The sequence below is a fragment of the Tenrec ecaudatus genome, chromosome 6, assembly GCF_050624435.1.
Source record: "Tenrec ecaudatus isolate mTenEca1 chromosome 6, mTenEca1.hap1, whole genome shotgun sequence".
Taxonomy (NCBI): Eukaryota; Metazoa; Chordata; class Mammalia; order Afrosoricida; family Tenrecidae; genus Tenrec; species Tenrec ecaudatus.
The window spans coordinates 124279363-124423541 of NC_134535.1; the positions used below are offsets into that span (position 1 = coordinate 124279363).

The window sequence follows — 144179 nt, forward strand, 5'->3', positions numbered from 1 at the left end:
CACAATAGCCATCATGTATGTATTCTATATTAGGTCCTCCTAAGAAGTTTGAATATGGTAAAATTTAACAGGAAGCTCATTTTAACAAGTCAGTGCTATTTAATGGAGGCAAGAGAATGGCAGCTGGCAACCTCCCCATGCCTTATGCAATTATAATTTATACATTCTAATGCTGTTTCTCTGAGAAGAGAATAAGGTTCTTCCTGAGCCAGCCTGTTTTCATAAAGTCCTGCAGAAGTTCATTTCTGGTTCCTTTGTTAGTAAATTTCAGTTAATAGATACATTATTTTTGTCTGAAAATGCTTGGGTGAATGCCTGTCCTCTTGGTTCTATCTATCTATCTATCTATCTATCTATCTATCTATCTATCTATCTATCTATCTATCTATCTACATATCTATGAGTGAACTGGAGCACAGAACAGGTCAATAACAATATGGGGCTTCAGCTATACAAACAGTATTACAAGCTGGGATCATGTACTCACTAAGAAGTGATTTACTAGACTTAAAGCCTTTTTAGATAGAACAGCTAAAATCACAGAACAAAATTATGCATAAGTATATCTTGAAAAGAAAATTCAACTTATCAGAGTGAGGATTTTCTCCCCAAAGGAGGATAAATGGATAGGTGAGCTGGGGAGGCAGAAGAAAGCTATTAAAGTGGGGCAGGTTTTCCTTCCACTTAAGCCAGGGGGTTGGTTAATGTTTGATCATCTTCTCTCCAGAAATTCCCTCCAACTCTTGTTCAAACCTGATTCTTCAATGATAAATTTAAAATAACTACACATGTTTACCTCTTTGTTTAGAAATCAGATTGCACCTCAATAACTGAAATGTTTTCTATTGTCTATGTCTCACCATTCCCTTTCTTACAACACAGAAACGGAACCACTATAGTCACCCAAATACTATGGTAAGTTCTTTTTGTTACCATAAATATAACCTAAAACCTAATTTTACCTTTGCAAAACTAGTTTTCCATACCTGGCAACTCCTAAATGATGTCTTTATACTGTGAGCTCACTGTGTATTCGGAACACCAACCCCTGAAAAAGCTTAAGCCAGAGTAGCACAATGGAAGAAACAAACAAACCCAAAACAAAAACAAAGCCAAAATCACACTCGGAAATACTTAACTGTATATAGACATATATGCAAAGAATGGAATTATCCAAATGACTAATAACATACCCAAAGAGAAATTTTTAATTTATCCCAACCATTTCAGAATTTTATCCCCCAAAGCTCTTCTTTAATCAAATTATTTACTAGATATATTTATGTAATTTAAAAAAATGAAAGTTGCTACAAACCTAGGGTTACCTTTAAAACATATAAGGTTTAAAAAAAAAGTAGTTAGCCTTGTGAAACAAAGAAAGGAGAGTCAAATTACCTGCATGCAGGCTGGGGATGTGCCTGAATCCAAACCGCTGCATTTACCATTCATTATACTGCTGCATTATTGGGGGAAGGGGAGTTTAGAAGGGCACTGACCCCAAAAGTTCTCAATACTTCTCACTCATCATCAGGAAGGGGGAAGAAGGAAAGGTTTTTCTCTGGGTAATATTTTGTTTGTTTGTTTTTGGTTTTTTGGCTCCTGAAAAGGCTGGCAAAGAACAGTAACAGTGCAAACAGTTAGAATATTTCTTCCAAAGCAATTTTTTTAAATGCAAAACATTAAGGAATTTAAAATGCCAAACTTCCATTAATATAGAAATAACTTTCACTAGAGTTAAGCAGCCACCCCAAAACAGCATGGCAAAATGGCACTGGTATAAAGGAAATAAAATACCACACAAAAATCCAAAAGCAAAACTGAAAATATTTCGAATTAAACCTGGAAGACTAGAAGATTCCAACAGCAGATTTCTGTCCACTACTGAAACATTCCAAAATCCAAGCTTCAAAGGCGCCTAAATGTATTTTAAATGAAACTTTTGTTTTGTTTTGCTTTTTTTAAGGAAGAAAAAAAGAAAAAAAGAGCAGTGAACCTGATACAAATCCTGTAATATATTATTTTTTTAAATCCTAGTACAACAAAAACAAATTTTAAATGAAATGAAACAAACAAACAAACAAATAAAAACAGTAGCAGCGGAGGTTACCTGTCTGAGCACCTACATTTTCTTAGGAGGGGATCGTGTCTCACCAGCCATATGGCCCATAAACCTTCTCAAAAGGAGTGAGCCAGGAGAAAAATATAACGTAAGATTTGATTCACAATGTCTCTAAGCCCCCCGGCCCCCAAACTGGGGATTCACTGAAATGTAGAGGATTTGTTTTTCCATTGCTTTCTCCTTCAGAAAAAAGATGATTTTAAAAGTCAATGACTTCTTTCAATGCCTCCGATACATTCTCAAAGTCTGATAAAGTGTTTGATGAAATCAAGTCTCTTGCTGAATATCTCTAATGTTCCGAGGTGTTTTCTTATTGAGAGCATACAAATAAAGAGCTCAAAGTTCAGTGGAGAAAAAGCCAGCAATTATAGGCAGCAAAAAGGAAAAAAACCATTAAAATTTTAAAATAGTTTATGAATACTTCATACTTATATATGTGAATGATTATTTACATATACTAAAGTCCAGTCTTCAAAATAGATTACATAAAACAATATAAAAAGGATGGCTTTTAAAATACAGTTAATAATTACAATTTTTATAATGTACAAATATTACAAGAATTCAAATTTTGATATAATCAAACATATTTGACAAACATTTTTACCTATCAAAATAGCAATGGAAATTATACAAAAGGTATTACACAATTATTAAAATAAACTTAACTTTCACTTAAATATCAGCTGTTGTTCATTTAGGTTCTTATAGAATTTTTGTTCCTATGTTCTTTACCTTAATTTTTGAGGGAGTACAAGCAGATAACCATGGTTTTGAAGTATAAGGTGACCATTCTTGCCCTTTTCATTCTAACATGTCAGTGTATATCCAAGAAGTTGCTTGGTAAAGTTATATTGTAACATGGTGTGAATGAACAAAAAATAGATAAATGATAAGTAAACTGCAGGGTAAATAATTTTCAGATATTTCTTATAGTTGATTAACTTGATGGAGATTTCAATAAAAGAAAAGCAACTACAGATTTTTCTAGTCCCTTTCCCTCTAATACAAACCTTGAGCTTTTGATCAAAAAGAGATTGTTCTATTTCCATTAATCTATGTATGTGTGACATATAACTAAAGGATACATATTGTAAGTGGCAATCTGATGGTCTCTACACAATCATACGATGATTTAACTAAGCAGGGAATTTGTCTTCTTTTATTTTTCTGCTATTGAATAACACAAATTTCCCAATGAATGGTCAACTCAGTGAAAGAAATTCCAAACACACTTCTGTTAATGGTACCAAGTACCAATACTTACATGTGGTGTGAGTCCCCCAGTAACTCTGCTCAACTCATATTCTTTTAGATGTGATTAGAATATTCTAAGGTAAATTAGAAATTCTTAGGTGTTTTTATGAGGTGAAATGAAACACTGCACAGATTAAGTACTATTCTATTTGTCGACAATCAACCTTTCACTCAATTTTAATATTATTTAATTCTATGGTAAAAACAAATTTTATTACATTCCTTTTAAAATGCGGAAAAAAACTGTACACGTAAGCATGATCAAATCAAACCTCTGTTAGAGCTGGTAATACTGATCTTTTATTATTGCCTCGAAGTCTCTCTAGTAGTGTCCAAGAAATTATGTTTAAGGTCCATCTGAAGGAAAATGGCATTGAAGAGGCAAGCAAGCTTGGGTAAAAGTTTGAGGATTGTAGGGTGATGGAACTTGCTGATGAAAAATTACGCTGCGTTTTTTTAGCATTCTCTAGTTTTAACACACCTTCCAAACCCATTCATTGGGGTAGTTATTACCCATGTTTTAAAGGCTCAGATCATATGCAGTTTGGGTGTTTTTATAAACTCAGAACTTAAAAGAAATATAGAATGGAAAATACTGAAGGATTGAGTGTAGGGCTCAACACTGCTAACTAAGCCCCCCAACAGAAAAAGTCCAGTTCACTCCACCCCAAATTCTAGGAGTAAAAAAGGAAATGCATAGCCAGAAGTGTTAAAAGAGAAGCAAGTAGCCTTGAATAAACCATACACGGAACAGTCTAGAAGCAAAGAATAAACCACATAAGACATATACACAGAAAGGCAAGGAAGTATCTATTCTGCTTACATCTTCAGGTAGTTCTCTCTACCCCATTGGAGTTTTAGTTATGAGCACAACTCAATTTTCAAAAATGAAACTTGTGTTTCCCATCATGCTCCATTTTGTACGATCTATCCTTTTTGACTGGATGATGTAAACAAAAAGCAAAATACATACACATGCATGCGTGCACACAGAAACACACACACATATACTCCCTCCTACAATGTGAAAAATTCATATATAATGCTGGCCTTAGAAATCACTTCAGTTTTATACTCAAGAACTTAGAAGCCCTTGATCGGTCCCCCAAATTTTTGTCTTTACCCTTGTCCAACCACCAAAAGAAAAAGTGAAAAAATAATGCATGTGTACTTCAAGTCAGTGTCTTGTTAACAAAAAAGGTAGCATTTTCTTCACTTGGCCATTGTTAAAGATGAAGGCATAGAGCAGGGAATGTTAGACTATCATGTATTTAAAATTGGGGGGGAAAAAGGCAACATTAACAGAGCATATATCCTTCAAAAAGACTAAAACACTAATAAATACAAGGCAATGCACATATTTTAAACTAATGTAATTTTATCTACATTGGAATAAATGTTATTCTGTATGCCAGACATTGCAATACTGTTCATTTCACTTTCATCATGCAAACATGCCAATTTTGTCATTAAAAAGTCTTTATTGGGTGTTATTTACTTTGCCCTTCCACCTAAATCCAAGGGCGGGGAGGGGGGAGGAGGCAACAACAACAAAAAGAAATAGAAAACCAATGAGTCCCTTAAGATTTTATAAACAATTATAGAGACATACAACTGCTAGTTAATATGGAAAAGGCAGAAGTTTAAGATTTGTATTTTTTTAATTCCTCTAATTTGGCAGTTTTCCCAAACCAACACAAATGTTTTAATACAAAGTCATATGATTCTGAAAATTTTACCAACTATACAAAAACAAAGGACCATGAAAAAAAAAGTGTATATTCCTCATGGTCCAAAGGCATACAAATATTTGAGTAATTTAAAAGGCTACGTATGAAAACTTGATGTTTTTCCATATCCCACTTCTTCTGCCACTTCAAGCTAGATCTGGAGGATTTATAATTTTTTTAAAAAGCAGTCACATGGTAACAGCAGAGGTGTTGTCTATCTATCTCCCTCTTCTCTCAACTCAATTTTCTCTCATCTTCCTGAGGATTTTCCATGAACAGCATTGCAAGTTTGGTTAAAAAATAATAATAATGGGGGAGGGGGATAGTACGTTTTACAAGGGTTTTGTTGGTTAATTATTTACCAGTGGAGTCACTCCACCAGGAGTTTGATCTCATTGGCTAGCAGCTGGTTCATGTTGAACAGGCCCCCTGGGAGCTTGGTGAGCAGCTCCCGCTCCGTGCTTTCAGGGTCGCTGTCAACAGAGCTGGAACTTGCGCTCATGTTGTCAACAGCAGTGCTGGCTTGGGGACCCAGCTCCGGCTCACTAGTCTCACTGGCAGTGGACACCACGGAGAGCAGGGACATACGCCGGGTGAGCCGGCCAGAGGGCAGAAGGGAGGCGGCATAGTCCGCAATGATACCAGCTACATCTAGATTACAAGCCTTATCAAAGGCGATGAAACCTACATTTGCATTGGCTTCGCAGACACAGAAGGAGCCGTCATCTTTCATCAACAGGTCAATGCCACATACATCCATTCCCAGGATATTAGACACCTGGATAGCTAGTTGCTTCCCTTGTTCACTTAATGAGCACATCATCCCCACACCACCTGAAAAAAAACAGAAAGTAAGTTACCAAAATGATAAAAATTTTGGTGTGAAACTAAAGGTACCCTCTAAAGCTAACTTGCTCTTCTGAATTAGTAGTAAATATAAAACTCTTTTAACATTAGGATTTTTAAATGTGTGTTTTCTTCATTACAAGTCTCCCTCTCACTATTTGTTCTAAGAACTGATGGCTTAGCCCCAAACATTTTTACTTCTTGTGATTTCCTATATGTAGTCTACATATCCACTTCACATCATTCTATACCTGTACTACACTTCCTATTTCATGGGGAAAGCTGGATGGATGTAGAAAAATGATGTAGCAAGTATCTGCTTTTCCACAATTGTGAAAAAGTATATACTTCCCAAATGACAGTAATGTTATTTTAACTTTAAAATTATTTTTATTTTAATAAATCATTTTATTGGGGGCTCTTACAATCCACAGGTCAATTTTATCAACTAATTTATATCATTTCTAAAACATTTTCTTTCTACTTAAGCCTTTGGTATCAGCTCTTCCCCCCCACCCCCTCCATTTCAACCTCATGAACCGTTGAGCATTTATAAATAATTCATATTTAACACCGTCCGCTGTTTCCCTTCACTCACATTTCTGTGGTCCATCCCCTTAGGGTATGGCAGGGCAGGGATGTTCTGAGTCAACCAATGCAATTGGTTCCACCTTCCCAGTACCCGTCAACCAATGTAATTGGTTCTACTTTCCCCCTACCCTCCTGGTACCGCCACTCCTATTTCTGTTCCTGAGGGGTTTATCTGTCCTGGATTCTGTGTGTCTAGAGCTCTTGTCTGTACCAGTGTACATGGTTTGGTCTAGCCAGATTTGTAAGGTAGAACTGGGGTCATGATTGGGGCGGTGGGGAGGATTAAGGAACTAGAGGAATGTGTGTTTCACTGATGCTACTATACTGTACCCTGGCTGATTCATCCCTTACATGTGACCCTTCTGTAAGGGGGATGTCCAATTGTCTACAGCTGGGCTTTGGGTCTCCTTCTGACCCTCCTCTTTCACCTCACCAAATGACAGGGATTCACTAGTTTCCTGAAACCTAGACTTACATTGCACACAAAAGATCTGACCAAGCTGTGTGGCAGCATGTGTTCAATGAACACAAATAGGCAAACATAGATTTAATAAAATAAAAACTCAAAAACTAGAGCAAACGGCTATGCACTTAATAACTGGAAGGTTGCTGACTCGAGACCACCAAAAGGTACATAGGAAGAAACGCCTGGAAATCTGTATAAGAAAAGGTCAAAGCCATCGAAAATCCACCTTAAAAAAACAAACCCCAAAGCTAAAAATATTAAGAATGGCATTAGCAGCCTTTCTATACAAAAGCCCTTTCAATTCAAAATTTGAAGAAATCTGTACAGAAAATTAAAATATATGAATTAACACCAAAAAGTGAATGACCATAAACATCTAAAAATATATGTACCTTCAAACAAAACTATGTGAAAATTACTGTCTGTTTTGACTAAAAGGGCTTACTAAACTCCAGGTTGACAAGTAAAAATAGACACCTAAAATTTTTCTGTTAAGATCTTACAGCAAAAAAAAAAGATCTTATAGCAGTTTTATAGCCAGTTTTTAGGCAAAAAGAGTAAATTACCAACAAAAGAAAAAGATCACAGCAGATTTACACATTCAACTTCAACAACGAAACCTAAAAGGCAACAAAATTAAAGTCAAGATTCTCTAAAAATCTAAGAATTCCTTCAGAAATGGTAATATTTTTACCTTCAGGGATAAAGGAAAAAAAAAGATATGTGAGGGAAGCTCTATCAATCACATAACCCCCACGATCCATCAGTAAAAAACAAATACAATAATTTAACAAATGACCAAGAATAAAGACCTAAAGGGATGATGAAGCTATGGAATAAAGCTATGGAATAAAGCAGTGGGTAATGACCCTTGAATACGTTACTGTTAAGGAGCTTTGAGGCAGTTCATGATTTCACATACCAAAGCAACAAAAAACACTGCCCGGTTTTACACCATTCTCACAGCTGTTGCTTATTGTGTCCATAAAAATAAGTTTTTTACATGTGGAAAAACAATGCTTTTAACTTGCTAAGTAAAAAGATCACTAGTTTACATGAATACATACTATACATATATATATATACTACAAATATACCTGCACTGATTTTTACCTAGTGAGCAGTTGCTTTGCATCCTTCCATCTGTTGAACAACGTAACATGGTGCCAACCACCCGGCCTCCCACAACAATCACTCTTACATCACGCCCATGGGACTCTTTAACATATTTCTGGAACAGGTATGGAGCTTCATGGCGAATAAGATGGCTTAGATCAGCCAAATGATGCTTATCTCGGGCCAAGAAAACAGCCTTGCCTGTGATTGAGAAAGAATAAAAACAGTAAGTCATGAAATTGTGGGCAGGTAATATGCACTACCTGTATTTTCTTGAATCCCAGAAAACCTGCCTCTTCAATATCAACTGCAATTATTTAAAAGTTTTATTTTGTTTAACTAATACATAGTTAGAACACAGAGTGGAAAAGACTACATGAAAACAAAGTTATTATCTCCTACTGCAAACTCATTTTAGTACAGTATATGTAAAGGTTAGGTTGTGTGCTCATCAAATCAGCTCTGACGCATAGTGACCCATGTATAACTATTCATCATTCTTATAACTGCTATTTTTTCTTCCATTGTTGCAACCACTGTGTCAGTACATCTTGGTAAGGAACTTTTTCTTTTTCACTTGCCCTCTACTTAACCAAGCTTGCAAGATGTCCTTATCCAAGGAAGGGTCTTTTCTGATAATACTCCAAAATACATGCAATGAAGTTTTAAAATCCTTGCTTCAAAAGATCATTTTGGCCCTTGAACGAACAAGCTTTTATTTCTTGTTGTTGTGTTTTGTTTTTTGTGATTGGCTTGTTGTTTTGTTGCATGGTTTTGCTGTCTTGTTTTTGTGCGTGTTATTATCTCCCCAGGTCTGTCTAAATAAGACTGGCTGGATGAACAATTTGGAGGAGAAAACAACAGGACCGACAGTTCTGGGGGACATAGGAGAGGGGAAGATTGGGGTTGGAATGGAAGTGCTGTTAACAAACCCAGGGACAAGGGAACAACAAGTGATCCAAATAGGTGGTGAGGAGGGTGTAGGAGGCCTGGCAGGGCGTGAGCAAGGGTAATGTAACTGAAAGGAATTACTGAAACCCTAATGAAGGCTGGACATGATAGTGGGACAAGAGGAAAGTAAAAGGAAATTCAGGAAAGAAGTAGGAGGCAAAGGGCATTTATAGAGGTCTAAATACAGACATGTATACATGTAAATATATTTATATACGAGGATGTGGAAATACATCTATGTGCATATATGTATAAGTTTAGTATTAAGGTAGCAGATGGACATTGGGCCTCTACTCAAGTACTCCCTCAATGCAATACATTGTTCTATTAAACTGGCATTCCATGATGCTCACCTTTCGGACACAATTGCTGAAGAAAAATGTGTACATAAGCAAATGTGATGAAGAAAGCTGATGGTACCCGGCTATCAAAAGACATAGTCTGGGGTCTTAAAGGCTTGAAGGTAAACAAGCAGCCATCTAGCTCAGAAACAACAAAGCCCACATGGAAGAAGCACACCAGCCTGTGTGATCTCGAGGTGTCGAAGGGATCAGATATCAGGCATCATCAGAAAAATCATATCATTGTGAATGAGGGCGAATACGGAATGTAGACCCAAAGCCCATCTGTAGGCAAGTGGACATCCCCTTAGAGAAGGGTCGTAGGGAGGAGACGAGACAGTCAGGGTGCAGTGTAGCAACGATGAAACATACTAACTTTCCTCTAGTTCTTAAATGTCTCCCCCCGCCCCCACCATCATGATCCCAATTCTACCTTACAAATCTGGCTAGAACAGAAGATGTACACTGGTATATCTAGGAACTGGAAACAGAATCCAGAGCAGATGATCCCTCCAGGACCCATGGTGAAAGTGGCGATACCAGGAGGGTGGAGGATGGGTGGGGTGGAAATGGGGAACCGATTACAAGTATCCTCATATAACCTCCTCCTGGGGAGATGGACAACAGAAAAGTAGGTGAAGGGAGACATCGGACAGTGTAAGATATGACAAAATAATAATTTATAAATTATCAAGGGTTCATGAGGGATGGGGGAGCGGGGAAGGAGGGGAAAATGAGAAGCTGATACCAGGGGCTTAAGTGGAGAGCAAATGTTTTAAGAATGATGCGGTCAATGAATATACAAATGTGCTTTACACAATTGATGTATGTATGGATTGTGATAAGAGTTTTATGAGCCCTAAAAAATGATTAAAAAATAAAAAGACCTCAACCGGGGGGTGGGAGGATCATTCTGGCTGCTTTCTTTGAGCCAGATTTGCTTGTCATTCTGGCAACTTGTGGTATTTTCAATATTCTTCACCAACACCATAATTAAAACATATAGATTATTTCTCAGTATTTCTTATACACTGCCCAGTTTTCACAGGTATATAGGTGAATGAAAATACTTTGGATTGACTCAGGTGCACATTAATTCTCAAAATAACATCTTTGCTCTTTAACACTTTAAGAGTCCTTTGCAGCAGATTCACCCAATGCAGCACATGGTTTTGATTTCTTGGCTATTTCCATTTTGGATGACATCAAAATGAAATCTGATGGCTTCAATTTTTTCTGTTTATAATGATGCTGCCTATTGTTCCAGCTGCCATGGTTCTTATCTTCTTTATATAGAGTTGTAATCCATACTGCAACTGTAATCTTTGATCTTTATTGGGAAGTGTTTCAAGTCTCTAATTTCCTTCTAGCAAGCAAGGCTGTGTCATATGCACACTGCAGACTGTTCATGAAATTTCCTCAGTCCTGATGGCTCTTCATAGCCCAGATTCTTGGATTATTTGCTCAGCATGAAGATAAAATAAGTATAGTGAAAGGATATAACCTTTTCTGGTTTTAAAACAATGCAATTTCCTCTTGTTAGAACAACTGTATATAGGCAGTTTTTGCATGAGCACAAGAAACTGTTCTAGAATCTTCATTCTTCACAATGTTACCCAGTTATTATAAGCCGAACAGTTAAATATTCTTACAGTCAGAAAAACAGAAATTAACATACTTCTGGTTTCTTTGGTTAGAGCCAAGATCCATTGTACATCAGCAATGATATTCCTTGTTCCATGTCTTCTACTGAATCTAGTTTGAATTTCTAACTGGCAGCTGCAATCATTTTTAAATTATCTTCAGTAAAGTCTTATGTGTGTGATATTAACATTCATGATACTGTTTGACATTATCAGCATTTTGCCTGGTCACTTCTCTTTGAAAAGGATACAAACATAGATCTGTTTCAGTCTTTTGGCCATGTAGCTATCTTTCAAATTTCTCTGCTACCCACTATTATAGTACTTGATTTTGATTTGAAACATTTCAATTGATATCTCATCAGTTCCTGGAAGCTTATTTTTCACTAATGCCTTCAATGCAGAGTGCGGCTGGATTCCTTTCAACACCATCAATTAATGATCACGTTACCTCTTCACATGGTAACAATTCACAAAAGCAAAAGGATACAAATAGTCTTTATTGCTATCAGTGGAAGAATGAATGAGTAAACTTTGGTATGTAAATAGATAGATAGATAGATAGATAGATAGATAGATAGATAGATAGATAGATAGATAGATAGATACAATGGAGTAATATGTACCAGTAAAAATTAACATCTCATACACGGATGAATTTGGGAAGACATCAGGCTGAGTGAAATTAATCAGAAAAGGAACAGACCATCAATGAATTCACATTCATGTTCAAGTTGAAGCCTTGAAAAATTAAAACAAGTTCAAAAGAACCAAAATACAACCTTGAATATAACTCACCTAAATTTGGAGACCATATCAAGTACAGAGTTGACATAATGAACACTAATAACTGAAGACCAGATGTATTATGGAATGACATCAAGACATCATACATGAAGAAAACAAAAGGTCATAAAAAAGACACAAAACAGATGACAGAGAAATTTGCTGCATTTGGAAAACAGCTAAAGCAAATGAAAGAAATGATGCAGCAAAAGAGCTGAACAGATTTCAAAGGACAGCTCAAACATATAAAATAAATTAATTGTTAAAATATCTGGAATAGAAATCCAATAAGCACCAGAAAATATTTCAAGCCTTGATTTGCAAAATGGAAGGATTCTAAGAGCAAAATATTCAATGATACAGGAAGCATCAAAAGAATATTCAGTATCCTGAATGAATTAGTCACAGATGAACTATTTCAAGATACAGCATACAATCAAGAATCTATGGCACTACTATTGAAGCCCTGCATAATGGTTATGTATTGGACTGCTAAACATAAACAAGCAATTGTAATGAAGTAAAAATTTCAAGCTGTCCTGGAGGCACCTCTGTAGCTAATGTAATACCCAGGGAGAGATGGTCTATGACATACAGATGCAACCTAGAAGGTCACATTTGTCTATGCCAAGAAATTTGGAAGGCACCTACCTGGCCTACCAACTGAAAAAGATCAACAGTGGTGCCCATTCCAACGAAAGGTAACTCAACAGAATGCTTAAGTTATCCAAGAGACACAAATGACCAAGAGACTAATATGACACAAAAGTAAAATTTTACTGAAGACAATTAAAATACACTTGCAATGGTACATTAATATGGAAATGCCAGAAATTCAAGTTGGACTCAGAAGGACATGAAACAAAAGGTATTATTGCTGGTGTTAGATGGGTCATGACTGAAAAACTAGAGAATACCAGAAAGATGTCTGCTTGTATTTCAATGACTATGGCAAAGGCATTTAACGGTGTGGCTTATAACAAACTATATATAATGTTGTGAAGATTGGGAATGTGAGAAAAATTCCTTAGGCTCATGCAGAAACTGAATATAGATTAAGAGGCAGTCGTTCCAACAGAACAAGGTAATACTGCACGGTTTAACATCAGGAACATACCACTGAGAGGATTCAATTCACAATAGAACAAAACCTTGTCTACTCCTGCAATATCCTTACACTTGCTGTATCTGAGACTATTGTTGCAGCTACTGGGTCAATTCATCTCATGGAGATTGTCTCTTTTTTCACTGACCCTCTACTTTACCCAGGGCAAGGTCCTTGTTTATGTGACATGACTCTATCCATTTACCAAATTATTCAATCTGTATGCTGAGCAAATAATCTAAGATGCTGGCTTCACAATCAATGATCACATAAACATAAATCAAGCAATCGTGTCTGCTGTATATAACGAGTGATTAAAAACAAGGACGTCCACTTTGAGCACTAAGGCCACCAGATCTAAGCCATGCTATTTCTAGCCTCATAGGCATGCAGAAGCTGGACAGTACCTAAGACTGAAGATGAGCTGATAACTTTGGATTTTGATATTGGAACGAATATGAAATACACCATGGACTGACAGAAGAAACAAATCTCTCTTGGAAAAACTATACGGCCTGGGTGCTCCTTAGAAGCAAGAATGGGGAGATACAAGAGTAACAGGGGAATGATAGATACAAGAGTATACAAGATACAAGAGTATCAGGGGATAGATACAAGAGTAACAGGGGAATGACATTATGCTTGGTAAAGGAAAGGGTCAATGAAAAAGGAGTACGAATCTCGATGAGACAATGTGAGACAGTGGCTGCAACAATAGGCTCAGACATAACAATTGTGAGGATAGTACAGGACGGGAAAATGTTTTTGTCTGTTGAACATCCGGTTGCTATGAGCTGGATCCAATTCAGGGGCATGTTAACAGCAGTCACACACAACTCTTCTGTTCCTCAGCTACACCCACCATGTTTTAAGTGCTCACTAGCCACCATACTGATCAGTGTAGAATAAAAATATTCCCATCATACCCAGGGAGAATATGAAATAGTAAGTCTTTCAATTAATGAATACAGTATAATCCTTTATCCTTTTCAATGTCTTTCAATAAAGCTTTGTAATTTTCTCCAAATAGGTCTTACTGATCTTTTTAATAGGTAAATTCCCAGCCTCCTTATTTAAGTGCTATTTTAAATAATATTAAAATATTTAAATCCTAATTGCTTTTCATGTATATGTATGCAACTTATTTCTATACACAAGTTTTATGTCTATGAAGCTTGCTAAATCGTTCTTATAAGCTCTAAAAACGTTTATAAATTATTTTACATAAAAAAAACCCAATACATAATTTACAATACACTAGAAAGGAAGCTACTGGAGTTAGTAATCAAAGATCCTTCTATTGTACAGAAGTAAAGGTGCCGACTAAATTGAAGCTCAGTGTAAGTACGCATGTTACAATTTCTAGAATGTCCACTAGAACAGAAATAACTTATTGCCAAATCGAACTGAAAATAAACTTCTATAAATTTGAAGTACCATGTAGCCAACAGATTTCATTTCCTCTTATAGTCTTTGCAATTTATTTCAAATGTTATAAATTACATTATTAGATAATCAGAAAACTAGTTAATACAAGCAAATAGAAAATCTAAATAGTTGCATTAACCTGATAAAGAAAAAAGTACTTTATAATATAATCACCCTATTCATCAATATTTCTCAAAGGTATTCTTAATTTTCAAGAATAATTCACAATCCTGTGTTATAACAACAACTCATACACACCTCTATGGCCCCGTGTATTCTTCACTACCATTGGGAACTCTAATACTTCTGCTTCATCAATCATTTTAGCAAAATTTTCATGGCCACCTAGCAAACAAACAAAACAAATTTAAGAACCACAACTGAACGTTAGCTATATATTTTATCTACATTAAAGGCAGTGGCAGCAGATGGTAAGACCCTATAGCTCTATTTGTTTTTTCTCTTGGAGATAAAAACATAACCTGAAAGTACGAATAATGCCTATTTAAAACAAACACAACTTTTACAATGAGTAACAGCTGCTTTACAAATATATACATTCTGATATCCAACTTAAAATAAATTAAGTACTTTTCAGGTACCATATCTTCCTGATTCTGTATCACTTTTCAGATTCTAAATTCTCATTTCTTTATTACCCAAGTGACAGTATACAGAATTCCCTGGTCAAATTAAGAAACTGAAGAGTCAGTCACTAAAGAAAGTTGACAATATGGTGAGCTTAGGTGAGTGCACATAGCATTCTCTTTATTATCAAAATACGCGTAGTGATTTTCTTACTCAGCTAATAGTCATTGTTTTTTCTAGACTTAACTACTCAGTGTAAAATCTAGTTCCTTTTCTTCTTCTCAGTAGCAAATGATATAGTAGCAAGATTAATGTAAAAGTGGATTCTAGTTATAACATAAATTTGCATTTTACAAATATTAAGATTCCGTTCCAAAATCTTAAACTTTAAAAATTTAACCTTTACTCCTTTCCATTTTCCAAAAATGAAAATTGTAGACTGATCATAACCTGTATCTCAAAACATTTTCAATTTATTCAAATGAGTCTCGTTTGAGGCAACTGACAAAAAACAGAAACTGTATCCATATGTGCTGTACAATCAAGGGGAATTCCCATCTTTAGAATCTTAAAAATAAGTATGATTTCCACTTGGGAAAATTGGTTGTTAATTGATATTTGACTCAATACTAAAAGCAAGCACAAAAAGCTTTTGCAACAATCTGGCATATTTTTGACATTTTATAAGAGTGTTGAACTATAGTAGACTGGCTTTTTTAACAAGTCTCTTTAACACAGATACCTAAAGAAGCATAAATATAAACCATACCTAGTACAGTGTCATTTTTTAAAAAGTATAAAAATGTCTAGAGTTAATACAGAACTGTTAAAAAGATAGATACCAAGAAATTTAACAAAATTGTATTTAAATACAACCACATCTCTGTGAATGTATGAGAGAGCAATAGAAATAAAAAGTATTTTAACAAAGATTAAACCACATGTATTTGTTTACATATTGTCTATAGGAATTTTCACACTATAACAGCATAGCAGAATTTTTCTATGGAGCTCTTAGGATCTGCAAAGTTACAATCTAGCTTTATACAAGTTTGTAAATCCTAGTCTACTCCTGATCATGGAAATAAATCTTGATGTGATTCAACATTTCCATACATAGCTTGCTACAATTAAGTTACCTCTATAAGAGGTTTTCTCACTTTCATAAATTTCCATTTTGTCACATAATGCTATTATTTACATAGCTTTCAAAGTTATCAATTCTCCAAAGTTTAAGCTACACATTCTGTCAGTGAACTCACCATAAGAAAAAGTATCTGGCAGAGGAACACCATGGCCAGCCAACTCTTGAAATGTCCAGAACTTATTAACACAGTTCAGGATGGCTTGAGGCCTGTTCATCAACCGACACCCCATCTTCTCCAGGTGGCGCAAAACAGTGATGTCACTATCACTTTGTACCCAAGGAGTTGGAACTCTCACTACGACCACCTGGGGGTAGGCAGTGATTAGTTCTCCATTAATCCGCAGCCCTGCAATATATTCGAATTGAAATAAGAATGGTTAGAAGGAAAAATACAATTGAGGACCAGAAACATACCAGAGCAGGGTAGGCAGGGTAAAAAAAAAACACCCATATCCACTAATTGTTAATGTTTGGTTTTAATGGAGACATTCCTTCTTAAAAAAGTCCCTCCCTAATTAAATAACTACTTGTCTGTCAATTTGTCATATATATATATATATGGTGGCTTATGTATTCCTGTGATGCTGAATGCTATGTCATAGCATTTCAAATAGCAGCATGGTCAAAGTAAACAGTTTTCAGCAGCTGAAATTGAAAAACAATAAATTTAGCAAGTCCATGAGAGCCAAAATATGACCTTGAAAATTTCAATGTCAAATTTGAAGCAATGAACACTAATGACAGAAGACCTGATGAGCTCTGGGATAACAAAAACATCATACATTCAGAAAGCAAAAAAGTCATTTAAAAAGGCAGGAGGGAAAGAGAAGATCAAGGTGGATGTCAGAGGAGACTATAGACTTGTTCTCGATAGATTCATTAGAAAGGGTAAATAGGAGAAATGATGAAGTCAAAGAACTGAACCAAAAATTTCAAAGGGCAGCTTGAGAAGACAAAATTAAAAAGAAATGGGCAAAGACCTACAGTTAGAAAACTAAAAAAGAATACAGTCAAGCATATCTTCAAATTGAAAGAACTCAAAGAACTAAAGCCTCTGAAGGTAAACCAGTGGCCATCTAGCTCAGAAGCAGCAAACCCCACATGGAAGAAATACGGAGGGGTCCTCAAACTGCGGCCCACAGAGGACATTTATTTATCCGGCCCACAGGGTATTTTTGTACCATTTGTTTGCCCACAGGGTATTTTTGCACCATTTGTTTTTCTACTTCAAAATAAGATATGTGCAGTGTGCATAGGAATTTGTTCATAGTTTTTTTTTAAACTATAGTCCGGCCCTCTAACAGGTGTGAGGGACAGTGAACTGACCCCATTTAAAAAGTTTGAGGACCCCTGGGTCAAAGGGATCAGGTATTAAGCATCAAAGAACAAAATATCATATCATTGTATGCTCACCTCCCCGATTGCTGAAGACAAATGTGGTGAAGAAAGCTGATGGTGCCCGGCTATCAAGATATAGTCTGGTGTCTTAAAGGCTTGAAGATAAACAAGCAACCATCTAGCCCAGAAGCAACAAAGCCCATATGGAAGAAGCGCACCAGCCTTTGTGATCACCAGGTGCCAAAGGGATGAGGTGTCAGGCATCAAAAAACAAAAAAATCTTATCATTGTGAATGAGGGGGAGTGAAGATATGGGACCCATAGCCCATAGGTAGGCAACTTTCAGAAGGGTCACAGGGAGGAGTCAAGCCAGTCAGGGCGGAATGTAGCAATGATGAAACATACAACTTCCCTCTAGTTCTTAAATGCTTCTCTGCCTCCCCCACCCGCCACTATCATGATCCTGGTTCTATCTTACAAATCCAGCTCTGGTATAGATAGAAAATGGAAACACAAGGAGTCCAGGATGGATGATCCCTTCAGGACCAGCGGTGAGTGGTGATACCGGGAGGGTAAAGGGAAGGTGGGGTAGAAAGGGGGAGCCAATTACAAAGATCTACATATAACCTCTTCCTGGGGGGTGGGGGGAGGTGTGGACAACAGAAAAGTGGGTGGAGGGAGATGTTGCAGTGTGTAAGATATGACAAAATAATAATAATTTATAAATTATCAGTGGTTCATGAGAGGGAGGGGAAAAAGTGAGGAGCTGATACCAAGGGCTCACGTAGAAAGCAAATGTTTTGATAATGAGGGCAACAAATGTACAAATGCGCTTGACACAATGGACGTACATATGGATTGTGATAAGAGTTGCATGTGTCTCAATAAAATGATTTAAAAAAATTTCAAGCCTCAAGTCACAATATTGAAAGATTCTATGGGCAAACTATTGAAGGATGCAGGAAGCATCAGAAGATGGTGGAAAGAAAACAGTCACGGTACCAATAAAGAACTGGTTGACATTCCACCATTTCAAGAGAGGGCATGTAAGCAAAAACCAAAGGTACTGTAGGAAAAAGTCCAAACTACTGAAAGCATTAGCCAAAAATGGGGCTACAGGAATTGGTGGAATACCAATTGAAATGTTTCAACAAGCTGATGAAGCACTGGAAGCACTTCCTTCTCTATGACAGGAAATCTGGAAGACAGTCTCTGGCTAACTGGAAGAGACCCATATTTGACCCAAAAGAATGCACAAATTATAAAATATTATTAATATCACATGAAAGTAAAATTTTTCTAAAGATCATCCAACAACTGCTGCAGTAGTACACTGACGGAGCCGCCAGAAGTTCAGGGCAGGACAAGGGATATCATTGCTGATAGTCAGACGGTTATTGGCTGAAAGCAGAGAATACCAGAAAGCTGTTTACTTGTGTTTTATTAACTATGCTAAGGCATTCAACTATGTGGATCACAACGAACTAGACAGCCTAGAAAAGAATGGGAATTTCAGAACACTTAATGGTGCTCATTCAGAACCTGTACATGCATTAAGAGGCAGCTGTGAGAAAGAACATGGCAATACTGCATGATTTAAAATCAAGAAAGGTGTGTTAGGATTACACCCTGTTACCATACTTACTCAATCTGTACAGTGAACAAGAGAGATTGGATAATATGCATAATTTGGTTTCAGGAATGGAGAAACGCTTACTAACCACCTGAAATAGGCAGATGACACAACCTTGCTGACTGAAAGTGAGGAAGACACGTCACACTTGCTAATGAGTGTCAAGGATTGCAGCCCTTGGTATGGATTACAACTCAACATAAAGAAAATAAAAATCCTCACAATTGGACAAATAGGTAGCACAATGATAAATGGAGAAAAGATTGCAGGTGTGAAGGATTTTATTTTGCTATGATCCACAATCAATGCTCATGGAAGCAGCAATCAAGATATCAAATGCCATATTGCACTGGGTAAATCTGCTGCACAAGACCTTTTTTAAAAGTGTTCAGATCAGTTATCAGGTATCAAAGAACAAAAAAATTATATTGTGTGGTCACCTTCCCGACACAACTGCTGAAGACAAAGCGGATGCATAAGCAAATGTGAAGAAAGCTGATGGTGCCCCGCTATCAAAAGGTATAGTATCTGGGCACTTAAGCCTTGAAGGTACACAAACAGCCATCTAGCTCATAAGCAACAAAGCCCACATGGAAGAAGCACACCAGCTTGTGCGATCACGAGGTGTTGAGGGGATCAGGTATCAGGCACCATCAGAACAAAAAATTGTATCATTGGAAATTACTCAGCACCCCTCAGCAATTAATGAGGGGAGGTGCGGAATGTAGACCAAAAGCCCATCTGTAGGCAACTGGACATCCCCTTATGGAAGGATTGCGGGGAGGAGACGAGTCAGTCAGGGTGCAGTGTAGCAATGATTAACCATACAACTTTCCTCTAGTTCCTAAATGCTACCTCCCTGCGCCCCCCCGCCCACCCCCACCATCACGATCCCAATTCTACCTTACAAATCTGGCCAGACCAGAGGATGTACACTGGTACAAACAGGAACTGGAAACACAGGTAATCCAGGGCAGATGATCCCTTCAGGACCATTGGTGAGAGTTGCGATAACGGGAGGGTGGAGGGAGGATGGGGTGGAAAGGGGAAACCGATTACAAGGATCTACATATAACCTCCTCCCTGGGGGCCAGACAACAAAAGTGGGTGAAGGGAGACGTTGGACAGGACAAGACATGACAAAATAATAATTTATTATTTATCAAGGGCTTATGAGGGAGGAGGGAGCGGGGAGGGAGGGGAAAAATGAGGAACTGATGCCAGGGGCTTAAGTGGAGTCAAATGTTTTAAGAATCATGAGGGCAACGAATGTACAAATGTGCTTTACCCGATCCATGTATATATGTATTGTGATAAGAGTTGTATGAGCCCCTAATAAAATGATTTTTTTTAAAGTGCTGAAAAGCAAGAATGTTACTTACTTAGAAGACTAAGGTTTGTCTGATCCAAACCATGGTGTTTTCAATTGCCTCACATGCATGAAAAGTTCTATGTTGAAAAAATATGCAGGAGAAAGTTAGATGCATTTGAACTAGTGTTTGTGAAATATTGAAAGTACCATGGTCTGTCAAAAGAACAAATCAGTGTTAGAAATAGTATAAGAATGCTCACTCATTAGAGGCAAATATGGCAACACTTTGTCTCAAGTACTATGAACATGTTATTGGGAGCCCAGTCCTTCCAGAATGACATCACAATGGATAAAGTAGAGGGTCAGAGAAAGGAGAGGAAGACACTTGATGAGATGTATTGATACAGTGGCTGTAACAACGGGCTTAAACATAAGAACAATTGTGAGGATGGCATAGGACTAGGTGATTATTGTTCTACTGTACAGAGTTGCTGTGAGTGGGAATTGACTCAATGGCCCCTAACAACAGTAGTTAAATAACTTATGGTATATGTCAATACAACGGAATACTAAATAACAAAAAAATACCATAAGTCTCCTTCAGATAGGAGTAGAAAGAAAGCTAAAAAAAATTTTTAATAAAAGAAATCTGAAAATGAATCTTGCTGGTGTGTAGATACTCACAGGAAGTATCTGAAAGAAAAGGCTATATAACAATCTTTCTCGGAGCCTGGCTAGGCAGCATTGCAGAGAGGTAGATTTCTAACCAAATTCCAATAGGAATTTAGTGATGCCCAAATTATAAGGCCAAATTACTTATATGTTGTTTCATTTAAAAATTTATATTCATTAAAACATAATACATATACCTTATGGTGCTCCAAATTGCTCGTGGAAAAGTGGAATTTACCTCCCGTATAGATGCAATGAAGTGCACACCATCATCTTGAGAATCATATCCACACCCCTCCCCCTAATAAAACCTTAATCTAGATCAAATTGTGCTAATTTAAAGGAAACTTTGGGAAGGCGACACAAGAAAAAAAATTATTCAAACAGTCACATATTGGCTGGTTACATAGTCGGATGGGGAGATTATTTTAGTTTCAAAAGGAACTATATCATCATTTAATGTGAAAACATTACCAAATCCTGATTTTAAAATAAGTGGCCGACCACCACCCCCTTTTTGGAAATTACTCAGCACCCCTCAGCAATTAAAAACTTTTGTGCAGTAGAGCATTAAATACATATAGTGTAGGTATCTGCTTTCTAGACCATTCCACCACTCCCGATGGGAGGAAATATGGCCTACTTTGGAAAACACTGCTCTAGAACATATACCATAAGATACCAGTTTTTCCCTTTGTGCAAATGGCATTGTATTAAACATATAAAGGGTAACAAAAATATAAAATCCAAGCTTGTTGCCACTGATTTCAGCATAAATCATAACAACTCTACATGGCAGAATATGATGGCATGTTCCTAAGATTTCCAAAGCTGTAATCTTTAAAGCAGCAGGACTTTGGGTTTGTAGTTTGACTGGTCAACAACTGTGCAACCATGGCTCCTTAACAAGTACATAGGTTCAAAATTCTATTCACTTAACATTTTAAAACAAATCGAGGGATGAGCAAATGAACCAAGACATCACAACATCAACTTCCTGAGTTATTCTTTAAAGAAAGGAGGTGTTGATAATTTGTTTTTATAGTTTTTCATTCTATCACCAATACTAAAAGCACATTTACTATTTCTTTACTGTCTCATTTCCCTCTTGCTTTCCAGTGCTATTACACCACTATAATGAGATACTACTATAATTACAATAATTTGCTAAAGGCCGTAAGTAGAACCAAGGCGGAGGGAGGAAAAAAAGAGGAATTGATAGCAAGGTCTCAAATAAAGTAAATGTTTAGAATATAATGATGGCAACATATGTAAATATGCTTGCTACAACTGATGTTATAAGAGCTGTTAGAGCCCCCAATAAAATCTTTTAATTAAAAAAAAAAAGAACTAATAAAATGTTAAAAAAAAAGAACTAAAGGATAATCTTACAGTGTAAAAAAATTAAGAGCCAAATCTAAGTCTAGGATTCTAATACATCCTTTCTCAGACCCTCAGGGCTAGCTGGAAAAAATAAAATAGACCATGTAAGAGACAATTACAGCTTTTCCTGACCTGTCTAATCCCAGCTAAATTCACTTAACAAAAATTCAGTTGTCTTGATACACACAACTGACTCATTATTTAACTGACAAAGCCGCTGTTCAATTCGCTGTCAACAATGGTATTTCATGCACATAAATTCTTCATATTCAAACTTCAAAATGATCGTTCTGCAAATTTTAAGATGCTAAAATCACTATTTTCTAAATAATCTGTCCAAATATTAACTAAGAAAAACTGCAGCAAAGGGGTCATGCAGAACTGAATTTCCTAGCTATCCTTACATATGTATCTTACCTATCTGTCCCCTTATACTGTTTTTTTTTTGTTTGTTTGTTTGTTTTAAATCATGGTTTTATTCCTCCACCAGATCCTAAACTAATCAAAGACAGATGAGGAAAAGTAATTACCTAATTATCTAAACTTGAGAACAGGACAACTAGCAATAAAAAATTATATTAAGGGTAGATAATTCTCAAGAATTTCACAAATCTTTATTAAGTAAGGCCAGTTAAGAACTCAAAGCATCTATTATCAAATGTCAAAAATATATAAGATTATATTCTTATAAGAATATACCTTTCACTGCAGCTTAGTTGCTTGCTACTTTGTTTTCTACTAGAATCCTTTATGAATCCTTCCCCTTCTAATTCCTTATTATCTTGCCTTCTAGTTTTACCAATCTTTTAATCCCAGGTAAAGAAAATATTTTTTTAATTTTCTAAGTTTTTTTTGAAATGAGGATTCAAGAGAATTCCTTCTCTAGTTCCCTCATCCATATTACAGAAAGAAACAAAGGAAAGACTGTTCTAACAGCTCACCTTATTATCATTGAGCACTGCTGCATTGCAGCTGACAGTCATGTGTCAAAAAGAAAAAAAGAGGATAATAGAAAGTATGCAAACAAATGATCAGGTTCTAGCTGTGCCATTTTAAAAGCATCTTTTATTCAGCACGCATGGCTACCTTCTTTTATAAATATATTCAAGCTCTCTGCATGTTTGAATATTCTCTTTCAACTTGTCTACATCTAGACAGTACCATCCTTTTTTCTTTCTTTCATTAAAAACCCTTGTTGAACACCCCTCTTAAGATAGATACAAGGTGAACAAGCGGCCATCTAGCTCAGAAGCAACAAAGCCCACATGGAAGAAGGACACCAGTCTGTGCAATCACAAGGTGTCAAAGGGATCAGGTATAAAGCATCATTAAAAAAAATCTTAACATAGTGAATGAAGGGGGAAGTGCAGAGTGGAGACCCAAAGCCCATTTGTCGGCCACTGGAGATCCCCTCACAGAGGGGTCTAGGGGAGAAGATGAGTCAGTCAGGGTGCAATGTAGCACCAATGAAGAATACAGCTTTCCTCCAGATCCTAAATGCTTCCTCTCTCCGCCCCCCCCCACCCCGCCCCCACTACCATGATCCGAATTCCACCTTGCAAGACTAGATAGAGTAGAGGTTTTACACTGGTGTAGATAGGAGCTGGAGGCACAGGGAATCCAGGGTGGATGATACCTTCAGGACCAGGAGTGTGAGGGACGATATTGGGAGGGTAGAGGGTGAGTGGGTTGGAAAGGGGGAACTGATTACAAGGATCTACGTGTGACCTCCTCCCTGGGGGACAGACACCAGAAAAGGGGGTGAAGGGAGACACCGGATAGGGCAAGATATGACAAAATAATAATTTATAAATCATCAAGGGCTCATTAGGGAGGGGGAAGTGGGGAGGGAGGGGGAAAAAGAGGACCTGATGCAAAGGGCTTAAGTGGAGAGCAAATGCTTTGAAAATGATTAGGGCAAAGAATGTACAGATGTGCTTTTATACAATTGATGTATGTATATGTATGGATTGTGATAAGAGTTGTATGAGCCCCTAATAAAATGTTAAAAGAAAAAAGATAGAAACAATAGACATTGCTCCCTAGATGCCGGCATTCTCATTCTCATCCTCAGCCCCGCTAGGGTTGTGATGAAAACTCCATTCTTAGTCCAGGGCCAAAGGGAAGTTCCAGATTCTGGAGGAATCCCACAGAACCGCTTGTACAAAATTTAGAGGCCTGAATTTCAGAAGAGAACTGTTCCATCCTGTTGAGTTATTAACCAAAGTGACCCTGCAAAGACCTAGAAAAGAAGCTCAAGTCTTGGATCTGTCTGCTTTAAACATCTAGAATTAGTGTCTTATGTCACAGATTTGCTGAATGCTATCAATTTGTATGAAAGGCCAATAAATGAGCAAAATCAACTTGGGAGTTAGTTACAAGCCAAAGTTGTGAGAACTGTACTAAAATAAATTCGGATAGCTACAGAAAAGCAGCAGCTGTGGGCAGATCTTCAAAACACAAACCATTCTATTCAATAAGCAATGTGGCTTTACTGTATTTTCTCTACAATAAATTCAGTGGAATAATCCAATGCAAGATCATTGGGCTTCCTAATAACTCCTCTTGTCTTCTTCAATGAACTAAGGTTCAGATTCAGAGGCTGGACCCAGCTCTTTTGAGTGGACTCACCAACAACCAAGTAACTCTGACCCGTATCAAATGAGTAAAAAAGAGGGAAACCAATGATAGTGAGAGTAGCACAGAAAACAACAGAAGAAATTAATAGAACAGGTTTTATTGGGGACAAACTCTTGTTGCAATCCATACACCGATTACATCAGGCAAATTTGTACATATGTTGCCTTCATTCTTTTCTAGACATTTACTTTATATTGTGCCCTTGTTAATTCCTCCCCACCCCCATAACCTGAGAGATTGTAAATTATTTTCATATCTCACATCAACTGCTGTCTCCCTTCCCCCATGTTTTCTGTTGTTCTTCCCCCTGAAGAGGGGTGTATGGTTAAGTGTTGATCATTGCAATCCATTATCCCTTTTGCCCTTCCTCTCCCCCCTGCCCCCTACTCTTGTAGTATCACTGTTCCCACTCCTGTTCCTGGATTCTGTGTGTCATGAGTCCCCAGTCCTTATACCTGTGTACATGCTCTGGTCTAGTCTGCCTTGAGAGGCAGCTCTGGGGTCATGAAAGCTGGGGGTGACGACAAAGCCCCAAGGAACCAAAGAAATATTGTGTTTCATCCATGCTTTACCACAGCCTGGTTGACTCATTCCTTCCCTGTCACCCCTCTGTGGGGAGAATGTTCCATTGTCTACAGATGGGCTTTGGATTTCAACTCCAATCCCCCTCATCTTCAACAATGTTTTTGTTTGTTATATGTCTTTTGATGCCTATTACCTGGTCCCTATGATTCCTCACGATCGCACCGCCAGTATGTTTCTTCCACGTGGACTTGTTTTTCTGCTGAATGGCCACTTGTTCAACTTCAAACCTTTAAGATCCCAGACACTATATCTTTTAATAGCCCAGCACCATCCGCCTTTTTCACATTTGTTTATGCACTTGTTTTGTCTTCAGTGATTGTGTCGGGAGGGTGAACATCTCTGACTGCTGATTTGTTAGAACAAAATGTTCTCGTATTGAGGGCGGTGTGAACAGAGGCCCAAAGTCTGTCCACTACCTCAGTGTATTGCCATATAAATATATGCACATAGGCCAATACCTATTTTTGGGGATTAATGTATTTACATATATACACTGCTATGTTTATACTTCTATCTATTGCTTTGCTTCCTAGGCCCTTCCTCTGAGAAATCTACTTTTATCTTGAACTACAGAGTCACTTAAAAATTAAGCATTGTTCAGGGCCGGCCCCAATGCCAGCTACATTGACACCCTTGCTGAAGAATAAACTATAGTACAGCATTGAAAAAATATGGCCTGAGGGGAGTGGCGGGTCTGCCCAGACCATACTGGAGCAAACTAAGAGGGAGAGAAAAGGGGAGAGTGGACCACATCCTGGTTCACCAAACCTCAAGGATGACATTCCTGCTCAGAGAAGCCAATGCAGAGGACAGTAGGGCTGACCCCCACCATGAGACATGATGACCCTCACTGACCCACAGCACTACACAAACAGTGAGGAAATTGTGCCTGGTGTGACCCACCTCCACACACACCAGGGCAAAACAGGAAGGGAGCCCAGGAGAGCACCAAGGGGAACAAAGCAACAAAGTACCCAAGTAACCCCCAAAACAGACTTCTGACTCATCAGACCAGATCCGAAAATATTCAAAAGGGTCAGCATACAGACCTGAAACTATTTATAGGCTTCCCACTGCCCCATGTCTACATCTATATGATCAGCAGTGTTGTTTATAATCCTGAGGAGAAAATGAGACCAACGGTTCTGAGGAGCAACAGAGTAGAGAGGGATGTAGAGGTGAGGCAGAGGGGAACCAATAAACCCAGGGACAAGGGAACAAGAGATCTAAAATCGATGGTGAGGAGGCCACAGAATGCCTGGTGGGGTTTGATCAAGTGCAATGTAGCCCAGAGAAAATACTGAGAGCCAAATGAAGGTGGAACATGATAGTGGGACAGAAGGAAAGTAAGAGAAAACAGAGGAAAGAACTAGGAGGCAAAAGACATTTTCAGGGGTATAAATACAGGCATGTATATACATAAATAATTAATATATAATAGGGATATAGGTCTAGGTACATATATTTATGTTTATTAAGGTGGCAGACGGACATTGGGCCTCTAACTCAAGTCCTCCCTCAAAGCAAGAACACTTTGTTCTAATAACTTGGCATTCTATGATGTTCACCTTACTGACCTGATTGCTGAAGACAAAACGAGTGCATAAGCAAATGTGGTGAACAGAGCTGATGGTGCCCAACTAATATAAGATAGAGTGTCTGGGGTTTTTAAAGGCTTGAAGTTAAACTTGCGACCATCTAGCAGGGAAGCAATGAAGCCCACATAGAGAAGCACACCAGTCTGTGTGATCACGAGGTTTCAATGGGATCGGGTATCAGGCATCAGAAGACCCAAAACAATCATACTGATGCGAATAAGGGTGGGGGTGGAGTGGAGACCTAAAGCCCATCTGTAGACAATTGGACATCTCACAGAATGGTCACAGGGCAGGCACAAGTCAGCCAGGATGAAGTATAGCACTGATAAACATTCCTCTAGTTTTTTAATGCTTCCTTTCCCCCACTATCATGACCCCAGTTCTACCTTACAAATATAGCCAGACTGGCACATGTACACTGGTACAGACAAGAGCTCTCGACACACAAGAGCTCTCGACAGATAAATCCCTCAGTAACAGTAATGGGAGTAACCATACCATGGGTGAGAGAAAAGGGGAACCAATTGCACTGATTGACAAGTCACACACACACACACACACACACACACACACACACACACACACACACACACACCACCCCACTCTCCCACCCCGGGGGGGGGGGGGGGGGAGAACAGAAATGTGGATGAAGGGAGACAGCGGATGGTATAAAATATGAAAATTAAAATAATTTATAAATTATCAAGGTTTAATGAGGATGGGGAACTGTAGTGGTGGCAGGAGGGTCTGACACCAAGGGCTTACATAGAAAGAAAATGTTTTGGAAATGATGGCAACATATGTACAAATGCGCTTGATACAATTGATGTGTATTGGAAGAGCCCCCCAATAAAATTAATTATATTTTAAAAATTATGTATTGTACACTTGTTTGCATCTGTCTTTGTAAAGCTGAACCAGTGTTAAATGATATTGCACTAAACTATACATCACACATTAAATACATCACACCTGTGTGTAAAGAACCATACTCTTCTAAATTACTGAAAACCTCAAACATCAAAATAAAAATAGGCTAGGAGTAGAATTGGAGCTGAGTATATTCATATATTTAATAATTAGTTTGTGTATTTAATAATAAAAGGTTGGCACTTTTCCAGTTGATGATATGATAAGCTAGCTTAGTTTTCTTTACTCATACTTTAGATAATATTTTTTATTTTGTGTCTAATTGTTTTATTTCTGTACATTATTTTCCTATAGACTTACTTCATAGAGCAAAGTAAAAAATGCCACTCCTTTTGGAGATCATTGCATATATAATGGTATTTTCCTCTTTACATTGATTATTTAATGATAATTGAATGTCACTACTACATATCTCTTTTGCCAGCTAGATTTAAGAGGGTAAATGGAATATATGATTTTAATCTAATCATTTAAGAGCAAGCATATGTAATTATATTTTGTTATACTTAATTTTCAAATTATTTTTTGGTATTATTATAGGCAGTAAATAGACTATTTTTATAAAGCTATGAAATAATAAAAAAGTGGGAAAGCATACAAACATTTGAATGCTAAACATTCTTAAGAAAATAGGCCATAAATGTTTGACCTCCTAGAAAACAAAATCATCCAAGCCTACTTTATGAGGCCAATAAAAATTACATTGCAAGACAGGACAATTACAAGTCAATTTCATAAATACAAAGGGCAACCTCCAAAAACTTGAGCTGTGCAGAGCGGAGCTTTTGTAGTAAGCATTTTTCCCACTAGGTGAGCATTGAGAAACTCACTGAGTTACTGTCCCCAGTGACATTGCTTGTGTTCTCTCTGGTCACAGTGCATTTTTTTTGTAAAAAGTTCCACTCGAACCTCATTTTTTAAATGAGAACAGAATGTGACAAATTTTGTTTCTGCTCGGGGGGAAGATGGCACAGAAACTGTTGTGATGTTAAACACAACTTACAAGGACAGTACTATAGGAAAAACTCAAGTGTATGAGTAGTTTACTCATTTCAGAAAAGGTGAAATGTTGATTGATGACAATCCTCGTTCTGGGTGTCTGTCAACTTCCCAAACAGACAAAAATGTTGACTCATAGTATGTTTGGCATCCTTTCTACCAGGTCAGACTGTTGACCAAAAAAGGCCTGATTTGTGGCAGACAGGCAACAGATTTTGCCACCACAGTGCGCAATTTTTTGAAAAAACAAAAAAACAGCATGCCTCTCTTGCCCCATGCACCTTACTCACCTGACCTTGCTACTTGCTACTTGTTTTTGTTTCCATGAATGAAGAGGGACCTGAAGGGACATCGATTTGACGACTTAGAAGAGGTGGAGAAAAAATGAGGGAGGTACTGTTTTCAGCCATGCAAACAGAAGAGTTTGAAAAATGTTTCCAAGAATGGAATCACAGATTCGACAAATCTATTACGTGTATTGGAGTGTACTTTTAAAGTGATAGCGTAGTTTCATAAAAATTTGAATACATAGCTTTAAAAAAAAATTCTGGTTTTGTGGGAGTACCCTCTCAAATAATTACAAAAATTCTAAACAAAAATATCATCCAAGTCCAGCAATAGTAATTAATTATCAGTTGGGCATATATTCAAGTTCTAGCTAGTTTAATATTTAAAAGCCAATTATATAATTCAAGCTAACAGGAAAAAAGTGAAAAGAAATATGACAACCCAACAGGTATATAAAATTGTTTGATGAAATAAGTATTGATTAAATACATACACACACACACACATACTAGAAGGAACTTTCCATGTGTACTAGAAAGTAAAAGATAAAAATTAAAGAAAGAAATCTAAAGCTAACATCGTACTTAGCGGTCAGGTGTTGAAAGGTTTTCTCAGAGATGAGGAATGAGTAGGAGGCTATAGTCATTGCAATCAACGCGGTATTAGAGGTTCTATCTAGTGTAGTATGTCAAGAAAAGACATACTTTAAAAGAAAAATACAAAGTTAAAAATACTGCTTAAAAACATTTGAAAAAGTATCAAAGTTTAACGGTGTTCTTTCCTGACACATCAAAGTGGGCTACATTAAAATTAGGTTTTTAAGTTTATCAAGACACCTTAAGAAAGTTAAAAGTTCACATTTCAAAGGAGTGGATAGAAGGGAGGAAAAAGTGGAACAAAATTCAAAATCCTAAAACTTGTCAGGTTTACTGGTTGGAAACATACTGGTGGAACTCTCAAGTCTTTGGCCCTTACTCAGTCTTCAAGTCTGGAAATGAGTTTACCCATGTTAGAATAATCAACAAAGGGTTATCCCTAGGCAGCATTTAACAAGGACAAAATACAGAGTTAGGAAAGGAGGTATAAGAACAGGGAGGAAGACTGTAATGGGTGATCTGAAGTGTATGAATAATTGAATGTAAAACTGATGATCTGCTCTGTAAACCATCACCTAATTCAAAAAAAATTTGAAATTATTAAGTTAAATGAAAGGGTAGCCCAAATGAGACAATTGCAACAAAGATCACCGGACAACTCAAGTGCAAAAGAACAGCATTACTTACTGAACAATGACGATATACAACCAACACCAAACTTGCTGCCATGGAGTCGAGCCCCACTCATTCAGAACATACCTAACAGTGGGCAGAACTGCCCCAGTGGGTTTCCAAGGCTATTCTTTAAGAGTAAATTGCCTATCTTTCTACCCCAGAGCAGCTGACCTTGTGGTTAAGAGCCCAACACGTAACCAACGCCACCAGTTCTCTCAAAGATATCTAAAGGAATATATAAAAAGACTAAACCTCATTAGTGGGCAGCGATACATAAAATACAACCAGTTAGATTCCAGTTCATACACATTAGACTACCTAAACACAAATTTAAAAGTGTTTATGTGGTTAAAAACAAAAACTGTTTACTTGCAAAAGAAAAATTCACTTAACTTGGGAATATTAAAATCAACAACTAACTAGCAAGTTTAGCAAGGGAATAAAATCTGAACCTTTCCTTTCAGATCAGATTTATGTCAAGCGTGTGCACTAAGTATCACAATGTGATCCTAATCTACAATAGTCTACCTCACATATTAAAGTATAGCTATTTCCAAAAGGAATCTAATCCCTATATCTGAAAGAGCTTGAAGGATTAGACACACAACTAATGCAATTCCTTGTTTACTGTATAGTTTTAGAAAGGGATAGAAGTGACAAACATTCACTGTAATAGCATGGGGATAATACTGGCAGGAAGTTCAAAGTATCATTCAGCTTGTGTGATCCGAAATTCAAATATGGCGAGGGGAGAAGTATCAGAGCTAAAATTACGAACACACAATTTGTAGAAGACTATGGAGAACAATGTGTGCCCAGAATCCATTTGCATAGTTAGATTAAGTCGCTGACAAATACCCTGTAGCCACAGGAGAGAGTCTCAAACAGCCTTACTACCAGGCAGAGACCATTGTAATCTTGATTATGCTGGATTGATATCAATACTTGGCCTGTAGACCTCCTAGAAGACCAAACCGGAATTTATTCTAGGTGCCAAGTACTTCTTGTTCCAGAACAAACATTTCTTCCCTGGCTTTTAAAATAATGATGGGACCCTTTCTTATCAATTATTTGTACTTTATATTATTATTATTATATTATCCTTACCATTTTATTAAAATTTTGTTTTTAATTGTTTCTGTTAGGTTTCCCAGTTTGTGAAGAATAAGAGTGGATGCATGGAGATAATAACTGAGGTAAGGGCTTGTAGGGAGGGTATGGGGATTTGTGGAGTAAACAATGAAGGGAGGAAGGGAGAGGGAGCACTAGAACTGATTGTGATTACACAACTAATTTTAAAGGTGATTTTAGGGGCGTAGGATGTTCTGAAATTGATTGTGGTGATGCTGGTACCCTTCTTGATATGGTTGAACAATTGAACTACTGAATTGTATGATATGTGGATTAGGTGCCAATGAAACTTTAAAAAAAAGTTATTCAAGTCTCTCACCGAGTTAAGAACAAAAATGGAGATTTAACATGCAAACAAATAAAATTCAAGCAACTAGTAGTTTGATAATGGGGTACTTGAGTACACAAGGAAAAAATATTTCTAGTGATCTAAAACTCTAAAAGTTTTCCCTTTATTATATAAACAACTTTTTTTTTTTTAAGATTTTATTGGGGGCTCTTACAACTCTTGTTACAATTCATATATCAATTGTATCCAACCTATTAGTACATACATTCCGTTGTTCCTTTCTAGACATTTACTTTCCATTGAGCCTTTGGGATCAGCTCTTCCCACAATCCTTGTGGCCTCTTGATAAATTACACTGTTAATTATTTTCAAATCTCACACCTACCGCTGTCTCCTTCCCCCCTGGTTTGTGTGTGCTGGATGGGGTATGTGATTATGCACCATTCATTGCAGTCAGTACCCTTCCTCTCCCCCCGCCCCTGCCTCCTTCCTCCCACCCTTTTGGTATCTCTATTTCCATTCCTATTCCTGGGTTCCAGGTGTTGTTTTATCACTTGCCTATACCTATGTACATGTTCCCGTCTAGTCCAGAGTGGGAAAAAGCACTGGAGTCGATAGTGGGGAGGTGAGGAGGCCTCAAGGGATCAGAAATATACTGTGTGAGCTATTAGTGCTCTACTGTACCCTGATTGACTCATTCACTCCCTGCGACTCCTCTGTAGGGGGATGTTCCATTGTCCACAGATGGGCTTTGGATCTCTGCTCCCACCCACCTCCATTCTCACCAATGCATTTTTGTTTGTTTACGGCTTGTTGTGAATCTTCTGACGCTCATTGCCCGGTCTCGATGACACCTCATGAATGCACTAGCTGGCGTGCTTCTTTCATGGGGGCTACACTGTTGGTTGGCCGCTTGTTTGACTTCAAGTCTTTAAGACCCCAGACACTGTATCTTTTTAGTCGAGCACCATCCTGTCTTCACTATATCTGCTTATGTACCCACTTTGTCTTCAGCAATCATGTTGGGGGTGGGTGGGGGTAAGCATCACAGAATGCCAATTTGTTAGAACAAAGTGCTCTTGTATTGAGGGAAGGTATAAGCTGAGACCCAAGGCCCATCTGCAGCCTCAGTGTACTGCCTTATATACATATGTACAAAGGCCAATACCTCTATTTTATAGATTAATGTATTTACTTAAGTGCACACCTCTGTTAATATCCCTATCTATGCCTTTGCCTCCTAGAGTTTGCCTGTTTCCTTTTGCTTCCTCCTGCCCGCCATCACTTCCCTCCTTCTTCTACCTCTTAGTGCTTCCTCTCCACTATCTTGGTGTTGCTCTAATATTCACAGTATCTCTACCCTCTCATAGATGCGGTTTCAATTCCCTAATTGTTCCCGTCCATGACGCCATCAGCTCACCACACCCTTCTCCCCACCAACTTATTTTCAACACGTTTTTACTGAAGAAAATATGCAATTATAAATTCCATTGTCCAGCTTGGTTGGGACCATAGTCCTAGTTTCCAAGTGATTCAGTCTAGGCCATGCTGTGTTTATCTCATATTTTTTGCATATAAGCACACATGTATACAGCACTGACAGGAAACAAAAGCACAAGGGGGGTATATAGTTTGCAAAAACCAATACAACAAATGCTATTTGCTTAAAAAGACAGAATTACCATGAATTAATACAATCCAAGTGCCCTCATGCAAAGTGGTCAGAAGAAAATAAAAGACATCCTTCCACCAAAACAACTGTACTAGAAAACAGTAAGAAAACTCCGAACTCACTGCCATTGAGTAGACTCTGAATCATAGCAACACTTTACAATAGGGTAGAACTGCCCCTTGTGAGGTTTTCAGACTCTCTTTTTTATATTGCAAAACTTATTATTTAAAAAAAAGCATTTTATTGAGAGTTCTTACAGCTCTTTAACATTCCATATAGCAATTTTATCTAGAATATTTATACATACGTTGCCACCATCAATTTCTAAACATTTACTTTCTACTTGAGACCTTGATATCAGCACCCCCGCCCAGCCAATATAACTTCCCGCCCTCCCCCGCCCACCCACCCACTATAACTTTTTATGAGAGCAGAAAACTTCAACTTTCTCCCATAGAGCACCTGGCAGTTCAAACTTCTGACCTTAGTTTAAATTGCAGCCCCAAACTAGGTCATCAGTGCTCCTAGAAAAGAACAATAGAATTAATGTATGTATGCATTGTGATGAGCTGTATGAACCCCCCAATAAAATGATTTTTTAAAAATAGGTAGGGACCAACTATTCTGAAACACTATTAAAGCACTGAAACCAAACCGGGAAGGGGGTATGTGGGAGGCACAGGGGCAGGCTGGCTACTGAGCTATAGTTGAGTCATATCCATCAACCAGTGACCATCTCTCATTCCTTAAACCTAGAAATGGGAGGATCATGCCACCCAACAAGCAAGCTCATGGCTCATGTTTCTTGAGCAACTGGCAAAGATTTGGGGTTACAGTGTGGGGAACTGAGTTGATCTTATGGTGTCTTTTATTATCTATGGGTTTTGTATTTGCATTCGCCTAATTGCTACAATTTATTTTAGCCCAAAAGTCATTACTCTTGTGCATTTGTGGACTGCATAGTTCATGGGGAAAAATGTAAGCTGCCAGAACTACCAATTTCCCAAGTGAGGCTGAACAAACCAATGTTCTACCTTGTTTCAGTTCTAAAACTGTAAATAAGTGTCCTTTTTGCGGTCTCTTTTTGTGGTCTTAGTTGGTAAATCTGTTACTCAAACTGACTTGCAAGGATAGTACCGACGTGCTGGCTAGTGTTCCTACGCTAAAATGGAATGAAAGGAGCCTTATAAAGAAAATACATGTGGTGTTAGATAAGTTTTGTTCAGGAATGGGTTAAATGTCATTCCAAGTTCAATGTTAATGACTCAAAAATAACACAACATTCCCAAAAAGAAAGAGGAAATTCACCAATCTGCATGTGAGACTCAATAAAGGCTAAAGTGCATTCATAGTGTATGATGAAAGTATTGAAAAGATAGGAACGTAAATAAATTTGTAGATTCATGAGATGGCAACGAATATACAAACAATGAAAGTATAGTTGGGAGATGAAGTCAAAAAGATATACTGTCTATACCTCTGGTCCCTTAAAGCTTCCTCACCCTCCCCCCAACCCACTATCATGACCCTAGTGCTGCTTCCCACTCTGACTGTACCGAAGCATGTACATAGGCACAGGCAAGAGATAAAGCTTACGATACATGGAGCCTAGGAAGAGGAATGTGAATAGCAACACCAAAATGGTAGGGGGAAGGAGGAAAGAGATGGGGACGAAGGGGGTACTGATCTCAATAAATGGTACATGACCACACACCCCGCTCCAGGGGGAAGAACAACAGAAACCAAAGGGGAAGGAAGACAGTTGTCAGTATGAGATTTGAAGATAATTACAATATATAATCTATCAAGGGGCCATGAGGGTGGGTAGGGAAGGGAGGAAAGAGTAGCTGATCCCAAGGGCTCAATAGAAAATTAATGTCTAGAATGAATGACAATATATGTACTAATGTCTGATACAATTTATGTATGGATTCTAACAAGAGTTGTAAGCGGTCCCAATAAAATGATCTTTAAAAAAAAGATGTATTCTCACCTTACTCGAGATCAAAGCTCTCAGTGTTTTTACATATCTAGTTTCATTGTAATAAAATATTGCTTACAATTACTTGCAAGAAGTATAGATTAAGGTGTCTTAAACAGACACACATATAAAACAAAGATTATATACTGTTGACTTGACCAAAATGCTTAGAGGCTCACAAGAACATAACCATGCATTTCCTTCAAGAACAGCAGCTCAGTATTCAGTAATTCAGTGTTAATGGCAACTTTATACTCATAAAATTAGCGTGAATAATGAGAAACAACTGTAGAAGTAGTAAAGCAAAGTAACAATTGGTGAAACTGAGTAATTTGTATATATAAATTCTTTGTACTATTTTTCCAACTCTTTCATAAGTTAAAAATATTTTAGGTGGTAAGAGAGCAAGGCTAGTAAACTCATAACTGAAAGTATTACCTAACATCCTTAAATATTAATTATAAAACCAATAAAATGTCTCAAGCACAGGCCATGTAGTTTTAAAAGTTAGTCCAATCTTGTAAGCTACAATTCAAAGAACCAACAATGGTTTTCAAATCTTGGGCAGGAAAACATTACTATTTGAGGGATATACCTTTCAGTAAAAACTGTTATCAGCCCGCCGGCTCCACTGAACAGGTTAATAATGGGGACAATAAGCCAGAATTCTGACTCATGGTAGCACAACACAGACTAGAACTATTCCATAGAATTTTCTTGGCTGGAAAAAAAAAAGAATTTTCTTGGCTATAATCTTTAGAAGAAGGTCACTGGACCTTTCTTCTGTAGCACCATTGGGTGGCTTCATACCAGCCAACCCTCAGGTTAGTAGGCAAGCACATACCATTTGCACCATCTAAGGACAATGATGCCTAAAAGAAAAAATGTAAAACATGAAATCTGTAATCATCCTCTCACATATTTAACATTAAATGAAGTAGAATAACAATAAATTTAGCATACAGATAAATCAAGTTCCTTAACGGTTGCTGCCCATAAGCTAATTACATATTTTATATACTCCCTTTGAAGCTTAATTCCTTGTTATTTATTTGTATTTTTTAAAGGTCTAGCTAATAAATAGCACCTCTAGTAAGCAGCCTCATTCCAAAGGCCAAGGCATTACCAAAATGAGAACTTCTGTATGGGCCTTTAGAATGTATGCCCCAATGAGTAGGTGAGGTGCTTTTCCCTGTCGCCCTACTAGACATAATTTAAAGCATATAGTCAGAGGATGAGGATGCAGGCAAACGATCTCAGTCTTCTCTTTTTCTTCTCCTGCATTTCTGTCTTAGTGCAGCAGCTCTTAACTTGGGGGTCAAGTGACCCTTTCTCAGGGGTTGCCCAACTCAGGAACTGTAGCAAAATGACAGTGATGAAGTAAAAGCAAAAATAATCTTATGGTTGGGGGGTCACCACCACATGAGGAACTGTATTCCAGAGTCCCAGCATTAGAAAGGTGGAGAAGCACTGCCTTAGAGTATTCTGTACTTAGTTGACATCAAGACTCATGAAAGGGCTACAAAGAATTCCAAAATGTTAACCAATGGTTAATTGGAACAGGGAAGGCATAATCCAGCTTGCTTGTTGGTATTTATTACTTTCTCCATCTGGCAGCAAGAATATTTTTTTATTTTAAGTAAATAAACACATTTTCAAAAAATAATTTGAAAAGTTAACTCCTTCTAAGTGCCTCTGCTGAGCTAAACAATTAAAAAAATTCTGAAACTTTTAAAGCCATTTCTTTTTATTTATGGAAGTAAACTGTGACTACATTTGAACCAAAAAGCCAAAGAAAAAACCAAATCTTTATGGAATTCACAACTGTCCAAATATAAACGACTCCTTTGAGGTAATGAAATATATACTTTAATAAAATAGCCATTTTTACCTATTAACCTGAAAAAGGTATTTCTATGTATTCTAAGGGCCAATGGAGGTAGAGGAATAGATGCTAATTTCTTGGCAGGGGGAATATAAATTATACAATCTTTCCGGAAGTGATTTCACAATACTTCCAAAGAACCTCATGACACTATTTATATCCTGACTCAACTGTTCCTCTGTCAAAAATTTTCTTTAAGAAGTCTATCTTCAAGTGGGCACCCTCGGATGATGGTACAATCCTGAAGGGCTGCAAAGCAGATACTTAAGCCTGATCCTGGGTTATGAGGTATAGTACAAAAAGTTTTTCACTGGGAGGAGGGCACTGAGGTTTTTGTTGTTGTTGTTTCTGCTGAAAAGCGGCTGTAAGCCAAATAAGTTTGGGAATCTATATTCTAAGGGAACAAAAATCAATGGTATAAACAAAGATCCTTACAAAAATTCACAGATTACTCAACCGTAGAAAATATACAAAAACAACCAATTTTAGTCACTGATTAATAAAAAATATCTAATATCTGAAACACTAAATATTTTGCACTATTAGCCTTCTTGATGTCTCAATTTTTTAAAAACAATCATTGATTACAATGTTTTTCACTAAAGACTGCTATGATAAAATTTTTCCATAAACTTTTTTATAGGTTCCTAATGTCTCAGAATTTTATTACTTCATCTTTCTATAAAGTTTTATTACCGTATATACTCGAATATAAGCCGACCTGAGTATATACCTAATTACTACCTGGGAAACCAGAAAAACTGATTGACTTGAGTATAAGCCTAGGGTGGAAAATGCAGAAGCTATTGGTGAGTTTCAATAATCAAAACAAATGAAAATAAAATTACTAAAAATTGAGACATCAGTGGGGTAATGTATTTAAATATTTATTTTAAATAAAAAAACATAAAGGACAAGTCATTTAACATTAGTAAACCAGCATAGTAAGTAGAAAATAGGTTCAACAAAAACAATAAGGTATCAACAATGACACCGTAAGAGTACCATTCCCTGAGCTCAATCATCAACCAAGCTAAAATGTGAAGAGTTAAAATCCTTCAAAACTGGATTCCTCATCATCATCCGTATCCCAATGCAGAGCTTCAGCTTATGTGAGGTCATCATAGACGCTGTCCTCACTGAGATCTCACCATCACCGCTGTCATTTTCATACAAAGCGCAGTCTTCACTGCCATCCATAGCATTACTAATACTACATTTCTGGAAGGCACGTCGCACCATGTCTTCTGGAATGTCTTCCCATGCATTTCGAACCCACTTTGCTATTAACTCTATGTCAGCCTTCATGAGATTTCCTCCTTTTGTTAGTCGGGCGTGACCAGATGACATTCATTCATGCCACTGACCCATGCATAAGCCAAACGCCAGTTTTTCAGCACATTTTTTTTGTGCTGAAAAACTCAGCTTATACACAAGTATATACGGTGTATCATTTGAAACAAGCTGAATAAAGGTTCAGCAATTTATCTCGACACCCAACTAGATAACCTAGAGCTCAACTACGCATTCAAAGTTTCAAAATGTGAGTTATACCAGTGGAAGAAATTGACAAAAATGAAAAATAAGACACCAAAAATTAATGAATGGCATACAGAACTGCAATGAACTAGAATTTTATTCCTCTATGTTGGGCAAGAGATAACCTCATAGATTGGTGATGTTTTAAAGGCCAGTGGGGATGGGAAGAGCAAGAGGGAAGACTTCATAATTCCTAAAATTCCTTTCCTGGCTGAATTTAAAACCAAAAATGGTACCTCCCTCCTTACAAAAATATTTGAAAATTAGATGGAACATGTTTTACTTTGCTTTAATATTCTTCATTTCAAAAGGATTTGATAGTACATGTTCTCCTGAACAACTCCCCAAGATACCTTCCATGATACATATTAAAAGACACATGCAGTTAAGGAAAAATAGGTTCATTCCTGAAAGACTGACATTTTCCACAGGAATAACACTAAATGTCTAAATACTTGTCAAAACTTTCATCTAATGAATACAGCTACTAACCCTGACCTGTCTTGGATACAGATCACTTTTCCAAGCCCTCCTGGCTATCTACAACTGAATATTAAAAAGCTTACAATGTCAGTACATTGTAAGTACTCATTAAGTCATTTTTGAATTAAATTTTGCTTTAACAAATGCATTCCTTCCTAAGAATTTTAAAGATTGGCTTATTTGAGTTTTTATATAGAGACGTAAAGCAAATTCTTTCCGTCCTTTACAATGGTCCTTACACTAGATTCATTTATCTTGAAATGATGGGCAATGCAGCTGCAGACCTCAATCTATAGTAAACGTCACATGCCTTTTTCTTTGATTCTAGGGAGCACTTCCAACATCACTAGTGGCATTTCATATGAATTCCATGATGATAAAAAATACTTAAGAACCACAATTGGCACTTTTTATTAGCAATACGGAATTTCCCAGAATAACTAAAATGCGTATGAAATGAGTAGTTTCATAAGGCAACCTTTGGTTTTCCTACCTTTCATACATAGTAACATATACCAGAAGTCTGTGGGAAAATGTGACAGAGTGACTTTTATGCCACTTCTCATAAATACTCCAAGCTCCCTCATATGTTAAGGAAGAGAAATAGACTGAAAATAAAGTACTGAGCATCATTCTTAGAAAAGTGGTAACAAAAAAATAATAATAATAAATTAGAAAAGTAGTAACTACAATTATGAATGAGTACTAATGAAACTAATAAAGACATTTTTAACACAGTAACTGCTGAAAACACTAAGGATGAAATAAACAAATGTTAAAAGGGCAGAGAAAAAAAGAATGGTTGTTCACCAAGAGGTTCTACTTATTTTAAACCTATTTCTAAACAAACAAACAAAACTAATGCTATCAAGTCAATTACGACTCATAGTGCCCTATAGGACAGAGTAGAACTGCCACTTTGGGTTTCCAAGGCTATAAATCTTGACAAGAACAGAAAACCTCATCTTTTCCCACAAAACAGCCAGAGGATGCAAACTGCTGACCCTACTGCTGGCAGCCCAACATATTAACAGGGCTCTAAAATTTAAAGTAATGTTTCCTTATCAGGGAAGAGTCTGGATCTATTAACTAGCCTATGAATAAATTATCACATGAAATTAAGATTTTTCTTTGGTTAACATGCCATCAATTCTCCTAATAACTGCTGTTCTTCATCTCAATATTAAGAAAATCAACCCATGTAGCCTCATTAGATGCTACTGGTAGTGCAATGGGTTAATCACTGGGCTGCTAACCAAAAGTCCAGTTTCAATCCACCAGATGCTCAGGAGGAAAAAGATAAGGCAGTTTGCTTCTGTAAAGATTTGTCACCTCGAAAACCCTACGGAGTAATTCTACTTTGCCCTACAGCATACCTTTAAGTCAGAATTGACTTGTTGGCAACGAATTTAGTTTTAAGCTTCATTATGAGTCCACAATTTCAAATCGAGCAAATGATCTAAAATGTGCTTTGGTCTTATATTCTTACCCAATACTGTCACTCAGTTATGAAGTACAAAAACATTTCAAAAATTCATGAAGAAAATTCATTAATTTCTCCATGAACTTTGTGAAGCCTTAAAGTCTAAAAAATTCTACTTATATGCTTCCATAGGCTTTTCTTAGCCAAAGGCAAAGATTTCTTAGTTTATCTTACCCAGATTCCCTTGCTCAATTGTCAGCACCACCTCATCCATCACCACAGCTCTCAAATCAAGTTCTTCCTCACAACATTTGGCCTTTAGAGCACGTAATATCTCTTTTTGGGGGTAGTCTTCCATGATGCGACGGTCTGTCAAAAACCACAACTTGGCATTCGCAGAGCTACACATCCTGATCTGCTTGTTCTTCCTTTTCCTGGACTAGTTCCTCTTGAATGTGCACTCGTACCTAGAAGGAAAAGAAGATACATGTACAAATGAATCAATAAATCTACTTAGTTTTTGGTTTTTATACATATAAATCCTACTATATTAATAATATCCAAACAAAAAGGTCAAGAAAACGTATACCTCTTCCCCTTTCATTCAAATGAAAATTTTAATGCTTTTAAAAATAATGGAAAATGGCAGCCTCTGTTGAAACAAGATTTATCTACCAGGCTGGTAAATGTGGGGGTCCTCAACTAGTGGAAACATGAAATTAAAGATAACAAATCCTACCCCAACTTTTTAAAGCTCTCATACAACTTAACAAATTATGCATTAGCAAATTATACATATTAGGAAAAATGTTTAATGCTATTCCGTATATTAAAATCTAACAATAGTCTAATTTGACCATCTTTTTCACTGGTTTTAAAAATGAAAACAAACCCCTTCTTGATATGAAACAGCTGAAATTCCTTTAATTTTAAGAAATTTTATTGGTGGCACTTACAGCCCTTATAAAAATCCATACATCCATGTGGCAAGCATATTTGTACATATGCCGCCATCATTTTCAAAACATTTTTTACTTGAGCCCTTGGTATCAGCTCATTCCCCCCCCCACCCTCATGAACCCTTGATAAATTATTTTCATATCTTACACCATCTGCTGTTTCCCTTCACCCATTTCTGTTGTTTGTCACAGGGCGTGGCATTGGGGGTGGGGTGGTGTGTGCGTGCTATCTATCATTGAAATTGGTTCCCCTGTCTCCTCCACCTTCCCCCTACCCTTATGGTATTGCTACTCTCATTATTATTCCCGAGGGTTTTATTTGTCCTGGATTCCATGTGTCCAGAGCTCTTATCTGTACCAGGGTATATACTCTCATCTAGCCGGATTTGTTAAGGTAGGGCTGGGGTCATGACAGTGGCGGGGAGAAAGCAGTAAGGAACTAGAGCAGTGGTTCTCAACCTTCCTAATACCACAACCATTTAATATAGTTCCTCATGTGGCGGTGACCGCCAACCATAAAATTATTTTCGTTGCTACTTCATCACTGTCCTTTTGCTATTGTTATGAATTGGGTGACCCCTGTGAAAGGGACCTTCAACCCCAAAGGAGTCGTGACCCCCAGGTTGAGAACCGCTGAACTAGAGGAATGTATGTTTCATTGGTGCTATACTGTAGCCTGGCTGATTTGGCCCTTCCTTGTGACCCTTCTGTGAGATGTCCAATTGTCTACAGCTGGGCTTTGGGTCTCCACTCTACCCCCTTGTTTGCATCAATATGATTGTTCTGGGTCTTCTGATGCCTGATACACGATCCCATCAACACCTTGAGATCACACAGGCTGGTGTGCCTCTTCCATGTGGGCTTTGTTGCTTTCCAGCGAGATGGCCACTTGTTTAACTTAAAGCCTTTAAGACCCCAAACACTATCTTTTAATATCGGGGCACCATTGGCTTTCTTCACCACATTTGCTTATGCCCCATTTTGTTTGACCACGTTGAGAAGGTGAGCAGCATGGAATGCCAGGTTATAAGAACCAAGTGTTCCTGCATTGAGGGCGCACTTGAGTAGAGGCCCAACACCCACATATAAATATATGTACATAAACCTATATCCCTATAATATATATTTACAGAAACAGCTGAAATTCTAATCACGACTAATATATCCTGATACATCTCCAATCACTAGAAGCCCCAATCATATATACTCATTTTTTCTGTAGTTTCACATTCAAATTCTTTGTATATTTTATTAAAAATGTAGTCCTAAGTATCTAGATAATAAGATAGCAAAATCTACATTACTGAGCATCAACAAAGTCATTGTCACATAACTTTAATCAAATTAATTATAAATGAGGAAAAAACCTTTAAAAAACCAACCCCAGTTCATTCACTAAAATATTGGTTTTACTGAATGTCTTTAAAAATACTAGCTGTCCACATCCAGAAAATATCTTCCTATCCTACCAAGAAAAACCAACAAAAAATGCTAAGAAGTCAAACACATACCAGCAGATAATACAAGAGCCCAATTGTACACTGATAAAGTGAAAATCAAACTTCTGATCTTCAGTCTTTAAAGGTTATATTCTATTCACTATTTAATAAATTATATTCATTATTTAGAAGACAGGAAAGAGTCCTGTATAAAATAGTTATTTTACTGGCACTTAAATGCTAAACTTTGGAGGCCCATAAAAGCATTTATTTATAAGAAAATACCGTATATACGCATGTATTAGCCAAGTTTTTCAGTACAAAAAATGTGCTGAAAAACGGGTTCGGATTATATATGGGTCAGTGGTACCCAAGCAAGATGTAACATCTCATTAGGGTACCCGAAGAAATGGACGAGTGCTGTGCTGTTATCTCGTGGGTGATTGCTGTTTCTCCGCTGTTCAAGCCCTGCTGACACTGCAGGGCTTTGAATGTTTGTTTACTCACATCTAACCAATCAGAGCCGTCCTATGACGTGGACGACGCCAATTCAAAGAAGCACCCCTAGTGATGCATTTACACTGGCAGCTGAACTGGTAAGGATGTGTATGTGGCTATGCTCCTTCTCTCCCCTCTGGTCTGTGTTAATTCACATCCTGCATCCCCCGCCAGCACGGACATCCCCCACTCCTCCCGGGGGCATTACCATGAAAGTTCTTTTTCAAAGTCTTGTTTTTTATCCTATTAGAAATGGATATTCTTGAAACAAAACAAAAACACCAGTCATATGAGGTTGGTTTCAAAATGAAGGTTGTGTCAAGAGCAGAAGAGAGCAATAACAGGATTGCAAGTAGGGAATTCTGTGTTGAGGAAAAGCAAGTGAGGGAGTGGCGGAAAATGAAGGCTGACTTGGAACAGATTCCAAAAACTAAAAACGTTTGTCATGGTTTAACGTCTTTTTATGGGGCTCTATTAGATTGAATTGCATAAATGGGTTATGGAGTGTCATCAAAATGATTACTGTGTAACATGCATAGGAATCCACATACATGCTCTACATATGGCTAAGGATGACAAATATAAAGCAGCAGGCATTGAAAAATTTGCTGCATCAGCGGGATGGTGTACTCATGAATAGGTTTGACCTCTATGTTTGAGACAAAGAACAAAGATTTCCCAGAAATTGTCACAAGACCTCGAAGCAAAAATTATGTCATTCCAGCCATTTCTTATAAAACAAAGAAGGATTTATAATTATGACCTGGCAGATATTGGGTATATGGATGAAACTGCCATGACTTTTGATCTTCCAAGCAACAGAGGCTATGGCAAGTTTAGGAGAAAAAAACATTTTTTTCAAAACCACAGGAAACGAAAAAAAAAAAAACCACTTTACAGTTGTTCTATCATGTTTGGCTAATGGAACTAAGCTGCGTCCTGTCATTATTTTTAAAAGAAAGAGCTTGCCTAAAAAGATTAATTTCCCACCAAGAATTATTGTGCGTGCACATGTTAAAGACTGGATGGATAAAGACGGGACAAAAAAATGGCTGGAAGAAATTTGGAACCAATGACCAGGAGCAGCCTTAAAGAAAAAGCCATCATTACTTGTTTGGGATATGTTCAGAGCCCACCTATCAGATGACATAAAAAAAAAATTGGCAAAATCTAGTAAAGTTACTTTAGCTGATATTCCAGGTGGGCTTATATCTGTACTGCAGCCTCTGGATGTATCTTTGAATAAGCCTTTTAAAGACCGTGTGTGAAGGACGTGGCATGAATGGATGTCATCTGGTCACACCCGACTAACAAAAGGAGGAAATCTCATGAAGTCTGACATAGAGTTAAAAGCAAAGTGGGTTCGAGATGCATGGGGAGACATTCCAGAAGACATGGTGCGATGTGCCTTCCAGAAATGTAGTATTAGTAATGCTGTGGATGGCAGTGAAGACTGTGCTTTGTATGAAAATGACAGCAGTGATGGTGATGACGGCGATCTCAGTGAGGACAGCGTCTATGATGACCTCACACCAGAGGAAGCTCTGTATTGGGATACAGATGATGATGAGGAATCCAGTTTTGAAGGATTTTAACTCTACATTTTAGCTTGGTTGCTGAGGGAATAGTACTCTCTTAAGGTTATCATTGTTGATACCTTATTGTTTTTGTTGAACCTATTTTCCACTTACTGTGCTGGCTTACTAATGTTAACTGACTTGTCCTTTTATTTAAAATAAATATTTAAATACATTACCCCACTGATGTCTCAATTTTTAGTAATTTTATTTTCATTTGTTTTGATTATTGAAACTCACCAATAGCTTCTGCATTTTCCACCCTAGGCTTATACTCAAGTCAATCAGTTTTTCTGGTTTCCCAGGTAATAATTAGGTACCTCGGCTTATACTCGGGTCGGCGTATATTCAAGTATATATGGTACTTTATCTCCAGCAGTGTCAAATAACTGTAAGGTTTGTAAATGTACACACATAGAAACATATACAAGCAGTAATTCATCTGCTAGAATGTAAACTCATGTCAATTGACTCCTATCATGCTGTATTTCTTTAGTTTTCTACAGGATCTGAGAAATGTGTATTAACTGCTAAATAAATGTTAATGACAATTCGAAGGTAGTATTTCCTTTGAATAAGGGAACTTCGATAGAGATAAGCACACCAGTAGGAGATATATAGAGCAAAGTAGAACTGCCACTTATTGGCTCCCAGGTCTTTAAATCTTTAAGCAGAGACAGCTTCATCGTTCTCCAATGGAAGTGACTGGTGGATTCTAACCTATAACCCTATGGTTTGCAGCTTGGTAAGTAGGCCACTATGCCACTAGCCAAGGCTAATTTTTTTTCTTTTTTTTAGTGAGTGAGTGAGTTAGTGGGAGGGTGAGTGAGTGAGTGAGAGAGTGATTTAGTGAGTGAGTGAGAGAGTTAGTGGGAGGGTGAATGAGTTAGCGGGAGAGAGTGAGTGAGTGAGTGAGTGAGTGAGTGAGTGAGTGAGTGAGTGAGTGAGTTAGTGGGTGGGTGAGTGAGTGAGTTAGTGAGAGAGTGAGTGAGAAAATGAGTTAGTGAGAGAGTGAGTGTGAGTGAGTGTTAGTGGGAGGGTGGGTGAGTTAGTAAGAGAGTGAGTGAGAGAAAGTGAGTTAGTGAGAGAGTGAGTGAGGGTGAGTGAGAAAGTGAGAGTGAAAGAGAGAGAGTGAGTTTGAGAGTGAGTGAGAGTGAGTCACCAAGGCTAATTTAAAAGATTCTTGTTTCATTTCCTAGATTCTTACATTTTACCTTAGTGAATATTATTTTAGCTACTCCCTCAAATTTTGGAGTTAATTCCCGTAGAGATAACTCGTTTTTCTACCTTAGAGAATATTAATATTCCTAGGATCTAAAACTTGGCTTTCTTTTTCTTACCAGGTCAAGTTTCTGTACTTTATAACCAAAGGAAAAGCACAGCATTTAGAGACAAAACTAGCCAATACATCACAAATTTAAATTCTCCAAAGGACAAACCAATCTAGTCTTTTTTTTTAAACTGATCTAGTCTTTCCTGTAGGACAATTTAGAAAGTGAAAAGATTGGCATCACATCACAGAACAACATGAAAAGTTAAAAGGAAAGCCTGAAAGTACCTTTTCACTCTGCTTCCTTTTTGAGTGTGGTCCCTCCCTAATAGTAATTATTGTACTGGGGAAAAAACCCAAAATCATAATCTACCATTTTGAACTATTAAATACCATTTACTATTAGGAAAGGTTTTTTGTTTCTTTTCCCCCTAAATTAAACATAGCATATGACTTTGAATACAAAGACATAAAAAGATAAAGGTTGGAGAAGTAAAAAAAAAAAAAAACATTCTTTACACATTTGACAATACCAGACATACACAAGGGGCTTCAAAAGGCTCATGGAAAAATGGGACTAAGAGATCATGGAATTTTCCACACACTTTTTGCTATCCCCTCACATTTTCAATATCATTAACTCTTGGATGAAAAACAAAGCAGAATGAATCTGTGGGTAAAAGAATTTATATAAAAGCTATATAAGAATTCTAGGCATTCCTTCACAGCATTGTCTTGGACCCTTTACTCTTCACTGCTCCTCTTTTATACTTTTATCTGCAGGACTTCATTTTGAGAGCCCCTCTTGTTCACCCTGACCCAAGTTTCAACAGGTACCACTGATGCTTGATGTATCACTTACCCATCAAATATTTTTTTTATGTCTTTGCAAATTGGAGCACTCCATGGAATTTCGGACCCAATAACAAGATATCATTAACTAAATACCACCAGTATTGCTACAAATTGAGAATGTAAATTATACACACACACATATGTATACACATATTCTCATGTCTGCTTTCATACCATTAGTTCCCATCACAATAAATTCAGTAAGGCACTTATCCAGAAATCTGGGTACTGATGACTTTTATCTACGCCTTTCTAGTTATACACACACTTGCATCTCCTAAATAACATTTGACTTTTCTTCTCTCCATCTCCAGGACATACAGAATTCTATAAAAGCCTTCAAATTAATCTACTCTCGATTATCTCTCACTTCTAGTTTTCTGAACACACTGTATTCTCTCATGGACAAAGAGGCGGGAAACATATAAGGTGACTAAAATTTTTTAGAAAAATAGGTACCTAATTTGATATGTAAACTCTCACCAAAACACAAACAGATTTTAAAAATAATAAATTGTCGAGAATAAATGAAACTAAAAGAACTACCTACCTACTGAACTCTGGGCGCAAATGCTAAAACATCTGTTAAGCTTTCCCTGACTCCTGACGTCATCCTTTCTCTATGAGCCTACATTATATTATATACACAATGTAGCCATTATCACACTATACTATAATTCAGGGTGTTTTTTGCTCAGCTAACAAGGACCTACCATTGTCATTGGACAAATTCTTAACGTTTGGTTTTGCGAAAATGATCATTTTTAAAGTGATTATACTTATAAGGATAACTTCAAATTATAACTGAAAGCTATAAAATAAAATTAGCTAAAGTCAGTGTTTCTCAAACAAAGGTCAACACACATTCAGATGGCCATCAACATATTTTTCCTTTTATTTTTATTATTCAAATTAGAAAATGTCCTGGGTTATTTTCCCACTAAAATTTAATCATATTGCAGTTAAGAATTATGCTTTCTTGACTTTGTATCCTCAGAATCAAATAATTCTAGATTATATGTTATATCAATATTCAGATACTGAGATAACCAAGCATGTTTGTTATCTCAAACTTTAGTCATAATTTTTACAGGTTATGAAACTGGAGTTAAAAGAGATTAGAGATTTACCAACAGTTTCTCAAGTCTAGTGGAAGATTAGAGCCTAAATCAAGAGAGATATAGCTACTGGTATTACTTAGTCAAAAAGAGAAAGTCCTGATACATGCTATAGCATTATACTGAGTATAATAAATCAGTTACAAAAGGGCAAATACTGTATGACCTTACTTGCTCAGGTGCAATAGGCAAATGTACAGAGATCAAACCTCATTAGTAGTTACCAGAGGTAGGTGGAGCAGACAGACTGCTTGCAGTTGGAGGTGGCACTGTTAATTAATGGAAAAGATAGGGGTAATGACTGAACAGCATAATGAACATTATGTCACAGAATGCCACTAATTATCCATGTAAAAATTGTGGAATTGGCAAATGTTTTTTTAGACATTATCACAATAAATTTACATAATTTAATTAATTTCATTTTCATGAATTCAGTAACCAAAATAAGTCACCAATACTTTTTAAATAGGTAGTATAGCATAGCCTAAATTTCTATCAATTTTCTAGGTTCCAAGAGTCTCTTTCCAAATCATTCATCTATTAATTAAAGAACTTGCACCTCTTAACACCAACTTTATAACACTTCAAGTTTTACTCAAGGACTGAATGTATTAAACATTTTCTCAATGAGTCCTAAAGCTGGTAATTATCTCAAATACTGTAATAAAATATAGCAAAAATATGATTATCTGGACTGTCTCCCTTTTCTTTCCCTGGCGCTATCCCACAGTCTGTATCAGAAGAAGAACTCAATTACTGCTACAGAAATAAGGAGAATGAGTAAGTTCTAGAGACAAAACCATTAACAAGATAGCCAGCTACTTGCTTAAAACAAACAAAAAATGTTGTAAATCTTACTAAAAGTACAGGGAATGAAAGGATAAGATGATCAAGAAAAATTCCAGAAGAGTCCAAAACGAACCAAATAATAATTGAGTGTTAAGCCTATTTAGTTAGCCCATTACCTGCAAATTATGGTCCCCATTAAATGATTGTTCCTTGTTAATTCATCAAAAAATCTATCCTTTAACAAAAATGTCACTTAACACATTGAGTACAATAAATCAAACACAAAAGAACAAATATCATACGACCCTACTTAAACACAATAATCGAGAATAGGCTAAGCCATAAAAGCAACGTTTCTTGGAGGGGGTATAGTATAATAAGGAAGAATTTCTGCTTAAAGGTTTTTGCTTTTAAAAATTCTTTAGAAATGATCAGTGTGATGGTTGCACAACATGAGTATAATTAATATCACTGAATTGAATTATACATGTAAACGTGGTTAAAGTGCCAACTGATTATATATATTTTACCATTAAAAAAGAAACATATCAAATATATATTTTGTTAAAGTTTCCATGGCACATACACTCTTACTCTATTTCTGATAACTCATTCAATTGTGATACAAATATATAAATATTTTAAAGTTGTATACAATTTGTATACATGACTGGGGTAAAAAAGAGGAATACATCAGTTTTCTACACAAACAATAGGGACGCCTATCAAAAGATGAAAGAAAAATGATGGCAAAATGTGAGTTGAAAAAACCTTGAAAAGTACGTGGAATGAAAAGATACTGAGAAGCCTTGGTTGCGTAGTGGGTTACAGACTGACCTCTCAATAACACTAACGGCTTTTCAGGAGAGAAATGTAGCTTTCTACTCCCACAAAGATTTAGTCTCTGAAACCCACAGGACAGTTCTACCCTGTCCTGTAGGGATCACTAAGAGTCGGAATTAACTTGATGGCAGTAATTTTTTTAAAGGGATAATGAAATTATCCCCCCAAGTTTATAGTACCCACATTTACACAAAAGCCATAAAAGGTGATGAAGTAAGGAAAGGTTATACTTAAGAATATAAATATAGCGCCTACAGACTATTCCTCTTGCAATGAAGACATCTGGACCAAGGAATATAGGTAAGAGGTTAAAAGTGTTTGTTTACATTTTACAAAACATATCCATACACTTTCTCATTAAATCTGTACACAATATTCTGTGAGTGCAGAAATACATTCTATCCGTTTAAAAGATCCACCTGCAGTACAACTATCTTAGAATCAGGATTGAGGTTTAGCTTCTCTGTTTTCTTTCTTTCTACTATATCTAAAGAAATCATCAAAGAGAATTCTAAAGAGCCTCATTTTGCATGATGAGTGTCAGATACGTTATTAAAGTTTAGTTACATTTTTTTCAATCTTTTTAACTCTCTTCATAAAATCTGAGGTATTAGCTTTCACTAATGAAGTTACTACAGAGATAAGTTAACTTAAAAGCACACAATTTAAAGGTGGTACAGTATAGACTTCACAGACTATATAAGATTATCAGTTGTCTCTTAATAACCCTTTTCTACTTCTTCCATAGTACTCTAAAGATATTTGATACTTAGCTACATATCATGCCATAGGTATTTAAAAGCTGTATTCTCCAAATCTTCTTGAGGATAAATGTGGACTACTTTACTACATTGTGTTCAGAGAGCTGTACTCTTCCTTGGCAATTCCCCACTCTCACCTGTTACTTGGAATGTGGATGTTATAATGACTATGACCCAAGCAATTATCTAGATGATGAGGGAGGGCAACAATGTCTAAGTAAACAATGTCTAGCTACTGTAAGGAATGTAACTCCTGATAACTACAGTCATGGCCTGGGCTGCCTACAATCTCTTATGTGTGTAAGAAGCGTCTAATTTTATTATAATCATTTTATTGGGGCTCATACAACTCTTAGCACAATCCATACATGAAGTGTCTAATGTTACGTCAATATTTGATCATTCTATTATACAAGGAATCTTCCAAAAAGTTCATGAAAAATGTGTATAAACTCACACCGTTTGAATTTAATTTCCTTTTTTTCTGCACCATGGTAAAGCTGTCCTAACTTCTTGTGTCTAAACAGGATCTCTAGCTTGAGACAACATATCAATGTGTGGGGGGGGGGGAGGGGAGGGGGGGGAGAAAAAGGCCACTACCAGAGCAATATGACTTTAGCTACAATTGAAGCAAGACAAACATCAAAGTTATGGTGAAGCTCAAGTGAAAGAAAAGTGAAACCACAAGTGCATTACAAATCTTATGGGGACAATAGCCAAAAGAAATTAGCTAGTTTACATACAGGTAACTCATTTTAAGGACAAGACAATGTTGAAGATAAAGCCCACCAGCCGCAGGACTATCCACATCAATTTGCAAAGGAGAAAAAAATTGATCTTATTGATGTCTTAAGTAAAGACTAATGATTAATAGAAACTATAGCCAACAACCACAGACATGGCAATTGATTCAGCTTACACAATTATAACTGAAAAATTAGAAAAAGCTTTCCTGAATACAAAAACTTTTGTGCCCAGAATTTAGCACAACTGTTGACAAATGAGTAACTTTGGGTGGAAATTTTAAACCAGGGGAATCAAGATCCTGAAACATTTTTTTTTGAAGAAATGTTAACAGGAAATGAAATATGGCTTTAACTAGTAGAGTCCTAAAAACAGAGCAAAAAGCAATGACTACCAAGAAGTATTAGTGGCCCAGCCAAAGAAAACACAGACTAATCAAAACAAAAGGTCAAGGAAATAGTTTTTTGGGGACACTCCAGGTATTTTGCGTGTTATACTTTCTGGAGGGCGAAAACATGGTAACATCTGATTATGAGGCTTTTGAGAAAGTTAACACAGCTTTGGCAGAAAAATGCCAGGAAAGCTTCACCAGAGAGTCCTTTCTCTATCATGACAATGGTACTGCTCATTCCTCTCATCAAGCAAAAGCAATTTTGTGAGTGGTTTGATATAAAATCATTGGGCATCCACATCATAGTCTTGCTTTGACTCCTACCGGCTTCTTTTTGTTTCATGAAAAATCTTTAATAGGCACCTATTTTTCTGCAGTTAACACTGTAAAAGGGATGGCATTGTCATGGTTAAAACCCCAAGACTCAATTCTTTATGGATGGATTAAATGACTGATACAAAAGTGCATTAAAATCAGTGAAATTAATGTTGAAAAATGAAATTTAAAGATATTGGAAAATTTCCACAAAACTTAAAAAAAATATTTTTATTGGCATGTCTTACTCATTCCAATATATCCTTTCCCATACAGTTCAGTTGTTCATTCCAATCAGGTGGGCCTATAAAATCAATACTATCAACTCCCCTCCCCACTTCTACAAACTTGTTGAAGACTCCAGTAGTTTTGTTTTTGACTCCAGTACTTTTCATTTGCATTTTTAATTCATTTTTCCAAGAATTTTATGAAGTCCCTTCATATGCCACTGAACATTATCTTAGCAAATATACTATCCAGCATATCTTGCTCAAAAGTTATAGAAAATAATCCCCTTGTCACCAAAGTTTACATATGGCAGTAAACAGGAGGACCGAGTTTTTATGGAGTGGGACTTTCTCTTTACCTTTTCTCATTTAAGGTAATTTTACTTTACATTTATTTTCATATCTGTGAGAAAGATTTATAAGGATATTGTTCGAAGTCAAATAAAAAGCAAATTGTTCTAAGTGAAAAATTAATCACAATCCAGATTAGCTAATAATCTACGAGAACTGCTCAATACACAAGACTAAGCATTCCTTTAAGCAAGGTTTTAAATTTATATTTGAATACCTACTCTGTATCTAAAGGTTCTATAGTAAACAAAACTTAGCCAGTCCCCACAGGGGTAAAATGATCTGATATTAAAGTATCATAATTCTGTTTATTTTACATATTTCTACTAAAGGGCCAAGGGCAATAAAACAAATTTTTAAAGTGTTATCTTAGAAACCTGTTGAGTTGTTAGTTCAACTCATAAGAAGCCTATATACAACAGAATGAAAACACTGCCCAATCTTGAGCCATCCTCACAACTGTTCTCATGTTTGAGCCTACTGTAGCACCTAGAAGCTTACATACTAATGAATTTCCAAACTTGACTGTTATAGATGACCTATTAAACTTTTCTTAAGCGGGGGGAGGTGTCTCTGGAATATATATTTCTAATAATTTCACTTAGCAGAAGAAATTTACATCAAAATATCACAGAAACATAGCACAAAATGAGAGAAAAAAAGTCCGAGATACAATGCACAGTACAGCTCAAAGGTTATCACTGTTTATCATGATGAATGTATCCTCCCTCCCAAATTTTTTTCCTAGACATTTCTTCAAAGTAATGTGCTAGAAAGCTATTAATTTATTCATGCCCCAAATTTTATAGATATAGCTAACCAAATTACGTATCAAAAGAGTAAACTAACAACTGAGAATGCCAAACCTATTAGTGCAAACCTGGATGAACTTCCAGGATGTAGTTTTCTGATAAAACATCAAAGTCTGAAATGCTGCCAAGATGGAACAGCAGAGCAATAACACAGAAGTGGTTTGATCACACACACACAGCAACCCCATGTTCTTTTTTGGAGTTCTATTTCTAAACGGGAAGGGGAGGGAGACCCTATGACAAATGGTAAGGCATGTAAGGAGCTATACAAAGTAATTAATTTAAAGTTGGGTAGAAATACCCTGGACTATTAGTTATAACACAATGTGGTGATGTCATCACTTTTGAAAGAAGTAATAAAAAACAATAGACATCAATACTTATATAGATTTGGGATTTTCCAATTCATCAACTGGTTCATATTTCATCAACATCTAGTAGACTCCTTCAGACAATGCTGGGAGGACTTACTGACAGATGAAAAGTACAGAGGTCAATGAAATCAGTCCCATTATACACTCCATGAAGACAGAAACCATCTTTTATTACCTGTTATTACTTCTAGTGGCCAACAAACAACTAATACAGCGAAGAAATAGGAGCTATTTTTAAAAATTTATTGTACTGTATCAAATAACCAGTTATTTTTAATATTAAATATCCAGGCAGAAGTATATGTAGCAATCAGTGAGGTCATAGTGTAGTTATCAAAAATCTTCCTTCAGTCTCTCTTTAAAAAAATAAAATCAAAAAAAATCAAAAAAATCAAAAATAAAATCAAGCTCAGTGATATTTCTCATCATCACACAAATGACCCTGACAGTTTTAGTATACACACACACACACACACAGAGTTTTGAAACACACATACACACAGTTAAGGGGAGGGAAAAGCAGTCAGTTCACTACAGACCACCTCTCAGAGTAGAGCTGGCTAGTTCTTTGGCTTTTGTCCTCCAGACCAATTTTGACAGGATAAAAAAAAACATGGGAAAGGAAAACATGAAAAAGAATACCATAGCATTAATTACCATGAAGTCAGAAAATTTGTCCTTCTTTTCTTCAAACCCAGCAAATACACAGATATTTGTGGCATATGAATCCAAAATATTCTGTTCAGGTATTATGAGAAGTACTATATATTATTTCCTAACAACCCTTTAAATATGAGAAGCAGGAAAAATTCCACATAACAAAATACAATTTCCCCAAATCTGTACCTAGCCTTCCTGCTCCACCTCTGCTAAAGTAACTGCACATGCCAGTACAGCTAACATTTGTGTGTGGCAGGGAACTTTTTCATTGTTTCCATCACAATCTCCTCCTCCCTAAGATTTTAAAATGGCTATCACAGTTTCAAAAATCTCTTTTCTCACATGTTTTTGTCTTAATCCCTCTTACTCTTTATAAACTAACCTGCCAAAAAATCAAGTCTCTACAAATTCACATCACTTAAGTGCCCCCAAAACAGTTGTCAGCAAGCAACATACAATATAACTCACCCTCCTTACTTTATGTTTGGTTTTCTCTCACTCTTCACATGTTGTTCGTGGGCATAGAAGTTCTTCCTCCACCCATTTTCAATCAGTTTAGGTCTCTATGCCTGCTCCCCAGAGGAAGTTGACAAAAGCTATTCCTGCTTCCCAAAGTGTGAAATAACTCGATCTGCTCTGTCCTCTTCCCCTGGCCCTTTCCTGTGTTCATGTTGGCTCACAGGGAGGGGAGTTTTACGAAATCCATCTAGTGACTTACCCCAGCAGCAAATCCCAGGTGGATGCAAATTGGGAAACAGGGATATTTGGGAGAGTTTCTCCTTGTGGCCAGCAAATGCCTGAGGCTTGGTTGATATGTATGTCATAGAAATAACAATGTCCACTTAGTGTGTTTCTCATCAATGGGGCTACGAAGTGGTAAGTTTTACTTGTGATTTCCCTCAGGAGAGGAAAAGCAACTGAATGAGCAGGGGAAAAAGGGGAAAAAAGGATAATTTCTTGTTGATACCTTCTCCACGCCCGTTGATGCTACTATTTGAAGCAAGTATATGTGATAAGGATTCTGAGTAAACAAGAGGAAAATAAAGAAGCTATCCACTAGAAATTAAGATAGGTGTTTTAGCTGGTAGTCAACTGTCTAAGATAAAAGTTAGATACTGGGAGGGAGGGGAGTGGGAAAGGCAAGGTGGCTTTTCACTGGAGGAGTGTATGTGATTGAATTTGCTGTTCCCCTTCTTGGTTCTCTTTCCTCAGAATCACAGACTGCCCCCCTCCCTGACAAGCAGACTCCAGCACCTGGTGGGGGTAAAAGAAGACAAGAGAGAAAAAAGGGAGACAGAGAAAGATAAAAACATCAACAGCCATGTTGCCAAACTAACAACTAAATCAATGACATGAAAGAAGGAAATTAAATAGAACTAACCAAGATAGAAAGGAATAATATAAGACTGTCTCAAAACAAAATAGGTCTTCTCTCCTTTGACACACTAAGTAACACATAGTAACCCTTAGAAAACAAATTTAATTATGACTGAATTTTTCATCACAAGTTCACATACCAAAATTTAGAAGATAAAGGTTGACTCTCCACGCTGGGAATTTGGAGAATGTTTTTTTTTTTTAGCAAATGAGTATCATTAAAGTATTCTAAAATGGAATTGTTTTTAAGATATTGCTTTAAAGGCTAACAGAAGGAATGAACTTTACCCTACTCGGTGTTGAGAGAAAAATGGAGTTTATACATCAGTTAATACAAAGGGGGCTTTCAATCTCGTTTTTCTATGAAGCTTCCTGGCATAGTTACTAATTAAGAATGTATATAAATTGTTAAGTCTACAAATAAGACAAATTGCCCATATGCGGGTGCCCAGATACTTTCCATGCAGATTTCAAATTTATCTCAACTCTACAAAGACGTGGGAACAGTTGATGCAATTAAAGGGGGAAATCAGAGAACATTGGAAGAATCTGCATCAAAGTTACTTACACTCAAGCCAAGGCGCTTACTACAATAACCCCATTCATAGCATAAAATTAACACCTCACTCTACACATAAACACATGGGCTCCAATACTGGACTTACAAATCAGATGTCAGAGACAAGGATCACTGGATAATGTTAAGAAGGAGAAAGTTATCACCCCTTAACTTTTTTTCTTCTTCTAAGGGGAAGTGGGGTCCTATTGGCACCACGGTCAGATCCTTACAAAAAAGAAAGGAAAGAAAGAAACCAGACAAGGAAAGCGATCCTGGTTGACCCTCCGCAGTCTTACTCGGAGGGTCGTTAAAAGGGAGAAAAGGGGATGAAGCTCAGATTCCAGAATTTACGCTTGAGGAGGACAAAAACAAGAGCAAAGGCAAACCAAGCCCTGGAATTCAAAACCGCGCAGCTGCAGGCAGCACACATTCTCCTGCTGCCTCGGCCACACCACGGGGATTTGTCCGAGGGAAGCAGGGACGGTTGAGACGACCGCGCTCCGGCCGACAGGTTAGCAGGGGCTAACCAACAAGCATTCCCGGGTTCCCACCGCATCCTCCCCGCCGGCGGGAACCATACTTCTTTCACGCCCGAGGTCGCCGCCGCCGCCGCCGCCGCCCTCCACACAGCCCCCGGCACACCCTCCGCGCATTACCGACCGCCTCCCCGCGCTCTCGCCGAGCCCCGCGCGGGCGCGCCCCCCGCCGCCTCCCGCGCCGACCACCGGCCTCCAGCAGCGCCGACCCCGGGCGCGCACGGCCTCTCCCCTCCCCGGGCCGAGGCCCCCCGCTCGTGGGCGGGATCCATTCGGCTGCTCTCGCCTCACGCCCCGACCGAGGAGCGGGCAGCGGACAGCGGACAGCCCGCTCACCTGGCTCGGCGGCTCCTCCCTCGCTCTCGGCCCACAGAGTCCGGCTGGGGCCTCCGAGGGACCGGCTGGAAGTCGGAGGAGCGGACAAGGCTGAGGGGCGGGGGCAGTCGGGATGCCGCGGGGAGCCGCCTCCTTTCTCCTCCGGCGACCGGGGCTCCGCAGCCAGGCCGGGGGGCTCTCCGCACACTTGCCCACTTTCTCACAGCCTCGAGGTCAGGCTGCCTCTCCCTCACGCCTCCTCCCAAACACACGCGCACACAGACCCAGACAGACACACACACGCTCACTCACTCACTCACTCCCACAGACACTCACACCCAGCCGCCCCTCGCTCCCTCACGCTCTAACTCGCCTGTCTCTCCCTCTCGCCCGCGCGCGCGCGCACGACCCCTCTCTCACACACAGCGCGCGCGACGCCGGCGGAGGCCGCCGCGCGTTCTCTAGCCCGAGGCGCCGCGCGCCGCTCGGCCGCGTGCGGATCAGCGCGCGCCACGGCCCCGCCCCCCGGCTCCACTGCCCCGCCCACCAGGCGCCACGGCCCCGCCCCCCGGCGCGACCGGCGGGCTCTGGAGCTCAGTCCGCTCTGGAATCCACCGGCGCGCGTCCATCTGCACCCCCGAGCTAGACCCATTCTCCCCGGTGCCGGTCGGCGCTCTCAACCCTCGTCGGCCTGCGGGGCTGGAGGAAGGGGATGGAGCGCGCGCGACTAGAGGGGCGTGGAGCGCGAGAGCTCTCCGAGGACGCGCTTCCCACCCGCTCGCAAACCGTCCTCCCTGTGAAAGGGAAACGGGTAGGGGGGTGGGCGACGTTTGTGCCCCAACGCGAAACCACGAGATGAGTCCCTGTCGTTGTGCACCCACCAGCCAGCACGTTTCCCTCCTTGGGGTCCATTCATCCGTCCTTTAAACCTCACCGGCGAGCCCACCAAACCTCGCGGGGGCAGTCCGCCTTGTCCATGCCTCTGCGCCCCCAGACCTGCGCCCGCCCGGCCTTTCTGCCAGCCGCCGCCTACAACCCCTTACCTTGGTTTCTCCTCTCCAGGAGGTGAAAATTCGGGAACAAAATGCTTGAGCACCCTAAATATCGATGAAGGAGTAAACACAATGCCTAGATGTGAGGCAAATTTTAAAACATCATCGACTTTGTGAGTCTTTAAACATACGCAGCTCGGCGAGGTACTTCACTTCCTCTTAGTCTTTATTAGTCTTACATTGTGTACATTATTAAAACTTAAGATAAAAGTAAGGTGAAATCAGATTCCCAGGATGGCTAAGAAGGTGAATAAGCTCAACTACATTACTATTGTGATAAATTTTTCTAGATGAGGAAGAAAGGCAACAGATGGCCTGCTGACCTTACTTGAAAGACGAATTTCCAAATAACTTCTGTCAATCCATACTATCAGGTCCCACCCAGATAAGTTAACCTGAAATGCTAACCAGTTTCTCTTGGCAGTTGCCTTAGGCAACAACTTTCCAGCCCTCCTTTCTCAATCCGCTTCCACATCTGCATTGTTGCCCAGATTTCATCAGCCTGCTTTTTAGCTGGATTTCCCTCTGAGGAATGATTATCTTTTAAGAACTATAGCGATACCTCAGGTGATAACTTGGGAAACCAACTGCCTGGGTTGGATTTCTGGTTCCACTATTATGTTATATTCGAAAGCAAGTTACCTCTCTGTACCTTTATTTGCTCAACCTTAAGTGAGGATAAAATACTTGCCTACTTGGCTGGGGTGTTACACTGCCCGGTCCCTTAATTAATAATTATTCTTAGTATCTTGTAAAAATTACAGCCAAAGATAGTGTTTCGCTCACTTTTGGATATGTTTTCAGGAGGGACCTAGAGAAGGACATCAAGTTTGATAAATAGAACCAAACCCAAGGTCTTCGGGTTGATTTGAACTCATTAAAAACCAAACAAGCTCACTGCCATCAAGTCTATGCTGACTCGTAGCGACTCTCCTATTCATAGGACACAGTAAAACTGGCCCCGGTGGGTTTCCAAGATTAACTTTATGGAGTAGAAAGCCTTGTCTTTCACCCAAAGAATGGCTGGTGGCTTCACACTGCTGACCTTGCAGTTAGAAGCCCAATGTGTACAACCCCTTTATAGGGTTGCCAGAACTATAAATCTTGATGGCAGGGGCCACCTCATCCATCTTCCTAGGGAGCAGGTTTTAGGTAAAGCATGACAAACCAAAACAAAAAGCACTGCTATCTACTTGATCTGACCCAGCCCTGTATAGGCCTTCCAAGGGCACAGATCTTTATCAGAGAGATGTCCTCCACTTGCTCCATCAAGTGGCTGGTGGTTTGTGCTGACCACCTGTGGTTGGGAATCCCACTGTTACCTGACACAGTTCCTTTGGTAAAGTATAGGGTCAGAGAAGGAGGAAAGCCCTCAACAAGATGGATTGAATTTGTTGGGGATTTTTTTGGTACCCACCCGACAGGAGCCCTTTGTAGTTGGTGGTTATACATTAGGCTGCATTCCACAAGGTCAGCAGTTTTTTCTTTTGTTTAACAAATAATTTTATTGGGGGCTCTTAAAGCCCTTATCCCAAGCTATACACCAATTGTATCAAGCACATTTAAACATATGATGCCATCATTATTTCGAAAACATTTTCTTTCTATTTGAGCCCTAGGTATCAGCTCCTCTCCCCCCCCCACCTTCCCTCCTTGCCACCCTCGTGAACCCTTGATAATGTCTAAATTATTTTTATTTTCATATTTTACACCGTCTGCTGTCTCCCTTCACCTACTTTTCTGTTGTTTGTCCCCCTGGAGGGAAGGCCTGCAGTTTTAAATCACCTACCTCTCTGGGGAAGAAAGACTGGGTTATCTATGCCCATAAACAGAAATGCACAGGGGCAGTTCTACCCTGTCCTAGAAGGGTCACTATGAGTCAACATTGGCTCGATAGCAGTGGGCTTTTTGTTTGGCTTTATCTTATCCACTCTCCAACCCTGATCTTGTCCCTTCAGACTTCTTTTTGTTTCTCCAACTCTAACATTGAAAAGGAACATGATTTGAATGTCTTAAGATATCAAAAACCACCATTTTTAAATGGTATAAATACAAGTGTAGAATTCTTTACAGAAGGGTTATTGAGATGAAAATACTGCCTTCAGATGGCCACTCCAAGACTATAGCAATGGCAGTTACTTGACCTTGGGTGGGATCCCTGGCTTAGTGGGTCTCAAAACCCCAGAACCACCATAATTTAGTACCTCCATGCTCCCTTTGCATTAATATGACAGGTTTTAATCTGATAGGCTAGGATCTTCACTTATAAGAAATGATATAGGAAATTTTCCCCTAGCACCAACCTCCATGCTCAATGTAAACAGAGCTCAATCAACTGAGAAACCGATCTGTACAAAACAACTCATGGGTTACAGCTGGAATTTGGACTATCCTGCATGTTATTCTAGGTCAACTAGGGAAACAAATCCACAGAAACTCGTGTATATGAGAGTGTTTTATATAAAGGGTAAGTGTACATTAAGAAAGCATCCCCACCCAGTGCTGTCCAAGTCCATAAGTCCAACATTAGTCCATTTGTCTGACACCAATCTACAAAGTCCTCCTCAATCTCACAAAACACACTCAATGATGCTGACTGCAGGAGGAAAACCGAATCAGTGAGTGTGTAAGCATCTCAGTGCTGGCAGGGATCTCCACGGCTGCTCCAGCACCCAGGGCTGCATCGGGGTAGGTCCATGACCATGTGGCTTCTCCTCAGGGATGTCTTGAAGCAAGTGAGCCTTGCCAACTGAAACGGAACTGGCTAAGGTAGCTGCACCCAGGTGTGACCATCAAAGAACAAGAGACCCGAGAACTAGAAAGGGGAGGCTCAGTGAGCCGTTTATCTCTCCACCCTTCAATAACTCCCACATGTGTTTATCGGCAGGTTGGCACAATAAACCTTAACTATCTCACTGAATAAATGCCTTATGTCAACGCTACCTTAAATTCTATGTCATTGGATTAATTGCTGGTGTTATCAATGCAATCACCTTATACCCCAGGTGGAGTAGTGAGGTGTTTCTTCTTTGGTTCTTTTGTTTTTCTGTGTGTCTTTTGTTTGGTTGGTTTTTGTTGGTGGTGGTTTTTGTTTTTGTCATAATATGACCACCAAAGTAAACCAGAGTCATTCACAACATGTGGACAAACAGGACAATTCTGGGCTCCCACTTAAGTCTATCCCCAATCCATGAAGTTGGTTCTAACAACATGGTCCTGCTCCATACTTGCCTTCATGAAGAGATCGCTGAAAATAAGGACGCTACAGCAAAGTGTGGTGAAGAAAACAGATTGTTTCCCAGCTATCAATTGGAATAGTGTCTGGGGTCTAAAAGACTTGAATGTAAAAGCCATCTAAGTGAGGTGTCAACTAAGTCCACATTGAAGAAGTACGCTAGCCTGTGTGATCCAAAGATGATGACAACAAAATCCAAACAAAATGAAGGAAAAGTATCAGAGCTTAAATTGTGATCGCTCAATTTGTAAAAGGCTTGGAGGGCAGTGGGAGCACAGAACCCATCTGCAGAGCATCTAGTCAGATGAAGCCTCTGGCAGATCCCCTCTGGCCACAGGCAAGGGAATCACTCAAACTGCTTTACTGTCATGAATAGACTATTGTAAACTTGATTTTGGTGGATCAAACTATAGTATAATATGATACTTAATAATTAACCACCTTCTTGACCCAATCTGAACTGGAGCTAGGCTTAGGTTTTCTTTGCTTGGTCCACAACAGAAATTTTTTCTCTGGCTTTTTTTTCTTTTTAATTCAATTTGTTGTTTTCTTTCTTCTTTTTCTAATTAATTTTTTATTAAAATATAATTTTATTGGGGGCTCTTACAGCTCTTATAACAATCCATACATCAATTGCATCAAGCATATTTGTACATATGTTGTCATTATTATTTTCTAAACATTTACTTCCTACTTGAGCCGTTGGTGTAAGGTCCTCTTTTTTCCCACTCTCCTCCCTTTCCCCTATCCACCTTGTGACCACTTGATAAATTATTAATTATTATTTTCATATCTTGCACTGACAGCTATCTCCCTTTCCCCACAGTGTCTGTTGTTTGTCTCCCTCTGTGAGGGGTAGGTGGGTATGTGCCAATCATTGCTATCATCTCCCCACCTTTCCCCCTACCTTCCTGGTATCACTTCTCCAATTCCTGGTGGTCTCTTCTTTCTCATCTTTATATTATTATTGTTTTGCTCCTTCTGTTTTGTTTCGTTTTTGTTTATTGTTTCTGTTGGGTTTCCCAGTTTGTGAAGCACAGGAGTGGCTGCATAGAGACAATAAACGATGCAATGGTTTATCAGGCACAGGGGTGGTTGGGGACACGGTGAGAGAGTGGGGGTTTTGTGTGTGGATTTGGGGGGGCAAACAATGAATGCAGAAGGGGGAATATATTCGAACTGAATGTGATGATGTATATACAACCCTTTTAAAAAGCAATTTAAGTATGGAAGTGTACAATATGTGAATATTTTATCAAGAAAACTACTTTAAAAAAAAGTAAGAAAAAAACCTAACTTGACCAGTGGTTACCATGGGTGAAGGAAGAAGAGATTTTTCTTATGTGGCATTAAGTTTGTTAGTGGTGGTAGAATAATTTGGAAAAGGATATCATAATGGTTGTGCAATATGAAGCGAATAATCAATTACACTGAATTATACATGTAGACGTTCTTCAATTGGAGAAGGTTTTGTTGTGTACATTTTGCCACAATTAAAAAAGTAATTACATGAATAAAAACTACACAGAAGAATAAAATGAAAAATAATAAAATAAAAATAAATTTTAAAAAGGAAGAAGAAAATGTTCTATAATTGTGGTAATGATTGCACAACTGTTCTTGATATGAGTGAACTATCGCATTGTGTGACATGTGGATGAAGTACCAATAAAACTGTTAAAGAAGAAATACTGCCGAATGAAGGGGGAGGTGCAGAGTGGAGACCCAAGGCCCAAGTGTCGACCACTGGAGATCCCCTCACAGAGAAGTTTAGGAGAGGAGACGGGTCAGTCAGAGTGCGATGTAGTACTGATGAAGAACACAGCTTTCCCCCAGATCCTGGATGCTTCCTCCCCCCAACTACCATGATCCGAATTCTACCTCGCAGGACTGGATAGGGCAGCGATTGTACACTGGTGCATATGGGAGCTGGAGGCACAGGGAATCCAGGGCAGATGATACCTTCAGGACCAGGGGTGTGAGGGGCGATACTGGGAGAGTGGAGGGTGAGTGGATTGGAAAGGGGGAACTGATTACAAGGATCCACATGTGACCTCCTCCCTGGGAGATGGATGGCAGAGAAGGGAGGGGAAGGGAGACTCCGGATAGGGCAAGATGACAAAATAACAATCTGTGGATTATCAAGGGCTCATGAGGGAGGGGGAGCGGGGAGGGAGGGGGAAAAAAAAAAAGGACCTGATGCAAAGGGCTTAAGTGGAGAGCAAATGCTTTCAGAGGGATTAGGGATGTGCTTTATACAATTGATGTATGTATATGTGTGGATTGTGATAAGAGTTGTATGAGCCCCTGATAAAATGTAAAAAGAGAAAAGAAAATGATTAGAGCAAAGAATGTACAGATGTGCTTTATACAATTGATGTATGTATATGCATGGATTGTGATAAGAGTTGTATGAGCCTCTAATAAAATGTTTAAAAAGAAAGAAAGAAATACTGCCTTCAGAAGGATGTAGACCTAGATGGAGGCTATGTCAAGAAGAAGGAGTAGCTTCTGGCAACAAATGTGCAAATGTGCCTGACGCGATGGATCGATGGATGGATGGATGGATGGATGGATGGATGGATGGATGGATGGATGAAAGAATTTTGATAAGAGTTGTAGTAGCCCTCAAGAAAATGATTTTTTTTTAAAAACAAAACAGCGCAAGTAGCTTCACATTTTAATATTTTTGTTTACGATGTTTATGATTATTTAGTGACACTTTTTGACTTAGCCTCTGAACTGACTTGAGGGCACTGGACGACAGCATCATCACAAATGATAAAAACCCATTGTCACCAAATCGACTCCAACACATTGGGGCCCTGTAGGCTTTCCAGGGCTGTAAGTATTGGCAGAAGCCAACTTTACCATGAGTCTCCCAGGAAGGAGCTGGGGGGCTAGCACCTCACATCTTTGGGTCATCAGTCAAGCACTTTAACCAATGCTGCACCCCGATGCCTTTCAGAGACATTACCTGGTACAAATCTTTTTCATGCTGCATTTGAAGAATGTGAAGTATAAATGGGATCAAAATGGCAAGCCACAAAACAATAATGCTGGGAATTGCAAATAGGAACTTAATCTCTGTATCCAGGGTAGTTATCAGTACCCAAAATAGTGTTCTTTGTGGGGCATCTAATGTGATTACTGCAAAATTTATGTGGCTGCAGAAAAGGTGGTAGGTGTCTTATATCAAACCCACACTAGCACATAAGGAGCAGTAGCAGCAGCTGCAATGGATCTAACTCTCCACACTGCTTCCTCTTCTGGAGCTAGCCGGCTAGAACCAGCTGGACAACAGCAGTCTCTCTCTGCAGTTAGAATAGCTAAACACCAATCTAGCCTTTCTCCACCCACACCCCTCCTCCTTTTCCTCCACTTCATTTCTGCATTTCTAACTACGCTAAGAAAATGCTGGATACAAAGGGGGATGGGTGGGGAAAGAAACGCCAGACAATAAATTGGCTGAATCAGAGAAGGGAAAGATTTAATTGGGAAGGAGAGGTGAAGTAGATCTCCCCCTTCCTTATTTGATTGCATCTGGTGGTGAGTTAAGATTTCTTTTTCTCTATTACAAATGAAGAAATAACCTGGATGCTTGCTAACAATGCAGATTACTCAGCCCTGACCTTCGAATCAGCCTACAAATCTGCAATTTTTTTTTAGCCTTGCTCAAAGTTAAAGCCATAAATCTTTATTTTTAATCAGCATACCAAGCTACTCTGAGATCTATGAAAGTTGGAGAACAGTGTTTCAAAGAGACTGAAATAACCATTTCTAAAATGTTCTCTTTTTTCATCTAAAGCACTCAACATTTATAAACTCATTTTACTCTTAAGCAATCTTGTAAGGTGGAACAAATGGCATTAGTTCCCTTCTGACAATAGAGAAGATTGAGGCAATGAGATTAAATCATTGGGACAATTTTCTGATCTTCTAATTCCCTGTCCACTGGAGTGTCTTAAAACTATATTGAGCTGGGAAGAATGGAGGGTGTGTGTGTGAAAGAATGGAATAAGTGAATGTGGGAAAGCATTGTGTTCTCTTCCGAAGAGTAGGGGGGAAAGCGCTAAGTAATGAAAGAAAGAAAGGAAAGCAGCACCTGCCCCACCCCACAGACTCTCACTTTTCCTCCTTGGGAACCCTAACTGATTCACTAGCCATTTCATCCACTGAGTCCAATCACAGAAGTGAACATCAAACTGCTGCTGCAAGGACTCTTTGAATCTGTCTCTGTCACCAGAGACTGAAAGATCAATGAACATTCATAGACTGAATAAATGATTTCTGGAAGTATCTTAATGGCCTGACACTGCAGTAATTATCCTGGTCTGCTTTGCAGTCCTTGATACACTGAAAAAGTTAGACTAGGGAGTTCTTTTTATTAGTTTAAATTAATGTAGCTATCCTACGTGAAATGAACAGAACAATCTTATCCTGTTCAATTCACACCTGTCCTGTTCATTTCTTTCTTTTAAAAATATTTTTATTTGGGGCGCTTACATCTCATCACAATCCATACATTCATCCAGTGTGTCAAACACATTTGCACATATGCCACCATCATCATTTTCAAAGCATTCTCTTCCCACTTAAGCCCCTGATATCAGCTCCCCATTACTTCCTCCTCCCTCCCCCGCCAGCCCTCCCTCACAATCCTTAATAAGTTATAGATTATTTTTTCCATATCATCCTATGAAGCCCCTCACCCACTTTTCTGATATTCGTTCCCCTGGGAGGGGGTTCTAGTTGATCCTTGTGATTGATTCCCACTTTCTCCCCCAACCCTCCCCTAATCCTCCTGGTATCTCTACTCTCCTTGTTGGCCCTGAGGGGTTTATCTATCCTGGATGCCCTATGTTGGCTCTTATCTGTAGCAGTGTGCATGTTCTGGTCTACTCCGATTTGTAAGGTAGAATTGAAGTCAAGATAGTGCGGTGAAGGAAGCACCAAAGAGCTAGAGGAAAGTTGTGTGTTTCATCGGTGCTATTCTGCACCCTGACTGGCTCATCTCTTCCCTATGACCCCTCTGTGAGGGGATGTCCAGTTGTCTACATATGGGCATTGGGTTTCCACTCCATGCGCCCCCCTGGACCCCTTCACCTTGGGTATGGTTTTATTCTGGGTCTTAGGTGCCTGATACCTGGTTCCATTGACACTTCACAATCACACAGGCTGGTGTGCTTCTTCCATGTAGATTTTGTTGCTTCTGAGCTAGATGACTGCTTGTTTACCTTCAAACTTTTAAGACCCCAGACACAATATCTTTTGATAGCTGGGCACCATCAGCTTTCTTCACTACATTTGCTTATGCACCGATTTTGTCATCAGCGATAGTGTCAGGAAAGTGAGCATTACAGAATGTTGGATCGTTAGAACAAAGTGTTCTTGTGTTAAGTGAGTACTTGAGTTGAGGCCCAATGTCCATCTGCAACCTTAATTCTTAACATATAGATATAAGTACATAGTTCTATTCCCCTCTCATTATATATATCTATATATCTATATCTATCTATCTACACATACACATATATACATGCCTGTATTTAGGTCTCTATAAATTTCCCTTCCCTCTTCATTCTTTCCTCTATTTCCTTTTTAATTCCCCCTTGTCCCACCATCATATTCAGCCTTCATTTGGGTTTAGTAATTCCTCGCTGCCACATTGCCCTTGATTGAGCACCACTAGGCATCCTACAACCTGTTTGGGCCAGGTCTGGACCATGAAGCCACCTCCCTCAGCTCTCCTGAAAGATAGCTTGCTGCATTGTGAGGCCCCTTTCCCCAGACTCTCAAGGCCAGAGCTAGACTGTGGAGTCCCTGCCTCCATCTTCCAAGGAGCTTATATCTCCAGGCAGAGTGTGCAAAGTGCCTTCCCTCAGCATTACAGGAAGCAGGTCTGTGAAAAACAACATGATTTACTCATAGACCACATCCTAACTCAGATTCTGCAACTGCAGCACCAGAAGACCTTCCTTCCCCTTACAGTACATATGTCCTTGGCTTAAGCCCTGTATATGCCCCACTGCCTCATTGCCAGGCGTGATTTCCCTGACCTAATTTGTTGGGTCTTGAATCCCGCCCAGGCCCTCAAGGTTCCCCCATCCCTTTCTCTGCTCTCCCTTCCCTCCGTGAGTTCTTTCCCTGCCTCAATAAAATCTTTCTCAATTTCACATTCCTGGCTAAATTATATCTCTGTTCCACATCTCCATCTCCAACATCTTATATTGGTGCTGAAATCCGAGAGGAGTAAGAGATGTCTTGAAGAGCCCCTGCCTACCCTTGGGCAAGTGTGGGACCCCCTCCTCCATCTCCGCTTCCCTTGAACCTGGACCTCTCAGCTCCCATCTGCCACATCTACAAGTGAGTACCTAGCAGTCACTGCACCTTCTGACTGGACTAGAGTACAGAGTGTGTCTAAGCTTTTTCTTCCTGTTTATGTGTTTCGTGCTGGTAGTTCTGTGGTGCCTGTTCTTTACTCTAAAATATACTTCCTCCTTCTCTCTAGCAGTTCTGGGGTGCCTTCTCTCAGATGTTATCTAAGATCCACTCCCTCCTGAAAGAAGGTCTCCCACTGCCCTTCATTCAGCCAGCCACAAATCCAGGCCCCTCCCCCTCCCTAGATTCCCACTGTATCTTTCACTGTCACGGACCCAAGATCCCTGTCTTCCAGTTAAAGCTGCAGGTCTGTACCAGGGAACCTTCCTATTCTAGGGAGTCCAGGACTCTCCCACTGGGCCCCTACCTCTCACCAGGATGCCTCTCAGGGTTACTGGGCCACCTCATGACTGACATGTGTGGATGGGACCAAGAGACGTCCTTCTCCTCTGACCATACCTCCCGCAGTTTAAGACATAATGAGGAGCTCACTCTCTGAGTCTCCTAGGGACAATCCCTTGGGATATCTCCTGACCAATCTCACTGAGTTGGGCCTGGCTCCAGATATTTGCCCTAAGCACCAGGTCTTTTTCTGTAACCAAGTGTGGCCACAATCTCAATTGGACAATGAGTCGCACTGGCAAGGACTTTTGATTCCAACATTCTCTGCGACCTCGACAAGTTTTTTTCACCAGACTCAAAAATGGTCAGAGGTTCTATATGTTCAGGCCTTTTATTTTCTTCACTCCCATCCCTCTCTATGTATTGCCTGTCACTCTGCTCAAGTTCTCTTAACCAAACACTCTCTTAATCTGACCTCTGACAGTACTCCTACTTGTCTTTCTCTGAACCCCAACTCTTTGTCTGCACCCCCAGTAAGGCCTTCTCCATATTCTAGGTACCCTTTATCACCACTTCCCTCCACTCTCAGAGGCAACATCCGCAGCCTCCCCAAACCCGCAGTTGCCCGTTACCTTACTTAGGCTTACAACCTCACTTAACATGGTATTTAAACTAAAGGCTGAGGATGGCCCTCAAACCCCCATCCGTGACCTGGTAAACATGGAACTTAATGCCTGAGAGGAACAGGCTGAGGCAGCTTATGAATCCCAGCTGGAGGGAGGGTTCAGAAGACTTCAGGAAGCAGCAACTTCAACAATGACTCTGACCACCCACCGCCAGGACCTTTCTTCAAATGAAACCAGGAAGCACACTGAGCTAAGCATTGCCCACATCCCTGAACACCCACTAAAACTTGCCCAATGTGTGGTTAGCGGAGCCACTGGAAAATCAGCTGCCCCTCAGTGCCTAGCCACGGAAGGGCAGTCCCCCAAAACCTTGAATTGCCACCACCATCAACACTGCTGTAGAAGCCCACTCAAATACCTCAGTGACACCCTACAACCCCCTGATGAGCCTGGGGTTGTGATCAATGCAACAGGTAAGCCAGTTTCCTTTTTGGTGGATGCAAGAGAGCTGTCTTCTCAGTCCTCCCTTCTTTCTCAGCCCCAACTTCCCCTTTCCCGTCTTGGTTATGAAAATTGATGGTCATCCCTCCAGATCTTTAGTCACCCCACCTTTAATGATGTCTTTTCACCACCCCCCTTAACCCAGCTTGTCAGCATTTGTTTGCCTTTAAAAACAGTTCTAAGGCAAACACAGACCAACTCCTTTAACCTTTCTCTCCCTCCAAACCACACTTATCTTGTTCTGTTGCTGTCTGTTTAAGCCTATACTCCATCCCACCACTCAAAGTTTAACTCTAAATAAACACTAAGCCTAAAGAACCTCCATCCTCATGGACCTCTACAACCCCAAAAGAAAACACTGTACACCATCGTCCTGATGACTCCCAGAACAATCGAAGTCCTCGAAGACCCCAATTGGCATTATCTGACTTGGGTGAAATTAACCCCTAACCACACCATGACCATTACTCCACTCAGGTGGTGGGCCATACTGTGGTATTATAAAGAGACTTTTCCCCAGCTTTGTCCCCCCCCCCCCCCCCCCGCAAAAGGCCAAACATTAGGGACTTTTTGCCAGCATATAGGGGGAGGTCAGATGCTTAGAAACATCTTCCCTGAAGGCATTCAATTGACAGACAGGTAGGCCCTGCTCCCTGCTGTTAAGGAAAATAGGCTACTTCTCCCAAGAAGTTTGCAACCATTAGCTTGGTTCCTGTAGGTGGGGTTTACACCCTACTGATAATGGTTTCTATGGAGAATAGATCAAACCGGCTCAGTTACATCCAAAGTTAGGTTACCATTCTGAATCTAGGATCCTCTGATCTTGTCACATGCATACCCTCAATCCCTCCTTTTCCTATTGTGTATATATCCCTAGATTGGCCCCCTCTCATTGCTGTATAACCTATAGTGCAACCCCTTCCTGTGATGTATTTCTTTACCTTTAATTAGTGGGCTTGCACTCTCCGCCAAAGTTATATAGGCTTGGGTTAGCAATAAAGATATCTCTCAGCTCCTCCTTTTGCCTCTCCAAAGCTCCCCCCTCCTCTCCCATCCTCACTCCCCTGTTCCCTTTCCCCTTATCCTCCTTACCTTCCCCCTCTCTCCACGTGGACCACAAACGGGGCTGAGGTGAGCACTGCTACCATGATATGTGTCAGACTCCATTATTTCTATCTCTCTTCTATCTCTCATGCTTTCGACGACATATATATATAGATATCTATATCTATCTATCTATCTATCTATCTATCTATCTATCTATCTATCTATCTATCTTAACTGTATAATTGTGCCTATTGATCCAGTGATTAGTAGTGGGGGCTGGCACCCCTTCCAACCACACCATACCACCTTATGCTTTACTGAAACTTCTTCGACTTAATTTCTTACTCAATTCTGTTGCACCCAATCCCTCCCTAGTCTCAAACATGTAAATGTAGCAATTCACAGTTCAGGAAACAATCCCAGAACAAAGCCTGCTAACAGAATACACAAGGTATTATAAAAGCCAGACCAAAGTCATCACCACAGCTAGCAGACCAGTTAGTGAAAAAACACAACAGTCTTTTTAAGAGGGTGAAACTCATTCAGGAAGAAGCCCTTGTACCGAATGCCTCAGGAACACATAACTCTTCCTGTTTCCCTGGTGCCTCACTCCAACGTCTGCTGTTACCAGCAGCCCCTATGGACTCACTACCATCAGAAAATAATGTTAATAAGTGCCCAGCCCACTAACCAACATATTGCTCTTTTGTCCAGGCTACCAAGACAATACTAGCTTATCTCTGTGTTATAAGTCACCTACTCACCAAAAAAATAAACAACTCTTTTGTAAACATACCCAGAGCATAAACACCTCCCTTAACAGTTCTCTCCCTCTCCCCCTGCCCCCCCCCTCGCCCCAACGGCCAGGTAATTTCTTCTAGTACAACAGAACATTAACAAAATGTCTCGCACTGAATCTGAAGCTCCAGGAGAGGGACGTGTCTGATCAGAGCACATGGGAGCAAATGAAGGAGGTTGAAGAGATAGAGGAACACATCCTGGCACACCAAGCCTTGAGGATGATATTCCCACTCAGAACAGCCAACTCACAGAGAAGACCACATGGCCAGCCCCACTATGAGACATGACATCCCTCACTAACCCATAAGCCTACAGGGAACAACACTGGAGATACAGTGTGGGAATTATGCCCTATCTGATCCCACCACACCGAGGCAAAAGACTAAGGGCGTGTAACTGAACAGCAAGGGAACAGAGTAATGAAGTCCTTAGGGAATACCAAAAATAGACTTTGGGGCCCGGGCTTGGCGCCCTAATAGATTCGACTGGAAACATTCCTAAAGACCAGCAAACAGTCCTTGAGCTAACTACAATCTTTTCTTTCTTGTTGTGTTTTGTTTGTTTTTTGTCATTGGTTTGCTGTTGTTGTTGTTTTGTTGCCTGGTTTTGCTTTGTCTTGTTTTTGTGCATGTTATTATTTCCGCAGGTCTGTCTATATAAGATAGGCTGGATAAGCAATCTGGAGGAAAAAACAACAGGACTGACAGTTCTGGGGAGACATGGGAGAGGGGGCAGTGGGGGAAAAGGTAGTGGTGCTAGCAAACTCAGGAACAAGGGAACAACAAGTGATCCAAATCGGCAATGAGGAAGGTGTAGGAGGACTGGTACGGTGTAATCAAGGGTAATGTAGCCAAGAGGAATTACTGAAACCCAAATGAATACTGAGCACAATAGTGGAATAAGAGGAAAGTAAAAGGAAATAGAGGAAAGAGTTAGAAGGCAAAGAGCATTTATAGAGGTCGAAATAAAGGCATGTGCATATGCAAATATATTTAAATGAGAGGATGGAGAAATAGATCTATGTGCATATATTTATAGGTTTAGTAGTAAGGTAGCAGAAGGACATTGGGCCTCCACTCAAGTACTCCCTCAATGCAAGAATACTTTCTTCTATTAAATTGGCATTGTATGATGCTCACCTTCCTGACACAACCACTGAAGACAAAGAGGGTAAACAAACAAATGTGGGAAGAAAGCTGATAGTGCCCAGCTATCAAAAGATATAGCATCTGGGGTCTTAAAGGCTTGAAGGTAAACAAGTGGCCATCTAGCTCAGAAGCAACAAAGCCCACATGGAAGAAGCACACCAGCCTGCATGATCACGAGGTGCCAAATGGGGTCAGTTATTAGGCATCAAAGGACAAAAAAATCATATCTTTTTGTGCTCACCTCCCTGATATGATCGCCGAAGACAAATGGGTGCTTAAGCAAATGTGGTGAAGAAAGCTGATGGTGCCCGGCTATCGAAAGATATAGCATCTGGGGTCTTAAAGGCTTGAAGGTAAACAAGTGCCCATCTAGCACAGAAGCAACAAAGCCCACACAGAAAAAGCACACCAATCTGTGCAATCATGAGGTGTTGAAGGGATCAGTTATCAGGCCTCATCAGAACAAAAAATTCATATCATTGTGAATGAGGTGGGGGGAGTGTGGAGTGTGGAGTGGAGACCCAAAGTCCATTTGTAGGCAACTGGACATCCCCTTACAGCAGGGTTTCGGGGAGGAGATGAGCTAGTCAGGGTACAATGTAGCAACAATGAAACATACAACTTTCCTCTACTTCCTAAATGCTTCATCCTCACCCACTATCACAATCCCAATTCTATCTTACAAATCTGGCTAGACCAGAGGATCTACACTGGTACAGATAGGAACTGGAAATACAGGGACTCCAGGGCAGATGATATCTTCAAGACCAGTAGTGAGAGTGCTGGTATGGGAGGGTGGAGGAAGGGTGGGTCAGAAAGGGGAAACCAATTACAAGGATATACATGTAACCTCCTCCCTGGAGGGGAGGGGGTGGACAACAGAAAAGTGGGTGAAGGGAGACATTGGACAGTGCAAAATATGACAAAATAATAACTTATAAATTATCAAGGGTTCATGAGGAAGGGGGGAGCAGAGAGGGAGGGGGAAAAATGAGGGGCTGATGCCAGGGGCTTAAGTGGAGAGCAAATGTTTCGAGAATGATGAGGTTAATGAATGTACAAATGTGGTTTACACAATTGATGTATGTATGGATTGTGATAAGAGTTGTATGAGCCCCTAATAAAATGATTAAAACAAAACAAAATGTTTCAACACATATAGCCAGTTCCCTTGTCTTCCAGTTACTACAGTTCCACAGCTCATCATATATGGACAAACAAAATTTAAATGGGTTTGGATCTCACTCATTCAGCCTTGCCCTCAATCACAAAATACAGTATTTTTACCTGTGCTGATAGAACTCAGTTTTACTTCCTTTCTCTCATCAGCCAGTTTGTCTGGAGGAGCAATAGGACAAATTATCATTCAAGCTCAGACCTTTAATAACAAGATACAATTTATTATAAATTCCACTTATAACTTTCTCCTCTCTCTCCAAAAACAGTTAACAGCCTTAGCACAAGTCACCTTACGGAAGCCCTTGACTTGCTAACGGCAGAAAAGGAAAGAACATGCATGTTCTTTAATTAAAAACATCAGTGGGGCACTATTAGCTCTTCCTTGTGGTTTCAGAATCCTGTCATAGCTTAAATTTTACCCCTAGTCAGACCCCTGATAATAATCTGTTGACTATTACTTCTGGCTCTGTGAGTGTTTAGATTTGTGCAGGAACAAATAAGAGACATCTCCAACCTGACCGTCAACCAACTTTTACTTTACCCTTTTATTCTGCTGTCAACCAGTCTGGGTCCCAGACCTTCCAATTTTTTATCTCTCTCCTCGTCACTTGACCTCAGCAGGGAGTACTTAATGATAGACACAGAGCCCATTACCACTATTAAGAGTTTGGACTGTTTGGGCCCTGTCCGGACCATGCAGCCGCCTCCCTCAACTCTCCTAAAAGATAGTTTGCTGGACTGTGTGGCCCCTACCCGCTTGCCTCTCCAGACCAGAGCAGGACTGTGCAGTTCCTCCCTCCAGCATTCCAAGGAGCTTTATCTCTGGGCAGGGTGTATACAGCACCTTCCCTCAGTGTCCCAGGAAGCAGGTCTGTGAAAAACAACACGATTTAATCACAGAGAACATCCTGACTCAGACCCTGCAACTGCAGCACCAGAAGGTCTTCCTTCCCCTTGTCAGTACATATGTCCTTGGTTCAAGCCCTTTATATGTCCCACTGCCTCATTGCCAGGTGCGCTTTCCTTGACCTAACTTGTTGGGTCTCAGAACCTGCCCAGGGGGCTCAAGGTTCCCCCATCCCTTTCTCTGCTCTCCTTCCCTCCCAGGAGTTCTTTCCCTGCCTCAATAAAATTATTCTCAACTTCATGTTTCTGGCTAAATTCTATCTCTGTTCTGCATTTCCATCTCCCACTTCTCACGACCTCCCTTTCATTGATTTTAATTCACTTGTTGTTCCCTTGTCCCTGGGTTGGTTCCCCCCACCCCCTTCCTTTCTTCCACTTCCCCTTCTCCTGTATATCCCCCTGGAACCACTGGTCCTGTTCTTTTCATCTCTGAATTATTTATACTGCCTATCTTATCTAGATAGACATGCAGATACATTAATAAGTGTAAAAACCAGGCAAAGCCAAATAAAACAACAAAGAAGTCAAAACCAGCAAAACAATAACAACAGCAGAAAGCAAGAACAAAATAACAGTAACAAAAAGAAAGCCACCTGTCCTGTTCATTTCTTTAAAAATAATTTTACTCTCATTTTCTAAACCCATATTTGTCATTGAGCTAGATATGTTTGTTTCCGCCCCTCTTCCTAGTTAACCTTTCTTCATCAACTCCTCCTGAGTGTCTAACCTCCCTTTATTCCTTGAGTTTCCTCCTTTTTTTTTTTTTTTTGGTATGAGTTTCATTCTAACAGAGTGATACTAAGTCATGATATAGTGAAATGAAAAATAGTGAAATGAAAAAACAAAACACAAAAGCAATGGAGAGTAACACCTTCAAATTATTGAGGAACTGTCTAACACACACATTCCTATGGCACAGTGGTTAAAGTGATCAGCTGCCAATCTTTCAGGCAGCACACCAGACTTAACCTTCAATACCACCAGACTCTATTTCCTTACTGTCCAGACTATAGAAATATGGAAAGGAACATGATTGGGATACGTGCAAAGCTCTACAGTTAAGAAGAGTCATAGGCTTGATTCTGGAGTTTTGATTACCTGGCTATGTGGTGGTACAGGTATGATTCAGGATCATGTCACCTTGGTTTATAGCCAAAGGGTGGTTATTGTATTGTAATACAATACCAGGACTCCAATCTTAAATTTAAATTAGTCAACATCTTTTTTGATTGGCTAATTCCCAGGGGGCAAGTAGTTCTTTTGTTGAGCACCTTTCTGCATATCTACTTATTTTCTTTCTTTTTTATATCATTTTACTGGGGCCTTTTACAAATCTTATGACAACCCACCATTCAACTGTATTAGGCACACTGTACATATATTTTCATCAATATTTCCAAAAAATTTTCTTTCCACTTGAGCCCTTGGTATCAGCTCTTCTTTTTTTTCCCTCCCTCCCTGCTCCACTCTTCCTATCCACTTTCAATTACAGTCTTCCAGATGGCCAATTTTCCCTCCCTGGAACAGCCCCAGCCACACTGATGGTTTAATAGTCAACAAGCACTGGGGATTAGATTACAATTTAATGTGAAGAGAACAAAAATAATCACAAATGGATCAATAGATAACATTATGATAAATGGAGAAAAGATGGAAGTAGTCAATGACTTTCATTTTACACACACACACACACACACACACACACACACACATACATACACAAGTCCAGAGTCAGATGGCTTAACTGAGGAATTTTACCAAATAATCAGAGAAGGCTTATACCAATTCCATTCAAACGACTGCAGTATATAGAAAAGGATCGCAAACTCCTGAATTCATTTTATGAAATGAGTAAAACCCCGATACCAAATCCAGGGAATGACATCACCAGAATAGAAAGCAATAGACCAATATTCCTTATGAACACAGATGCAAAATGCTCACCAAAATTCTAGCCAATAAGATCCAATAAAAAATAACACATTAGGAGCAAGTGGGATCAATTCCTGGTATGATAGTCCAACAATAGAAAAATAATCAATAGAACCCACCATATAAATAAAACAACTATATGATCATATCAATTGATGCAGAAAAGGCATTTACAAAATCCAACATTGATTTCTGATGAAACATTCAACAAAATAGGAATAGAAGGGAATTTTTTCAACACAATAAAAGGTCATATACACAAAACCAACAGCCAACTCACTTGGTGGAGAGAAACTGAAAGCACTCTGCTTGTGAACAGGAACCAGACAAAGATGTCCTTTGTCACCATTCATAGTCAAACATTCTGCTGGAAGTCTTGCTAGAGCTTTAGATAACAAAAAGAAATCAATGACATCCAAATTGATAAAGAAGTAAAATTTATTTGCAGATGATATGATGTGATATGTAGAAATCTCCAAAGACTAAACAAGAAAGTTGCTGGCACTAATTTAAATATTTGGCAATGTTTTGAGGTACAAGCTCAGCATACAAAAGTCAATCAGATTCCTGGATAGTAAACAAAGTCAACTCTGAAAAGGAAATCAAGGAAAACAATAACGCTCAAAAGATGAAATACTTAGCATTAAGTTTACCAAGAGAAACAAAATATTTATATAAAGAAAATTACAGAAGTCTTACAAAAACTAAAGGAGACCTGCGTAAATGGAGGAATGTTTGTTTTTCATGAATAGGAATACTTAATATTGTGAAAATGTTAACACTACCCAATGTGACCTATAAATATAATGCAATTCTAATCTAGATTCAAGCATCATTCTTTAAAGAAATGGAAAAACTGATCATCAACTTTATATGGAAAGTTTATATGCTTATCCTGGGTCTTTTGGAGGATAAGCAAAGCACCACTAAATCACTGCCTTCCAGTCAACGCTGACTCATAGTGACCCCTGTGGGTTGACAAGACTATAATTGTTTATGGCAATAGAAAGCCCAGTCTTTCTCCTGAGAAGCTGCTGGTGGCTTCAATCTGCCAACCACATGGATCCCAGCCCAATATGTAACTGTTAGGTAGCTAGCATAGGGATTGGGATGTCCATTATGCATGCTCAGAGCTTCCAGAGGTTTGAGCTTTTGGCCAGGAAGGGGTGGTACACCCAGGTGGGCGTTACACCTGGATTGGCCCATCTGGGCCAGGTGAATTCAATTCAGCCAATGCGGTCAACCAGGATCGTTGACCACACCTCCCAGCAGAGGACCTGAAAAGTCAGAATCCAGAGCCTGGCAGCCCTTTTCAGCTTCTCACGTTGCTCCTCAGAGGCCTTGCAGCATCTCCTGTGGCCTCAAGATTCCTCTGGCCTCAGGACTCCACATGCGGGTGTGAAGGGTCCTGAGGGCACCTGTGTAAACCTGAAGCTTCTGTTATCTTTCATAAAACTCACTTGGATCAGGATCCAGGCTTTAGAGTGAAATCCTTCTCCAGTGATGCCAAAGACTAAGGTATATTTCTCCCACAGGAGAGATCTAACATAACCACTATACCACCAGGGCACTAAGCACTATTAAAGAAGGAGAAGGAGGAGGAGGAGGAGGAGGAGAAAAAGAAGACTTCTCACTTGTAGAATTCAAAACATACTACACAGTTGTGGTAATCAAAACAGCCTGGTACGGGTACAATGAGAGATTTGAACCAGAATAGAGAACCGAGAAATAAATCCATCCAGGTATAGATGATGAATTTTTAATAAAGGATCAAAACACGTTAGTGAGAAAGAAATAGTCACTTAAACAAATGGTACTGTCAAAACTGGATTTCCATTTGCAGTCATTAGGATGCAAAGCTCACGCCACAGACAAAAACAAATCCAAGATGTCTTAAAGACCTAAATGCAGGCTCTAAAACTACAAAGTTCATTAATGAAAAAATGAAGACCAGCTTAGGGGCCCTAATAAATGGCTTATACTATCAAATAAAATGAGAAGCTGACATACAAATGAAGACATAAACATGACTGGGACTTCTTGAAAGTAAGAAACTTTGGAGCATCACAAGATTTCACTATACCATTGTGGGATACAGAAAGATTTCTCTCAAGTTATCTCCCCCAAATATATGCCAAACCTAGCTGCTTGCTACACATGGTAAAAGACTATACACTTGGAGGTCAATGAAAGCAGGTCAGAGGTTATTCTCCCTGAGGGTTATCAGCCATGTGGAGAGTAATCAGACTGTATAGTCTTTCTTACTGTAAGTATTGCCCACTCCCTTCTGATAAGGATAGATTATTTCCCTGAAGGAGAGCCCAGGGAGGTCAAGCCCACTCATGGGTGAACAAGGTTAGACTGCCATAATGAGTCTAGGGTCTGCCTGTCTTGTCACATGTGTACCCCTAATTCCTCCCCTTCATATTGCACGAACACCCCTAGCTCATCCCTTTCCTGTCATGCGTATGCCCATTGTGCTGTCCTTTCCTGTGACGTGTGTGATTACCTGTAATCATGCCCCAAAGATATATAAACCTTGGTTAGAAATAAACCTCTCCATCCCTCTCTGCCCATGCTGTGCGCAGACTTGGCTGGTGAGATCATGGTTGTTCAGTGGGTAAGACACTATGAAATGTGTCTGACTCCTTTATTTTACCTTCTCTCCTATCTCTCTTATTCTCTATGACTTTACTATAGTCTTTATATATCATAACTGTACAATTCTGCCTATTGGCCCCGTGATATAGTGCTAGGGGCTGGTTTCCCCATATTGGATATGGTCTGAGAAGGCACAGAATCTGCTTTAGCAGCTGTGTTTTTTCTTTATCGGAGGATGGTAGAGTCCCATACTGCACAGGAGTCCAGTGGATTTCCATCACCTGTTGTCCTCTCATTTTCTTGCCTGCTGTCCTTAGTGAGAGTCAATATGCCTCCTGGTCAGAAGAGCAAACTCTGTTGTCATGAGAAACATCATTAGGCCCACGCTTAAAGTGATACCCAGAGTGTGGCGGGTGCTCAGTCCACTGTATTCGAGCAGGAAACACCTTCTTCCTCCTCGCCTTCTCCATCTTCTGGAGGTTCTCAACAGGGTGCCCCCAACGGTCCAGTCCTGCAGACACCTCAGACAGCCCCATCCATCACCAAGGCTGCTGCAGGTGCTTCATGTGTTACAGCAGCTAAAGTTACCCAGAGCCAAGATGTAGGTAGGCAAAGTGCTCCCTAAGGCAACACCTTCTGCTGAGGGGTCCCAAAGAGACCCTCTGACCAGAAGGGTGAGCCTGTTGTTGCTATTCCTGCTGTGTAAGTATAAAATGAAAGAGCCCATTACAGAGGCAGAAATGATGAAGAGCAACAACAAAATGTGCAAGGAGCATTTCACCGAAATGCTGAGGAGAGCCTCTGAGCACATAGGGTTGGTCTTTGACCTTAAGCTGAAGGCGGTGGACCTCAAAGGTCAATCCTATGTTCTGGTCAATCAATTGAGGATCACAAAAGAAGAGATTCTGAATGAGGAGAGTGCTTTTCCCAAAAATGGGCTTCTCATGTCAATACTGGGCATGATTTACATTAATGGCATCTGGGCTATGGAGCAAGAGATGTGGGGATTCCTGAATGAGCTAGGGATGTTTGATGGGAAACAGCACTTCATCTTTGGGGAACCTAGAAAGTTTGTCACTGAAGAGTTGGTACAGGATATGTATCTGGGTTACTGGCCAGTGCCAAAACATGATCCTCCAAACCACGGATTCCTGTGGGGCTCCAGAGTCCACACTGAAGCTATCAAGAAGGAAGTGATGGGATTTTTGGACAAGATCAATTTTATCAAAACTACTGCCTTCCAAGCATTATATGAAGAAAGCTGGGGAGATGAACAAGACAATGCAGAAGCCAAATTGTCAGACGCAGGTGAGGCCAATTGTAATGTTAATGCCAAGACCAAGACCCATTTCAAGGGGAAGTTTGCCAGGTCCTCCCACTCTTCCTGAAAGCTGAGGTAGATGCTTCTTTTTGTTGTTGGAATGGTTGTTAACCATCTAAGTAGTGAAGGCAAAGTGGGGCTTGGAGGGAGCCCACAGACGCCTTCTTGTGTGCCTCTCATCCATGGATAACTTGTGCATTTAGTTCTGTTTTCACCAATATTCAACTGCTCCTTTTATTGAAGGTTTAGTTAGACTCAGAATTTCAACCCACCCTCATACATTTATATTGTTTTTCAGATTTCAGGATTCTGTAAAATAAATGGAAATATCATTGATTGTGTGTGTGAGAGATCTAGATGTAGATCTAGATGTAGATGTAGATCTAGATGTGGTCTAAAAATATAGGTATCTTTGGAAAGGATAAAGAAGTTCACAATAAATAGTTGGGAACACAAGATAAGGGGACAATTTTAAAATATAGTCAATTCTTGATTTCTCTTGTTCCTGTTGGTCAAAGTAAAGTATACATAGATCCAGATTTGTTTAGCCTGTTTAAGAATGTATTGGAAAATAAATGGTGATAACTTGATGGGGGTGGGGTGGGATTTCACCAAGAGTTAAAATAGAGAACCCACAGACTGGGAAAAATATTTTTATCAGTGACCTATTGGACAAGAGACACATTCTCTAAAATGTATAGTAAACCTCAACAAGAAACAAAAAGTAACCTAATGAAAATGGACACGAACAATGTACCAAAGGCATCAAAAGGCATGAACAGTTTACCAAAGAATAAATTCAGATGGCCAACAAGCATTAGAAGAAATGCTTGCAGTCACTAGCCATTCAAGAGATGCAAATCAAAACAATAATGAGGTATCACTTCACCCCAGAATTAATATCAGAGTTAAAAAATCAGAAAAAACAATGCCGGACGGTATGTGGAGAAAGTGGAGTGCTCATTCACTGCTGCTAAGACTTCCGAGCTCAGAAACCACTGGGAAAGCAGTGTGGTACTTCCCAAACAATTAGCACTAGAAATACTGTATTTCTATAATACTACTTGACATCTACTTCCCAGAAATAAAGAGCACAGTGTGAACAGCTATATGAACACACATGCTCAGTACAGCACTATTCACAATAACAAATAGATGGAGACTGCCTAAATGCCCACTGATGGAAAAGTGGATAGACATTTGTACAGACACACAATGGAAAAGTATGTACCATCAAATCATCATTAGTCTGTGAAGCAATACAAAACATAGATGGATTTGGAGGACATAATGATGAATGAAGTAAATGGAATTCAAAAGGACAAATATTATTTGAGGCAATATGTACTGTTATAATAAATATATTGCTATTAAGCAATTCAAGAAAAGATTTTCATACCAAAAAGAACAGACTTGGAAGGTTGTAAAGGGCGAGAGGGGGAAGGAGGGGAAGGTAAAGCAATAGACTAGACAAGAAACAGGTGCTAACTTGGGTGAAGGGTAAGATGATTGAGTTATATTCAATTAACATGGTTCTTCTAGACACAATTCCTTATGTGGTATATTACAATTCTGGACTGTATAAGCCTGTAGCTATAGTCACATTTTAGAAGCACTCTCTACTATACTGATGGACAGGACTAGGGTGGGATTAAGGCCTGACCTTAGTAGAGTGTGAACTAAGGCACACCCTGTTTCCTTGTGGGTATCCTTTACTCTAACTAGTATGGTAGAGTATGACTTAAGATTCTATCCTTTGTCTTCCTTGCATGGGGTACTGTTTCATGGTACCATGCCACCTGTATATATACACATTATCTCACATGGGAAGCCATACCTCTATTTCCTATCTGAGCTGTGGTAGAAACAAGAAGGCCTGCTGTGACTTTGGGGTATTCTTGGTTCTGGCTGTGGACTCTGCAGTTTGTTCCCCCAGCCCGAATTTTACACTTGGGACTGTACAGCACCCACCACTGCATGAGACATTTCCTCAGGGTTTTGTGAGTTTTTGTGGGACGTTGAAGAGAATCGCAGGACTGTGCTTTGAGAGACTATACTTCAGAAAGAATAGAAGGAAAATGGAGAAGAAAGCCATCTTGGAAGAGTTGGCATTTGGCATCTGGGACACCTTTGATCTCCAATTCCTTGGGGCTAGTCTGCTTTAATTATTATTATTTTGGGGGGTGTATTAGTTCTTCTAAAAGAAATTATTACCACAATGATATATTATAAGAGGGAGATAGAGGGGAGCCCCGGGGGGAAAACAGGGAAAGGCACTGAGAAGTTTGATTAGTTGTTTAAGTTGTTGAATTCAAAAGAGATAATTAAATATGTGACCCCCCACCACCCACCCACCTGATTCATAAAAAGTGCCCCCCCCCAAAAAAAGTAATTTTACTTGGATCCACAATGAACCCTCATGGAAGCAGCAGTCAAAAAGTCAAAGGACCTATTGCTTTGGGAGAATATGCTGTAGGTGACATTTCTTTTAAAAACAATTTTATTGGCACATAATTTACATAATATACACTTTAATAGTTTAATCATTCAATCATATCAAGGAGAATTGTGAAATCATTACCATATCAATTTCAGAACATCGCACTCGACACGGTTAAATTGCTTTTAAAATGAGTTGTGGAGTCACAGTCAGTTCTAGGACTCCCTCCTGTCTTCATTTCTCACTCCCGAAATCCCCTTCCCTCCCTATCCCCCACTCCCTACCCCTGTATCTCCTAGCTACCTATCAGTTATTATCACTATGCACCCACTCCTCCTGTGCATCACAAACTGGGAAACCCAAAAGAAACAATAAAAACCAAATTCAAAATAAGGTGGTAAGGATACAATAATAATAACATGAAGAGCAAAATTCCAGTAACAAATAAGAAAGAAAAGACCCTCATCAACATTTCCAAAGCTAGGGAAGAAATTTCTGTCATGGAACAAGTAAGAGATACTTGCACACAGAACCAGCTCAGGCAGAGTGCGTAGGGAGGTCATCTAGCCAAATATATAGCTTGATTCAGCATATTCAAGATTGCAATGATGTCTACCGTTTGAGACTCTTGCCTGTGGCTAGAGCAGATCTGCCAGTGGCTCAGTCTGACCAGATGCTCTGCAGATGGGTTTTGGGCTTGCACTGTCCTCTGGAGCTGTCTACAAATTGGATGTTCATACTTTCAGCTCTGATAATTTTCCCTTTGCCATATTGGAATTTTTCAGTTGGGGAGAGTTCTTTAAAATACTATAGAGTGAGATGTTACTCTGATGACTAAGGTGTACCGAATTCAAGTATTTTCTATTGTTTCATATGCATGTGAGAGCTGAACAATAAAAATGGAAGACTACAGAAAATCGGTGCATTTTAATTATAGTGTTGGCAAAGAATATTGAAAGTACCATGGACTGCCAGAAGAACAGCCAATTCTGTCTTGGAGGAAGTACTAACAGAATGCACTTCAGAAGAGAGCATATGGACTTGTCCTCAAGAGATCGTGGAAGATAGGGGTACTAGGGAAGTATAGTGTAGAAACCAGATGGTGCCCAGCTATCAGAAAGAATAGCATCTTGGTCTTAAAGTCTTATCTTAAAACAAGCAGCCATCAAAGTGAGGCATCAACTAAGTCCACATGGAAGAAGCACAACAGCCTGTGTGATCCAAGGATTGTAAATAATAAAATCCAAATCCAGAAGGTGGAACGGCATCAGAGTATACATTCTGAACATTGAGTTTGCAGAGGGCCATGGATGACAGTGGAAGTTCAACATCCATTTGAAGGGTCCCCAATTGAATTAAGCCTCCTGTGAGCCAATTCTGACCACAGTCCAGGGATGTGAATAGACTTGCTGTCAGACAGAGAGCACTGTAAAGTCATTTATGGCAGCTGTAGTTAGTTAAAATATAATACTTTACCATTGAACCTTTCTTTGACTCATTTTTAAATTGTTTCAGTCTTTAATATTTTCTGGGTTTTTTTCCTATTGAATTTTTTCTCCGTTTTGACGTCATTGTTGATTTTTTTGTTGTTCTTTCTTGTTTGTGTTTTGAATACTTTTCTACGTATGAAATTCAGGATAGGTAAATAAGTAGTGACAGAAACTGGATTAATACTTCAGGTCATAGGAGGGAAGGTTGGAAAGTGTGTAAGGCTTGTTTGTCTAGAAAAACAAAATTGATGACACTCATGTATAAGAAAGTGTTTTATATCAAGAAGACATTCTCTCCCAGATAGTATAAAAACTTTAGCTCAAGTATATTAGACATGTTACTGGGCGAGGCCAGTCCCTAGAGAAAGGCATCACGGTTGGTAGAGGGTCAACAGAAAGAGGAAGAGTCTCAAGAAGATGGATTGACACAGTAGCAGTAGCAATTCACAACAACAATTGTGATGACGGCATAGGGGGGCAGTGCTTCATTCTGTCATACATCGGGTGACTAGAGTTGGAGCTGACTGGACAACACAAACATTGGGGAAGTAGGATAGCTCAAATGGCATCTAAATTGATGTGGAAGCTCAAAAAATGAAGTTAGGCCTCCTGCGGTAGACCACAGCTGGCCCAAACCAAAATTATTCAGAATTTAAGCTATACAGGGGCTGTGTATAAGGTTTTCATACCTTCAGACCTAGAAATGTCCTAGAACAAACAGACAAATTGAAGACTTCTACCAATGTCTTCAGTAGGAAATTGATCAAACATGAAATCAAGATGTATTAGTAAACATTGATGATTGGATTGCAAAAGTTGGAAACACAGAGGAAGCAGCCATAGTTTAAAAATACAGCTTTGATGACATAAATTAAACTGGAGATTTCATGATAGAATTTTGCAATACCAATGACTTGTTCATAGCAAATACCTTTTTTGGCAACACAAACAATGATTATAAACAGTATCTCTCCAGATGGAATACACAGAAATAACATGGACCATATCTGTGGGAAAAGATGATGGAGATGTTCAGTATCAGCAGCTAAAACCAGGCCAGGAAGAACTATGGAACAAACCATCAATGGCTCATATATAAGTTTAGGTTGAAGCTGAAGAAAACTAAAGCAAGTCCCTGAGAGCCAAAATATGACATTAAGTCAATTCCACCTCAATCTTTTTTTTTTTTCCACCTCAATCTTGAGAACATCTAAAGAACAAATTTGATGTACTGAACACTAAAGACAAAAAATCTGATGAGGGGCAGGGAATGTGCGGATGTGCTTTATACAATTGATGTATGTATATGTATGGATTGTGATAAGAGTTGTATGAGCCCCTAATAAAATGTAAAAAAAGAAAAGAAAAAAAATGATTAGGGCAAAGAATGTACAGATGTGCTTTATACAATTGATGTATGTATGGATTGTGATAAGCGTTGTATGAGCCCCTAATATAATGTTAAAAAAAAAACAACCTGATGAGCTATGGGAAGACATCAAGAATGTTCATGAAGAAAGCAAATGGGCATTTAAAAGACATTAAATAAAGAAAAAATAAAAGTGGATGCCAGAAGAGATGCTGAAACTTACTCTTAATTGTAAAGTAGCTGAGGCAAGTGGCAAAAAAAATGAAGTCACAAAACTGATGTGGTAGTTACATAATCTGGTGTCAACTTGAGTATTAAGAGTAATGGGGTAGAGTTTGCTTGTTAATCAGGTCACAGCTTGATGACCTCTTTTGGTGGCGCTATGGAGATAAATAGCTCGCTGGAGGCCAGACCCACTCTCTCTGCTTCATCTTCCTGCTGAGAAGTCACGTGGAGCTACGCTGATGGAGCCAGAGCCCTGGAGCTAGAGGAGCCACATAGAGACCCACACCAGCGCTGAGATGAGATGCTTCTACCACCACTGGAGACACAATACTTTCTATTTTCCTGCATTTGGTATCATTGCATGTGCTGCATAAGTGTGAAGAGGAATTTACAGACTGGTATCAGACATATGGGCTAATATTGGACTTATGGACTGGATCTGGACTGGGCTGGGATGTTTTCTCAATATACAATTATTGTTTATATTAAGCTCTTTCTTATACACTTATGATTTCTATGAATTTGATTCTCTAGTCCACCAGACTAACACGATTGAACAGAAAATTTCAAGTGGTAGTTCAAGAAGACTAAGTAAAATATTATAATAAAAATGTTCACAGACCTAGAGTTAGAAAACCCAAAAGGAAGAATATCCTCAGCATATCTTAAATAGAAAGAACTTAGGAAAAAATTCAAGCCTTGATTTGAAATATTGAAATATTATATAAGCAAAATATTGAAAGCTACAGGAAACAGCAAAACAAGATGGGACATATGCACAGAGTCACTGTATCTAAAAGAACTAGTTGATATTTCTCCATTTCAGGCAGTTGCATATGAGCAAATACCAATGGTACTGTAGGAATAAGTTCAAGCTGCAATGTAAACATTAGTTAATAACAAGGCTCCAGGAATTAATGGAAGACCAATTGAGATATTTCAACACTTAAGCACTGGAAACACTGGAAGCACTTACTTGTCTGGTAAAAGCATGGACACCCTTCCCCCAGACTGAGTTTCCCAGAAACGGGCTAGTTCTGTGAACAACTGTACTCTCTAAAAGCACAGACCGCCCATATCATTGTTCCTAGAACCAGGACACACTGACCTTGTACAAGGAGCAAACAGTCACTTAAGCCCCACTGAGCAAAACCGCACCTTACATCAACTTTCCAGAAGCTTCAACGAGGGGGGAGGGGCAGTATAAAAAAACCCCTCAAGCGCTCCCCTGGGGTGGCTTCCATAGCTTTACTTTACTGTGGAATGTTGAACCCATCCGCTTGTCCCCAATAAAGCCTTCTTTTTAATCAGTCCTCGGTGAGTATGGTCTGTCTCTTCTCATTTTGTGCCTCAGTTTAGGTGGGGTGGAGACCTGGCAGGAGGCTCGAGGACTGGGCAGGAGGTTGGAGAGCCTGGCTGGAGGCTGGATCCCTCGGCACGAGGCTGGAGGACCCTGCTTATTGCTAACCAAGCATTGTATTTCTAAAGGGGGGGGGAGTAATTGCAGATCACCACATGTCACAGGATGGGGCAGTACAATAGCATACACATCATAGGAAGGGCATGTATGATAAGCATAAGCATGACAGGAAGGGAATGAGCTAGGGGTGTGCCCACAGCAATGGGTAGGTTGAGAGGTATACATGTGACAAGATGGGTGGACCCTAGATTCATGATGGCAGCCTAGCCTTAGTCATCCTTGGGTGGGTTTGACCTCTCAGGTGTCTCCTACAAGGAAACAGACAACTACTATCCTTATCAGAAGGGAGTAGGCCCTGTTTGTTATAGGATAAACAGTAGTGACTGCTTGATCTAGCTGGTTGATAACCTTTAGGGAGAATGACCCCTGATCTACTTCTGATGACCTCCAAGTGTATAGTCATTCGCAAGCAGCTAAGTTTGGCATACATTTGGGGGAGACAGCTTGGGAGAAATCCTTCTGTTTCCCACATACATCCATTGTGTCAAGCACATTTGTACATTTGTTGCCATCATCACTCTCAAAACATTTGCTTTCTACTTGAGCCCTTAATATCAGCTCCTCATTCCAGAATATTTCATTGTGCTCAAGTGGAAGCTGTACACGGATCAAGAGGCAGTTGTGCAAACAGAACAAGGAAAGATATTCATCAGGGATATGTCTCCTCACTGTACTTACTCAATCTGTGTGCTGGGGAAGTAATCGGAGAAACTGGTTTTCATGCAGAAGAATGTGGCCTCAGGATTGGAAGACTTATTAACAACCCATGATAGACAGATCACACAGCCTGGCTGCTGACAGGAGGAGGACTTGAAACACATGCTAATGAAGATCAAGAACTGCAGCTTTCACTCTGGAGGACAGTGGGAGCCCAAACCCCATCTGCAAACTATTTAGTCAGATTAAGCTGCTGGCAGATCCCCTCTAGCCACAGGCAAGGGTTTCAAACACTTGTACTTAGAGAATGATGTAGTCATGACTATACTGGATTGAACTGGATCCCTCTTGGGCTTGGCCCAACCTGAGATTGTTCTAGGTGCAAGTATTCTTGCTTGCTCCATGACAAAAATTTCCTCCCTGCCCTTTTAAACATTCATGGTGGCCTTTTCTTTCTTACTCATGATTTGTATTTTTATCTCTGTATTATTATTATTTTATCCCTGCCACTTTATTTTGCTTTTATTGTTTCTGTTGGGTTTTCCAGTTTGTGAAGCACAGAATGGGTAGATGCATAGAGATAAGAACTGATGCAAGGGTTGATAGGGGAGGGAACGGGGTGCGTGTGTGCGTGGGAGACAGAGAGGGTGAGGAGGCCAGGAAGCAAACAATATATTTGGGAGGCAACACCAGAACTGATGGTGATTACACAACTCATTTAAAAAGTGATTTAACCAAGGGGTGGGTGCTTGGGTGGGGGTGAGAAAAAAAATTCTAACGTTGATTGTGGTAATATTTGTACAACTCTTCTTGATATGATTGAACTATTGAATTGTGTGATAGGTGGATCAATTCACAGTAAAACTATTAAAAATAAAAAAGACCTGCAGCCTTCAGTATGGATTACAACTCAATATAAGGAAGACCAAAATCCTCACAGCTGAATGAATAGGTAACACCACGATAAATGGAGAAAAGATTGGAGTTGCCAAGGATTTTTGTCTTGCTTGAATCCACAGTCAATGGTCATGGAAGCAGCAGTCAAGAGATCAAAACACCTCCATAGAGCGTTGAAAAGAAAGGTGTTACTTTTGAGGACCGAGGATTTCCAATTTCCTCACATGCGTGTGAAAGTTGAACATTGAAATGGGAAGACTGAAGAAGACCCATACATTGGAACTGTGGTGCTGGGGAAGAATATTGAAAGTACCAATAACTGCTAAAAGGACAACCCGATCTGTCTTGGAAGGCATTCGTTCAGATTATTCCTTCGAGGCAAGCATGGGGAGACTTCATCTTAATACTTTGGACTTGTTGTCAGGAGAGACCAGGCTGGGGAAGGACCTCCTGTTTGGTAAAGCGGAGGGGCAGCGACAAGATGCACCGCCACAGTGGCTGCAACAATGGTCTCTAGCAATGGAACAATTGTGAGGATGGCTCAGGACCGGGATAGTGTTTCTTTCTGTTGTCCATAAAGTTGGTAGGGTTTGCAGCCAACTCCTTGGCAGCTGATAACAATAAGCTACAGGGTTGCTATGAGATGCGATCAACTTGACAGTAACGGATTCGGGGTTTTGCTTTTTCCGTTTACTTGTTTCCTAGAGCTATCCCAGACAACAGAAGCAGATGGCCAAACCGCATACTGATTTGTTCAGGAAGTGAACGGAAAAACCAAAAACGAAATCACTACCGTTGAGCTTTTCTGCTTGTGGACGCCGCGGAGCAAGCATCGCCGGGGCTTTCTCTCCTCGCCGCCTCAAGTCTAAGTCAGAGTCTCCGCAAGAGCCCGAACAGCTGCGGAAACTCTCCATCGGGGGGAAACTCTCCATCGGGGGATTGAGCTTTGAAGCAACAGATGCGAGTCTGCGGAGCCTTGAGCCATGGGGGACCCTTACGGACTGTGTGGTGATGAGAGATCCAAACACCAAGCGCTCCAGGGGCCTTGGGTTTGTCACCTCCTCACTGTGGAGAGGTGGACGCAGCCATGAAGGCACGGCCACACGAGGTAGATGGCAGAGTCGTGGAGCCAGAGGGCTGTCTCACGAGCAGACTCGCAAAGACCAGGCGCCCATTTCACGGTGAAAAAGATCTTTGTCGGTGGCATGAAGGAAGACCCTGAAGAGCAGCCCCTACGAGATTATTTTGAGTAGGGTGGGAAAATCGAAGGGATTGAAATCATGACGGATCGAGGCAGTGGCAAGAAGAGAGGCTTTGCTTTCGTGACTTTTGAGGACCACGACTCTGTAGATAAGATTGTCATTCAGAAACACCACACTGTGAATGGCCACAACTGTGAAGTTCGAAAAGCCCTGTCGAAGCAAGAAATGGCCAGGGCCTCCTCCAGCCAAAGAGGTCCAAGCGGTTCTGGAAACTTTGGTGGTGGCCGAGGTGGTGGTTTCGGTGGGAATGACACCTTTAAACTTCAGCGGACGTGGCTTCGGTGGCAGCCGCTGTGGTGGCGGCTATGGCGATTGTTACAATGGATTTGATCATGATGGAAGCAACTTTGGAGGTGGTGGAAGCTACAATGATTTTGGCAGCTACAACAATCAATCTTCCAATTGTGGACCAATGCAGGGAGGCAACTTTGGAGGCAGAAGCTCTGGCCCTTACGGTGGTGGTGGAGGGCAATACTTTGCCAAACCACGAAACCAAGCAGGCTGTGGTGACTCAAACAGGAGCAGTAGTTACGGCAGTGGCAGAAGATGTTAAATGACTACCAGGAAACACAGCTCAGCAGGAGAGGAGGGCCAGAGAAGTGACAGGGAAGCTACAGGTTACAACAGATTTGTGAACTTAGCCAAGCGCAGTGGTGGCAGGGCCTAGCGCTACAAAGAAGCCATGTTTTAGACAATACTCAGGTGTATGGGCAAAAGAACTTGAGGACTGGATTTGTGACTAATTGTATAACAGGTTATTTTAATTTCTGTTCTGTGGAAAGTGTAAAGCATTCCAACAAGGGGTTTTCATGTAGTTTTTCTTTTTCTTTTGCACCCATGCTGTTGATTGCTAAATGTAATAGTCTGATCATGACTCTAAATAAATGTCTTTTTCAAACGTGCTGTCTAAAGTTAGTCTACTACTCTTAAGCCATCTTGGTATAAACTGCCCCGACAGTGTGAAGTGTAGACTCCGTTGAGGGTGGTGCCAGGTTGATTTGAAACATACTGCCAAATAACTTGAAGACTGCTTGGGCAGCGGAGCCGCTGTTGTCAGAGACCTTGGTTGTTAGTTGAACTGACAGTTGCTGTTTTGTAACCTGGAGTTCACCACTACAAATGGGCACCCAAGCAAATTCATTAAAAGTTTATTTGGTTATAAAAAATGGTTGTTGGCATATCCTATGCCATATATCTAAATTGAATAACGGTAACAGATAAAATTACAGATGGAGGTCGAACTTATGTATCAGCCATTATCATGTGTAATCAATAAACCATTTAATCTTGAAAAAAACTCACTCCCATTGAGTCAAGGCTGACTCATAGTGACTCCCCTGTGGGATTAGGAGACTGTATCTGTTAACGAGAGTAGAAAGCTGTCTTTCTCCTGCAGAGCTGCTGGTGGTTTCAAACTGCCAACCACGCAGATCACAGCTCACTGTAACCACTATACCACCAGTAAGTCAATGGTGAAAGAAAATGTGTGTACAATAGCATCCACGTATTTGGATAATATGTAATTACATAGCTCCAGTCTTGTAATAAGGAGCCCTGGTAGTGCAATGGTAAAGCACAGTTGTGATGTGGTTCTGTAGGAGACAGATCTGGAAAACTGGTAGCTTACAGATCACAGCCCCGTGAACTGCATGGGTTAGTTCTACTCTGTCGCAGAGACTTTGAGTCAAAATTAATTTGAGCTCCTCAAAAAATAACCATCTGCAAAAAGAATCTCTTGTAGAAAAATTAACATAAGATTAATCCCAGTGAGGTGGAGATTAAAGCTGTCCTGAATGTTTAAACTTGTCCAAGATGTTATTCCACTCCATTATCTCTGATATCAACACCCCACCTCCCCTTGTTATATTCTCTCATGACTCAGGGTTCTATGCTTCTTACAGAACTCACTCAGTGTCATAGAAATTGCTTGTCTTGTGGTGTTGTGGGTGCTGTGAAGTCCCACATCTGACGTTCATACAACTGTCTGGGGGATCCTCTTCATCCACAGACTGTGGAAGCTAGCAAAATCAGGCCAGCTAGTAGGCCCTCCAGATGCAGGGTCCAGAAACAGAAGCGAAAAATCTCCAAATACCAAAGCAGGTTTTGCCTCTACACATAGTCGGGAAGGAGTGGCTTTGATGAAGGTATGTTTTGGGCCTTCTGCAAACCATGCTGTTATTGGTAGGTGCCAAGATCCCAACTCACAGTGACCCTATGAACAACAGAACCATATACTGCCTGGTCCCACGCCACCCTTACAATTGTTGTGTTTGAGCCCATTGCTGTGGCCTCTGGGTCAGAACATCATGCTGAGAGCCTCTTTTTTGCTACCCCTATACTTTACCAAGCATGATGTCTCTCTCTAGGGACTGGTCTATACTGACAACCTGTCCAAAGCATGTAAGACGAAGGCTTGCCATCCTTGCCTGTAAGGAGCACTCTGACAAACCATACCCACAAGGAAACAAAGTGACGGGGGCGACTTGAGTCACACCCTATAATAAGGTGGGAACCTCAAAATTCTCCCACCTTCATTCTGTCTATTAGCATAACAGAATTGTTTCCGATACAGGCTCACAACTGCTGGGGTCGCTGGTGTTAGGTGCTGTCATGCTGATTCTGACTCCTGTGAGCAACCCTGTGAGCACCAGATCGGAGCACCGCCCGGCTCTGCACCATCCACACAGTAGTTGCTACGCGTGAGCCCGTGGTGTAGTCGCTGCATCAATCCATCTGGTTAAGGCTTTTCTTTTTTTCTGCCTCTGATGCTCTTTTCCAGGTGCTGGTCTCTCCTGACAGACAACGTGGCCAACATGAAATTCTTCCATCCTCACCTCCAGGGAGCCTTCTGGCTGGACCTCTTCCAAGACAGTTTTGTTTGTTCTTTTGGCAATTTATGGTACCTTTCCTTCTTCTCCTTCTCCTCTTCCTCCTTCTCTTCCTCCTTCTTTCTTCTTTCTCCTCCTCCTCCTCCTCCCTTTCTTCCTTTGTCTAACTCATAGTACTTACAATATTCTTCACCAGCATCATAACTCAGACACATTAATTCTCCTTCAGTGTTCCTTATTCATTGTCCAACTTTCTTTTTTTTTTCCTTTGGGAGGGTGAGTGAGTGAGTTAGTGAGAGAGTGAGTGAGTGAGTGAGTGAGTGAGTGAGTGGGTGGGTGAGTGAATGAGTGAATGAGAGAGTGAGTGAGAGAGTGAGTTAGGGAGAGAGTGAGTGAGTGAGTGAGTGAGTGAGTCTCATTGTCCAACTTTCACATGCCTATGAGGTGATTGAAAATACCATGACTTTTTTTTCTTTAAAAAAATCATTTTATTAGGAACTCGCACAACTCTTATCACAATTCATACATACAATTGTGTCCAGCACATTCGTACATATGTTGTGAATCATCATTCTCAAAACACCTGCTTTCTACTTGAGCCCTTGGCATCAGCTCCTCATTTTCCCCCTCCCTCCCGGCTCCCCCCTCCCCACTGAAGCCTTGATAATTTATAAATTATTATTATTTTGTCATATCTCACACCATCCGACGTCACCCTCGCCCACTTCTCTGCTGTCCTCACCTGGGGAGGAAGTTATATGCAGACCTTGTAATCTGTTCCCCCTTTCTTCCTCACCTTCCCTCTACCCTCCTGATATCGCCACTCTCAGCGCTGGTCCTGGAGGGTTCATCTGTTCTGGACTCCCTGTATTTCCAGTTCCTATCTGTGCCAGTGAACATTCTCTGCTCCAGCCGAATATGTAAGGGAGAATTGAGATCATGATAGTGGGGGGGAGGAAGCATTCAAGAACTAGAGGGAAATTGTATATTTCATCATTGCTACACTGCACCCTGACTGGCTCGTCTCCTTCCTACAGCCCTTCTGCAAGGGGATGTACAATATCCCACACATGGGCCTTGGGTCCCCACGCTGCACTCCCCCTCATTCAAAATGCTATGATTTCTTTCTTTTTTTTTTTGGTCTTTGATGCCTGATACCTGATCCCTTCAATGCCTTGTGATCTCACAGGCCGGTGTGCTTCTTCCATGTGGACTTTGTTGTTTCTTAGCTAGATGGCTGCCTGTTTATCTTCAAGCCTTTAAGACCCCAGACGCTATGTCATTTGATAGCTGGGAACTCTTCAACATTATCTAGTCCAGGCCGGGGAGTGGGGAGGAAGAGGGGAAAAAAGAAAAGAAAAATGAGGAGCTGATTATAAGAGCCCAAGTGGAAAGCAAATGTTTTGAGAACGATGAGGGCAACAAATGTATAAGTGTGCTTTATACAATTGACGTATGTATGGATTGTGATAAGAGTTGTATGGGCTTCAATAAAATGATTTTTTTAAAAGAAAAGAAAATACCATGACTTCAAGTAGAAAGAAATTGTTTTGGAAATGTTGATGGAAACATATGTATGAGTATGATTAATGAAACTGAGTAATGGATTGTTATAAGATTTATAAGAGCCCTCCAATAGAATGATTTTTAAAAAAAAAAAAAGAAGAAGAAAATACCATGGCTTGGGGTTCAGATCTATTGCTCTGAGGATACCCAAAAAACAGCACCCCTAGATCAACATGTATTTGCTTTTATAATGCTCCCTCTGCCTGTATTCAATAACCGTTGGTCTATTAGACTGGGCTTCCCTCACAAATAAGGGTTACTAAAACTCCTTCCAGATCTCCATCCCTCACGACATATATAACTACTATCCAGCCACCGAAAGTTTGGAAATATAAATGCTAACTATTCATATAATGGGGTCTGACAAGCCCTACAGATGTAGGAAACTCATTGTTGAACAATGCTGTACCAGTGACTAAAATAATATTACTAGGTAATGTTGATGAATAATATCAATAGAATCCCTTTAAAACCCAGGGACATATAGAAACAATTTTTAAAAGAAAGGATTTTGAGCTCTCATTTGATATAAAAACAATTAGAATAAGAATAATTAGTTCTTACTTTGTTCTAACAATTCGGCAGTCTGAGATGCTCACCTGCCTCAGACGATCGCTGATAACAATGGATGCACAGGCAAATGTGAAGAAAATTGATGGTGCCCGGCTACCAAAAGATATAGCACCTAAAGATGCTGAAGACAATGGGTGCACAAGCAAATGTGATGAAGAAAGCTGATAGTGCCCAGCTACCAAAAAATATAGCACCTGAAGTCTTAAAGACCTGAAGATAAACAAGCAGCCATCCAGCCGAGTGACAACAAAACCCACATGGAAGAAGCACACCGACGTGTCTAGACTAGATCGCTGAGGGCAAAGTGGGTGCATAAACAAAAAGTTGGGAACAAAGCTGATCGTGCCCGGCTATCAAATGATATAGTATCAGGCATCTTAAAGGCTTGAAGACAATCAGGTGGCCATCTAGCTAAGAAATAACAAAGCCCACAAGGAAGAAGCACACCAGCCTATTCCGGCACAAATGCTGAATACAAAGCAGGTGCATGGGCAAGTGCGGGGAAGAAAGCTGATGGTGCCCAGTTGTCAAAATATATAGAATCTGGAGTCCCATAGGCTGGAAGATAAACAAGGGGCCATCTAACTGAAAAACAACAAAGCCCACATGGAAAATGCACACCAACCTGTGAAATGACAAGGCATCAAAGGGATCAGGTACCAGGCATCAAAGACAAAAAAAAAAAATCATAGCATTGTGAATGAGGGGGAGTGCAGAGTGGAGACCCAGGGCCCATTTGGGGGAAATTAGACATCCTCTTGCCAAAGGGCTGTGGGGAGGTGACAAACCAGTCAGAGTGTAGTGTAGCAACGACGAAACATATAATTTCCCTCTAGTTATTGAATGCTTCCTCCCCCCCACTATCATAATCCCAATTCTACCTTACATAACCGGCTGGACCGGGAGATATACACTGGCACAGATAGGAACTGGAAATATGGGGAATTCAGGACAGATGAGCCTCTTAGGAACAGTGGTGAGAGTGGCAATATTGGAAAGGTGGAGGGAGGGTGAGGGAGAAAGGGGAAACAGATGACAAGGTTTACATGTAACCTCCTCCCTGGAGGACGGACAGAGGAGAACTGGTGAGGAAGACGTCAGATGGTGTAAGATATGATAAAACAATAATTATTTATAAATTATCAAGGGGGAGGAGGGGGAGGGAGGGGAAAAATGAGGAGCTGATGCCAAGGGCTCAAGTAGATAGCAGGTGTTTTGAGAATGATGATGGCAACATATGTACGAATGTGCTGGACACAAATGATGTATGTACGGATTGTAAAAAGAGTTGTATCAGCCCCTAATAAAATGATTAAAAAAAAAAGAAACCAAGAAGTAGCACCTCACAGAAACACAAGCCATTTTATTAAAGCCCTTGTGTCCTTTAACTAAAAAAGAAAAAGAATTAGTTCGTATAATACGGCCCTATGAAGAGCTCACTGAAGACATCGGTGCCATAGCAATGTTGGTGAGGAAACCAGATGGTGCCCAGTTGTCATGAACAATAGCATCTGGAGTCTTCCAGGCTTGTCTCAAAACAAGCAGCTATCTAAATGAAGAGTCGGCCAAGTCCACAAGGAAGAATTACACCAGTCTGTATGATCCAGAGATAACTAATAACAAAATGTGAGAGAAGGGGATGGTACTAGTGTCTGAAGACGGGGATGGTAACAGTGTCTAAATCCTAAATACTTGGTTTGCAGACAGCTATTGTTGATAGTGATGGCCCAAAATTCATTTGCAAGGTCCCTGCGGAAGACGTGCCGCTGGTGAACCCCCAATGTCCATAGGAAGGAACATGAATACCCCAAATATCAAAGAGCATTGGAAAGTGGGTTTTTTTAAGGTCCGTGTACACGTATCAGTGCTTTATTTCTTTTAATGGCCGAGTAGTATTCATTGTATACATACATAGACATACATGTTGGTTTACCCACTTATCTGTTGATAGGCATGCATTTGAGTTGGTTATTTCTGTCTTTTGAGTTCTGGGAGTGGGGTGGACAATACATCTATGAATGCATCTTCCTGAGTTTCACAAGGTCACTCACTACAGAGAGAAAATGGGGATATCAAAGATAGATGGAGGTAGAGATATAAAGACAGAGATCTGACTGAAAAGAAAGGCAGGATGATAGAGAAATAAGAAAGTGAGCGAGCGAGCGAGAGAGAGAGAGAGAGAGAGAGAGAGAGAGAGAGAGAGTGAGAAAGAGTGGAAAGTGGATTTTTAATAGTCTCTGCTTTCTCTTAGATGGATGTCGTTATCAATGCTATATGGTCATCGTTGATGGACCTTTGTTTGTTTTCTGCCCCAGTCTTGTATATTTATCTATATAGGGAAACTGGCACGAGTGGAATTATGAAGACAGTAATGGAATTGATGATTACCTGATGATGGGGTAAGGGAAAGGTGGGGAAGGTGTTGAGTCAGCATCCATGTGTAAAAGAAGGTAGGAAAGATTCCAAAGTTGATTGAGATGATGACTGTACAACCCTTCTTGAAGGCTGAACTATTGACGTGTGTGCTATATTAATTATAGAGTTAGGCTTACCTTAGCCCTCAAAGTAGCATGTATGCTTTTCAACACTTAAAAAAATTATTATTTTTTTCCCAATTATTTTATTGGGGACTCTTATAGTTCTTATCACAATCCATACATACAATCATAGTGTCAAGCACATTTGTACATATGTTGCCATCAACACTTTCAAAATATTTTCTTTCTACTTGAGTCCTTGGTATTAGTTCATTTCCTACTCCCTCACCCTCCCACCCTCATGAACCCTTTGATAATTTATAAGTTATTATTTTTTATATGTCTTACTCTGACTGCTGTCTCACTTCATCTACTTTTCTGTTGTTCATCCCCATGGGAGGGAGGTTATATGTCGATCATTGTGATTGGTTTTCTCTCCCCCCCCCCCCCACCTTCCCTCTACCCTCCTGGCATTGCTACTCTCATTATTGGTCCTGAGAGGTTTATCTGCCCTGAATTCCCTGTGCTGTGAGCTCTTATTTGTACCAGGGTACGTGACTTTAAAGAGGTCCTCTGCAACAAAATTTACCCAAGGCAATGGACTCTTTGACCTTTTGATTGCTGCTTCCATGACCATTGATTATAGTTCCAAGCAAGACAAAATCTGGACAACTTCAATCCATTTATCATGATGTCACCTGTTTTTTTAATGTGAATTTAAAATCGAGGTCGATACCTTGCCTATCTGCTCAACCACACGTTACTTAGGTGTCTATATTGTTGTTCCCAGGTAGAGCTTCCATTTTAAGTTGGTATATGATGGATTTGTGTTAAAATGTGCCTTATAAACTTTTCACTTCAAGAACAAATGATTCTTGGTGGGAAGGAGGCAAAAATAATCTATGACTTTGGACACAAATTCATGATAGTAAGTATACTTGTTGATTGATCACACACCAATAGAGATGACTGCTTCAACTCTGTCATTGTAACCATGACCTCATAATTATAGGAGGATGTGAGAGTTTCATCTAAGTACTTGGCTTTTCTAGTCTGTGCTGTGGGGTTTACAAACTCTCAAGACCTTTAACATTTCATTTTTGATATTGGAGTTAGCTTGCTGCAGGGGGTATGGGCACATTTAGGTCTCCAGTCTGATACTATAAATGTGAACCTCAAATACATGGCTACAGTGACTATACTGGGATGCACTTGCTCATTTTCAAAGGTTGTGAACTTGACCTACACAACTCAGCTTTTTGCCTTTGAATCAATTGGAACTTGTGTGTGTGTAGAGGTGAGATTCTGTGTGTGACTTTATCATCTGGATACTGATAATCAATGGTACTGATTAACACTCATATTTACAACCCAAGTGGAGTGCTTCTGAAGAAACCCTGGTTGACATTCATGGAAGATGCTATTTGGTGAACCTAATATATTTTGAGCCCTTAAATGTAAAATGACTAAAATCACAGCAATATTGTTGCACATAAGTTATATGCTAATTCTGTTTGAAATATACTCCCCCAAAATCCCAGCTGAATTGTCTTGATTATTAAAGTACAGTCTGCATTCAAAAAAAGGTTGTAATCCATATTAAAGGCTGCAATCCTTCATCTTCATCAGCAAATTCCTCGAGCCCTACAGCTGTCCACAATTAATAAGCCTTCCTCCAATCCTGATGCTTTGCTCTTCTTCAGATACTCCAGCTCGTCTAATTATTTGTGCAGTCTGATGGGAGAATACAACCCTGACACACAACTTTCCTCATTTTAAAGCACACAATATTCCCTTGATCTCTTCACACAAACTACCTCTTGGATCTCCATGTACAGGTTCTACATGAGCACACTACAGCGTCTGGGATCCCCATTCTTCTCAAGGCTATCCGTTGTTTGTTAGGCTCTACTGTTGCTATAATTACTGGTAAAGGTTAGAATCTCAAAAGAAATCATGGCCAGAAGGGCTATATTAACTAATGGACTATATCTAACTAGGTAAGAAGTCACATTTGTCTAGAACCTGGAAAAATTTTAAACCTTTTTTTTTAAAACATTTTATTAGGGGCTCATGCAACTCTTATCACAATCCATACATATACATACATCAATTGTAAAAAGCACATCTGTATGTTCACTGCCCTAATCATTTTCGAAGCATTTACTCTCCACTTAAGTTCTTTGCATCAGGTCCTCTTTTTTCCCCTCCCTCCCTGCTCCAAATTTAAAACCTTTCACACTTTTAGGAGGGCAGATCAAGTCAAGCATTGTGCTATTAACTCACTGGCCTCTATAGGACACAAAGATAAGGATATATGTCTACTTCATGATTGGCCTATGGACACAATTTCAAACTCAAAAAACCTAAACTCACTGCCATTGAGTTGATTCTGCCTCATACTGATCCATTCTACAGGCAGACTTTTGGACAGAGTAGAACTGCCCCTGCAGGCTCCCAAGGCTCTAAATCTTTGAGAGTAGAAAGACTTGTTTTTCTCCCTTGAAGCAGGTGGTGGTTTCAACACTGTTGATCTTGCGGTTAGCAGCCCAATGTGTAACTCTAGGCTACCCCACCAGGGATTCTTCAACACAATTGTAGATTAGAAAAGTTTCCAAGATTGGTTCTGGGGCCCTCCAACCACCAGGCTGCTTGATGGTCAGGATGTTACTCATGACTGTGACCTTGATCCCTCAACTTCCCTCAAGGAAGTAGCCAAGCAAGTTCTCAAAGAACAGGACCTTGTGCCTCTCTGAACTGGGGAGTGTCATTTTGGTCTCCTTTCAAACTCATTCTCCCTGAGTGCTGCCACACTGCTGGTGAAAGGTCAGAGGGCACTTAATGGAGACTGAATTTATGTCAAGTGGAGCTCTCAGTGTGAGATACTCTCTCACCTACACCATGGACTTGATGCTGATTCATATCACGATCAACTGGCCTTGTGGATTCCTGAGACTGTAACTCTTGATAGGAATAGAAAGCCCCATTTTCTCTGGCAGAGTGGCTGGTGGCTTCAAACTGCTGACCTTGCAGTCCAACCTTTGCCATTCACAAACCAGTGCTTTAGAATTTGGGGTCGCATACAGTTTCCAATAACATTTGAAAAATAGTTTCTAAAGTTTCATGCACTTAAATATTAGAATCAGTATTAGCCACTGAAAAGGGGAAAAAAATCAGAAGTAACAAAGAGTACATGATAATAGATCCCAGACTTTTGCACCTAGGAAGCCTCAGGATAATTTTAAAGGATTCAAGAATCTATTAACAAACAAATAAACAAACTGACTGCCGTAGAGTCCAGGCCTACTCAGAGCTCCCCTTTAGGGCAGGGTAGAACTGTGGGTTCCCAAGAGCAACTCTTTAAAAAAAAATTATTTTATTGGGACCAAGAACAACTCTTTGCTGAAATAGAAAGCCCCGTCTTTATCCCGCGGCGTAGCTGGTGGCCTCTAACTGCTGACGGTGCAGTTAGCAGTCAGACTTGTAACCACTATGAGTAAGCTGTTTAAGGTCTTATTAAAGTCACAGTAGCATTTAAAAAAAAAAAATTAAATTAATTTTTTTTCACAGTAGCATCTTTAATCATTCTGCATTTTCTTCATTTCAGCTACTCAAAACACAACTACCACTAGCTCGTGGGAGACTGAGAAGTGTTTTGCGATTTAAAAAGGGATCCTTGTGAGAGGGGCGTCCCTGGAAAGCTGGGCTCGGTGACGAACGAGCGAGACTAGAAGTAGGTCAGTGTCCCTGGCAGTCAGGGCTAGTGGAGAGAAATGTCACCCGAGAAATTGGGTGTGTGGAATTTAAGGTGGAGAAGTAGAAAGAACCATTTGAGGCGAGGCGAGGGGGGCGGGAGAGGAGGAGTATTCAGAGGCTGGCTTTCAGGCTGCCTTTTCTAGGCTGACTGCAGAAGCAGCTGCAGCACCACTTTCCCCTCCCCCTCCCCGCCCCCCTTCTCCTAGGTTCACCCCCTACTTCTGCATCTCCACCAGAGCCCCTCTGCTGCAGACAAAGACGCCGCCCGCAGAGAAAGGGATGGCGAGCAAGCCAGGAGAAGAATCCTTTTCAATAAAGGAGAGAGCCTTGAGGAAAGAAGTAGAAGAGATTTTTCATCCAATTCATGGCAGCACGGTGGAAAGGAAGACATTTAAAGGAGCGAGGTAGATGAGAGAAAGAAGGGAAAGAAAGGAGGAAAAGATGGCCGAATGAAAAAAAAAAAAGACCCTTTAATGAGAAGAGCTAAAGGGGTACTGGAAATACAAAATGCCTAAATTCTCTAGGATTTTAAACATGAAGTGTGCCAAGAGCTGGGAAAGAAAGGCATGGCATACTGGTTGGTAATTTACAACTTACAAAAAATGTAGTTAGTGGTCTGACTACAGGACAAAACTGAGATACTGCTGAGGACTGCCCTGCTCTGCCCACACCTAAATTCGTTGTAGATCCAGAAGTTCCCATGAATATGGTAAACATCTCATTCCTATAGCAGAAGGTGACATTTGGTTAGTGGTGGAAGTAATAACAATGGCCATTTTTTGGAATGTGTGGAATGTGGATTGAGGATGTATTTCAATCTCCCTGCCTTTGAAATAACTTGAGCATTTCACACAGGATTCACCAAAACATCATCAAACATTCAAATCCTAGTCAAGGAACCCCCGGAAACAATAAGGAATGACTCTCCATTATACCCCAAAGTCTCCCTATCTAAAAAGAACAACCTTTTTTTTTTTTTTCTTTTTAGAACTGGTCATGCTTCTCTCTAGATAACTGGTAAGGTTTAAATAGCCCCCAGTTTAAGCAAAATATACCTGTATAATATACATATGTCAAGAGAAATCATGTTTAAAAAGAAATAAAGGAGACTGAGAAATCTCTCACCACAATAAAAGGGGATATGAAAGAATATGTTGTTTCTCTTTCTCCCTTTCTTTTTATCATTTCTTTTTATTCTCATTCCCTCTATTTCCAAATTTCCTTGCCTTTTCTTGTAAACCCTTCCGTCATGCTATCTTCTGCCATCCCCTGCTATTGTCTAACTTCTGACTTTGTTGTGTCTTGGCGACGTTGGGCAGAATGCCACTACACTTTAGAGCTTCAATCAGAACAGTGCTTTCATTGGGTGAAAACCCAGTCCCACATACCACGCCGCCACAAGCAAGCACTCTGGCTGCAAAATCCTTTGAACAATACATTCCTCTTCCTGTTCCTTGCAGTCAGCAGTTCACACAGACCAGGAACTGAACTAAGCAACGCGTACGGGTGCATTCTCATACATTCTGCATGCACATGGCCTCTGCATTAGGCTCACAAAAGACACAATGTCTACAGAGAGAGGTTTTGCAGGCAGCCTACACAGGCAGCTCTTTCTCCACCCCTTTCCGAAGCTCTTCCTGACTGGCTCTTTCTCTCTGCCACCTCCTCCTCCCCTCACACTGCCTGGCAAGGACTCCCCTCCCTGCCTGCAGTTCTCCAAGCACTAACTGCAGTGCCATCCATCACTCTCCTAACAGATTTTCAGGCAAAGCGATTGTTGTTTCGTGACTAGGAACTTGATCTAGCAAAAGGGCTGTCAGAACAGAATTTCCTTCTGGAACATAATACTGCATGTTTGCCTGTCACTAGCATCCTAATTGATTTCCACAGATTTCTATTTGAATGGGGAGAAGGCAGGGAGAAAGGGCAGAAGCAGGGTGGAGGGGGTGAGGGCATCAGAAAAGAAGAGTGAAGAGGAGACAGTCTATGACAATTTCTTTCTTTCTTTTTTCTTTTTGTATTCTCAATTTACAGCCAACACCCATCTGGTATCATTTAAAAAAATCATTTTATTGGGGGCACGTACAACTCTTATTACAATCCATACATACATCCATTGTGTCAAGCACATTTGTACATTTGTTGCCCTAATCTGACAATTTCATACGGATTAAAAAAAACAACTCCCTCCCATCGAGTTGATGCCAAATCATAGTGACCCTACAGGGCTGGGTAGAACTGCCGCCTGTGAGTTCCCAAAATTGTAATTCTTTCCAGGAGTAGAAAGCCCTGTCTTTCTCTTGCAGAGTGGCTGGTGTTTTTGACCTGCTGATCTTGCAGTTAGGCAGCCCAACCACTGGGTCACCAGGGCTCCTTTCATAAGGAAAGCTTGGTTAAAATCACAGAGACAGTGAGACAGGCCAGCAAAGAAAAGGAGAGGGGCTTGGGGTGAGGTGTGAAAGTAAACGGAGAAACAAAAGACAAGGTGAAAGTGTGAGAAATTAGTTCCTTCGGTTGGCTCTCTGGAGGTTCTGAAAATCCCATGGCTAACTGCATTACAAAAGGGGCCAGGTGAGCACAGCTCACCTTTGTTGTGAATTATGAGGCAAAGATGAGGATAAATCGGTTACTGAAGTCCCCCCAAAGAAATTAATGAGATGATTCCATAAGTAGGAGAGAAGAGTCTTAGAAAATATCAACAGGAGAGTCAGTGATAAAGAGAATAGCCCCCTGATAAGATCATATACTTGAAATTTCCTAAAAATATCAACTAGATAGTCACTAAAAATATCTGCCACAAATCTGGCTACACCAGAGGATGGACACTGGTACAGATAGGAACCAGAAACACAGGGGATACAGGGCCGATGATCCCTTCAGGACCAGTGGTGTGAGTGGCGATATTGGGAACGTAGAGGGAGGGTGAGTTGGAAAGGGGGAACTGATTACAAGGATCCACATGTGACCTCCTCCCTGGGGGATGGACAAAAGAAAAGTGGGTGAAGGGAGATATCAGACAGGCAAGATATGTCAAAATAATAATTTATAAATTATCAAGGGTCATGAAGGAGTGGGGAGCAGGGAGGGAGGGGAAAAATGAGGATATCTTGCCAGGGGTTTAAGTGAAGAGCAAATGTTTTGAGAATGATGAGGGCAATGAATGTACAATGTGCTTTACACAATTGATTTATGGATGGATTGTGATAAGAGTTGTATGAGCCCCTAATAAAATGATTAAAATATATATCTGCCACAAGGGAGATTTAATCTACTAACTGGAAAGTATTTAGTGATTTTGGGAGCATATGTTTAAAGACACACAATCTCTGCAGTATATAAATAGTATAGCTGCCTCCGTGCCCCCCCAATTAAGTTTCCTGGGTGTCATCTTTGGGCACTTTTTGCTACTGTGCACATGGAAAATAAGAATCATGAAAAGTTGCTGATAATACATGTTGCCCTATGTATGCGCATATGCTAATTTCTAATAAGGACATTAGCAAACCCATCCAAAAATATGAACAATGCTCACAGACTTTCTTCCATGTAATATCACACCCACGGTTTGTTTGCAGAGCACTGAACTAAGAACGCTACCAAAGAAACATCATGGCATACCAGGAAATGTCTGGAAGCCAGTCAAGAGACCTGAGTCCTGAGCACAGCTCTGTCACTCACTAGCCATGTGTCCTTCAGTAGACTGTTTTCTCTAAACCTCAGTCCCCCCAGCTGTAAAAGGTACAGAATAATATTGTACTTACACAACATTAACCTGTGAACATAGAGGATGTACGTCCAAGTGTCCTACCTAGAACTCCTACATGCTTGAGCAAATAAAAACACCAACAAAGAAAGCCCCCTACCCAGCGTAGAGTCCTTAGAATCGTACTTTTGTCTGTGGGACTTGGTATTTTCCTTGGAACCACTCATTATTATTTGAGTAAGTATTTGAAAGAGCCCATGGTTGAATTGCTTTAGGCGAAGCAAGCCACAGAAGAGTACCAGTTTTAAGAGACTTGGGGCGTTCTCAGCAGGAGTGAACTATTATGCTTTTGTTCAGCTTGATGGACCTCTTTTCAAGAGCAGAACTGTGGCAACCGCAGTTTGAAGCTTTTAAAAATCCCAGTTTGTGAGGATATCATTACCAACTGCATTACAAAAGGGGCTCCGCTTTCCCACATTTCTGTTTCTTCTGCTCTCTGTTGGTGGCAACCATTCACTCTCAGATCAACCACTCAAAGTCAGGTCTTCTTCCCTCGCTCTTCTGAAAGGCTCAAACCATCCCCAGGCCCCTAAGATCAAGAAGAGGACACAAACTCAGGCTCAGGCAACTGCACAACTGCCTGCACTTCAGACCAGTTGGTGTCTCTTCTGTCCCCTGGGGCTAGTCACTAGAGAGACTACATCCTTCTTCATCAGCTACCCATGAAGTGTTTCTCTACAACTGAGCCACCCAGAGCTGGATCTGTGCAAATTGACTACTCCCAGTCCCCGTAGTTCATGAATTCTCTGCAACAAGGAAAACCAAACATAACCTCACCGCCATGGGGTCGATTCCAACTCAGTGACCCTACAGCCACCACCCAGAGTGGGACCACCCTTGTGAGTGTTCAGAACTGTAACTCTTTATGGGAGTGGAAAACCTTGTCTTTCTCCCACGGAGTGGCTGGTGGTTTTGAACTGCACACCTTAAGGTTAGCAGCCTGAGGTGTGACCACAATGCCAAGAGGGCTCCCATATGGGTTGGGATAGGTGGATGAAAGGACTGACTCTGCAGGGAGCAGCCCAACACCAAACCCACAGTGACAACGGGGTGACAAAGAACACTTTTATTGCTCAATCTATCTATTTTCAGACACAAGAAGCAAAAGACCAAATCTAGTTCTTTGTCCCACACAGGGACGCACTTCACCTGACTGTTCACATTCAAGGTCATTATATAATGGATGGATACAATTGTCCTTTTCCCATTTAATATACTCTTATTTTTAATGCCACAAGGTGTGTTTTATTTTCATTGATCATACAAATAATTTTCTATAGTATCGCAGGGCAGACCGGAGAATTTGGTAGACTCTGGAGATCCGGAGGCCAGTGGGTTCACAGTGCAGCTTGTCGCTTGTGCTCCTCTTACAGGTGACTCTTCCCCCACATCAGTCCGGTGGAAGATGGAGGGGGAGGGGAGGGCGAATCCTCCAGGATGAGGAGATTTCAATCCGCTTCTCCTGCTCAATGCTCTCTTTGGTCGGCAGGGGGCTCTTCTCCTGCGTCTCCGTTTTCTTCAGCTTGGCCTTATCCAAGCTGGCAATTTCGCCCATGTCTGGCTTGTCTGCCATTTTCTTAATGCAGAATCCCTGTCTTTCGGCTTCCAGACAAGCTGCAGGGCGATCCCACTCTCTGCGCTGCAGCAAGAGACCTTAACAAACTCTTAGAGCTCCAAAGAGCAGATGGCCTTTTTGAGTCTACAAATCTACCAAAAAAATTGTTTTTCTTAAGCACTACGCACATCTTTTTAACTGCCTATTGGGTACTTCCTCCTGGCTGCCTTGGGGGTTGTTCATATCCATTTGTCCAAAAGCATGCATAACCTCTTGCCATTTTAAAAGGTGTTTCTCTAATGGAAAGATCACATTTATCCAGTGTAGAAATGCACAGCTGATTATTACCATTATTGTCAACTAGTTGTCACCTGTACAAAGTTGAATTGGCAAAAGTTGTGTGATAGAAACATTTACAACAATGATGGGGAGGGGAAAGAATAGCTGCTGAGGTTGCTGATGAACAATAACAATAACATTTATGGGATTTGGTTTTCTTGGTTTGAAGGTTTAGAGACATGGTTTTGGGGAACATCCCAGTTAATTGTCCTAATACTGATAGCATGTTTAATGTTTCTGCTTTATTTCCTAGTTCATTGCTTAGTGTCTCATGACTTAAAAGCTTACAAAAGGCCATCCAAGGCACCACAGTTAGGCTCTATTAACCTGGTGGTACAGAGAAAGGAGACTCAAGAATAGTAAGAGAATATGGAATGGATGGCTCACTGACTCCGTGAACAACTGTCTCCTTTGCCACGAGACCAGAAGAACTGGATGGTACCCCGCTACTGTTACTGAACATTTTGATAAAAGATTCTCGAGACAAGCGAAATCAAAAGGGGGGAAATGTAGAACAGAGCTGAAATATCTTATAGAATCCAGACTGTCTGGAACTATTGCTCTGAAATAATCTTTAAATCTTAAACCAAAAATACCCCTGAAGTCTCCTTAAAAATAACAATGGCATTAAAACAAACAAACAAACAAAAAGCTAACTAAAAAGAGTTTATCTTAGCTAGTAAAAAAGTCTACATTCAGCATTATTTTTTTTAAAATTATTTTTAAATGTTTTATTAGGGGCTCATACAACTCTTATCAGCATTATTTTTTAAAGGAACTATCTATATGGGATTCAATTGATGACAGCAGTCTAAAGATTAGATTGTGAGCCAGTCAGGTGCAGTACAGCACTATAGAAACACACAGCTTTCCTCTATTTCTTCAATGCTTCCTCCTGCGCCCCACCACGGTGACCCCAATTCTACCTTACAAATCTGGCTAGACCAGAGGATGCAGACTGGGACAGATAAGAGCCGGAAACACAGGGAATCTAGGACAGATACATCCCTCAGGACTGATATTGAGAGTAGTGATACCAGGAGGGTAAAGGGGAGATAGGGCACCGGTCACAATGATCTACATATAAACACTTCCAGCGGGGTGGACAACAGAAAAATAGATGAAGAGTGACATCGATCAGTGTAAGACATGAAAAAATAATAGTGACTTATAAATTATCAAGGGTTTATGATGGAGGGGAAAAAGTGAGAAGCTGATACCAAGAAAGAGCTTTTGATAGAAAAAACTCTTTATTTGTACACATATCAATGTTTCTGGATTTGTTTCTCTAGTCAACCCAGTCTAACACACTTGGCTAGGGACAGGCTCACCTTCAATCCTCAAAGTAACAACTTGGTGTTTCAATACTATAAAGAGGTCTTGTGCAGATTTACCTGATTGTACAGCAACTGATCTTCTCATTGCTGGACTGCTTCTTCCAGGAGCATTGATTGTGGAGCCAAGCAAGATAAAATCCTTGGCAACATCAACCTTTTTCCCCATAATACCATATTATGATATTATCTACTGGTCCAGTTCTGAGAATTTGGGCCTTCTTTAGATTGATTGGGTTGAAAACCATACTGAAGGCTTCATCAGTAAGTACTTCAAGTCCTCCTCACTTTCAGCAAGTACATTTGTGTCATCTGCTTTATCGAGGGTTGTTAACAAGCCTTTCCCCAATCCTGATGGCATATTCCTCTCCTTATAAGCCAGCTTTCTCTGATTCCTTGCTCAGTATACAGATTGAATAAGTATGGTGAGAGGGCACAACCCTATCACGCATTTTTCCTGATTGCAAATCCTGCAGTATACCTGTGTTCTGTCTGCCTCTTGATCCATGTATAGTTCCTCAAGAACACAAGTTCTATTAGGTACAGAGATTCCGTGTATGCTTTCCATCTTCTTTGGAGGCTTCCTGCATCATTCAATACTTTGCCCACAGAATCTTTCAATATTGCAACTTGAGGCTTGAATTTTTTCGTGAGTTCTTTCAGTTTCACATATGCTGAGCGTGTTCTTCCTTTTTGGTTTTCTAACTCCTGGTCTTTGCATATTTCATTTAATATTTTACTTTCCTTTCTTGAGCTGCCCTTTGAAATTTTCTTTTCAGCTCTTTGACTTCATCATTTTTTCCATCTGCCTTAGCTAATCTAAGAGCAAGTTTCAGCATCTCTTCTGACCCCCACTTTATTTTTTTCTTTCTTTCCTGTCTTTTTCGATGACCTTTTGTGTCTTCATGAATGATGTTCTTGATACCCTGCCACTGCTCACCAGGTCTTCTGTCATTAGCGTTCAATGCATCAAATCTGTTCTTGAGATGGTCTCGATATCCAGGTGGGATAGAGTCAAGGTCATACTTTGACTGTTGTGGACTTGTTTTCATTTTCTTTAGCTTTATCCTGAACTTAGATAGGAGCACTTGATGGTCTGTTCCATAATCAGCCCTGGCCTGGCCTATCTTGCAGATGGAGTCAATTTCACTCTGTGTATTCCATCTGGAAAAGTACATGTATATAGTCACTTTTTGTTTTGTTGAAAAAGGTATTTGCAGGAGCTGATACCAAGGGCTCAAGCAGAAAGAAAATGTTTAGAAAATGATGATGACAACAAATGTGCTGGACACGGTGGATGTATGTATGTATCTTGAAAAGAGCTGTCTGAGGCCCCAATAAAATGATTATAAATAAATTAGTTTAAAAAAGTGATTCTTGCCATCTGCCTCTATTTTCTGCATGTGATTCATCATTTATTTCTCTATTCTCATCATGGACATGCAACTCAGCTGTCTCATTGCCTAACCTGAGGGCATCTGTGACTGAATAAGCAGCAGTTCTTCACGTCTAAGCACATGCTGTTGTAGGCATGCTCATTGTACAAAGGCTAGGCCAACGCTGACAGCGGCTCAAACGAGCTGCTCTGTGCTGTAAACATTGTCTTCTTCTTCTTCCCATATTAGAGGTAGACCCTCCATAATGAGTTTGTTCATGTATCTCATCTCGAAACATTAATGTTTGTTTTGTGAACTATGGTTTCTACCACATTACAGACGGGGTATTGTAAAGGAGAGTCATTGGGGGTGCGTCGCAGAAATAGCTGACCTTAAGGGTAGTTCCACATGAGAGTCTTGATGCCAGCACCCTCGGATGAACCCTGCGCTTTGTTCCATCCAGTGATGGCAGAGTCACGGAGCGGCTGCCTGGAGGAAAGCAGGTTCACATGTTTTCATTAGACCTAAATTGGATTACGATACATTGAACAAAATGGGACTCTTTTTTAAGATTTTTAATTGTGTGGATGTGAGTTGAAATTGTAAAACTTTTATGACTCTAATATTAAGCTCTTAAATGAAATGAAAAGGCAAATGGACATGATTGTGTATAATAGTCATTCCTTCCTGCAATTATTGTTGGATTGTTTCACTATATATTTTTAAAACTAAAGAGAAATCATGGAAAATACTTGTACTTTAATATCTCTTCACAATACAATGGAGAAAAGACCTGGCAGATCTGGAAAAGTTAAGAAAGAAGTAAGTAAATGCCAATTCATCAAGTATACCCCACTTCTCTGAGATATTGGGAGAAGTGATTTTTCTGGCAAGCTCTCTAGGAGTGCCTGCTGCCTTTCAACTCTTTTAAGAGAGCATTTCAACACATAAAAAGAGAATATTTATATTGTTTTTTAATTTTTTATTTTTTGAGAATATTTATATTGTTAACAGTAACTTTGCTACCAACTTGAAACTAACTTTAAAGTAATAATAAAAATTCATTGAAATTTAAAAAAAGTGATTCTAGAAAAGAAAAAGGTATTTGCTATGAGCAAGTCCTCAGTCTTGCAAAATTTACCCTGTGATCGTCAACTACCATTTCTTCCCTTTTCTTTCCAACTTTTGCATTCCAATTGCCAATAATCATCGATGGATCTTGATTGGTATGCTGGATCATTTTCAGACTGTATATGTTGGTAAAATGCATCAGTTTTTCATCACTACCTTTTGTGATCAGCGCATAAATGTGAATAACAGTTGTTTTGATTGGACTTCCTTGAAGGCAGATAGATATAATCTTATCACGGAGAGCATTGTTCTACAAGATAGATTTGAATGTCCATTTGACAATGAATACAATGCTATTTATTCCTCATGATTATGTCATTCTTGGCAGAGTAAATCAAGTTATTTTCTGGTTCAAAATGGCCAATGCGATTCCATCTCAACTCACTAATGCCTAGGAGGTCAATTTTCATGTGTTCCATTTCTTTTTTTTTTTCCTTTCTTTTTTGAGTGGGGAAACCCTTTTTATTCTTTGCCCTCCTGTTCTTCTTTCCAGCTAACCCTTTCTCTGTTCCTCCCTAGTTTAATCACCGCCACAGAGAGGAATTCCCGATCCCCTCCCCGCACGTTGTCCCTCCGGCAGGGAAATCCTTCCCCCTGCAAGAGAAGGAGGAGGCATCCGCAGCAATGGCAGCTTTCACCCCATACACGGTGGCAGGGAGGGGGTGCTGACGGTGGCTGTATTTTTCCTGCAGTTTCCCCCGCCACCCTCTGCTGCTTCTTGCTTCTCTAGCGAGATGGTACCATTTCATTTTTGATGACTTCCAATTTCCCTGGATTCATGCTTCACACATTCCAAGTTCCTATCATTAGCAGATTTTGCAACTGTTTCTTCTTGAGTCAGGCCCCATCAGCAAATGGAGATTCTGAAGGCTGTGCTCCCACAGGCTATACTCCATCCAGATCACCATGGTCGTCTCTACATTGGGGAAACAGCTCCTCCTCTATCACATTTCAAGTGCCCTCTGATGTGAGGGTCACTATCTCCAACAATCTTCCACTTCCATTCATTATGCCTTCAATCTTTGACGATCTTTTAAAGTTATGCGTAAGGTTTTCAGGAGCTACTTCACCCAAAGTGGACAGCTGATTCCTTCTTTGTTGTGTGTTCTTAGTCTGGAAGCGCTGCTGAAGCCACTTTGGGGGACCCTGCTGGTGTCTGAAATACCAGTGACAGAGCTTCCACAGCAACACACGAGCCATCATAGTGTGACAAAGTGACAGACAGGTGGTGGGCCAGAGAATTTCACTCTGTCATATAGGATCGCTATGACGTAGAAGGGAAGCAGTTGCAGCTAACAAGAACAAACTCTGTGCTTGAAGGAAGGGTGAGGGGAAAGGGCACTCTTCCCCTCGCCAAGAATTTGAAAGTTGGCTGGCTTGTCCTGAGTATGAAGTTTAAATTTACATGGTCTATTGATTCAGGACTACTCAAGCCAAGAAAATTAACATAGAAAATAGTGAAAATCAAGCTAAATCGTTTTTAGAACCATAAAAATGACCACTAAAATAATCAGAAGTAAATGTTATAATTATGCTATTATTATTACCAAGAAAAGGAGTGGAGAGGAATAGTAGAGCTAAATACTAAAGCAGTTGTTTTGTGCAAGGTTGCAGTTTACGGTGGGAGTCCTAATTCTATTATGTTATGACAAAAATTCAGAGGCCCCTTGAGTTCTTTCTATTAAACCAGCAGTGATGCTATCCTTGGATAGTTCTGGGGCAAACCAAGGGAGGAGCAGCATTGTCCTCAGGCCTGCACAGAGAATCCAGGAAATTGCCTGGGTATGCCATTAATGATTTGCCAATTGTGCCCAAGCCAAACTCACTGACAAGTTGCTTCCAACTCATAGGGACCCTGATTGGTTTCTGATTGGAATGTTAGAGCTACACGTGTGTACAGATTTCAAATGCTTACAGCTACAGTACTGGAGCTTTGACTCTCTGGCTATCTGCTGCTGATTATCGGGATTTCACTCATGACCATGCAGGCATGAGTCACAGGCACCAGGACCCCACCATTTGGATAGAAAGATGCGACTTATTATGGTTTTAAAGTGTTACAGGCTCAGAAACCCACAGGGACAATTCTACCCTGCCTAGTGGGTCACTATGAGTCAGCATTGAGTCAATGACCCTCATGGTAGGGAACTATTATTTTATTATTTTTTTTATTATAGGTGACAAGGAAAATTCCAAAATCCATTTTCAGAGTACCTAGGGGGTTTGCTCCATAGCATTCCTTCTGATCATTAACCAAGGCTGTGTACATAATCTTGTCCTTAGGCAGATTACAATGGAAAGTGGTTTATCTTCAACCTTCTCCAGCCAGCCTGGGGAGAGGCAGTGCAGGGCTTTGCCTGCTTGTGTCCTCGATGGACAGTTTTGGGGATTTCCTTGTCATAAGTCAGGCCGTATCCACTGTGTCCTGAGAGTCTTGGCTGGAAAGTCCTGGACCAATCTTATAAACTCTTCTATCCAATATACTGTATGTGTCTCACTCAGGGTCCTGTTCCTTCTTCTGCAGTCTTACCTGTAACTCTGATGTATTGATCTGCCACCAATCATGAATTTGTGACTCTTTCCTTTGTTCCTTATTTAACTAGCAAGAGAGAGGGAGAAACAAAAAGACAGAAAAAATAAGAAACCCTATTTTTTTCATGGCATAAATATCTGGGATGGTAATTTAAATAACTGTTAAAGCAAATGTTTAACATTTTTTTCTGTTAAAAGACAGAATATTGCAGTTGGACCAGAACTGAAATATATATTGTTTTCAAGATGCCCTGAACAAGGAAACACAAAATATATGGCACTTGGAAACATAGTTTATGTTGTATTTTATAATTTGCAAAGTAAAACTTAAAGTAAAAAAAATTACATGGATCCAAACTTTATTTTGTAAGAGAAATGCAAAAGGACCATATAATTGATGATGGCAAACACTCTTACTTGTTCTGCCATGTTACTCCTTTACCCTGTTAGAAAGGATCCAGAGACACTGAACTTTGAACATGATGTTGCCATCCAGTAAACATGACAGAGTCTGGTTGGAAATAAAAGGACTTAATTGAGAGGCAAAGAGATTTGCAAATTGGGAATCAGAGGCTTCAGAGAATTCTACTTCAAGGGGACCATGGAAGAAACAGTCCAGTTTTTTATAAATAAGAAAACACAGGGATCATCAGTAAGAATTCAGTCACCGATTGACATTGGATACTGGTTACAGAAATAGGGTGAGGTGGCAGACATCAGTCTCCATTACCCTGAGCCAGAAGAACTTGATGGTGCCAATACCAACTGCTCTGGAAAGGTGCACACGAGAAGGCCCTGGACCCAATGGGAGAGAAACATGGGGACCAGAACTCAAAATCACCCCAAAAAGACCATTAGTTGTACTGGTGGGATAGAGCTTACCGGTCAGATAGCAGCATTTGCCCAAGGACACAATTCAGAGGGTTAGCAAATAAGGAGGAATGGAAGCAGAAACCACAGGGAGAAGGGGAGTACGTGATGGCATATTGGATGAATTGCAACCACCTGTGATGCGCTCAGTAAACCCTTACCTACTTCACACTGAGAAGTAAAAGAAAAAGAGGAAGAAAGGATGAGGGTGCGTTAGATCAGTAGGGAATCACAGATTTCAATTTTTAAAGTTACAAAGTAATCATTAAATTGGATATATCTGATTTCAAAATACCTGAAATTGAAATCACCTGGAGGTGCTTGCAAAGTACGGATTCATGCCCCACCACACAGATCCCAAACAGAAACCGGCAAGGAGAAAGCTCAAGAGGCTTCATTTTGATATGCATTGCATGGTTTGAGATACATGTTGAAGTTTGATAATCACCGATTCCTCCCAAAATCTGATGTGGATTCCTTCTTAAACAAGACACTGGGCTTAAGTGGAGAGCAAATGCTTTGAGAATGATTGGGGCAGGGAATGTATGAATGTGCTTTATACAATTGATGTATGTATATGTATGGATTGTGATAAGAGTTGTATGAGTCCCTAATAAAATTTAAAAAAAGAAAAGAGGAGAAAAAAAATGATGAGGGCAAAGAATGTACAGATGTGCTTTATACAATTGATGTATGTATATGTATGAACTGTGATAAGAGTTGTATGAGCCCCTAATAAATTGTTTAAATAAAAAAGGTCAGAGAATTATTGCCTGCCACATAGAGATACTCATACTTGTTAAATAAATGGATATAAAATATAAAAAGCAAAACAAAAACAAGACACTGTATTTAAAAATAAGCATCTATAGATGAATCTCTTTCATAATATAGTGTTAACTTCTTGAAAGTGAATGGGACATGCACCAACCTGCCCTCTCCCCACCCCACCGCCTAGAACTACACGGGGTAGAATGGGTAGTAGTGGTGTTGTTGCTTTCAGAATATTCAGTTTCTAATTCCCAGGCCCTTCTGGCACCCAAAGTTTCTCACCCCATCACCTTTTGAAAAATGATTGAGATCTAATACATATATCATTCCACAATTCATTCACGTACAAGCAATTGTACAATTGCTTCCACAATTAGTTTCCAATGTTTTTCTACATTGACTCCTTGACAAAGTTTCCCTTTTACCGCCCGCCCCCACCCCGCCGTGCCCACCTCCCCCTGAACCCCTTATTCTCTTGCTGTCCCTGTAAGTTCGTCAATCCTGGATTTCCCATACTGGAAAACAGAAAAGCATATAACACAGCTTCAAGAAGGTGACGTTCAATGACATAACACCTCTGAGGCGCACCCTAATACGAACAAAAACCAAATAAAACGATACAGATAAAAAATACAGAAAAAAATAGAAACCGGTTCAGGTGTAGCCTGCATCATATGGGGGATCATACTCACAAAGGTCAAGTCTGATTTATGCCCTCAGTCTTCTATACTGGCCTCTCCCTAACACTCTGTTTACGGGTCCCTTTCTCTGTGTCAGTCTGGGTGCTTTAGGGAAACAAAACTCCACAGAAACGCATGTAGAAGAGAGAGTTGTATATAAAGGGTAAGTGTGCATCAAGAAAACATCCCAACCCAGTGCTGCCTAAGCCCTCAAGTCCAACATTAGTCCATATGTTTGACACCAATCCACAAAGTCTTCTTCCATCTCACAAAACACACGCAATGATGCCGACTGCAGGAGGAAAGCCGAATCAGTGAGTGTGTAAGCATCTCAGGGCTGACAGGGATCTCTAAATGTCTGTTCCAGCACCCAGGGCTGCATCAGGGTGGGTCCATGTGGCTTCTCCTCAGGGATGTCTTGCAGGAAGTGAGCCTTGCCAGCTGAAGCAGGGAACTGACTAAGGGAGCCACACCCTGGTTTAACCACCACAAAGCAAGAGACCTGAGAACTAGAAAGGCGAGGCTCACTGGGCCATTTATCTCTCAGCCTTTCAATTAACCCCACATGTGTTTATCAGCCAGGTTGGCACAATTAACTACCTCACCTTTCATCCCTCACTTTTAGAGGGGGGAGTTCCCCGGAGAATTATTTCCTATGTAGTTCCACAAATGAATCTTGGGCTCCCAGGGTCATCCACAGCCTCTGCCGACCAGATTCTCACAATTCAGGTTCTGATACTAATCCCTCCTTTAATTTCGGATATGATTTACAATCCTTTGGTGACTAATGATGGTGTGGTTCTTCCGTGGGGACTTAGTTGACATCTCACTTTGATGGCTGCTTGTTTGCAGACAAGCCTTTCAGACGCCATTTGCTATTTTATCTGATAAATAAAATAGCACCCTCTAAATACTTCATCACCCTTTGCTACAGTACCCTTATCTTCTGTGTTGGCTTGCTGAGGGTGAGCATGGAGCAGGGCCGTGATGTAAGAGCTAATTGTTCTTAAGTTGGAGCTAGGATTTAGTGTGAGCCCCAGCCCCCTTTCTGGATCTGTGCCTTCTTTGTTTACTTCTAATTTGTTGTTACTTGTCCCCCCATTACTCGCAGCAGCTGTTATTACTGGTAGAAATGAATTAGACCCCTTGTTTTGTCATGATGGAGCAGAATAGAAAGTTGTACATCATTATTAGATGTTTCTCTTCATTACTAAATTCTTGACTCCTTAAATGTAGAAACTGCAACTGATTCATCTTTTAGACGAGCCTCTCAGGAGCCCTGGTGGTGTAGTGGGCTACACATTGAGTATTTAACCATGACATCAGCGGTTCAAATCCACCAGCTCCTCGGAGGGAGAAAGATGAAGCTGTTTATTCTCGTAAAGATTTGAAGTCTTGGAAACGCAAGGGGCAGAATAAACTTTCCCAGGCAGAGGCAGGGGAAGGGTGGCACTAGAAGGCTTACGTGTATGGTTGAGCTGGGAGTTTGTTCCTGGGGGTGCTGGTGGGGACAGCCACAGGGAGTTGAAAAATCCCCTCAGTGTGGAGAGGAAGGCCCAAAGAGCAGGAATGGGAACAGGAGACACAGGAGGAAGGGGTTGTGGAGCGTTTGGCCAATGAGTGTCAGGAGGTTTCATTAGGTAGACAGCAACGTATCCTCCATCATCATGCATAGATCCAAGGGTCTGGGATGTCCAGAGAAAGCTTTGTAAGTGGCTGGTTGGTAACCTCCCTTTGCATGTGAGTTGGCTTGTTTGTAACCGAACTGTAACTGTACTGGTCTGGAATAGCTATTTGCTGCCCTCTTGTGACCAATTTTAGGAAATACAGCCTCTCCCCTCCATACCCATGAAACGGAAGATTGCTTTGACTTTGTTAACTTACCACATCTTTTTGATGCACAAGACGGTGAAGCCCTATAGGTGGTGCTGGGCATACGACGATGATGAACAAGGTTGTCACGGGGACGGGGTCATTCAGGAAAGCCATCCAAAGGAGGTATTTCCCAAACTAAGATGAATAGAAATTAGCCAAGTGAAAGTCAGAATTGTACCGAACGTGCTCCCAATAGCCTGGTGTCACATGTTTAGAAACCAGAGGGAGCTTGGACTTTTCATAGAATTTCCACAGAATGGAAACCTGTCGGGTGTATGGTTTGGAGCGGTGGTGATGAAAGATGAACCTATTCTGTTATGCGGAGGAGTTCTAGAGAGCCCTGGCAGTGTAGTGGTGAAGCGTCATGCTGCGATCCGCCTGGTCGGCTAGTTCGAAACCACCAGCAGCTCCGTGGGAGGAAGCCTGGGCTTTCTACTCCCCTAAACAGGTACAGTCTCGGAAATCCACAAGGGGGTCTCTATGAGTCAGTCTTGTTTGGTTTGAGTTTTTAAGGAAGTAGGAAGGCGCTCTGGGGGTGCTACTCTCCAGGATCCACAGGAAAGGATTTACAGTCTCGGAAACACTAGAGATCTCCCAGTGTTACTCAATGGCAGTGGATCTGTAGGTAGGAGTGGTAGTTTAACAGTAGTTTAAAATCTCAGCTGCTAACTTAAAAGTCAGAGATTCGCCACCACTAGTCATTCTTGGGGAGAAAGCAGCGGCAATTTGCTTCTGTAAAGGGTTATATATATATATAAATATTTATATTATATTAAAAATATATAATATTTATATTATATATATATAATATAGTATAGAAGTAGTTCTACTCTGCCCCATACAGAGGGACTGTGAGTCAGATTTACCGTAAGTCAGAGTTGATTGATGACAGAGGGTTTGGGGATGTTTGAGGTAGTATCAAGAGAAGATTGTCACAGCAAGGAGTGTGTGTGTGTAACTCACAATGAGGAGAAGAAAAACAAGAAACTGAGGATGATGCACATGTATTTTAATTGGGCAAATGGCACTGCATTTAAAGCCTACTATGGGGGTGGATTGTGAATTGTAGCACAGTCAGCCCGGTTCTGAAGTCGAATCTCCCCAGTTTGGAAGATGGTCTCCAGATGGTGGCAGGAGCAACTGAGTCCCGTGGAAGCTCAGCGGAGTACCTGTTCCCTCAGCTTTCCGCTCAGCCTTTGTCCTCTGGCTAGACCAAACCCAAACAACCTTCCCCCCCCCCCCACCATCAAGTTGATTCCAACTCAGAGAACTCAATATAGGGTTTCCAAGACTGATCTTTTTTTAATGGGAGCAGACAGCCTCATCTTGCTCCCAAGGAGCAGCTGGTGGGTTTGAACCGCTGACTTTGTGGTTTGTAGCCCACCACCTAACCCACAATGCCAATAGGGCCTCTTAATTATTACCAGTATGATCATTATCACCATCATTACTTTTTAGTGGTTCAAAGAGAGGAAAGGGAACCCAGTAAAGGGAATTGTCCAAATGGTGCAATTAACATCAAAAGCATTTTTATAAACATTTCTACTCATTCCTTTCTTTTTAAAAAATCCTCAACAGAATATATTATCTATTCCAACAGATATGTACATCTTCCAGTAATTACCAGCCTCATATTTGATGAAGTGCTCTGATAACGTGAAACACAATTGGCATGCCTTCCCATAATGCCTTGGTTTGCTACGACAGTGTAGATAAGACACATGTAGCTGCTGTTTTCCTGAGAGGAAAACCTTAGGTTTTTTTGGTTGTTGTTTTGTTTTTAAAGTATATACATGTATTTTATTTTTTAGGATTTTTTTCCCTTTTCATTTTTTGAAAAGCAGAAGGTTAACTCTGACCATGTAAATGCACCTAAGGATATGAGAAAGTGCTAAGCCAACTGATTTCTGAGTAGAACGGAGTGGATTGGCATGAAAGCTCGCTCATTCGTTTTAGTATGCACCTCACAGCATATGTACAGTACCACAATGGAAAACTTTATAAGTTCAATTTTAAATAGTAAAAATTAAAGCAACTGCAGAAAGAATGTATGGCCAAGTTATGCAAAGTGCTTTGCCTGCTCTAAGGGGAAGCATGTGTCTTAGTTTATACAAAAAGCATGTGGAGGAAGGTTGTCTTGCCTTCAAGTTTTCTGAAACTTTATTATAAGCTGGATGCTAAATCTGAAAAAAAATTTATATTAAAAAGTTTTTTTCCTTCATACACGGTAAAGACTTATTTTTTCTCCAAATAGTGGTTTAACCATCATACAAAATTAAATTTCTGCAACATACAGGTATTTATATGGAGGTACCTTTCTTTTTAAATTATTTTATTGGGAACTCATACAATTCTTATCATAATCCATACATACATCCATTGTGTCAAGAACTTATGTACATTTGTTGCCATCATCATTCTCAAAGCATATGCCTTCTACCTGAGCCCTTAATATCTGCTGCTCATTTCCCCTTCCCTCCCCACTCCCCCCTACCTCATGAACCCTTCATCATTCATAAATTATTATTTTGTCATATGTTACACTGTCCGATATCTCCCCCTCCCTCTTCTCTGCTGTCCCTCCCTCAGGGAGAAGGCTATATGTAGATTCTTGTAATCAGTTCACCCTTTTCACCCCACCCTCCCTCCACCCTCCAGGTACTGCCATTCTCAGCACTGGTCCTGAAAGGATCATCCGCCCTGGATTCTCTGTGTTTCCAGTTCTTATCTGTATATCTTCTGGTCTAGCCAGATTTGTAAGGTGGAATTGGGATCATGATAGGGTGGGGGTGAGGGTGGGGTGAGAAGCATTTAGGAACTAGAGGAATGTTGTATGTTTCATCGTTGCTACCCTGCACCCTGGCTGGCTCATAACCCAGCCATTTATAGATTTTTGTATGATCATTGTTTTCTACAAACTTATACATGCTGGGAAAAAATTGCCCAATAAAATATGTACTAGAAAAGGCTACATGTAGTTAGTTCTACAGCTATGGCAAGTATGCAGCAGCAAAAAAAAAACTTGACTGGCATTTGGATTCTTTCCAGAGGCAATTCTATCCTTGGGCTACCATGGCCTGACAGCACAAGTCAAAGTGTTGCCGAAAATGAAACCGTCAATCGCCAGACCCCAGAAGGGAGCACTGTGTGCGCTCCTGGACATGTCTTTATTTGGAGAGAGAACTGTTCTAGAGCTCAAACCCCTGGCAGGGGGCACAGATGGGCACCAGCATGCGGAAATGGCTGGCTTTTCGTGGGACCCTGTGCTTTTGCAGCATTAACGACTCCTTCGCCTACCCGCAACCGATCAGAAATGGCTCACTGACCACTCCTTCTAAATCTCCACAGTACAACAAAATGAAAACAACCGGAAGGTATCATGATTGTTGTCTTTGGGAGATCCCGAAGACCAATCAGCACGAATGACCACGTGACTCAAGATTTGTCAGTTATGTTAGAAAATACTGTGGCGTCCACTGCAAAGGCCGTGAAATGCCTGCAGCCTCCTTAGCCAATGTTTTCTTAGGTAACAGACTAGCCCTCAGCGATCGCCATGCGGATCGGGGAGGTTTTGTATTGGCTAATGCAACCTGTTGTACTTGAGTTGATACTTCGGGGGAGGCTGAGATTCAAATGACATGAAGTAAAAAAACTAGTCATCTGGCTTCAACAGATAAAACATGACTCAAGGCAATCTTCTAAATCGTTTTTATGTTAGCTGATCTGGATATGAGAACCTTGGCTTTGAAGTCCCTTCCCTAACAATGGACGCCGTGCGCCTTATGATGATAACTAAATCACCAGTGTGTTCTGGTTCAACACTCTATTCTCTCCACAATCATAAATGTGCATAAACAACTGCTGATGCATCACCAAGGGATCTCAAAAAGCCTGGAGAGACAAAGGAAAATGCAAGCAATATAGGACTGCCAAGAACACAAGAGTAGTGTAGTGCCCTGTGGCTCTTTGACGGAAATCCTGTCTGAGCCTCAAGGAAGGGACTGTGAGTGATGCTCTTACCTTACAACTTAACCACACTGCTCGATAAACTGAGCACATGACTCTGCCAAGGCATTCCACTGTGGATCACACCAAACCATGAACAACATAGGAAGGAATGGGAATTCCAGAACCTTCATTGTGCTTCTGCAGAACCTGTATATGGATCAATCCTTTGAACAGCACAAGGGAATGTTGAGTTGTTTAAAATCCAGAAAGGTGTGTGTGAGGGTTGGATCCTTTCATCATACCTATTAGTCTGTATGCTGAGCAGGTAATTCAAGAAACTCGATGGGATGAAGAAGATTGCACCATCGGGACTGGAGAAAGGCTTGTTAACCACCTGTGATATGCAGATGACACAACCTTCCTCATGAAAAGTGAGAGGCGCTTGCTGATGAAGATAAAAGACAGTGGCCTTCAGTATGGATTTCAACTCATTGTAAAGAAAACCCAGATCCTTGGAACTGAACAAGCAGATGGTGTCATGATAAATGGAGAAAAAGAAAAGTTCTCCGTGATTTAGTCTTGCTTGGATCCACAACAAATGCTTCTGAAAGAGCAGTCCGGGAATCAAATACCATACGGCATCAGGCAATCAGGTACACAAGGCCTTGTGTTGAAGATCATGCCACAAGCATGCAGTCGTGCCACAAGCATGCAGAAGTTGGACACTGAACCAAGGCAGTCTGAAGAAGCATTGCTGCATTTGAATTTTGGGGTGGTCAAAGACGATCGAAAGTACCGTAGACTGACGAAGATGGCGCCGAAGGCAAAGAAGGAAGCTCCTGCCCCTCCCAAAACGGAAGCCAAAGCAAAGGCTTTAAAAGCCAAGAAGGCCGTGCTGAAAGGCGTCCACAGCCACAAAAAAAAGAAGATCCGCATGTCACCCACCTTCCGGTGGCCCAAGACCTTGAGACTAAGAAGGCAGCCCAAATACCCTCGGAAGAGTGCCCCCAGGAGAAATAAGCTGGACCATTATGCCATCATCAAGTTCCCCTTGACCACAGAGTCTGCCATGAAGAAGATCTAAGATAACAACATACTCGTGTTCATTGTGGATGTCAAAGCCAACAAACACCACATCAAACAGGCTGTGAAGAATCTCTATGACATTGAGGTAGCCAAGGTCAACACCTTGATCAGGCCTGACGGGGAGAAGAAGGCATATGTTCGACTGGCTCCTGACTATGACGCTTTAGATGTTGCCAACAAATTTGGAATCATCTAAAGTGAGCCCAGCTGGCTAATGCTAAATATAAACTTTTTCAATATATACTCTTCTTGTCTTTGTCTTGTGTTCCGAGTGGGCTCCGGAGGAGCCTTGTAACAGCACACCTAGCTGCAGGGCTTGGGGGTGACTGTCATCCTTATTGCAGGGGTTGGCAAACTGTAGTGCATGAGCCACGTGGCTCTGAGGGAAAATGAAAAAAAATAAAATTGAAAATTTTCAATTAAAGTTACTGACATAATGATTTAAAAAAAAAAAAAAGAAGAAGAAAGTACCGTAGACTGCCAGAAGAAACCCCAAATCTGTCTTGGAAAACGTCCAGCTCAGAAGCTAGGATGGCAAGAATTCATCTCAACTTTGGACATGTCATCAGGAGAGACCAGTCCCTAGAAAAGGACATCATGTTTGTTACAGTATAAAATCAGCAACAAAGAGGACGACCCTCAGTGAAACAGAGGGACACGGTGTCTCCAACAGACAGCATTGTTTGTGAGGATGACACAGGCGTAGGCAGTGTTCTGTTCTGTTCCACAGAGTCCTGGTGAGTCAGAATCCGCTCAACAGGAGCTAACAACAACAACAACACAAGCTGGAATTGGCTGAATGGCAGTGGGTTTGATTTGGGGCTTAATCTTTCCCTGAAGAATTTTACTTTTCACTTTATACCACATGAAAACAGCAGTTTGGGTTTTCTCAAGACAGTCAAATTGTGTTCCTTTTAGATATTCTTAGCGTTTGGGAACAAAAGAGAAGTCTGAGAGGGCAAGAACGAGCGTGTAAGGTGGATAGAGTAAGGTTCCCCAATGAGATTTCCGTAGCCCTCGTTACTCTAGAAGAATAAGAAGACCTCAAGGAGAAAAACACATGGGTGCAACTTTCCTAACCTTTTTTAACAGTGCACTGTTCAATTTTATAAAATTGCTTTCCTATCAGCCCCTGTGATTTTCCAGTGTCCCATCAAGGTCACCCCTGTGAAATCTCACAGCCTCAACGGACCCATCAGACCCTCTCCAGAAGACATCATGTAGCTGGACCTTGCTCTCTATCATATTAGTCAATCCAAGATGTGTCCCCTGTTATGATGTGTTCCACAAAATAGTTTTTATTAGCACCAAACTTACTGAAAAAGACTCATGGAAACCTGAGCTCTTTAAGTTAGCTGCTCTTTGTAGTGCCCCCTTTGAAAATCTTATTAAGGTGTGATCACGAGACAGTTACCAAGGATTTCCTTTTACTGGGATCGACAACCAACACTCATGGAAAGAGCCGTGAAGAAATGCAGCCATGGGTAGCATTGGACAGTCCACCGCACAAGACGTATTTAAAGTGTTAGCGAGCAAAGATTTCACTTTGAGTTCTAAGGCGCACCTGGCCCAGGCCATTGGGCGCATGTGCATGTGAAAGAGGGACACTGAGCAAAGAAGGGGAGAGAAGAAGGACTGCAGTTGCATTCTGGTGTTGGTGACCAATCTTGAAAGTACCACCGTGGCTAGAGGAATAAACAAGTCTGTTTTGTGGGAAGTACAGCCAGAAGGGGCCTTTGAAATGAGGATGTCAAAATTTCGTTTCACATACTTTGGACGTGCTGTGAGACAAGACTGCCCCCGGAGAAGGACAGCCCGCGTGGGAAAGCAGATGGTTAGCAGAGAAGAGGAAGACGTTGGGCAAGACGGATTGGCACCGTGGCTACAACAATGGGTTCAAACACAGCAACAGTTTTGACGATGCTGCAGGATGCAGCAGTGTTCTGTTCTCTTGTGCCCTGGGGAGCTACGAGTGGGAACTAAAGTGCCTGCGTCTAACAGCAAAAAGGAAACGAAGACAGTGTATGACCTAGAGAACTTGGTGGCAGTCATGATCGAAGAGGCACATTTAAATATGTCTTGTTTGAAATAAAACCCATGCGTGTACAAACAGGAATAGGAGTAGCAATACTTTTTGATTTGCCGGTGTGTGTGTGTGTGTGTGTGTGTGTGTGTGTGCGCGCGCGCGCGCGTGCCCACACAAACCAGCGAGGATGTGGGTTTAGAAAAAGTCAATAGAAAAATTCTATTTTATTTTTCCACAAACTTTTGGAAGGGTCCTTATATACATGTACAGTTATTTTATCTTGGCGGCTGCGGTTCAGAAATTACCCAGTGGAACAGACACCGATTCAACAATTTCTACACAAATCCAGTGACACTGATTATATCCCTCAAGCTGTACAGCAATTGTCATCCTGCTCGTCCACATTGTTCCTTCCATCCTGAACAGAAACTCACTGCCCCATAAATTTCTTGTTTAATCTTCTGAGTTGCATCATCAGTTGACTCAGCTTTTGAATGTTTATATCTCAGAAATGGGGATCAATCCAATTCGATTTGCCAAGTTTTGAGGTTCTGTACACTAGCGATTACATCAGTCAGAGAAGGGCAAGACCTTGTCTCTGCCAATGGAGGTGTGGGAACTTTAGCCTAATTAGGGATGACAAATACGCAAAAGGCAAGAGTCTCATACATTTAATGGTAAAAAGAAACAGATGAAGGAACAGAAGGAGCTTAATAGTTTACCCGTTGAAGGCAGAAGGTGAGGATTCTGGGAGGAAGCAACATATTTAGATTTTGATAGACAGATAGACATTGACTTATAAGAGGATGGGGAAAGGATGTTTCAGGTAGAGAATACAGCGTGCAATGCACAAGGCCTGGAAAGTTGTGCATTATACCGCAGGGGAGGGTTACTGAGAAGGAGAACGTTTTCCGTAACCTGTTTTCTGAGGACACATGCATGCTGGCTACTCAGTCCTGCAGTCACGCGATCTTTCAAGTTTGGTCTTGGTTATGTCATTGCTTCATTCCTCAACACACCCATTCCCTCTCCTTCCCTCTCTTCCCACCTCATTGAACTCCCCTCCCTTTCTTTTCTTCCTTTTATGGGAATTTTTTCCCCGTTTAGACCCTGGATTTAATTTAGTTGGATTGGTCTGTGTAGTAATAACATGTCTGTACATTTGCCCAGAGGCCCTGAGCTAATGGGTGTATTCTTTACAGACCAAATAAACAGGCATAAAGCCAGCCTGCGGTCTCGCCTCGCTGCCTCTCTTCTCTTTCTTTGCCTTTTACCCATCTTCCACTGATTGGAAACCTTTCAGAAAACTAACCCTTTCCGGGGTCACTCAAACACAGACTACGTCCATGAAGTCATTTCTGCACCTGCCAGTTGAATGCCGTGGTGAACTTTGCTTTTGCAGAAGAATGTGTTCTCTGTCCACCAGAGATCTGGCTACAGTGGGTTGGGAATATGGACTCCCGCCCAGAGAATTCTTCCCTGCTGTCTGAGGGAACCTCAGAAAAGCATGCTTTTATATCTCTGGATTGTATTTGTTCCATGGGTGCTGATTTTGACTTGATGCAATTAAGAAATGATAAACTGATGGTGTAACTGAGCAGAGGCTGGCCAAGTCACTTAAAAAAAAAAGTAGACCGAAGCCCGTCAAGTTTTTGTGAAAACAAATGGGGGTCGGTGCTAAAGGAAAGGAGCTGCCTTAATGGCTGTGAAGAAGAAAGCAGGCCAGTTGCCTCAAAATGGTTAAGTGATTGGCTGCTAATCCAGTGGTGGCATTTCCAGCACACCAAAGGCTCTATGGGAGAACACTGGCAATCTCTTCCCGTAGAGAGTACAAGCGGTGGCGGGGCGGAGGGGGGCGGGGACAGGGCTTGGCACCTCATCAGATCTGATTGGAAAACACTCATAAGGTTCGGCACACAGACATGAACTATCTATTGGGTTTGTTTTCTGTTTCTTGCTTTAGATTTTTTTTTCTTTCACCCTATGGCTATCTATATAAGATAGGCAGCACAAACAATCCCGAGGAGAAAACAATGGGACCAGTGGTTCTGGGGGAACATGGACAGGAGGGGACAGGGAGGGGGAGTAGGGAGCCAATTAGTTCAGGAATAAGTGAACAACAAAATTCTAGAGCTAAAATCTAAAAAGATCTTAAATGCTCAAGTACTCCCTCAGTGCAAGAGCACTTTGTTCTATTAAACTGGTATTCCATGATGCTCACCTTCCCCACACAATTGCTGAAGACAAATGGGTGCGTAAGCAAATGTGGTGAAGAAAGCTGATGATGCCCAGCTATCAAAAGATATAACGTCTGGGGTCTTAAATGCTTGAAGATTAACAAGTGGCCATCTAGCTCAGAAGCAACTAAGCCCACATGGAAGAAGCACACCAGACTATGTGATCATGAGGTATTAAAGGGATCAGGGATCAAAGAACAAAAAATCATATCATTGTGAAGGAGAGGCAGTGCAGATTGGGGATCCAATCTGTAGGCAACTGGACATCCCCTTATGAAAGGGTTGCGGGTAGGAGATGAGCCAGTCAGGGTGCAGTATAGCAACGATGAAACATACAAATTTCCTTTAGTTCTTAAATGCTTTCCCTGCTCCACTATCAGGATCCCAATTCTACCTTACAAATCTGACTAGACCCGAGGATGTACACTTGTACAGATAGGAACTGGAAACACAGGAAATTCAGGACAGATGAACCCTTCAGGACCAGTGGTGAGAGTGGTGATACCAGGAGGGTGTAGGGAGAGTGGGATAGAAGGGGGGAACTGAATATAAGGATCTACATATAACCCCCTCCATGGGGGATGGATAACAGAAAAGTGGGTGAAGGGAGACATTGGACAGTGTAAGACATGACAAAATAATAATAATTTATAAATTATCAAGGATTCATGAGGGAGGGAGGGCAGGGAGGGAGGAGGAAAATGAGGAGCTGATCCCAAGGGCTCTAGTAGAAAGCAAATGTTTTGAGAATGATGATGGCAATAAATGTATGAATGTGCTTGACATACACACAAAAAGTTTCACATTCTCTGATGATAGCAACAAACGTGCAAATGTACTTGACACAATGGATGTATGTTTGGATTGTGATAAGAGTTGTATGAGCCCCGAATAAAATGATTTAAAAAAAAATCTAAAATTGAAGGTGAGGAAGGTGTATAATGCCTGTTGGGATTTTATCAAGTGCAATGTATCTGAGAGGAATTATTGATAGCTGAATGGAGGCTGGGCATGATAGTGGGGGCAGGAGGAAGGTCAAAAGAAACAGAAGAAAGAAATAGAAGGCAAAAACTATTTATAGAGGTATAGTTATAGGCATGTATATATGTAATTATAGTAATTTATAATGAAAGGGATAGAGACCAATGTACATATATTTATATGTTAAGTATTAAGACAGCAGACAGGTTTTGTACCTCTACTCAAGACCTCCCTTAACATAACAACACTTTGTTCTGATATCCTGGCACTCTTTGATACTCACCTTCCTAGCAAGATCACTGAAGACAAAATGGGTACATAAGCAAATGTGGTGAAAAGAGAGGATGGTGCCTGGCTACCAAAAGATAGAGTCTGGGTTCTTAAAGGCTTGAAGTTTTAAACAAGCAGCCATCAAGCAGGGAAGCAAATAAACCCACATAGAGGAAGCACACCAGCCTGTGTGATCATGGAATGTCGACAGGATCAGGTATCAGAAAATTAAAAACAAACCATATTAATGTGAACTCGGGAGTTTGGACCCAAAGCCCATCTGTAGACAATTGTATAACCCCCTTATAACAGGAAGGGATGATTCAATCAGGGTGCAGTGTAGCACCGATGAAACACACATAATTCCTCTAGTTCCTGAATGCTTCCTCTCCTACTACCATGCCCAGTTCTACCTTACAAATATGGCTAGACTGGAGAACACACATAGGTACAGATAAGAGCTCTCAATACAAGAAATTCAGGACAGATAAACCAACCCCTCAGGAACCGCAATGGGAGTAGCGATATCACGAGGGTAGGGAGACAGCTGGGTAGGGTGAAGTGAGGGAAGGGGGAACCCATCACAAGGTTGGATATATAGCCCCCCCCAATTGGACAAATAGCAGAAATGTGGGTGAAGGGAGACAATGGACAGTGTAAGATACGAAATAATCATAGTAGCAATATATAATTGAGCAAGGATTCACAAGGGTGGCAGGGTGGGATAGGGTGGGGAATAAAGAGGAACCGATACCAAGGACTCAAGTAGAAAAGGTTTTGGAAATGATGATGGCAACATATGTACAAATATACTTGATACAACTGATGTATGGAATGTTATAAGAGCTGTAAGAGCCCCCAATAAAAATGATTTTAAAATATTTTTAATAATAATGATTAAAAAAAGAGTACAACCTAGAAACTCCCACGGCACAGTTCTACTCTGTCTTCTAGGGTCATCGTGTGTCCAGTCAATGGCACTTGACTATTGTGAAGTACCGTGAAACAAGCTATGCTCTTGAAAGGCAACTGAGCCAATGACAGTATATGGTTGTTTCTGTCCTTCTGTCCATGCTTGCCTTACCCCTCTCCTTTTCTTAGGTGCTGGTCCCTGCCTGCCCTCTGCAGCCTTTCTTTCTCTGAACATCTTGTTCCCATTTCCATTGCCCAAAGATCAACCTCCCCTCCTACGACCCCAGGAGAGGCCCCTCCTACTGTCTGGGGAGGCTCTCCTAGTCTCCAGCTAGGCCAGTACAGTTGAGGTCATTGCTCTCCCTGCCAAACGATTGGCCTGAGTTCAGTTTCTCCATCTGTCTGAGTTTCATGGAAAACATGATTGTTGCCCTAGGCTCTATTCTATGTCCCGCTTTTACTCTGCTTTGCATCTGCTTTGTTTTGCTGTGTTTTTTTTTCCTGCCCTCTCCCCCACCCCCAGTCTTTGCCTCTCTGTCCCTGATTCTCTACCGAAGAGTATCACATCTGTTGTCCAGCCTCTGCCCTCTCATGGTAGAGCAGATGGGAGAAAAAGTAGGTTTTGTATTCAGCTTTGCTCTAGGGAGGAAGCAGAATCCACTTATCTCAGAGCTGGGGTTTAGTGCTTTGAGGGACAGAGCTGCTTAGGTGGTATTTGCTGGTTCCTTTGTCTGTTGTGACCCCTTCTTCCCAACTAGTTTCCCTTTCTTCTTTCCTTCCTTCCCCTTTCTTTTTCTTTCTTCCTACTTATAATTTATTAGTATGATCTGCTTTAGCTCCATACTGTTGCCATGGTTAGCCATCCAGTCCACCCCTAAGACATGGTGAATCCATGTTACAGGGCAGAGCTTCTCCACAGTGATTTCTTGGCTATCATCTTATGGAAGCAGTTTGCCAGGCCTTTCTTCCACAGAGATGCTGGTAACTACAAACAGTTTGTGACACCCAAGCTCCATGCTTACTCAAACCCCGCTGCTATCGAGGTGATTCTGATTTATAGAGATTCAACAGAGCAGAGTGGAACGGCTGCTGTAGCTTTTTGAGATGGAAACTCTTTTTTTAAAAATGGTTTTATTGACACATATCACACAATTCAATAGTTCAATCATATAAAGAAGAATTGTACAATCACTACCACTAGCAATTTCAGAACACTTTCTTTTTATAGCCCCCACCCCCACCCCACCCCAGCCATGGTCAAGATGGTAACACTTTATGGGAGTAGACAACCTCATCTTTCTTCCATGGAACAGCTAGTGGTTTCTAGCTGATGACCTTCTGGTTAGCAGTCCAATGTGTTACCCAATACACCATCCGGGCTCCTTTCTACCAGGTTCCATGGCCACCCCTGTTCTCTAATAATTGAGCTCTTTAGGGAGAAACACAATATAGCTGAATGGAACTTACAGGTACTTTGATTTTTATACACATGAAGTCAACCATTCCTAAACTTGAGAGTCTCTATAACTCAAGTGGCTCCCTCGGCAGAGGGGATGCTTTAGTGTTCCAATCCCTAGAGTCACTAGGATCAAAGTCCTTGAAACTTCTGGACCACAGAAAAGATTTTTCACATATTATGAGAAAATAAAGCAAGCAGCATGAGCTTGGCTTCATTTTTGGTTGGGCTTTAGATAGCACATTGTCTTTAAGATATGAGAACCCAAGCTGGGCAGCATCAGCATACCCAAGGATGGAAGCCAGAATAAGACTGACATCCCTTTTAGTGAACCACCTCCACGACTAAAAGACATCTAAAAGGGCTCCACGCCTTTCCAGTTCCCCTTTGAGGTGGCCAGCCCTCTTCTTGGAAAAACTCAAGTTGTTGTGTTTGCTTGGGCAGGAGAACAAATACGATTCTGAGAGAGAGAGAGAGAGAGAGAGAGAGAGAGAGAGAGAGAGAGAGAGAGAGAGAGAGAGAGAGAGAGAGAGAGAGAGAGAGAATTCTGAATGTGTGGGTCCAAAAAGAGGCAAAGGAGAGACAGGAATCTAAAGAGATGTGTTGGTATCAAAGAGATGAACATAGAAAAAGAAAGATAAAGCAAGTAAGAAAGGGAGATGGAGGAATGATTCAAATAGCCAGATGGATAGAAACAGAGTCTCATGATGTGCAGTGACTACTAAGAATGTGATGGGATTATTTAGGTAAGACAGAACCAAAGGAACAAAGCTGAGGGCTGTGGGCAGATGGAGAGGGAAAATGGGCCGACTGCAGAAAGACATGCAGGATCTCGGGCCAAGCGTTCTCGGGAGCAGCAGTGTCTCTCAGCACTGTGGTCATAACCTTTGGAATGAGGGTGTGAGCAAGTGCAACTCCCGTCCCCCTTCTCATTCCCTCCTCATTGTAGCGCTGCACTCTCCTCCTCTCATCTGGCTTCTCTCACGCCCTCAAGGCTTCAGATGAGGCCAAATTTGAAGTCCGTTCCAGGGAGTGTCCCTGTTCGTCTCACACTCCAGCCATAGGAGGAACAGCAGAAGAAGGAGAGAGACAGATTCCGCAGCCAAAGAACTTGGTGGATAGAGCAGAGCACCGTGGACAGTGAGTTGTTTGATTGTTTAAACCCCCAACTAGATGGAGCAATTGTGGGAGTGGGGAGAGAGGTTGGAAAGGGGCAAACTCGGTGGGTGCCTTTAGAATGGAGAAATCCCCTCCCAATTATCCATGAAATTCAAAGGACAGGAGACACCAAGAGGGGCAGAAGATAGAAACCTTAGAGAGATAGAGGGAGGTACTGTATGCATTGGGTTAGGACTAGTAGGAAATGTCCCTGAACTTATAATTTAGTTGACCCCCTCCATTCCCATGAGATCCCCAGATCCACGAGATTCCAATGAGGAAAGACACCCAGATTGGCGGAGGAGCTAAACAAGCCACAGCTATCAAAAAGGAAAGTAAGATTAGATATGACGGGTCCAGAGCATTTAGAATCTACAGTATAATATAAAAATTCCTCTGCTTTGGTGCATGAGTAATGAGAGGGAGAAGATGGCAGGCTGCCCAAGAACAGAACCTAAGAGAGAAATAGATGTTGGGGGAGAGATGAGAATAAAATGAGGAAGTTTGGGTCATCAGGGGAAACCAAATGAACGTCTGGCAAGACAGAGGGACTGGTTTCCAGCGTGTTCACCCTTGGAACTGAGATGCCATTGTGCTCCCCCACCCACCCACCCCAGCCCCCCACTGCCCTGAGCCTCATGATCTCTGCTCTGTGCGCTACCCCCTACCAGATATGCTGCCCTTGGGACCCAAGATCTGGCTGTTCCTCGCTGTGCTCACCATCTCCGCTGGTGAGTGCCTGTGTTTATTCTTTATTCTCACCTAGCCCCTCTCCCCAGGTGGAATGGAAGGAGGTTGATGGGGAATGGACAGAGAATTGCTTGCTATGAAGCTCTAGAATTGCTATGAAAGAAAAAAAACCGATTTTATGTCCAAGGAGAAAGGGCAGGAATTCAAATTGAGGGGTTCCGACGTGGAGAAAAGGTATCCCAAGAGATCTGAAGGGCAAGGGAAATGAAGATGCCCACAAGGGCATTAGCCGAAGATGTGCCACACACATAAATGCCCAAGTCAACCAATGCCTACACACACAGAAGCCACCTAATGAGAAACAGTACTCAAGTTAAACTCTGCAGGGAAATAGTCAGTATATATACAATCATGCCTCATGATTGCACCCACCCACCCACCCACACACACACTCACATTCATATCTACAAACGACACAGGCCACACCTACACACAAAAGGAAATCGATCTTTACAGATTCATGGACACTTCTTAGGAGATTGGCCACGGAAAGTCAACGACATACTTGAAAGCAGCCCTACTGTGTTATTTTTTTCTTGTTGCCTGATACAGAATGTAAGAAAATTGCGCCTCTCCTCGTTCAGTAGTGTAGGTGGGGGGAGGGCAGTGGGAATGGCAGGTCAGTGCACACCAGAAAGGCTGTGTGGCCTCTCCGTGAAGCACTTGGCTCTTTCAGGTCTGGAATGTGGGCACGAGGGGATCTGGGGCCAGGGCAGAACAGAGCCGGGCTTTGTTCTCAGGAACTTTTGGTCTTACTGTAATGTTTCCACTCCACCCAGGTTTGTGTGGAGCGCTAAAGATCGGAGTAAGGAGGCATTGACTTGTATAGGAGTAAAAACACAAAGCAAAGCTAGTTCCCCATCATTTCCTTTTTCGCGCCGGTTGTCTAGCTCTGGACTCATGCCCCCCTTTTCTGCTTCCTTTGACACAGAATGGATAACCCTGGGGGTCAATGGTCAGCGAGGCGGTAAGTGAACCCTTGTAGCTGGCTTCTGATGGGGTTCTTATTAGGCTATTGTGAGGGAAGGCTCAGTAGGAAAGAACCCATCATTGGCTGAGAGCCACACTGCCATCCCGTGGGACACAGCATTGGCCACACCAGTGTCCACAGCTCTGCTGTTGGAATTTGCTGTCAAGTCAGTTCTGACTCGAGGTGATCCCGTGTGCAGCGGGGTGCTGCATTCCCAACAGGAGGCTGTTTTCAACTGTGGGACCTTTCAGAAGCAGGTCATGAAGACGCTCGCTTCTCTCTTCCGATTTATCTTTGAGTTCAAACTGCCAAGCTTACAGCAAGCCAGTAAGCACTCAACTGTCTGCGCCACCAAATTAATAAAACCTTCTTGTCTTAAAAATATATATCTAGATATATAGAGATGACTAACATACCCTTTCAAGACCTCCTTTTCTGCCCATCTGTTGCTTCTACGCCCCCTCGGGACATCTCTTATCTCACTCACAAAATGCCCATTTATCTCTACGTTAAGGATTTTTCTATCCACGTAGCATAGAAGAAACTAAAATGTCAAGGCAGGGTCAGAAGTCCTCTCAGTACGGCAGTAGAATTGGGGGCACCCCTGTACTGCGCAGAAGCCAAAGGTTTTGGCTCTCAAAGGCCCGCTTGAGGACAACTCTGGCCACCAACTCCTCCCACTTTGAAGGCATTCAACATGGTTACAACGTACCTCATGCTCATCTCAACTGATCAGAGTTCGAGGACAGAGCACTGTGGTTTGTAATTCATTAATGGGCCGTAACATCAATTGAGGGGGTCACAAGGGACAGGTTATTTCATAGGTTAAAAAAGACTAACACAGAAAGATCAGAGTACATTGCAGGTACACCGCCATAGCGAAATACTATGTTATAAAATGGCTTAAGCATCCGACTCCTAGCAGGGAAGTTGGCAATGCAAACGCATGCAGAGGGCACAGGCTTGCAAACCCGACATTGCACAGTTGTGCTTGGAGCTGCCATGGGTCAAAATCGACTTTAGTGGTAACCAACAACAGCATCCTGGATCACCACATAGTATGTGTTCCTTCCTGAGAAGGCTCTGACATGGATGATAAAATATAGAAATAACAGCTTCCCCCCAACTCCCCTTTCTGGTTGGCAAAGATGTCTGATCTTCTGAGTTTCTGAGCCTAAATCACATTTTAGCACTTAGCAAAGCAAAACAAAAACATCATCTCTCCGCTGGTTGAGGTCCAGTCTGATTTAAGGTATTGGGATGCCTTCTAATAGAAATATTATAAGACCGGAAGAACGCATTTTCTTAAGGTTTCTTTTCAGAGGGTATTTGTGAATCCTGTTTATATGGCGATGGTGCTTAAAACGGTGGATGAACTGAAGCATAGGCAGTACACTGTCCTGAAATTTCTAGGGGACAGGTCAGCCACAGCATCTGACCTCCTGTCGAACTTGGCTTTACTTCTCTGTGTGCAGGACAGGAAAAGTAGCAGTTCTACTCTGATACACTCAGGTTACACCCTAGAGAGTCTTCACCCCTCTGGAACCATTCGAGTCAGTAAAACAAAAACAAACAAACACACACAACTCACTCAGAGATCCAATAGGTCAGGGTGGAATTGCTCCTGTGGGATTCCAAGACTGTAACTCTTTAGGAGAGTGGAAAGACCCAGTTGTTTTCAAATATCTGGTGGGATTAGAACAGCACTGAATGCTATCTATCAAAATTTTCTCTGAAAGAAAAAACTTACATAGAGGGTTAAAGAGAAAGAGATTCTTTGGTACCAGCTGATGAATTTCCATTTGGGAAAGAAAAAAGGGAGGGGATAGTGGTAAAGCCAGCGGGAGGAATTTCTATGAAAGGCTATATTTACATTTGACCTCTCCTACATTTATCAAAAACCCCAACCTACTTTATAAAAAATATTTATTCTATGGATTTAAATCTGGCATCCAGAACCTAAAGTTTTAACTACAGAAAGTCAAAGTTAACTACCATATGTGAATCTACTGACACCTAGTGGGCAATATGTGTGCAGTGTACACCGAAGGATAAACTATCAGTTAAATATTTAAATGCAAACATTGCTTTGTTACGTTGTTTTAAAGTGGAGACTTTCTTTTAAAAAAATCATTTTATTGGGGGCTCATACAGCTTTTATCACAATACATACATGAATCCATTGTGTCAAGCACACTTGTATATTTGTTGCCATCATCATTTTAAAAACATTTTCTTTCTACTTGAGCCCTTGGTATCAGCTCATTTTTCCCCATCCCTTCCCATCCCTCCCCCTCCCTCCATTCCTCCCTCACCCTTGATAATTTATAAATTATTATATTTTCATGGCTTACACTGTCCGGTGTCTAGTGGAGAGTTTCTTAATGATATGTTTTATTATTATTAGCAGCAGCTTCAGATACAGTTCTATTTATTTATATTAGTAGACTTTATCTTAAGACCTGGACCATTTTTTAAAATTCTTCCTGACTCTTCTTTTCAATGATTCAACTCTAAGGGACCCTCCCTTGGCATTAGCAGGAGGCCCTTTCTTCATTGGACCCCACACTGAGCACAGATGACCATCAACACCACTTTTGGTAAACTCTGTATGTAAGCAGGTCACAATAGTCACACCCAATTATATTAAAACCGTGATGTATTTTGTATAGAAATGGTTCATCTTCAATAAGTATTGTAAAAAAAGGTTATCACTCCATTGTATTTATTAGCAACCTATATGACTTTGGATAAATTATCTATCTTCCTGTTGCTATTTTATCATTTGGAGAATGTTGGCACAGGGGGTTAAACATTGGGCTGCTATCTTCAAGGTTGGTGGTTCAAATCCACAATCTGCTCCAAGGGAGAATTATGAAGCTGTTTACTCTGGTAAATGAAGCCCTAGGGAGCAGGACTACTCTGTCTGTCCTTGTAAGATTTTTATGAGATGGAATCTACTCAATGGCAGTGCATTTGAGATTTGGGGATGGTGGTGGTGAGAGAGTTATCATCTACCAAAATGAGGGTCTCATGAGCATTAAGAACCCTGGTGGTGTCATGGTTCGAAACCACTAGCTACTCTGCAGGACAGACAATGACACAGCTTTCTACCTCCATAAGGAGCTGCAGTCTTGGGAACCCACAGGGGCAGTTCTACCCTGTCCTCTAGGTTCTTAGGAGTCCGAATCGAGTGAATGACTGTGATGGGTAAACGAGCATGAAAGCCGTCCCTGGGTAGTACAACAGTGAAGCACTTGCCTCCTAGCTCAAAAGCTGGTGGTGAAAATGCATTTAGAGCAGCTCGGAATGCAGGACGAGCGGTCTGTGCTTCTGAAAGTTGACTGCCTTGAAAACCACCATGGATTGGAAATGACTCAACATCAACTGGCTTGTTTGTTTTGATGAGGATTTAATCCGTTAATATATGTAAAGTACTTTCAACAGCATCTAACACACACCCCAGACCAAATCAAAGCAAACAAAACTTTCCTGCTATGGAGTTGATTCTGACTCTTACTGACCCTGTAGGACAGAGTGGTACCCACTGACTCCTGTGCTGTGGGTTTCCAATACTGTGTTTTATGGGAGTTAGAAAGCCTTGTCTTTTTTTTTTTTTTAAAGCCTCATCTTTCACCCTTGGAGCAGCTGTTGGTTTAGAACTGCTGACCTTGAGATTCACAGCCCAATAACCACCAGGGCTTCTCATCTGACATGGTGTAACTCCAAATTAACTATTTGCATAACTATTGGTTAGCATAATGATAAAACATGTTTACTAACAATTACATCAGATTAGCTCCAATAATATAAAGAAAATCACCATTAATTGTCAAGTTCTCACGAGAGAAGAGAGCCTTGCACTTCTACAGTCTAATGCTTAGCCAAATTGAGAAAGAGAGCAACGTCTGCTGAATGGGAATGTGGTTTATTCAGTCCTCTAGATCCAGGAAGACACTGGAAGTCAAAGAAAAAGGATACTGTTTGCTAGGCTTGAATATCATCACGGAAGCAGAAAAGTCCAGGGTCTGGGTAACCGGGGAAAGAGCTGCGATTGGGAAAGCAAGGATTGGGAAGAACAATGGCAGGATACCTGCTAGGTATTGGGTGCTGTGCTAGACAGTGGACATCGCTGGGTGTGCAAAAGTGGAGGAGGATGTTCAGATTGTGTTCTCTGCTGCTCGTTTCAGATGATGTGACCCAAATGACTGTAGAATCATTCACAGAAGATCCAAGTAAGCATTTAAAACTCTCTCTCTCTTTTAAATTAGAAGGATTGGGGTTAGGGATGAAATCAATATAAAGAAAAATAAAAGTGGAAAAGAGGTTAGTGGACACTGTGAGGTCACACACCAACTCTGCAAACATGTCCAACCTTGTTATCTCATCCATGCCTTTCTGTGGTGCTGTTAGTTGCCTTCAAGGCAGTGCCTGACTTCTGGCCACTTATGCTGCCCAGACTTTTACCACACCCAGGATCAGTTGGGGATCCGAGCGTTGTGATTCCTGGGGTGTTAGAGGCTGATTTTTACAAATAGATAACCAGGCCTTTATTCCTAGTCTGTCTACGTCTGGAAGCACTACTGAAATCTGTGCATCATCATAGCAATAAGCAAGCCTTAACTGACAGACAGGCTGTGGCTGTGTATAAAATGCATTGACCACGTCTTGAACCTGAGTCATGATAGTGCCTTATATTTGCCCAGGAATCCACATTCTTTCATTTCAATTTTTGTTGTTGCTCTGCGGATCATCATCATAATCATTACCATCACTTTATTTTGCTTTCATTTTTGTTCATTCTTTTTTAATTAAATGTACGCTCAAATTATTTTATTTTAAATTATTATTTTTTTCTTGGTCATTTTATTGAGGAGCTCTTACAGCTCTTATCACAATCCATACATCCATTGTTTCAAGCACCTTTGTACCTATGTTTATGTGTACATCATTCTTTTCCAAACATTTTCTTTCTGCTTGAGCCCTTGGTATCAGCTCCTCATTTTTTCCCCCTCCCTCCCCAGCTTCCATTTTCTATTTGTGTTTTTCATTCTCTGTTTTGTATCTCTGCAGATCTGGTCAATGATCCTGCTACAGATGAAACAGGTGAGTTTTCCAGCCACTCTAAAGAAAAAGCATGATTCTTACTGCTATTCACCATATCGATTCCAGCTCTGTAATTAATCCTCTATTTTTCTCTCTGGGAAAGTGATCAATGGCTTGTGGGAGTGTTGTCAGCGGCAGTGGGATTAAAAGACAGAGGAACCTTCTAGCCCTCTAACGAGAGTGAACAAGTGGGTGGATTAATAACTAAAATAGGTCCAGGATAAGGTGGACTTTCAAAAATATCTGTCAATCAGACCACGATTCCGCAATAAATATTCACAATGACGTCAGTCAATTTTACTTTCTCTGGAATAACACACAAACCTAGCCACAGTCTCGATCCTTGTCCTGAATGTCTCCATTCCCCCCTTCCCTTCTCTGCCTCCCTCCTTTGCCCTCCCAATACAAAGTCCTCCTCACACCCGCTGTTTTGTGCCTTTCCAGTGCTGGCTGATATCGGACCTTCCACAGATGACCTGGGTGAGTTCAGATCTGGGGTCCTGGGGCCACCAGGGCCATGCTGGGCTTTCCCAGATCCCATACGGACGGCCGTGTTGTTGGTGAAGGATCTTAAAGGAAACAGGGTCACCGCTTACGTACGTGGCACATTCTGCCTACAGTTCGATTCAAAGCAACGAACATTTTGAGTTCTCAAATGCAGGTATTAGAGATACAAACTATTAAGACATGCTCTTTCTCTCTAAAATCCCAAGACTTTGGGTGGAATAAAGGGGAGACAAATACACACACACACACACACACACACACACATTTATACTTGGAAGATCAAGGAAACGTCTCTAAAATCTTGAAAGCATGGGACGAAGGTAGGCAGGCACCCAAGGAAAGGACAGGCTTTCCAACTAGAAAGAGAGTGTTCAAAGATGTGAAAGTAAATGAAGCTTGGCAGATCAGAAAACCAGATAGCAATGACTCTGATAGACATGATAAGGAACGAGTTGGGGGGGGGGGCATCTTATAAAAAGTCAAGAAAAGGTTTACACACTGGGAAAAGCCCTCTTTGATGTTCACCAGGAGTGAGAGGAAAAGAGGACAAATAGCCGACATGCTATTAGACATGTGTGACCTGGGTGAAGGGAAAGGAAATGTACAGGAAGAGGAGGTTGGTGCAATGAGACTGAGGCCAAGGGAGACACTGAAAGGTGCATCCAAGGCAGCAAACGTAACTGCGATTACACACAGTGCCCTCTGATAACTAATAATAAATATGTAAAATGTAAAAGCGGATTGAGTGTGGGTAGCAGGTAGGAGAGGTTTGGCAGAGGTATTTCTACATATGTGTTTTTGTTGGCTTGCGGAATGCCCATGTACACAGCAGAGCACAGAGGGAGTAAAGTTAGGGAAATTTAGCCATAATCAGACGCGAGGGGAATGAGTCGCTAGGCTTGGGGGTTTAGGACAGTCCCAGGGAAATCTAAGTCAATGGGCATAACGTAGTCCACAAGGACGATGCTCTAGTTCGTTCTTGCTTAGGTGAGTAAGACTGGGAATTCAAACACTTGTGGTTGGTGATCGCTCCCTCTCTGGAGCAAAGGGCAGTGAAGAAAACACCTTACATTTGTGCAAGTGGAACACGCTAACCCACAGCCCCCACTAGCCCGAGACCAGAAGAACTGGATGGCACCTGGCTACTACTACCTAAGCCTCTGAAGGGGATCACAATGTGAGGTCCTAGAGTCAAATATATAGAACGCAATGCAAAGTCATGAAAAAGACTTGACGTACTGATCTGATAAAGTCTGGTAGAATTCCTGAGGCTACGTACGACCCTCAGACACTATTCAAGTGGGAAACTGAACCCCGTCTCCCACTTTCAACCCAACGACAGACAGGCTTATACACTGGTGAGGAAGGTGCTTCTCAGAACAGTCAACATACAGCACCCAATGGCAGCATTTACCCCAAAACAAAGCTTAGAAAACAGGAAGGAGCAAGGGAGAAGGACGTATGGCATTGGCGAGCCCAGGGAAGAAGCTGGACGAGTGTCGGTGCCATGACGGGATTGGCATGGAACAAAAAGTGTATCAGTTATTGCACAGAAAAAATATTTTGTTCTATAAACTTTCACCCAAACCACAATAAAAAAACCAACCAAACACTGCTGTCAAGTCAATTCAGACTCACGGTGACCCTTTAAGACAGAGTAGAACTGGCCCTGTGGGCTTCTGAGACTAAATCTTTACAGGACTAGAAAGTCTCATTTTTCTACCGAGGAGCAGCTGGTTGGTTTGAACTGCTGATCTTGTGGTGAGCAGCCCAGCTGCCACCAGTGCTCCTCAAACCACAGTAAAATGTTTGTTGTCTTTGTTTTTTTTTTAAGGCAGTAACACAGGAAGTTGACGCTTGACTATAGAGTTCAGGCCAGATGCTTCAGCTTCAAATAACCAGATACCCGCAGGCATGTCATTTAGCGTGTGTATGCACGGGCTTGTGCAGGAGGGAGTTTCAAAAGGAAAATGAGATGACGAGATCATGGGATTTTTCCACGGACATTTTGAAACTCCCCTCGTAGGTCTGTGCATGCTTACTACGGGGGAGGACTACAGGCTTACAAAATAAAGACCTTGTATGAGGTATGCCACACACCTTTGCTCTTTAAGATTTGTTAAAAAGAAGACTTCCACATTGACAACAGCAAAGAGTAGGCGAACGTGAGAAAGTAGCAGAGCAGAGAAATGCTCCATAATTTTAACCAATATTTACTGGAAGTCTGTGATGTATCAGGTGCCAGAGATCGAAGGATGAAAAGAAACAAAGAAAAACTTACTTTCTCCCACTAGTTATCTTCTGCACAGTAGGGAAGCGAGCAGCTCACTTGATCCAGGAACTCAAAGTGTCACAAGCAAACGAAGTGGTGAAAGCTCAGAAAGAGGCTTCAACTATATTCAGCGGTGGAGGTTAAGAAAGGTCACATTTCCTGGAGGTCGTATGGGTTTCCTGGGAGACACGAATAAGGTAAAAAGAAGAGGGAAGACATTTTCAGGTGAAGAGAATAGGCTTAGGACAGACACGAGGTCAAGTGGAAAGGAGCTGATTTTAATCAGCTTTGTGAATTGGAAAGATCACTCCCAGTGGCAATGTCGAGGATGCATTTGACCTGGATGGGCCTTGAACCAGGAAAACTAGTGAAAAATGAATGCAGCAGTTCCAATAAGAGGTAGTGAGGATTGAGCATGGGCTGCAAAGAGAAAGGAATTATTGAGATGATACCCCGGGGGTGGCTATTGGGTCAATGTTTCTATTTGCTGAAAAATACCTTGAATTAGTGAAGGGAACAATGAGATGGAAGTTGTGCATCCAGTTTCAGATAGGGTCAATTTGAAGGAGCTTTGACAAATCCCAGAACTCTACCATTAAAGGGGAGTTGGATGTATAGGTCTGGAGTTGAGGAGCGATCTGGACTAGAAATATAGATTTGTGAATTCTCCCTGTAACAACCTGTAATTTACATTATGGGCTAGATGAGAGCACCGAGCATACTTCCTGGGGTCCCCTTACTGTTTCTATAGCAACCCTTGACTAGTGGATCCCTACCACACTCCCCTAAGCCCTCCTTGTCATAGTCTCCATGCTGAGAAATACGTTCATATTGACCTGGCCCCTAGCTGATGTTTGGCAATGGTTGTTCGTCTTTCACGAGTCTAGCTACTTTTATCAAAGAACCCTGGTGAAGTGTCTCATCTACAGAGAAGAATTTTTTTTCTCTTCTGAGAAGGAACTTCTACAGCAAAATAACCCTTTCTCTCTTAGCCCTAGGATAGACCTTTTTGGGTCATATGACTCTTTGCCTTAAAAAAAAATTAAATCTGAACCTTGCCCACAGCAATGATACTCACAGTACAGTTTTTTTTGGTTTGATTTGGTTTTTTCTTTTTTCAAGCCCTGGGGAAATAAAGTAAAAGAGTCGAATCAGATTTCCCACCCATCTCCTAAATCTCTTCAAGTTTGTGGCATTACAGGTTTTCTTTTAGAAATTGCCAAGAGAGTTGTTAACTCTTTATTCATAGAGAAACAAAGTGGGTCACAAATGAGGCAACCTGACAGATGCAGACGTTACTTCTGGAACCAGTACTAATGGAAAACAATTTCTGCCTTTCAGCCTCGTCCAATGATAAGAATGCCACTGCAGGTATGATGTTTCTTGCATGACTTTGTCGCGGGTTTCTTCCTGTGGTTTCCTATCTCTTTGTGCCCTCTGGGGATTTGGTACCTAGTCTACCTTGCTTCCAGTTCTTTTTGAGGAAGTCTGTCTATGGCCTCTCTCCTCCTTTTTCTTTATGAACAATGAAGCCTACAAGCTATGAGAAAGATAAAAACAATTGCTAGGATCACTGTTCCCTGGTTCTGAAGCAGTGTTCTTTCTGAGCTCCGCTTTATTTGATGACTAGTGAGTGGGGGAGTGAAGTCAATTAGTCAAAATTACTGCCCCAGTGTGCCGTCCATTCTGACTGGCGCTAGAGATGAACACCATTGCTACGGTGAAATAGCTAGTGATCGCGCTGAAAATTCCCATTCTTCAGAATGAGATTCTGAGCAATTCAACGCAGCATTTCCTATCGCCCCCTGGGTAAGCCTAGAAGGACTTTTTACAGTAGAACCTTCAAAGATGACTTATCACAGTCCTGCTTCCAGGTAGGGAAGCACCTGTGTTTCATTTTAATCAAATGCCTCTGGTTTTGCTTTGCTAAGCAGAGAACACATGCCTTAATTTATGCTGATTCTTTGCGGAGGCTGAAGTGCATCAACCCCCGCCCCACCTGCCCCATTTCACCATCGCTGCCCTCTTAATTCATCATTACGTGCCTCTCCTACTTGCACCTCCTTATTCTTTGTGTCGGGTTTCTTCAGAGTGCCGAGATGAGAAATTTCCTTGCACAAGACTCTACTCTGTTCACCGACCAGTCAAACAATGTATTAATAAGTTATGCTTCACCAGGTAAGGCTTCTCAAAAGGCCCGGAGAGCATCTTCTATGGTAATGTTGTCGTGCTGCTAACTATTT

The 144179-nt window shown here is 40.7% G+C and overlaps 2 protein-coding genes and 2 pseudogenes across 3 annotated transcripts in view; 2 read left to right on the plus strand and 2 right to left on the minus strand.

The window, feature by feature from the left end:
• Positions 1-1651: 1651 nt before the first annotated feature.
• RIMKLB (ribosomal modification protein rimK like family member B) lies at positions 1652-58372 on the minus strand. 2 transcript variants are annotated; one of them, XM_075552093.1, is made up of 6 exons: positions 55621-55815; positions 41401-41633; positions 16230-16460; positions 14638-14724; positions 8123-8326; positions 1652-5940 (listed from the first exon to the last, which is right to left on the minus strand). In XM_075552093.1, the coding sequence occupies exons 2-6, from the start codon at positions 41573-41575 to the stop codon at positions 5477-5479; spliced, it is 1161 nt and encodes a 386-aa protein (XP_075408208.1). In that variant the 5' UTR covers positions 41576-41633; positions 55621-55815; the 3' UTR covers positions 1652-5476. The 2 variants fall into 2 exon arrangements, with proteins under 2 accessions (XP_075408208.1, XP_075408207.1); XM_075552092.1 differs by lacking the exon at positions 55621-55815 and adding an exon at positions 57961-58372 and having other exon boundaries at positions 2597-5940.
• A 22058-nt stretch (positions 58373-80430) lies between these two features.
• LOC142451642 (heterogeneous nuclear ribonucleoprotein A1-like 2) lies at positions 80431-91384 on the plus strand (annotated as a pseudogene).
• A 15800-nt stretch (positions 91385-107184) lies between these two features.
• LOC142451643 (thymosin beta-10 pseudogene) lies at positions 107185-107371 on the minus strand (annotated as a pseudogene).
• A 24746-nt stretch (positions 107372-132117) lies between these two features.
• Positions 132118-144179, plus strand: part of MFAP5 (microfibril associated protein 5) — a 16976-nt gene continuing 4914 nt past the window's right edge. The window contains exons 1-8 of the mRNA XM_075552094.1: positions 132118-132313; positions 133003-133062; positions 134013-134048; positions 138242-138286; positions 139125-139157; positions 139602-139637; positions 143278-143307; positions 144027-144114. Of these exons, the coding sequence (XP_075408209.1) occupies positions 133005-133062; positions 134013-134048; positions 138242-138286; positions 139125-139157; positions 139602-139637; positions 143278-143307; positions 144027-144114 (326 nt within the window). The 5' untranslated portion in view covers positions 132118-132313; positions 133003-133004. The remainder of the gene's footprint in view (positions 132314-133002; positions 133063-134012; positions 134049-138241; positions 138287-139124; positions 139158-139601; positions 139638-143277; positions 143308-144026; positions 144115-144179) is intronic.

What these genes read in the sequence shown, in the direction of transcription:
- RIMKLB (XM_075552093.1), bottom strand. Translation starts at nt 41,575, where the DNA reads ATGTGTAGCTCTGCGAATGCCAAGTTGTGGTTTTTGACAGACCGTCGC. An exon ending in AATTGAGCAAGGGAATCTGG is followed by an intron (nt 16,461 to 41,400) that starts GTAAGATAAACT and finishes AATATATTGCAG; the next exon opens with GGCTGCGGATTAATGGAGAA. An exon ending in GCCAGATACTTTTTCTTATG is followed by an intron (nt 14,725 to 16,229) that starts GTGAGTTCACTG and finishes TTTGTTTGCTAG; the next exon opens with GTGGCCATGAAAATTTTGCT.